Source organism: Gossypium hirsutum, chromosome D11 (assembly GCF_007990345.1).
Source record: "Gossypium hirsutum isolate 1008001.06 chromosome D11, Gossypium_hirsutum_v2.1, whole genome shotgun sequence".
Taxonomy (NCBI): Eukaryota; Viridiplantae; Streptophyta; class Magnoliopsida; order Malvales; family Malvaceae; genus Gossypium; species Gossypium hirsutum.
Window position 1 is genome coordinate 69,818,510 of NC_053447.1, and position 144,179 is coordinate 69,962,688.

At 32.4% G+C, this 144,179-nt stretch overlaps 9 protein-coding genes and 4 long non-coding RNA genes across 19 annotated transcripts; 1 reads left to right on the forward strand and 12 right to left on the reverse strand.

Annotated features, from left to right (window-relative positions):
• Window positions 1-4,648: 4,648 nt before the first annotated feature.
• On the reverse strand, window positions 4,649-67,029 carry LOC107925746 (UPF0481 protein At3g47200). 7 transcript variants are annotated; one of them, XM_041105119.1, is made up of 4 exons: window positions 66,198-67,021; window positions 6,052-6,146; window positions 5,394-6,003; window positions 4,649-4,787 (listed from the first exon to the last, which is right to left on the reverse strand). In XM_041105119.1, the coding sequence occupies exons 1-4, from the start codon at window positions 66,917-66,919 to the stop codon at window positions 4,760-4,762; spliced, it is 1,455 nt and encodes a 484-aa protein (XP_040961053.1). In that variant the 5' UTR covers window positions 66,920-67,021; the 3' UTR covers window positions 4,649-4,759. The 7 variants fall into 7 exon arrangements, with proteins under 7 accessions (XP_040961053.1, XP_040961048.1, XP_040961047.1 ...); XM_041105114.1 differs by having other exon boundaries at window positions 5,394-6,134; window positions 66,198-67,020; XM_041105113.1 differs by having other exon boundaries at window positions 5,394-6,146; window positions 66,198-67,019.
• Window positions 11,180-24,781, reverse strand: LOC121223520 (uncharacterized). The gene is made up of 3 exons (XR_005920825.1): window positions 24,648-24,781; window positions 12,092-12,156; window positions 11,180-11,565 (listed from the first exon to the last, which is right to left on the reverse strand). It is a non-coding gene; the product is annotated as an uncharacterized lncRNA (long non-coding RNA).
• Window positions 34,406-36,531, reverse strand: LOC121223519 (putative UPF0481 protein At3g02645). The gene is made up of 2 exons (XM_041105120.1): window positions 35,689-36,531; window positions 34,406-35,186 (listed from the first exon to the last, which is right to left on the reverse strand). Exons 1-2 carry the CDS (start codon window positions 36,438-36,440, stop codon window positions 35,072-35,074), a joined length of 867 nt encoding a protein of 288 aa, XP_040961054.1. The 5' UTR covers window positions 36,441-36,531; the 3' UTR covers window positions 34,406-35,071.
• On the reverse strand, window positions 49,831-51,484 carry LOC107925774 (uncharacterized). Its single transcript, XM_041105121.1, has 2 exons — window positions 50,710-51,484; window positions 49,831-50,121 (listed from the first exon to the last, which is right to left on the reverse strand). The coding sequence occupies exons 1-2, from the start codon at window positions 51,096-51,098 to the stop codon at window positions 50,094-50,096; spliced, it is 417 nt and encodes a 138-aa protein (XP_040961055.1). The 5' UTR covers window positions 51,099-51,484; the 3' UTR covers window positions 49,831-50,093.
• Window positions 67,030-74,091: 7,062 nt separating the features above from the next.
• On the forward strand, window positions 74,092-75,625 carry LOC107925708 (uncharacterized). The gene is made up of 2 exons (XR_001692044.2): window positions 74,092-74,609; window positions 75,335-75,625. It is a non-coding gene; the product is annotated as an uncharacterized lncRNA (long non-coding RNA).
• A 4,669-nt stretch (window positions 75,626-80,294) lies between these two features.
• LOC121223521 (uncharacterized) lies at window positions 80,295-81,344 on the reverse strand. Its single transcript, XM_041105122.1, has 2 exons — window positions 80,689-81,344; window positions 80,295-80,588 (listed from the first exon to the last, which is right to left on the reverse strand). The coding sequence occupies exons 1-2, from the start codon at window positions 81,236-81,238 to the stop codon at window positions 80,494-80,496; spliced, it is 645 nt and encodes a 214-aa protein (XP_040961056.1). The 5' UTR covers window positions 81,239-81,344; the 3' UTR covers window positions 80,295-80,493.
• A 1,039-nt stretch (window positions 81,345-82,383) lies between these two features.
• Window positions 82,384-85,023, reverse strand: LOC107925747 (UPF0481 protein At3g47200). The gene is made up of 2 exons (XM_016856471.2): window positions 83,990-85,023; window positions 82,384-83,140 (listed from the first exon to the last, which is right to left on the reverse strand). Exons 1-2 carry the CDS (start codon window positions 84,679-84,681, stop codon window positions 82,450-82,452), a joined length of 1,383 nt encoding a protein of 460 aa, XP_016711960.1. The 5' UTR covers window positions 84,682-85,023; the 3' UTR covers window positions 82,384-82,449.
• Window positions 85,024-93,738: 8,715 nt separating this feature from the next.
• LOC107925860 (UPF0481 protein At3g47200) lies at window positions 93,739-99,433 on the reverse strand. The gene is made up of 3 exons (XM_016856590.2): window positions 98,577-99,433; window positions 98,294-98,339; window positions 93,739-94,254 (listed from the first exon to the last, which is right to left on the reverse strand). Exons 1-3 carry the CDS (start codon window positions 99,368-99,370, stop codon window positions 93,739-93,741), a joined length of 1,356 nt encoding a protein of 451 aa, XP_016712079.2. The 5' UTR covers window positions 99,371-99,433.
• A 3,283-nt stretch (window positions 99,434-102,716) lies between these two features.
• LOC107925850 (UPF0481 protein At3g47200) lies at window positions 102,717-105,847 on the reverse strand. The gene is made up of 3 exons (XM_016856580.2): window positions 105,001-105,847; window positions 104,342-104,449; window positions 102,717-103,477 (listed from the first exon to the last, which is right to left on the reverse strand). The coding sequence occupies exons 1-3, from the start codon at window positions 105,777-105,779 to the stop codon at window positions 102,757-102,759; spliced, it is 1,608 nt and encodes a 535-aa protein (XP_016712069.2). The 5' UTR covers window positions 105,780-105,847; the 3' UTR covers window positions 102,717-102,756.
• A 10,968-nt stretch (window positions 105,848-116,815) lies between these two features.
• LOC107925776 (UPF0481 protein At3g47200) lies at window positions 116,816-119,475 on the reverse strand. The gene is made up of 2 exons (XM_041105123.1): window positions 118,654-119,475; window positions 116,816-117,803 (listed from the first exon to the last, which is right to left on the reverse strand). The coding sequence occupies exons 1-2, from the start codon at window positions 119,364-119,366 to the stop codon at window positions 117,089-117,091; spliced, it is 1,428 nt and encodes a 475-aa protein (XP_040961057.1). The 5' UTR covers window positions 119,367-119,475; the 3' UTR covers window positions 116,816-117,088.
• Window positions 119,476-122,211: 2,736 nt separating this feature from the next.
• LOC121223522 (uncharacterized) lies at window positions 122,212-123,447 on the reverse strand. Its single transcript, XR_005920826.1, has 2 exons — window positions 123,125-123,447; window positions 122,212-122,597 (listed from the first exon to the last, which is right to left on the reverse strand). It is a non-coding gene; the product is annotated as an uncharacterized lncRNA (long non-coding RNA).
• Window positions 123,448-126,881: 3,434 nt separating this feature from the next.
• LOC121223523 (uncharacterized) lies at window positions 126,882-127,640 on the reverse strand. The gene is made up of 2 exons (XR_005920827.1): window positions 127,491-127,640; window positions 126,882-127,263 (listed from the first exon to the last, which is right to left on the reverse strand). It is a non-coding gene; the product is annotated as an uncharacterized lncRNA (long non-coding RNA).
• A 4,395-nt stretch (window positions 127,641-132,035) lies between these two features.
• Window positions 132,036-135,835, reverse strand: LOC107925731 (UPF0481 protein At3g47200). The gene is made up of 2 exons (XM_041105124.1): window positions 134,834-135,835; window positions 132,036-132,792 (listed from the first exon to the last, which is right to left on the reverse strand). Exons 1-2 carry the CDS (start codon window positions 135,571-135,573, stop codon window positions 132,510-132,512), a joined length of 1,023 nt encoding a protein of 340 aa, XP_040961058.1. The 5' UTR covers window positions 135,574-135,835; the 3' UTR covers window positions 132,036-132,509.
• Between the last annotated feature and the right edge of the window lie 8,344 nt (window positions 135,836-144,179).

Genomic DNA, 144,179 nt, shown 5'->3' on the forward strand with positions numbered 1-144,179 from the left:
CAAATTTTTTTTTTATATTTTTAATATTTTCAAAATTTTATATAATTAAACTGAAAGAACTAATCAACCAGTCTAATAGATTCCATCACCCATCTAGTTATAAAAAGCTTTTAACATTTATAAACTCCACATTATTTAATTCCCTAAATTACCTGCCCAAGCCTGGGTTGATAACAGTTTCGTCGATGAACCTTTGGATTGCACTCATGAACTTTTCGCCATTTTTTCTCGGGCTTGTAAGCAACTCAAGAACACGAAAAGGTAATTGGTTTTCCAACAAGAACAGATCCGAGTACACAAATGTCAGCAAATCGTTTTTAATAAACAATTTACCATCATCATCATCATCATCATCATCATCGTAACGCATGTAAACTGCTTGTAAAATTGCGCAGCCGTCAACGAAGAACATCCAAGCCAGTTCCCTGTTATCGTAGCCAGTCTTCTCTAATTCCTGTGGATCATAGCATTTCCTCAAGCCATCGATCTCTTTCTTCATGTTTCTGTACAAGGAATCCTTATCGACTCCAATGTTTTTGACGAAATGTGCTGCTAATTTGAGCTTGATCTCTTTGGATTGATAGAGGGAGGGATCACCGTAGTGGAATGGGCCGATTGAGATCACTTTCGGCGTGAAATACTTCTTGAAATCTTCGTTACGGCGAAGGGCTGGTGGGACTTTTCGTATTAATGGTTTGGCAGCGAGTTTGCGTAGGCCGCCGTCCAAAGCTTTGTCTAATGACCGGAGATTCGCTTCTTCGAGAGAGCTGAGACGGACGTCCATATCAATTCCCACGTAATCGTTGTTGGTGTTGTTGTCGATGATTGTTTGATCAGTGGAAACTGCTCCGACGGCTCCGCCTCCTTCCTCCGTGGACGACATTTTCAGGCTGACCGGCTTGAAGTAATTAACACGGTGATTTTGAAAACTGGTTTTGGCTGATTGAGTGATGTTGGAAAAAAGGTGGCAAAATAACTTTTTGAATATTCACTCTGTTAAACAGGAATAGTGTAGGACTAAATTGATCCATATATATATATTTTATTAATAGAAATGAGAATTGTACTTTGCCAAGTTTCTAAGTTTGGTATTTGTTCTTACTTTCCTTTTTCAACCCTAGGAACCACTCTCATCACTTTTATTTACTTTGCCAAGTTACTAAGTTTGGTATTTTGTCACTCCAACATAACTTTTTTTTTTAATGAAGATTCCAGTATACATTGTTTCAATAATAAATCGAAACAAACAAATTTATTTTTTGCACAACGGTGGCGGGAGGTGGCAAGCAAGGGCCTTGGTCCCCCTAAATGTATAAAATTATAAATTACAAAGGTAAGATTGTATTTTGGCCCTTAAAAATTATAAGGCTTTAATTTAGTCCTTTAAAAAAACTATAATGATATTAGCTAATACAATGATGAAATTGTGTTTTTACTCTTATCGAAATTTATAACTTAATTTAGGTCCCTCAATTTTTTTTGGCTTCGTCCTTATCTCTACACTAGTAAAAATTCTAATCTATATCAACCACAATGGCGAGAACTATAACAGTCTGATTTTCAGTGGTATCGAAGAAGATAGTTTTGAAACCCCATTTTCGTTGTCTGGGTTCATAAATATTAATATTTAATACTTACAAGGCTAGTATAAAAGTTTATTGAAGTTTGGTCCTGTAATTTTGTCGAATTTATAGTTAAATAAGGTATATGAACTAAATTATAAAAGTCCAATCACTATAGATTTTTAATTAGCAAAGGACCAAAAGGGCTATTAAACTATCTTTAAAATTATATCATAGTGGATATAAAAAATATTAAATTTAGTTAATTAAACTTGATTATGATTAATCAATCTAGTTTAATTAAATTCTAATTAGACTATATATACAAATTAAGTGGAAAAAATGAAAACATTGTCATCTTCATCATCTTTGCTGAATTTGAGAGACAGAAAAACCTAGAAAGCTTTCATACATTCGCTCCTCAATTTCTAAGGCGATTTAAGTTTTTTGTCTTGTAATATTTATATATTTGAGGTTATGGACTCTTGAATTATTTAGCTCATGTAATAATTTGCAAAATTGTTAAAGTTGTTGAAAGTTGCCGTTTTTAGTTTCTTGAATAAAAAGATGTTAAATGGATAGATTTTAAGGTTAGATGTGAAAAAGAATTAAATTATAAAATTTAAATTGATAGTTTTATGCAAAAGGATAAAATTGTATAAATTGAAAATTTGACGCTAGTTTTTTTTATAGTTTTAGATAACAGAGAGTTCTAGAAAAATGTGATTGAAATTGATTTCGAAATCAAAACTTCATTTTGAAAGTTATGACTATTTCGGATTTAGAGATTAAATTAAATAAAATATGAAATTTTAAAAATATGAGAAAAATAAAATTTAACTGACTCATGCATGCATATAACAAAAACTAAAATTTTAAGGACACACCTTCAGCATTTCACTTCATTAATAACGAAAGAAGCTTGGCTCCCTAGCTTTCCACTTCATCCAAAATTGTTGAACTTTTGGCCTACAACGCAACAGCAGAGAAGCATTGAAGCTCAACCAGTATAGCAACAACAATTTGTTCACATGCAACTAGCTTTAGTTTTTTTGTAATTTGTATTTAAAGTTACTAAGATTAGTTGATGATTTGAATAATGTCCAATGTGATGTAATAGCTGATCTGTCAACTACATTTTCTGTGTATAATTTAAGCTTTGTTTTAGTCAAGTTATTAGTGGGAGAAGTTGTGTATTAGGAAACTGTAATGTAACTTATATGTTTATCTTAATGAAAAATGTATATGAAATCAGTTTTCAGGTTTCATTTTTGTTCAATTCTCTTTGCATCCCTTTCTTGCTTCTTTTCTCCTTTGTTTTCTGTCAAAACACCAACAAATGGTACACAAAGCCTGTCATCTTTGAGCGCCTTTGTTGTTGGTAGTTGTTTTTGTGAGAAACCTTGAAGAAAAAGAAACTGAGGCTGTTGTTTTTATTTTGCTGCAAAATGAATTTTACACCACCACCTGTTTTTGCTGGTGAAAACTACCACATTTGTGTAGTAAAGATGAAAACTTACCTGCAAGCACATGACTTGAGTAAATTGGCTAAATTTATTCATATCCACAAAATTATTAGAATTTTCAAATATATTGGAGAGACATTGGATGAAACCACAAGGGAACTCACAAATTGGAAGAAAAGCAAAATGACATGGAAGGAGTAAAAGAAGAGATGGCTAAATTGCCTGAAAATTTAGCACCTATGTTAAGCAACATTGATGATAAAACACATAGGATGGAACCTAACTCATGAAAAATCTCAAATTTGCAACCCCATATTATTCACATGCCAACCAACCAAATTTTTTTGTCCTTTTTAGGGTCTACAAGACAGGTAGCAACCATTATTGAAGAATTAGTCACGTTTTAAATATTTTCTTCTAAGTAAGCACAACGACATTAATAAATTTACTTTTTAGAGTCTATATAAGGAAAAGGGCCTTAGGATTTGCTACTGCCACACTCACTTCAGCAACAATCACTTCAAATTTTCAAGCATACAACAGCAGCAGCCAGCGAAATCTAAGAAAGGTATGCACTAATCAATTGTTTTTAAGTACTAATATTAGGGATAAAGTAATATTTAATTATCTGAATATTTTATAATAGGGACCAAGATATAAAAAGTTTAGAAGTTGAAGTTGAATTCTATATCTTTACACAATTTAATCATATTGGTTTGTAATTTTACATATTTTAAAGGAATTAGATCAAAATTTTATCATTTTGGAGGTTGAGATGCAATTTTACCGTGTATTAACACCCAAAACATAAATTTCCATTTTAGGTGGCCGAAGCCTTGGTTATTTATCTACTTTGATCTTTGAACTTCTTTTTTGTCTAAATTAATTCGAAAATTTGATAGTTTTTCCTAGTTTAGTCCTTCAACCTTGGTCTATGCTACATCATCGCTTTCATTCTTTTTTTTTTATTTAAGTTTTTTAAAATTTTCAAATGATGACGTGATATAATCTTAAAGTGTCATGCTATCTCTCTTTAACGGAATTCAAGTTCATGGACTAAATTAAAAGAATTGTTAAGTTCAAAGACTAAATATTATTTTATCCCTAATATTAGTTACCTTGTTTTAGAAGTTGATTGAATTTATTGCTTGCTTACTTTTGTTATTAACCATTGCTTTGTTCTTCTTCTTCTTCTTCTTTTTAATTTTAGGTCCCGTAATAGAAAAAAGATGGATGAGAAATTTCTAAAATCATTAGAAACTAGAAAATATGATCTCAAATCCAGTGATTTACCCATATCAAGTTACAGAGACTTGGGCCCTGGCTGTGGTGAATTCATCCCCTACAATGTTTAGAGCTATTTACAACTCCTCCCCAACATTTAATAGAAGAATAAAAGCACTTGAGCACGCTTCAACCCACAGCCTTCTATACTAACAATAATGTTGATACTAACTAAATTAAAACTCAATTTAACAACTGTATAGATTTTTAGGTTAAATAAATTTTAAGTACACATATTACTGTTGTGATGTAAGTATTTAGGATAAATCACCCTGCATTGTCAGACAAATTGACCCACACTATAAATTGTATATACAAACAAAATTAAAGAGCATTGGTAAAATGTATAAAAATTTTATTAACATTCAATATTTATAATAAATTAAACACAAATAGAATATACAAAACTTTGATGCCTAGAATCCTTTAGGGCACTTCAAGCAGCCTTTAATTTTTGTGATTGGATGAGTCTTGGCTGCCACAAATTGAAGAAGAAAAATATATAAAAGCATTTCAGAACAAATACACACAAATTAAGCATCGGCATGTAAGAAACTTACATAATTAGTTCGTTTTCGGTTTCACAAGTTTAATCGTTTTAAGTTTGGGATTTTAATTTTTGGATTATTTTAAATTCGAATGAATGTTTTGTTTGAATCAATTTATATTTGAGTGAATAATAAATGGGTTTAAATTGCTAATTTTTTATGGTCAAACTTAATTAATTAGTTAAATTTTCGGATTCATGTTAGAATTGACACATTTAATTAAAAATATTTAAACATTAAAATAATCAAAAAGTCCCTAAGTTCAACTTCCGGACGAAAATTTATATTTTTACTTAGGCTTCCCCATTTTTTCAAATTCTTAATTAAGCCTCACAAAAAGTATTGAAATTTTCAAAATTTTCAAAACTTGCCTTTAATTTTCTCAAAATTTTTGATTAAATCTCTTAAATTTTATTTTCAAAAAAAAATTTCATTAAACACAAAAAATTAAATAGATTGAATCCAACATCTAGGAGTTACAAAATTCTCATAAATAACAAGAGTTTACAAAAAGACTAGTAAACAACACTTACTTTTGTTGATGTATGGTATAATAAGTCTGCAAAGCACCAAGCAAAAGTGCTGTAATGGCACCCATAAATGCCAAAAACGTCCAAGGACTCCTAAAATAAGTATGATAACCTTGAGCTGCATGCTTAATCCACGTAGTCTTACAATGATCATGTATTTTCCGTTTAACCCCACTGTAAATCATCGGACTAGGAACCAAACCAGTGTTCATCTTATTGAAAAGCTTAGCCACTTCTTCATCACTCCCCAATCTGTTGTATAGTATGCCGGCGTCTCTCAGGTCTTTAACATCTTCGGCTTCATCAATCAATAAATCAAGGAAACACATATATGAAGTGACGGCGAAATCGTTGTGGAAATCCGGACACATTTCGTAAGCTATTAAGTTCATGGTTGAATCATCGACGGAGATCGGCGGTAAACATAATTTTCCGACGAATAAGATACGGTTGAAACTGATGTCGGTTAAACAACTTGTTTCGCTGGCTTTTAACGATATCCCGAGTTTTTTAAGCTCTTTTACGTTATGAATGGTGTGTGAATGGCACCGTTTTGTTCTTTCTTCTGTTCTATCTTCGTGTTCAATGCAAAACGGAAAACACCACCGCCGTAGTTTTTCTATTTTGAAAAGGAGTCTTTTATGAATTCCCCACCCCCGTGGTTTTTCTTTTTTGAAAAGGAGTCTTACTCGTAGTAGATGCAATAAGTGAATTGGCGTTCCTTCTTGCTGCGGCCACCAGTCACTAGAGCCAAATCTGTGTTAGTCAGGAGCCAGCTAAAATCAAGGTTTTCAATGGTTGAATCAAATCATTATTATTTTAATAAAAAATTATTTAAATTATTAAATTACATTTTAAACCTTTTAAAAATTATTAAATTATAAATTTATATACAATAAAATTATACTTTGACTCCTCAAAATGAATAAAAAATTGTTCAAACACTTTTGAAAAATGATGAAATTATAAATTAATACATAAAAAAAATCTAAGAATCAAACCAAACTTGTGGATCGGCCTAATTACATAGAGAATCGAGCAAGGTACTGATCCAGAATAATAAGTTAAATCCATTGAATCCAATCATAGAATTGATTTTTTATATATTTTTAATATTTTTAAAATTTTATATATATAATTAAACTGAATGAACTTATCAACTAGAAATGAGAGTAATAGATTCCATCACCCATCTAGTTATAAAAACCTTTTAACATTTATAAACTCCACAAAAATGGTTAAAAAAACTGTTTTGCCAGCTACCCCAAAGTTGAGTGATTGTTGCTGTAATTTACCCCATTTCTTATTTGAAATTGTAAATTTTTAACAAGCTAAATTTAAGGTTTTCAAAATTCAACTCGTTAAGTTATCGATTTATAAGTCTAATTGGTTTGACGAATTCATCCGATTAATTAAATCAATTATTAAAAATTTTCGATTTGATTGCCCAATCCAATTAGTTTTTTTTTTGTTCAACCTGTTCATATAGATTCCCAAGTTGATTGGTCCAATGATTTCCTTCGGACTAATACCTTAATTAATTTCCAATCCAAATCGATTCAAATAATATTAACTAAAATACAATTTTTATTATTTTATTAATGCAAAAATTTTACCATTTTAAAGATATTAAAATATAAAATTTCTATTTCAAAAAATTGGATTTGAAATCATAATTTTTTTCCTAAAGAAATGTACACTCAACAGGACCAAAGGAAATCACAGGGAAATTTTGTTTTATGGACAGTCTTCATCACAAATAAAAACTGATGTCTTTTTTTAATTGAGTGGGACCATAGATAATGTGGTGAAAATGGTCCATTAAATAATTTATCACAAGCAAGAGTAATTCCAAAAATAGAAAATTACATTTTAATTCTTTAAAAATTATTAAATTATAAATTTATATATTATAAAATTACACTTTGATCCTCAAAATGGAAAAAATATTTTGTTCAGTCTTTTTTTAAAAAAAATATGAACTTATAAATCAATACATGAAAAAATTTAAGCGTCAGGCTAGTTGGAAAGAAAATTGAACAAAGTATTGATCCAGATTAGATTAGTTGAATTGAGTCATCGAATGGATTTTCTTTATATTTTTAATATATCTTTAATATTTTCAAAAACTTATATAACTGAATCGAATAAACTAATCAATCAAAATTAAGAATCTAATCAATGTAAAAACCTTTTAACATTTATAAACTCGACAAAATGATTTTTTTTTTAAATTCCTTAAATTACCTGTCCTCGGCTGGGGTGATAGCAGTGTCGTCGATGAACCTTATGATTGCATTCATGAACTTTTCGCCATCACTCGAGCTAGTAAGCAATTCAAGAACACGAAAAGGTATTTGGTTCTCCAACAATAACAGATCCGAGTACACAAATGTAAGCAAATCGTTTTTAATAAACTGGCCATAAATTTTACAAATATCATCACCGTAACGCATATAAACTGCTTGTAAAATTGCGCAGCCGTCAACGAAGAACATCCAAGCCAGTTTCTCGTCATCGTCGCTATACTTCTCTAATTCCTGTGGATCATAGCATTTCCTCAAGCCATCCATCTCTTGCTTAATGTTTCTGTACAAGGATTCCCCATCGACGCCAACTTTTTTGACGAAATGTGCTGCTAATTTGAGCTTGAGCTCCTTGGATTCCTGGAGGGTGCGATGATCGTGGTGGAGTGGGCCGATTGAGATCACTTTCGGCCAGAAATACTTCTTGAAATCTTTGTTACGGCGAAGGGTTGATGGGACTTTTCGGATCAATGGAATGCATGTGCCTTTGGAAGCTTTGACTAATGACTCGAGATTCGCTAATTCGCCCTTCCAGCGTAGCAAGTCAATACGAATGCTCACGAAATCGTTGTTGTTGGTGATTGTTTGATCAGTGGAAACTGCTCCGACGGCGCCGCCTCCTTCCTCCGTGGACGGCATTTTCAGGCTGAGCGGTTGGAAGTAATAAAGAAGGTGATTTTGTAAACTGTTTTTGGCAGACTGAGTGATGTTGGAGAAAAGGTGGCAAAATGGCTACGATGAGGACAAATATTTTATAGCCTACATGATAAACATATATGGGAAATACTTAAGGTGTAATTCAAATTTACCCCTTAGTGTTTATATTTTTATTAATATAATTTTAATTTTTAATTAAATTTAATTCTCTTTTGAAAGAGTCAATGATAAAAAAGAAAAGTTAAATTAATATTTTTTAACAAAAATAGTAATAAATATTAAAATTAAGAATAATATTATAGAACCTAAATACTCAACACAACCCAAAACCTTCGCCTTAACCAAGAAACTAATACTTCCTAAATTTCATTAGCTTAATAATAGCTATTCAAATATATTTTTTCATTTTATTACTTAAATTATTATTACTTACTTTAACATTTAAATTATCATTATATTACATGATTAGTTCCAAATATTTAACATTGTAACTATGCTTCTTTAAATATAGTAATTGCATTTGTTATTCACATGTTATTCACATGCCAACCAACCAATTTATTATTCACATTCCTAACTTTCTAAATGCATCAAATATTTCATATTCATGTACTAACAAAGATCATGCCAAGAACCCACATGCAAATTCATTATATACCACATTTTAACTCAACAAGACTTTTACACAACCAAAGATTACTCCAAACGTTTATACGCATGTCGCAATCCTTGACTCAAATGATAAAAAAAAAACACCAAATTGACAATAAAATAGTGTAAGCTTCGAACGATCCAATCGACATGTTCCACAATGTAACACCTAAAAGGAAAAAGAAAACAATGGGGTAAGCATATAAGATGCTTAGTAAACTCATATGTAATCTAAAACTTACCTAGATTAATTGAACATAAACAATTACTCAATAAGCTATCAAATTTATTTTTCCATGGCACGTAGATATCGTATATGTAACAACATTTCAAGTCGAAAATGTTAAATACAATGTTGAATCATTATGTCTTCTTTTCTTAAGTTTCACTTATAGAAATACAATATAGGTTCAAGTACAAATATATGTCTCGATTAATCTAGAAAGAACTAGACAAAATTCACATATGATATAGGCATATAATGAGTGTGAGACTCACACGTCACAATTGAGAATAATGTTATAGAACCTAAATACTCATCAACCCAAAACCTTTGCGTTAAGCAAGAAGCTAAGACCCTATCGGAGGGAGAATTTTATATCTACAACACTTATTAAATTTCATTAGCTTAATAATAGCTATTCAAATATTAAACATTGTAACCATGCTTGTTTACATATCGTAAGTGCATTTGTTATTCTACCCAACTTATGAAAAATCTCAAATTTGCAATTTATTATTCACATGCCAAACAACCAATTTATTATTCCAACCAACCAATTTATTATTCACGTGCCAACCAATTTGTTTTATCGAAGTTATTATACTTATAAGCTTTCACATATAACCATGCTTCTTTACATATATTAATTGCATTTATTGTTGTACCTCATGAAAATTTTCAAATTTGCAACAACATATTATTCGCATGCCAACCAACCACTTTTTTTTATTGAAGTTATTATACTTATAAGCATTCACATTTAACCATGCTTCTTGTAACACTTTTCATTGGATCCAATCGTTGGGTCCGATCTACAAGACGCTACAGTCATTGTCAAAGCAACTACAGTCGAAATTACGATAAGATAATTTTCATTTAAACATCAAGCAAGATTCAACTACAGTAATACATTAATTATGAGTTTTAATCGAGCTTACAAAAGCTTTTTTGGTAGTCCGAACAAGAATTAGGACCAAACTATAAAGATTTGAAAAGTTTGGAGCGACGTCGCAACTTCAGCTTTTCCTCATCGCAACATGACCATCTCAGTATGTCACATCATATCGAAAAGCCTATGCTCATCGCAGCGAGACTCTCTGACTTGGCAATGTCGCAATGTCAAGATTCGTAGCCATGATGTGAACTCTATATTTGACAAAAATATACAATTTGGTACCTAATTCAAAGCTCCAACTAAAATCATGCAAGAAAAATACATTACATGCCATTTCTAAATGACTTAAAACTTACGTAAAACATGCTAAATAAGTTCAAACATATCAATTCAATTCCATAGCAATTCATATTACCATTTCATCAATTGTATTCAACTTTTCAATAACTTAAACTAAATATCAACAAGTTATACAAACATCTACCATTACCTTTATCATGCCATAATGAATCATTCCATTTCAACCAATCATCACATTAGTTCTTTCATTTTTCCTTTGTAGTCAACATATGCAAACCAACTTAAATAGATCACATTCCAACTTTCTAAATACCAAGCTAAGACCCTATCAGAGGGAGAATTTTATAGCTACAACACTTCTTAAATTTCATTAGCTTAATAATAGCTATTCAAATATTTAACATTGTAACCATGCTTCTTTACATATAGTAATTGCATTTGTTATTCTACCTAACTTATGAAAAATCTCAAATTTGCAATTTATTATTCACAAGCCAAACAACCAAATTATTATTCCAACCAACCAAATTATTATGCACATGCCAAACAGCCAATTTATTATTCACATGCCAACCAATTTGTTTTGTTGAAGTGATTATACGTATAAGTTTTCACATATAACCATGCTTCTTTACATATATTAATTGCATTTATTGTTGTACCTCATGAAAATTTTCAAATTTACAACAACATATTATTCGCATGCCAACCAACCACTTTTTTTTTTTTGAAGTTATTATACTTATAAGCTTTCACATGTAACCATGCTTCTTGTAACACGTTTCATTGGATCCGATTGTTGGGTCCGATCTACAGGACGCTACAGTCACTGTCAAAGCAATTACAATTAGAATTACGATAAGATAATTTTCATTTAAACATCAATCACGATTCAATTACAGCAATACATTAATTATGAGCTTTAATCGAGCTTATGAAAGGTTTTTTGGTAGTCCGAACAAGAATTAGGCCAAACTGTAAAGATTTGAAAAGTTTGGAGCAATGCCGCGACTTCAGCTTTTCCTCATCGCAACATGACCATCTCATTATGTCACATCATATCGAAAAGTCTATGCTCGTTGCGGCGAGACTCTCTAACTTGGCAATGTCGCAATGTCAAGATTCGTAGCCGTGATGTGAACCCTATATTTGACAAAAATATACAATTTGGTACCTAAATCAAAGCTCCAACTAAAATCATGCAAGAAAAATACATTACATGCCATTTCTAAATGACTTAAAACTTACCTAAACATGCTAAGTAAGTTCAAACATATCATTTCAATTCCATAGCAATTCATATTACCATTTCATCCATTGTATTCAACTTTTCAACAACTTAAACTAAATATCAACAAGTTATTCAAACATCTACCATTACCTTTATCATGCCATAATGAATCATCCCATTTCAAACAATCATCACATTAGTTCTTTTACTTTTCTTTTTAGTCATCATATGCAAACCAACTTAAATAGATCACATTCCAACTTTCTAAATGCATCAAATATTTCATATTCATGTACTAACAAAGATCATGCCAAGAACCCACATGCAAAGTCATTATATACCACATTTAACTCAACAAGACTTTTACACAACCAAAGGTTACTACAAACGTTTATATACATGTCGCAATCCTTGACTCAAAGTGATAAAAAAAACTACCAAATTGACGATAAAATAGTTTAAGCTTCGAACGATCCAACCGACGTGTTCTACAAGGTAACAACCTAAAAGAAAAAAAGAAACAATGGGATAAGCATATGATACGCTTAGTAAGCTCATATGGAAACTAAAACTTACCTAGACCAATTGAACATAAAAAATTACTCAATAAGCTATAGAATTAATTTTTCCCTGGCACTTACATACATATAGTACATCTAATAAAATTTCTGTTAAAGAAAAACAATTTGACTCTTTTTCTGAAAAGTTAATAACTAAATTTAGCTCAAATAAAAAAGAAAGAATAAAAGTCAATTTGATAAAAAATATAAATATTGAAGATTAAATTTATCATTATATCTTTTTTAAGTAATTATTTGTGGTGGGCCATTGTTGACACTATTTTTTTGATCGAAAACGGGGTCGACTTGGGTTTTGAAAATGAAAACGAAAGCGGGAGTCGCCACCAATCCTTTTTGATAAGGTGTGATTGGGTCACCTTGAAAAGTGGTTGTTTTTAATAAACGGTTTGATTTTTATTAAAACAACAAGTTTGGTCCACGAAATTCAGAAAAACGGGTTCGGGAGTCGGTTACGCACGAGGAAGGATTAGCACCCTCGATACGCCCAAAATTGGTACCTAGTTGATTACTTAATGCCTTAATATTGAAAATTGAGAACTTTGAAGAATTTTAAAAATACGATCCTTGTATTAAAACGTTGAAAATTTTCAAAAAAAAAGGGGGCATATTTCACGTTATTTGAGAAAGAGAATCATATCAAGTAACTTAGGACACAATGTCTCGAATTCCCGATACGCGAATGAAAAATGCTTATTTAAAAGATATTTTAACTATCTTGGATTAAAAAAGGGATCACGACCAGTAAGTTAGGACACGATCCTTTTTTAATTCTCGATATCGTTTAAAACTTGAGTTTGATAAGATTCGTGTAATAAAGTCTAAAAGAATATTCAATTGTTTAAATCAAATGAAGAAATCGCAACCCAATACGTTAGGGCACAATTTCTCAAAATATTAAACACTGAATATTGCATTTATTTCGAAAAATCCTCGTCTCGAGAAAATAACGTGTCACATCCAATGCGTTAGGATACAACGTATTGAATTCTCGATAACGAGCTTTTTATCATTTTTAAAAGAGTAATCTCGATTATTTAAATTCAACGAAAAAAATCAGAACCCAATACGTTAGGGCTCGATTCTCTCGAAGGTCTTAAATATCGAGTATTATTTATTTTGAAATTTCTATTTTTGACGAATCCGAGTAAAAAGTGAATGTAAAATAATGATAATGATGATAATGCAAATAAAATAATGCATGCAAATAAAAAGGATAAATAAATAAGATGATAAATGTATAATAAAAAGAAATCAACAATGTATACACAAAATAAAGTAAATATGCAAACACAAACTAATGCACTTAAATAAATAATAATAACAATGAGCATGTAAATAAATAAGTAAATGAACACCAAATGAAATAATAGTAATAAAAAATAAAAAAACAAAATATATATATATGTACGTAAGTTAAAATTTTAAAGTATAAAAAATGTATGTATGTGTACGTAAGAATATGTATGTATATAAAACTATATGAAAATGTAAAAACATATAAGTATGTGTATATATTTATAAAAAATATGTATATAGATATATAGATACAAATTATAAAATATAAAAAAATACAAAAATAAGTATATACATATATATATGATAAATTTTGAGATTTTAAAGATATAAATAAACAAATAACAGCAATAATAATTAATGGTAAAAGTATAACATCAAATTTATTATTTAATAAGAAAACAAACAAAATACAAAAGGACTAAATTAAAACTTTAAACGAACTTCGGGGCTTAAATATGAAACAAACAAAAGGAATAATACAGGACCAAAGTGAAACACGCTTAAAGCGTGAGGGACTTGTGGGGAAATATTTCCCCGTCCTGAAACGCTGCGTTTCAACCATGGGCAGCAATTGGTCTAAGGACCAAATCGGAATAGAAGCAAAATCCACAGGCCGAAATAAAAAAATACTACATTGAAGCAAATTGTGAAAGCAGAGGGACCTATTGCATAAATAGCCCATTTCATGAAAACACGCGGATCCCCCTGGAGCGGGTCGGATCACACGCGGGTCATGGGGCTTAAACGGCGCCGTTTCAAGCTTATTATAAATATAAAAAAAACCTCAAAAAATTTCAGTTTCACCTTTCTTTAGAAAAAACAGAGAGCAAAGCTCTCTCTCTGAGGCCTCTAACCGGCCATGGCTGTCGGCTTTAGCGCCACCGTGGACGATGGCCGACGTTGCGCAAAAGAAGCCTTTCAGCCCCGATTCACAACTCACACGAAAACCAGGCCTTCCTAGCCCGAAAGATATGAAAAAGGAGGGGTCTTTCGTACCCCTTTCAGTCCGATTCCAACGCTGAAAATGGTCTCCGGCGACGGGCTTTCGAGACAGGTAAGTATCCCTTTTCTTTTCTTTTTCGTTTTGTTTAAAAAGTTATAGAAAATAAACAAAAAAGGAAGAAAATAAACAAAAAAGAAACGCAAGAACCGAAAAAAAAATAGACTGAGATCAACCTTTTTTTTTTGCTTTTTGATTTTCTTATTAATTCGTTGTATTTTTGTGAAAATGTTACAAAAGAAAAGGAAGCCCCCCCCATTTTCGGTTTTTTAATGGCTTTTATATAGCCTTTTACAAGCTTTGTTCTTTTTATTTTTACTCTATTTTTGCTTCTTAATGTTGCGTGTTGCAGGTGAGCAGTTGGGAGCAGGTGAGCGGCGATGGGACGTGCGCGGCGGCCAACAGAACGGCAGTGGCAGGGCAAGTGGGGTGCGACAGCACTAGGGTTTCAGAAAAGCTGAAACCCTAGTTTGACCCTTAGTATTTGGGCTTGGGTCTTGGTTTGGGCTGAAGGGTATTGGGTTAGTTGGGCTGGTGGGTTAGTTTAATTGGTTTAGTTTTTTTTGTTTTTGTAATTGGGCCCGGGCAAATGGGCTTGTACTGCTGCCCCTCTTTGCTCATTGTCGTGTAACGAGAATAGAGCAAAGACTAAGAAAAGCCCATTTTGCCCAGTTTCGCCAAATCTTGACTTCTTCTTGCGCTTCTCTTCCTTAAGTAGTTTCACTCTAGTCTACCGTGTTGTGTTGCTCCAACCCACTCCACTGCAACTTCAGAGAGATACGACTTGTAGTTTCAATCCACTCTGCTGTAACTTTAGGAGGCGAGTTTTGTGGTTTAAATTTGCTTCCCTACTACCTTAGGAAGATAAAATTCACAGTCTTCGATCTGCTCCACTACTGCTTAGGGTGACAGAATCCGCAATCTTCAACCTACTCCATTATTGCTTAGGGAGATAAGACTAATGGTTTAAATCTGCTTCTCCACTATCTTGGAAAGATAAGATTCACCATCTTCGATCTGCTCCACTACTGCTTAGGGTGACAGAATCTGCGATCTTCAACCTACTCCACTACTGCTTAGGGAGATAGGACTAATGGTTTAAATCTACTTCTCCACTATCTTGGGAAGATAAGATTCACCATCTTCGATCTGCTCTACTGCAACTTCAGAGAGATAAGATCAGTGGTTTATAGCTTTAATCTGCTCTATAGCAACTTCAGAGAGATAAGATTTGCTATTTTCAATATGTTCGTCGAGGAAGTAAGATTCGCCGTTGCGGCCTCAATCTTTTAATTACAATGTCGAAAAAGCAAGATTCACCGTTGTGGCTTCAATCTTTTCCGCTGCACTGCCTGGAAAGTAAGATTCACCGTTGTGGCTTCAATCTTTTAAATTACAATGTCAGGGAAGTGAGATTTGCCGTCGTAGCTTCAATCTGTTCCGCTACATCACCTGGGAAGTAAGATTCGCCGTTGTGGCTTCAATCTTTTGAATTGCAATGTGAAGTGAGATTCGCCGTCGTAGCTTCAATCTATTCTGCTGCACTGCTTGGAAAGTAAGATTCGCCATTGTAGCTTCAATCTTTTTAATTGCAATGTCGGGGAAGCAAGATTCGTCGTTGTGACTTCAATCTGTTCCGTTGCATCGACTGAGAAATAAGATTCGCTGTTGTGACTTCAATCTTTTAAATTACAATGTCGAGGAAGCAAGATTCGTTGTTGTAACTTCAATCTGTTCCGCTGCATCGCCTGGGAAGTAAGATTCGTTGTTGTGGCTTCAATCTTTTAAATTGCAATGTCGGGGAAGTGAGACTCGCCATCGTAGCTTCAATCTATTCCACTGCACTGCTTGGAAAGTAAGATTCGCCATTGTAGCTTCAATCTTTCTAATTGCAATGTCGGGGAAGCAAGATTCACCATTGTGACTTCAATCTACTCCACTGCAATGCTAGGAAAGTAAGATCCGTTGTTGTAGCTTCAATCTTTTTAATTGTAATGTCAGGGAAGTAAGATCCGCTGTTGTAGCTTCAATCTGTTCCACTGCAACGCTAGGAAAGTAAGATCCGCTGTTGTAGCTTCAATCTTCTTAATTGCAATGTCAGGGAAGTAAGATCCGCTGTTGTAGCTTCAATCTGTTCCACTGCAACGCTAGGAAAGTAAGATCCGCTGTTGTAGCTTCAATCTTCTTAATTGCAATGTCAGGGAAGTAAGATTCGCTGTTGTAGCTTCAATCTGTTCCACTGCAACGCTAGGAAAGTAATATCCGCTGTTATAGCTTCAATCTTTTAAATTACAATGTCAGGGAATTAAGATTCGCTATTGTAGCTTCAATCTGTTCCACTATAACGCTAGGAAAGTAAGATCTGCTATTGTAGCTTCAATCTTCTTAATTGCAATGTCAGGGAAGTAAGATCCGCTGTTGTAGCTTCAATCTGTTCCACTGTAACGCTAGGAAAGTAAGATCTGCTATTGTAGCTTCAATCTTCTTAATTGCAATGTCAGGGAAGTAAGATCCGCTGTTGTAGCTTCAATCTGTTCCACTACAACGCTATGAAAGTAAGATCCGCTGTTGTAGCTTCAATCTTTTTAATTGCAAACTATGGTTTCTTCGATTTGCTTCGCTGTTAGTACAGGAAGGCAAGATCTGCTATCTTCATTGAACTGTTCTCTAGTGAACATGACATTTATGTTCTATTTTATGAACCTAATTGTGCCTAGTGATTAGGATGGCATGATCAGAATGAATCAACTGCTCCTAACTAGATGTGTATGAATGGCATTTGCATGATGTCATGAAGATGATTCCTTAATGTTTAAGTTGTTATTGCTCATTGCTTTATCACTGACGTGTTACAACGCCTTCTTGTTTAGCTGGCATATCCAAAGAAACACTTAATCTGATTGCACCCCCATTGTGAACGTCAAAGTTCAATCCACTGGATGCAAAATTTGAACCATCTTTCTCCCGCTGTAACCCAAGGGTAAAAATATATGACTTTTCCCAATCTTCTCCTATCGTAATTCAATGATACAAAATGTGAAGCTCTTTGGTCCTTTACCCCATTCCCAAGGTGTCATACCAAATGCTTATGCACAATTACAAAATTTTCCTCTCTGAGAAAACCTTTTCTTATCACTTGGTGATCATTGCTTGTTTGTTTATTGAAGCTTTGTCACCAACACGACATCTCGTCATTTTGTTCAATCAATGTTTGGACAACAAAATCCAGAAGGATAGTCTTTAACTTAGACTCTTCCTTCTTAGATACTTCACCCTTTAAACTTGATGTTTTCTAAACAATAGTCCTGTTTCAGGTTCCTATATTATTTAGAAACTTCTAGAGTAATATGCAAACTTCCCTTGTGAAAGTAATATTTGTCCATTAATCATTATTCCAATGCAACATGCTTGCAAAAAGGGTTATAACAATGGATAAGAATAAAGATGGTTCTGAGCATAGCTCAAAATGAATAAATTATCAAAAATAGTAAAGAATAATAAAAAATTTGATTGGGAATGTATATCTTAGAAAAGAAAAAGTATTCCAAGAACAACAAATTTAATATATAAATAATATGAAGGTTGGGTGCCCCAGATATCGCAGCTTGAATTTCTCTGTACAAACTTTTTGAATACATGTGTTTAGGAGATCAACAGGACTTTGTCGATGCCCCAAGATGTCGCCTACCCTTTCCTACTGATTCAGGTATAGCAATATCACCATATGCCCCGTTCTGATCAAAATTTGAGCTGCTTTGATCGCCTCATCCCCCAATTTGATCCAAAATTTGAGTCGCTCTGATCACTTAATGTCCCATTATGATCAAAAGTTTGAGCCGCCCTTTTCGGGTTTTCAACTCAAATCCCCTTTGGTCTCAAGGTGCCCTTTGCGGGTTTTCACCCTGGCCTCTTTTTTTTTTCTCTTTTTTTTTCAACTCATTGGATTAGACATGTCCTCGTTATCCTTTCCGATCAAGATTGACGCTTTTCCAGATAAGGCCTTTCACATAAGGTTCTTCCCATATTGACATGAAGTTCTTTTTGTGTGGAAAGGATCTTCTTCGATACTAGGTCCTCTCATGGAATTCTCTTCTTCTTCTCCCTCTTTTTTTTTGAGCTCACATCATTTGCTTTTGGCGCATTTGACCATGATGGATAACTTTGAACATTCCTCCTCAATCGAGATTGGGTCCAAAAACTTAGAAAGAATCTCGTCTTTAATAGGCAAAATCGCAATAGGCCCAAGAGAACGGCATTGCCCCAATAGAGTTTTTTTTTCAAAGTGCCCTTTGCGGATTTTTACCTTGGTCTTTTTTTCTTCTTTAAACGAAGTGTTTCTTGACTGGATCCGAGTTTATAGGATTATCAATCTCACTCAAGATCAGTGCTCCTCTGAAAATGGTCTTCTTTATAACACAATGACATCCCCGGCTTGGCATTCATTTCCTTCTAGAATCCTTTCGTTAAGGAAGAATCTTTTTTAACATCCAGCCCTCTCGTGGAATTCTCTGAGATGAGCCTATTTATTATGGGCTCATATTATTTATTTATGGTACATCCGACTCTAATAAATAGCTTTTAATCCCTTTTCCTAGGGTCAACTGATCACATCGCGATTTGATCCCTCCAACAAGCAATGAGGGGATTTTAATAGGTAAAACTACCTCAATCCTGTAAACCAAAAAGAGAGGTGTTGCCTCAGTACACATGTTTGAAAAACGATGAGGGCAAATAGTAATTTCTCATGCCAGTCCTTGTTCACCTCTAGGTAATTTGGTGACAAAACGTGGTGTCTGCTTCTGAATTGATTTCAGACCTCAGTTATCATGCTATCATTTAAGTTCAATGCATTTTCCAATACCATCCTCTCTGAAAATCTGTATCGGTATAGGATGACCTTGATTCATGAAGTAGCCTCTCAAAAATGAAGCAACGCCCATTAGAAGTCTTCGATAATGGTGCTGTCCATGCCCCATTTTGCTCAAAATTTGAGTCGCCCTTTTTCGGGTTTTCAACTCAGATCCACCTTTGGTCAAAGCACCCTTTTGCGGATTTTCGCCTTGACCTCTCCTTTTTCTTTTTCTTTTTCTTCTTTTTTCTTTTTCTCTTTTTTTTCTATTTTGACTTTGATTTTTTTTTATTTTTTTTATTTTTTGATTTTTTTTATTTTTTTTTGAGTCTGAACTCATGAGATTAGGCAAGTCCTGGTCATGCTTTTCGACCAAAATCAATGTTATTCTAAAGTCTTCCACATAAGATCTTCCACTTTTATCTTGTATGTGAAAAACCTTCTTTGGTACTAGATTTCTTTCATAGAGCCCTTTTGGGAGGCAACTACGACAGAAAACTTTGGATCTTTCTCTTTAATCAGGATAAAATCCAACAACATCTTGAAGGGATGGAAACCCGACTTCAAATGGGCAAAGCTATGCTGACTTAACGAGAGAGGCATTGCCCCGGCAAAGAATTGCATCGTTCGCACTGTAAATTTCTGACATCGTGCTGTTGTGCAGGTTTTATTATAAGAATCGAGGCATACCCCGGTATGATCATATAAAGACATCTTTGAACTCTAGAGGTAACTCAATAAGGTCTTGCTTCGTCTCTGTGGTCAGGTCAGTTCTAGTCTTCATGAAGCTCACAATTTCTAATGATTCCTTGAGAGGTAGGATCTGTTTATCTTCTTGTTCTACCATCCTCAACAAGTCCGGAGATAGGCTACAATCTGTATCATCTTCAAAGTCGTGAGATCCCTCTAAACACATGTCTCGCTCAAAATGAGATTCTGAGTCTGTAGCAGTGTCATTCATGTCATTGATATTCAGGGACCTATTGTAGGTACAAGAGAATATAGAAAGAATGTATGAATTTAAGAATAATTATCTGCACAGTATGATTATGAATGAAAGAATGATTTGGATGAAAGAATAAAAGAATAATCATTCAAGAAATGAAAGAATATTGGTTCAAAAGATCGCAAAGATGCATTCCATTAAAATAATGACGTTCAGACATGAGCCTATTTCACAAAAGACTTCTTGTTGCCTCTAGGCTAAAAGCAACAAGTGTGTTTTGAATATTACTCTGAGTAAGCTCTAAATACTACAGAGGTTTCTTTAGAACACTCCCAAGTTTATAAGGGCGAACATCTAACAAGATCTCTTCTCCAGTTGTTTCTTCGTATTCAGCACTGATGTGAACATTTCCCAACATTTCTTCATTCATCGCATTCCCTTCATTATCCGTATGATTGAGTAGCGGGTTTTCTGTACTGAGTGAATCCTCAAATTTGACAATGCCCATATTGATGAACCTTTCGACTAGCTTTTTAAAGGCCGTGCAGTTTTCTATAGAATGCCCCGTAATTCCCGCATGGTAGTCGCATTGTGCGTTCGTGTCATACCATTTGGGATACGGAGACTGTATGGGTTTTAAGTAATGAGGAGCAACAACATGTGCATCGAACAAGCTTTGATACAGCTCTTTATATGACATCGAAATTGGTGTGAACTGTAGCTTCTCGGTGCCTGGTTTCACTCCAAATTTTTGCTTTAAAGGATTCTAATGTCTGGTGGTTTCTATTTTTAGCCTGCCTACAGTGATTGGTTTTGAGTGACCCTTGTTATATCTGTTTGTATTATCCCCCCTATTCCCCTTCTTCCTTGGGGCCTTTATAGTATCTAGGTACTCTGCCCTCACCTGCTTCATTTTTACTAGATCATCACGAGCAACAGGAAAATGGTTCCTCAAATTGGATTTTGGGCCCGTTAGGCCACTCACTGGTGCTGTTGTACCAGTCTGATATTGTTGAGATCTTATGGTAAATGGTGCCCCTTGTGGGTGCCTACCTGGCTGGACCTAGACACTTGTCGGAGTACAATCCAGGGAATAAGCAAAATCCTCATTATCAATCCCAGAGTGGTCTATCATGTCCTTCATTTTTTCTGACCCTCCAGCTAGCAATCGGTTGAACTGGCTCATCATGGTTCTCTGTAATTCTAGCATCTGATCTCTCATCTCCTGTTGAAATTCGGTCAATTGCTCCTGCATCTGTGTCTGCATTCGCTCTAATATCTCCAACCTTTGGTCCATTCTTTTAGTTTCTATTCGGGTACCGCAAGAATGTTGGTTTTTCAGATTTTCTGAAATAATTTTACCTAATTAAGGTCACTTCATGAAAATCTAATACATATGATGTAATGTAATGCAAATGCATGAAATGAATGCAAAAAGAGACGTTGATTCTTGGTTCAATTCTTATTATGACAACTTTACTAGAAAACAAATCTCTTTACATAAAGCGGATATATATATACGGCTTTGCCCTTATATTCCAAGTCAACGATCATTTTCTTCATTCGAGCGTTAAGATAAATCTCACGAACTCTTCAAAAGGAACGTCTCTTCTATCACCCTTTTGCTTGACCCGGGCCGTTACTCACTCATCCTCGTGATGCTCGTTGGCTTCTCTTTAAGAAAGTTCAGCGGCTCTCGAATAATCCTTGTCATCTTTAGTCCTCGGGCATCAAAGCAATAGTTGTGTTGTCCTCTATCATCTTTCTCTTGATGTGTTTTCTCAGAACATATTCGGGCAACCGTATTATTTTCCACTTTATCAAAAGACCCATTTCCTTATGACAAGCTCTCTATTTAACAACTGAATATGAATCAACACCTCTTTTAATGATGAAAATTCAATGCAATCAAAACAGAAAAGAAAACAGGTTAGTATAAAGCAAAAGCAGGCAAGAATAATTAGAACACCTATTTGGGTAAATACTAGGGGTTCAAAGTGGTTCTACCTAGGGTGGGCTCCTAAGGTTCACTACATGAGGTTTGGTTCTAAAATAAAGGTACCCGAACCAGCAGATTCCTCGATCTTCACCCATTATAGGCTTATACGGACCGAGTTCAGTTCAGGGGAATACATTTCCCTATGGCTACACGGAGATGAAAATCTCATGAAGACATAGGTACGGATGTATCCCAAAAGTGATCCACTATCCTACACGGAGGTGAAAACCTCAAGAAGGGCTAGCTTCTCACTCCCACTTAAAAAGGTGTGACTAACGGTCATACAATGCAATGCAGAAAGGCATAAAAAATTTAAAATATAAAACATGATGAAAACTCAAAACAATTGAAATGCAATGGGAGGATCGTCTATTTAAATCACATTTTCAACTTTCGACAAAAAGACAAGAAATAATCAACTCGTGGCTTGACTCTCTTATTTAAAGTCCCCAGTGGAGTCGCCAAGCTGTTGACACCATTTTTTTGATCGAAAACGGGGTCGACTTGGGTTTTGAAAATGAAAACGAAAACGAGAGTCGCCACCAATCCTTTTTAATAAGGTGTGATTGGGTCACCTTGAAAAGTGGTTATTTTTAATAAACGGTTTGATTTTATTAAAACAACAAGTTTGGTCCACGAAATTCAGAAAAACGGGTTCGGGAGTCGGTTACGCACGAGGAAGGATTAGCACCCTCGATACGCCCAAAATTGGTACCTAGTTGATTACTTAATGCCTTAATATCGAAAATTGAGAACTTTTTAAGAATTTTAAAAATACGATCCTTGTATTAAAACGTTGAAAATTTTCAAAAAAAAGGGGCATATTTCACATTATTCGAGAAAGAGAATCATATCCAGTAAGTTAGGACACAATGTCTCGAATTCCCGATACGCGAATGAAAAATGCTTATTTAAAAGATATTTTAACTATCTTGGATTAAAAAATGGATCATGACCAGTAAGTTAGGACACGATCCTTTTTTAATTCTCGATATCGTTTAAAACTTGAGTTTGATAAGATTCGTGTAATAAAGTTTAAAAGAATATTCAATTGTTTAAATCAAATGAAGAAATCGCAACCCAATACGTTAGGGCACAATTTCTCAAAATATTAAACATTGAATATTGTATTTATTTCGAAAAATCCTCGTCTCGAGAAAATAACGTGTCACATCCAATGCGTTAGGATACAACGTATTGAATTCTCGATAACGAGCTTTTTATCATTTTTAAAAGAGTAATCTCGATTATTTAAATTCAACGAAAAAATCAGAACCCAGTACGTTAGGGCTCGATTCTCTCGAAGGTCCTAAATATCGAGTATTATTTATTTTGAAATTTCTATTTTTGACGAATCCGAGTAAAAAGTGAATGTAAAATAATGATAATGATGATAATGCAAATAAAATAATGCATGCAAATAAAAAGGATAAATAAATAAGATGATAAATGTATAATAAAAAGAAATCAACAATGTATACACAAAATAAAGTAAATATGCAAACACAAACTAATGCACTTAAATAAATAATAATAATAACAATGAGCATGTAAATAAATAAGTAAATGAACACCAAATGAAATAATAGTAATAAAAAATAAAAAAACAAAATATATATATATATGTACGTAAGTTAAAATTTTAAAGTATAAAAAATGTATGTATGTGTACGTAAGAATATGTATGTATATAAAACTATATGAAAATGTAAAAACATATAAGTATGTGTATATATTTATAAAAAATATGTATATAGATATATAGATACAAATTATAAAATATAAAAAATACAAAAATAAGTATATACATATATATATGATAAATTTTGAGATTTTAAAGATATAAATAAACAAATAACAGCAATAATAATTAATGGTAAAAGTATAACATCAAATTTATTATTTAATAAGAAAACAAACAAAATACAAAAGGACTAAATTAAAACTTTAAACGAACTTCGGGGCTTAAATATGAAACAAACAAAAGGAATAATACAGGACCAAAGTGGAACACGCTTAAAGCGTGAGGGACTTGTGGGGAAATATTTCCCCGTCCTGAAACGCTGCGTTTCAACCATGGGCAGCAATTGGTCTAAGGACTAAATCGGAATAGAAGCAAAATCCACAGGCCGAAATAAAAAAAATACTACATTGAAGCAAATTGTGAAAGTGGAGGGACCTATTGCATAAATAGCCCATTTCATGAAAACACGCGGATCCCCCTGGAGCGGGTCGGATCACACGCGGGTCATGGGGCTTAAACGGCGCCGTTTCAAGCTTATTATAAATATAAAAAAAAAACCTCAAAAAATTTCAGTTTCACCTTTCTTTAGAAAAAACAGAGAGCAAAGCTCTCTCTCTCAAGCCTCTAACCGGCCATGGCTGTCGGCTTTAGCGCCACCGCCGTAGCGCCACCGCCGTAGCGCCACCGTGGACGGTGGCCGACGTTGTGCAAAAGAAGCCTTTCAGCCCCGATTCACAACACACACGAAAACCAGGCCTTCCTAGCCCGAAAGATATGAAAAAGGAGGGGTCTTTCGTACCCCTTTCAGTCTGATTCCAACGCCAAAAATGGTCTCCGACGACGGGCTTTCGAGACAGGTAAGTATCCCTTTTCTTTTCTTTTTCGTTTTGTTTAAAAAGTTATAGAAAATAAACAAAAAAAGGAAGAAAATAAACAAAAAAGAAACGCAAGAACCGAAACGAAAATAGACTGAGATCAACCTTTTTTTTTGCTTTTTGATTTTCTTATTAATTCATTATATTTTTGTGAAAATGTTACAAAAGAAAAGGAAGCCCCCCCCCCAATTTTCGGTTTTTTAATGGCTTTTATATAGCCATGGTGAATTCATCCCCAACATTTTAGCAGGCCCAGGTGGATTCCAAGAACACAAACAATTAAATTGGCTAAATTTATTCATATCAACCAAATTATTAAAATTTTCAAATATATTCAAAAAATAGGAGAGACATTGGATGAAACCACAAGGTAAATCACAAACAGGATCAAATTGAAAGAAAAGCAAAATGACATAGAAGGAACAAAAGAAGGGAGGGCTAAATCGCCTGAAAAATTAGCACGTGTGTTAAGCAACATTGATGATAAAACACATAGGATAGAGCATATGGAATGTCGCATGGAAGAGAACATGTAGAAGATCAATAAGGGGCAAATTAACAATATTATAGAAGAATTGAGGGGCTTGAAAAGGGAAATAAAAGAGTTAAAGCGGGATGTGAAAGAAATTAAAATAAAAATTTGTATGAAAGAAAGATAAGGGTATTCTTTTGCTAGTCATGGATGTAATAACGAAGTTCAATTTTCGTCGGCGTTGTACGGAAGAATCGAAGATGAAGTGAACGAGTTTTTAAGATTTTTGAAGTTTAATATCGAAGGATTGTCGTATGTGGGTATGTGAGTGTGTTTCTATTGTAAGGAATGGTGTAAAAAATTTATGATTTAAGGTTTTGTTATATAAGGAAGGAAAGCACCTTTTAAGATTATTAGAGGCACTTATTCACGTGTTGTGTTTTGAATTGAGTTGTACTTTTTTTTAGTGTATGTATTATGGACCTGTTGATGTGGTACAAGTTTAGTTCTTTTGAGTGCATCTTGTGATGTTAAGTATGTTTTGTTGGGGCTCTTGGCTCCTATATTTCAATGATAATAAAATATATTTCAAGCATAGTACTTTTTGTATATTTAGATTTAATATTATACTTTTATTTTAAGATAATCTTTCTACTACAACAATGTTTAATGCAAATATGAACTCATGTTGCAATTTACTATTATCATCTGATTGGAATGCAACATCTATTTAAACTTCGACACGAAACTAAATTCCTCCATAAACTAGAAAAATATCATTAGTTCTTCGTAAGTTATTTCACCTTAATCTAATGACCATTGTAGAGGCCCAATTTTATTCGGACCAAACAAATAAAACAAAAATAAAAACGAAAACAAATAAAAGTCCATTAATAGTCCAAATTACAAGCCTAATGACCAAATCCATCTGCTAACCCTAATACCCAATAACCCAAAGCCCAATAGCCCAACTATCCTAAACAACCATAAACTCTAATTTCCCCCTAAGCCTCCAGCCGCCGCTCCTTGCCACATGAGTGAGCACTTCTCCTAAAGACACCCACGCCTTAGGTCTGCCCCCTGCCATCGTTTCACCAAAATGGCTTAGGGGCACACCTTCCCTTGTCATTGACCACTACCATGGCATCTGCAAAAGAAGAAACAGAGAGTAGAAATAGAGAAAAACAAAAAGAAAAGAACAAAATATTATATTTGGTTCGGCTATAAAGGTTGAACCCTCTGTAATTTTTAAGTGGGGGAGACCGAATACAAAAAAGAAAAAAAGAACAACAAAGTTTAAAAAAAGAGGTAGCTTATCGATTGTTCTTTTTATTTTGAAAAATATAAAAAACAAAAGGCTCGATTTTTACCTGTGGCGCTTTGTCCCCTGCCGTCGTGGGAGCCCTTCGTCAGACGAATATGTGCAGGGGTGTTTTCTTTTCTTTTCTTTTTCTTTAAAAAAAACACATTTTTTTGAACTTTCGTTTTTTTGGGCCTTTATGACTGGACAAGAGGGGGTCTTAAAGAGAAAAGAAAGGAAAAAGATTTTTGTTTTTAAAGCTGACCCCAAATGTTTTTATTTTTATTTTTACTTATATAGGACGTACTATATGACGTCGTTTTGGCTTAACTTTCATGTAATAGCCTGATGTTAGGCCTAGTCAGAACAGTGGTTTCGGGACCACAAATTCGACGAGAAAAAAAATTATTTTAATTATATTTTTATGGTCTACAATTTCACGAAAATATTTCGTGAAAATTTTGTTCGAAAATTTCGACGTTTGGGCACTCAATTTAGCCAAAAGGACTAAATTGTAAAAAGTGCAAAAGTTGAGTTCTATATGTTAGGAGTGTCTAATTGTTATGAAATTTTAAATTGGAGGTCCTTAAATGGAAATTAGACCATTGTTTATGTTATGGACAAAAATGAACATGAAATAGATGAAATAGGATATTTTTAAGTTAAGGTTATTTTGGTAATTTGGAAATTAAAACAAATTAAAAAGACAAAATAAGCCAAAATTTCATCATCTTCTCAAGGGGGGTGGACGAATATCAGGTTACTCCATGGCTAGGGTTTGTTCATTCTTTCAAGCTTCATGGTAAGTCTGTTTTAGCCCTGTTTTTCTTGTTCTTTATATTTTTAGAATTCCGGTAACTTGCTTAAGCTATTTCTACCATTAATTCGAGCTAGAATTTATGTTTAAAAAATTACCCATAGATGAAAAGTGTGAATTTTGATGTTTCATGATAGAATATGAAGCTTAGAATTATGTTAAACGATTTTTGCCAAGTGATTTTCAGTGAAAACAAGTGAAACAGTATAATCGATAAAAATTATTATTGTTCATAAGTGCATGTTAGAGTAAGAATTTGATGTTTCCATAGAAGGGAAAAATGTTTAGTATGTCATAAAACATAAGAATAAGAGATGAAGTTTAATTTCCGAGCTTTGGGGCAAAACTGTAAATATGCAAAAGTTTAGGGGCAAAATTGTAATTTTTCCAAAGTTCGAGTCAAGGACTGTTTTGGTGAATGTGAGTGTTAAATAATTCAAATGTGTTATTATGGATCAAGAAAGAAGTGGAATCGACCTTGATCGGAGAAAAGAAAAGATTAAAGACTAAATTGCTAAATTTCTATATTGTTGCACCAAAATAAGTTATGTGTAAATAATAGCAATATATTGTTATAAATTGTAAATTATTGGGAAGTAAGAATCTTTGTGGAATTGTCGGAATAGTAAAGAATTGAATAAGGTATCGATGAACACGTGTGTAGTACTGTGTGAAGGCTACTACGTGTATCGATAAATAATGGTCACATGTGTAGTACTAAGTGAAGGCTACTATGTGTACCGAGAAGCTTTGGTTACGTGTGTAGTACTTTGTGAAGGCTACTACGTGTACCAGACTGATAGGTCGCATATGTGGCACGGACTGTGTGCAGGCCACCGATATTCTGTTATGATACAAGAGTGGCACGGACTGTGTGCAGGCCACCGATAACCTGTTATGATACAAGGGTGGCATGGACTATGTGCAGGCCACCGAGAATCTATTATTACACAAAGGTGGTACGCATTGTGTGCAGGCCACCGAAAAATCTATTTTTATTTCGACAAGTTCAACGGGAAATTTATTAAGTGAAAATACATGATATGACGGAATGACTCTGGATAAAAATGATTTAGTGACTCTGACTCAAATAGACAGTTTTGAATTTAAATATAAGTGAATAGTGAAATTATGTATAATGCTATTTAAGCATGTTTTATACATAAAGGATGTGGAATGGAGAGGAGGAGGACAATAAAATATACGAATGATTCGTGTATAATTGGCTATATGTTCGTTTATAATCGATAGACGCCGAATTGAATAGTAGATTCGTATCAGTATTGAATTTATTAATAGAAATTGTTGATATTTGAATAATATGTTTAGTAATAAACATAAGGTAAATATCGATGTTGAATTGTTTGTGAGTTGAATGAGAACTATTATGGATATGATTTGAATTAAAAGAATTATTGTAGTATTGAAATGCAAATTGGATTGGGAAATTAATTTGAATTGTGAACACGAAGAGTTATGAATTGAATAGAACTGAAATAAAACATTGAATTGTTATTACTTGTGAATTAGTCATTTTGGTACATAGATAATACTGAGTGATAATCATGCTTTGTGAAATATCTGTAGTCATAAGGATGATTATAAAATATCTTGTTATAAGAATCATTTGGTTATGAGATGTTATAAAATGGTGAGATTTAATGGTTGATATGAATATTAAGGCTAATTTACTAGTCGACTAAAGGAGAAATGAGTTTGTTGATGGTTGTATATACGAATTTTTGACATATGCTCGAGATATGTAATGTAGTAATATGTGAAATTAATATGAAGAGATATGTGACTGTTATTAGTGTTGATTTTAGCATAATGTAAATTATTCAAGGTCGAAATAATTTAATGGATAAATTGAGTATATGAATGAGTTTGTATCGAGTCTTATAGGCTCTATTATTTATGAATATAATATTTTGAGGATAGGTTGTAAAGAATTATAAAAGCATGTTAATAGCTTAAAAAGTTTTAATTCGGATGAAATTTTGTAAATGGGTTTAATACGTATACAAGTGTATGTGTTTTAGTAATGCCTCGTACCCTATTCCGACATCGAATACGGGTAAGGGGTGTTACATTTCATACGCCTAAAACAATGCCATTTTGAAGGCCAACCAGATGACCCGATCCAGATCCCCTAAGATCCACGTGTTTTTGTGGAAGGGGTCTAATTGCTGCCCTAGTCCTTCTTCCTTTAAGCGCTTTTGAATATGGTCCTAATTTTGTTATTTTTTCCTTTTTTTAAATTACACCACTTAATTTTGAATTGTTTCATTTTAGTCCCCAAACTATCGACCCTTTGGGGAATGACGTGTACTGGGTTTGAGTTATTTTCCCTTTTGGTCCTTGCACTTTATTGCATTTTTAATCTGACCCTTTATTTATTTATGCCCTAAAATTTTGTTATAGTTTCGATTTAATCCCCTGTTTATTTAATCCCACCCCTTTACTTTCTGTTATTTAATTTCTAGCATTTATAATTTATGCTATTTACATTTTTTCCTACGAATTTCCCGATTGTTTTATTTTGGACTTTTATTTTTAATTATTGATACTATTAATATTATTAAGTGATTATCGTTGCTAATTAATATTATTTTTGTTGAAATTTACTCACATATCAATATTTTATCTAATTATATTATTATCATACATTTTTATACTATTTCACTATTATTATCACTATTATCATATAGTATTATTAATTTAATATTACTAACTACTGTAATTTTGCCATCATTGTACATTGTAAATGTTGCCACATACATTTATTTGACGCAAACACATAAGAAATAATTAAAACCGAAGCAATGTTCATTATTTTTGGGATTCAAGGAGTTGTGCTCCTAACTTACGGAGTATGATCTCTCCCTAGAACCAAAATAACCAAATATCTTATTTAAAACTCAAGACACTTAGGTAATAATCAAATGATGAATATTCTTATTTTCCAGGATTTGAGATATCGTGCCCTAACTTACGAGACATGGTCCTTTTTCTCGATTGACTCAAAATAAAAAAGTTCTTTCCATAAAATTTAATTTAGTTGGCGATATTTTAATAAAATCATGCAAGAAGGGAATTGTGCTTTAAATTTTCTTTGAATTCTCAATTCTCGACACCAAGACATCAAGTAATCAACTAGGTACCAATTTTGGACGTTATGAGGGTGCTAATCCTCGTCATGTGTAATTGACTCCTGAACTCATTTACTGGATTTTGTAGACTAAAAATCATCATTTTAGTAAATTTAACATTTTTATTAAAATGATTACATTTCAAGATGATCTGATCACACCTAATAAAAAGGATTGGCGGTGACTCCATTTTCGTTTTCTAAAATAAAAAGTCGATTCCCCCAAAAAAATATTTCAACAACCGTCACTTGGATAACTTTGGTTATCAGCTCGTGACACTTAGAGCTATACAATATATTTGGTGTTTTGCACAATATGGCATACATAATAGTTTTCACTACCGAAAGTAATGTTGCCTTACTCATTCTTCTCTTATCTTCCAAAGTTTTAGGATTCATATCATTCAAGTGATGTAAAACATGCACCATTAGCAATTTTCCAAAAAAATTAAAACATTTTCAACAAATCAATTTTCAAAATATCCCATTCTGGTGTAATTATGTTTAACACTTGTATTTATATAAATTATGATAAATTATGATAATATATGTATTGATGTCATTTTCACATGTAAAAGTATCATAAAAGTCTGTGTGCCAAATGTTAGATTGCATTTTATCTTGTTTACTCAAAAAATAAGTAAGTTAGTTTCTATACATCAGATCAAAGAGTAAATTGATCATTTTATTAAAATTTTAATCCTTTTCTGTTATTAAAAATTGATTCATATACATCAATTTGAGGTACAGTGGCACGTCATATGTCATTATTTGATTATTCAGTTAGTCACACCAGTTTTTAACATTACAAATAGAAAAAAATTTTAACAGAAATGACCAAGTTACTTTTTGATCTAACATATAGGGACTAATTTACTCATTTTTCAATATAAGGAGCAAATGTAATCCAACTCAATGTACAAGGACTTCCATGTTATTTTCTTTCCAATTTCACATTATTTTATCATATTATATTTTAATTTTTTTAGCATACACATATCATGTAAATGGTATAATGTCCAAATTGTCTGGTGTTACTTCACATGGTTGATTTCATTTGTCAATTACTGATTGTGGATTGACAACATTGACCATTCTACGTATGGGGAGCGTAACACCTCAAACCCAACTTAGACGTTATGGTCGAATTTAGGAGTGTTACAAAGAAGGGTTTTGAAATCAGTGTTACTTCAATAAAACTTTGTATAGTCGTTCAATTAATTATCCAAGTTTTATAACCCATATTCGTTTATATAGCTATTACTGAAAGTGTTATACAATTAATTCATTTGCCAAAACATAATTTACAGCGAAAGTCTCAGAAACTAATATATTTTAGGAATCCAGTTTGTATTTTCAAAAAAAAATATTTGTTTGCGTAAAATTATCATTTTCATAAATCATTTTGACAAACCACGCAGGATAGAAAACAATCGGAACCAAAACCAATAGTTAAAACCATACAATCCAGAGAGCCCCAAAAATTACAAATTCTCAAATAAATCCAAAATTTTAATTAAAACCGTTAATTACTAAGTAAAAATAGTTCTCGGTCAGTGGTCATTGCTGAGCTCCGTTGCACTAACCCGCCTAAGTCTGTGGATTACCTGAACAGAACAAACAAACAGATATGAGTTTTAATAAACTCAGTGTGTAACCTAACAGAAAAAGTCATGCAACATATACATAATCTCATATACAGTCAAATACAGATTGGGACCTAAGTCCAAGACAGAATCAGATAAGCAAAATCAGATAAGTAGAATCCTACCCTCATCCTCTACACACAATCTCTGACCATCCTATTACACCATGTGTGGTTAAAAACACCTACCCATCCTTACACACCATATAGTGTCGATGCGATACATAACAGATAATATGCAATCAACTGCCAAGAAAAGGCGAAGAGTCGCCATACAGACCACTTCCTCCACATATACAATTCTCACCCCAAACACAAATACAAAATACATATCCAGATATACCAGAGTAAACATGCTTAACATGCTCGTATACAGATGGATACATACTTAAACAGTACAGTCAGAAATACACATAGTATCCTAATCAGATCAGTCTATCAAAATATCATAACACATAATATAGGGTTTTGGTTAGCCTTTATCGACCTTACAGCAGGTCCATAGTCAATCGGAACGACCCCTGCGACCCTAGAGAACATTTCAGAATTATGAGTCCACATGCCCATGTGAGCCCACATGTTGGTATGGCCCATATGGCTTGGCCCAAAACCCACACACCCAACTTCGCCTAGCCCGTGTGACCTACAGGGCCACACTCACACCATCACACGATCGTGTCTTATGCACGACCACATTCGTCAGTCACAAGGCCGTGTATCGTACACAACCAATCACACGGCCTGGCTCACACCAGATTGGCATCGACAGTGCCCTTTTTTAGCTTTCGTCAAACCTCAATTTTTCGTGTTTAGGGTACACATCTGGTTTGTTTTAGATGCTAAGCAATCCCAAGCCTTCTGAAACCTAAGAAATAGTGTCCCATTGACCAATTAGCAATCAATTTACGAATCGACACTTAACCCGAAATAACGCACATAACTTACCAAAGACACGAACTGGCACTAGCGCGATCTAGGCTATCGAAGTAAAACTTCACTGCTCACAACCTTCTCCTACATCACAAATTTGCAGAAATCAAACCCCCTATCTACACTACTACACTACCATGAAAAGAAAATAAACTGATAGCTTACCCAAATCACATAAAAATGTCAAGTCTAGAGTGCAACGTGAAGAACAAAAGATGAAAAATAGGTTTGAAAGAAAAGAAAATGAATGGAAAAATCTGAGATTGAAGAGAAGGAGAAAAGGAAAGAAACGTAAAAAAGAAGAAGAGTAGAAACAATATCTCAACTCCCCCATTATCCCACTACCAAACCGCCCAACTATCTCACAACTTTAGAGTTTCGGCTCCACCGAACCTCTATCATATAACCGAAGCAAAATTATAACCCACACTTATGCAGGGATTCAAACAAAAGACCTCCAACACAATAACTCCTTACTACTCAAACCAGCAGACTCATTCTGATATAAGTTTACAAACAATATTCTATAAACCCACCTAACAAGGATAAGGCTAAGACAAAAAAATAACAAAATTTTCAAATGTGAGACTTGAATCCCAAACCTCAAACACAAACCCAAAACATTTAGCCACTAAAGCAAATACATATTTATATTAAGATTTACAGAAACAAAAATAAATTATTCAAGGCGTTACAGGTATGGGACTACTCCTTTTCTGCCATTTTCACTACCCATTGCATTCATTTTCTCTACCCTACTACTCCTCTGCACTGCACTGTCCAATGCATTTAAAGACAAGGTATACATATAGATTGTAAATTTTCTTGTCTGGAAGCTCACTGTAAGCCAAAATCAAAACAAACTTTTGATGGTTTAATTGTTTTTTAGCCCTTGAATTTCAGGTGCTATGAGAAATGGATTACAACCTCATCTTGTTTTAGAACGAGTCCAAAATTAATAATGAATTTGAAGGTTCAAAATACAATTTTATTATTATATTAATTTATAATTTCATAAATTTTAAAAAGGATTAAATGATGAAGTTACTAATTTAAGAAGACAATAGGGATGGTAAAATCTAATTGAACCTATCTACGTTCGGATCGGGATGGATTTTTTTAATTTAATAAATTAAATAGATTGAATCGAAAATCTAGGAGTTACAAAATTCTCATAAATAACAAGAGTTTACAAAAAGAACACTTACTTGGTTGATGTATGGTATAGTAAGTCTGCAAAGCACTAAGAAGAATTGCAGCAATGGCACCCACAAATGCCAAAAACGTCCAAGGACTCCTAAAATAAGTATGATAACCTTGAGCTGCATGCTTAATCCACATATTCTTACAATGATTATGTATTTTCTCTTTAACCATGCTGTAAATCATCGGACTAGGAACCAAATCAGTGTTCATCTTATTGAAAAGCTTAGCCACTTCTTCATCACTCCCAAATCTATGGTATAGTATGCCGGCGTCTCTCAGTTTCTTAACATCTTCGGCTTCATCGATCAATGAATCAAGGAAACCCATATATGAAGTAACGGTGAAATTGTTGTAGAAATCCGGACACATTTCGTAAGCTATTAAGTTCATGGTTGAATCATCGACGGTGATTGGCGGTAACTGTAATTTTTCGAGGAATAAGAAACGGTTGAAACTGACGTCCTTTAAACAACTTGTTTCACTTGCTTTTAACCATACCCCGGCGTTTTTAAGCTCTTTTATGTTACAAATGGTGTGTGAATGGTGCCATTTTGTTCTTGTTGGGTTGCTGCGATTTATCAAGTACATGAAAAGTCGAGTGCAAAACCTACAAACCCGCCATTGTTTTTCTTTTTCTTCTTTTTTGAAAAGGAGTCTTACTCGTAGTAGATGCAATAAGTGAATTGGCTCTTCTTCTTTTTTTCATCTGCTGCCACCATTCACTAGAGCAAAATCTGTGTTAGTCGGGAGCCAGCTAAAATTAAGGTTTTCAACGGTTGAATCCATAAGATCATTTATTTATAAGTTAAATTTATCCGATTTGAATAAAAAATTTAATTCTTTTAAAAATTATTAAATTATAAATTTTTATATATAATAAAATTATACTTTTTACTCCTTAAAATGAATAAAAAATTGTTTAACTCTTTTGAAAAATGATAAAATCATAAATTAATACATAAAAAAGAATCCAAGAATCAAATTAAATTTGTCAGTTGGCCTGTTCAATAGAGAATCAAACAAGGTATTGATCTAGAATAATGAGTTAGACCGGTTGAATTGAGTGATCAAATATAAATTTTTTTATATTTTTAATATTTTAATATTTTATTTAATTAAATTGAATTATCTAATGAACTGAAAATGAGACTCTAATCGATTCTATCACTTATTTTACATTTATAAACTCCACAAAATGATACTTTTGTAAATTCCTTAAATTACCTGTCCTGCTGATGTGATTGTGGCTCTTTAACAGTGCTGTCGATGAACCTTATGATTGCCTCCATGAACTTTTTGCCATCGTTCGATCTTGTAAGCAATTCAAGAACACGAAAAGGTAATTGGTTTTCCAACAAGAACAGATCCGAGTACACAAATGTTAGCAATTCGTTTTTAATAACCAATTCGTTCGACGCACTATCATAATCTTGGCGGCGGTAACGCATATAGACTGCTTGTAAAATTGCGCAGCCGTCAACGAAGAACATCCAAGCCAGTTTCTCGTTATCGTCGCTATACTTCTCTAATCCCTTTGGATCATAGCATTTCTTCAAGCCATCGATCTCTGTCTTCAAGTTGTTGTACAAGGTATCCTTATCGACGCCAATGTTTTTGACGAAAAGTGCTGCTAATTTGAGTTTGAACTTCTCGAATTCATGGAGGGTGGGATCATCGTGGTGGAGTGGGCCGATTGAGATCACTTTCGGATTGAAATACTTCCTGAAATCTTCGTGACGGCTAAGGGTTGATGGGACTCTTTGTATCAATGTTTTGGCATTGGGGTCGAGTTCGTCGCCGTCGAAAGCTACGTCTAATGACCGGAGATTCCGTAATTCGCTATTGCTGCGAGTGAAGTTCGTACCTTGCATTGGAATGATCGTCTCTAGGGGATTGTTGTTGGTGTTGTTCTTGATGATTGTTTGATCAGTGGAAACTGCTCCGACGGCGCCGCCTCCTCCCTCCGTGGACGACATTTTCAGTCTGAGCGGTTCGAAGTAATTAACTAGGTGATTTTGTAGACTGTTTTTGGCTGAGTGAGTGATGTTGGAAAAAAGGTGGCAAAATGGCTACGATAACGACAAATGTTTCTATAGCTTATATAATAAACATAAGGAAAATATTTTTGGTGTAATATCAAATTTCGCTTCTAATTTTTATTATTTTCAATTTGATTTTTATTTTTTTAGTAAAATTTAGCTTTTTACTTTTGAAAGAGTTCAATTGATTATCAATCCTTAAACTGAATTAATTTTTTTCAAAAATAATGACTAAAATATTAAATTTTAAACATGATAACTCATATGACAATTCACGTGTACATGTTTTTTTTTATTTTAAAATTATTTATTGACATGGCATATTAGAAAAGGACTATTATGTTAGCATGAAGTGCATATAGATTGTTACATGAGTTGTAACACCAACACTGTAAAAATTTAATATTTTAGTCAATATTTCTATAAAAGAAAAGCAATTTGACTTTTTTTTGAAAGGTTAATAGATAAATTTAGCTCAAATCATAATAATAATAATAAAAGAAAAAAGGTTTTTTTAACAAAAAAATTGTAAATGTCGAGGACTAACTTTATTATTATATCATTTTTTCAAGTTTCACTTATAAAAATACAATATAGGTCCAAGTACAAATATATGTCTGGATTAATCTAGAAAGAATTAGACAAAATCCACACATGATATACGAATATGATGAGAGTGAGACCCATTTTATATCTACAACACTTCTTGAATTTCATACTCTTAATACTAGCTTTTTTGTTTCTTTTTTTTTTTGCTTCATTTGATCTGTTTTGTTGTAAAAAACAAACAGAAAAATATTCAAAAGTTTAACATTATAACATTCCAAAAGAAACACATTCAATCACTAACAAATCTACGTTTACATCAAAGCAATAGCTCACTATCAAGCTTTGAACATTTCCTCACGATTTACCCCTGCAATCGCCAAGGAAGATACCATTTCGTTTCCATTCTTTTTTGCCATAAAAAAAAACAACATTTCCTTCAAATACATTTGTTTTCATTTTTATCATTTAAGTTATTTTGAATTACTTTAGTATTTAAATTATCATTCTGTTATACGATTTATTTCAAATATTTAACAGCATTAAAAAATTTAAGGACTAAATTAATCCATTTAATAGTAAAAGAAGTAATCAAATCAATCCTATAATCTTAAAATTACTTTTATTTTTTGGAAATACAGAGAGAATAAAGATGGTGCATCTAATTCAACCTTCTAAAATTGACAATTGTACTTTGCCAAGTTACGAAGTTTGGTATTTGATCTTACTTTTCTTTTTCTCTAGTAGGAGCCACTCTCATGACTTTATCAAAGGATTTTGTTCCAACTGGCTGGCCACTTTAATTTAATTTTTTTTAAAAATTATAAAAATATTAACTAATACAATAATGAAATTGCGTTTTAAGTATTATCAAAATTTATAACTTAATTCCGATCTTTCAAAAAAATATCTGACTTCGCCTTTATTTCCGTACTAATAAAAATTCTAATCTATATCAATAGCACTGAGGGAACATTGTGTCTTGATTAATATATGAATGATATATATATATATATATATATATAAATACTTCTTTTTCCAACTTTAAACTTTTAACTAAATTAAAGTAGAAACTTTAATATTTTAAGTAGAAAATAAAAAAAAACAAAAAAAATTATTTAACGAGCACACATTCACGTGTATGCTTTTATTAAACTTCAATATGGGATCATTTATGGATTTTTTAAAGTAATATTATGGATAACTTTTTGTTTAATGTATTGGTTGGGTTTATTTATTTATTTTGAATTGATAAATTTTATTTGTGAAATTTATTGAAAGTGTTTATTTAATTGATTAATATTTTTATATTTAAAATTTATTTAACTTTATTCACTTAATGATTTTAAATATTTCAAAATTTTATATTGATAATTTTGAAAGGATATACCCATTCAAAACAATTTACGTGAAGGACTATCTGTAATAGAACATATCATTTCTTGTTACGGAGCCCGAAAAGGGGTTGTGGATACCGCCGTACGAAAATTAGATACTGAATATCTTATGTGCAGACTTATTAAAGTAGTTCAACACTGAACATTTCTTAACCATAAGATCGATCACAAGAATTCTTCTTTGATGATTTTGTCTTTGCCACGAAATCCAACATGCAGTGTCAACAAAAACATGTGCATAAATTTTGCTTTCTTTAAAATGGTGGTAGTGTCTATAATTCACTCTACTTTATTTGAAAGCTATAGTTACATTACCCTTGCTTTTTTTACGTATATTAATTGCATTTTTTGTTGTTGTACCTAACTCATGAAAAATAGACAACCAATCATTTTTTTGTCTTTTTGGTGTAATTATGGTAAAATAATTTTGATTATCTTTCATAAATTCAATCTAGAACATAAAAAGTTTATCAAATACTATTTTTAAAACGTTGTTCAGAAGTTGTTTAATTATAAAAAAGTTACTAAATGATCATTCATCTATTAGTAAATTTTTATTTTTGGTCATCCAACTATTTAATTATTTGTCTTTTTTTGTCGCCAGCCAGTTAACATAAAAATAAAAATACCCAAAAATCCAAGATAGTTGGGTGACAAAAAAGATAAAATTAAATAGTTGAATTACTATTTTGTAACTTTTTATAGTGAAATGACAAAAAAAGAGAAGAAAAAAAGTCATAGTTTACTTTTGCAAGGATAATTAAGAAGAAAATGTTATCCCAACAAGACAGGTAGCAACAGTTATTGAAGAATCTATACAAGGAAAAGGGCCTTAGGATTAATTTGCTAGTGCCACAATAAAAATTTCAAACATACAAAAACAACAGCCAGCGAAATCTAAGAAAGGTATGCACTAATAAATTGTTTTTAAGTGCTAATATTTAGGGATAAAAGTAATATCTAATTATCTGAATTTGACAACAGGAATGGAATTTAAAATATATTTTTATGGGTTAAAATGCAATTTAATTATATTTAATTATTTTTTAAAGGGATTAGATCAATTTTTTTTATCATCTTAGAGGTCAAGATACAATTTTACCATACATTAACGTTAAAACTTTTAAAGAGACCCAAAGTATAAATTTCCATTTTAGGGACCAGAGTCTTGCCTACCCTTGTTGCCACCCGGCCTCCTTGGTAATTTATCTATTTTGGTCTTTAAACTTTTTTTTGTCTAAATTAATCCTAAATTTGATAATTTTGCTTAATTTAGTCCTTAAACTTTGGTCAATGCTACATCATTACTTGGATTAATTTTTTTAGACTTTATGTAAGGTTTTTCAAATGATTACATGGCTTTAACAGAATTCAAGTTTAAGGATTAAATTAAAAAAATTTGTTAAGTTCAAAGACTAAATATTGTTTTATCCCTAATATTTGTTACCATGTTTTAAAAGTTCATTGAATTTCTTGCCGGCTAAAAACTGGTCCATGCATGTTAGTGTAAGGTACACGTGGCACGCCATTTGTCATTTTTTGGTTATTTCGTTAGCCACACTAATTTTTAACATTACAAATAGATGAAGGTTTTAATGAAAATAACCAATTTACTTTTTAATCTAACATACGGAGACTAATTTACTCATTTATTAAAATAAGAAATAAAATATAATTCACCTCTTAATACAGAGACTTCTAGAGTACTTTAATCCATTTTCACATTTTATCATATATATATATTTACCATACGCCTATCATGTAAATGGAATAATGTCCAAATTGTCTGGTCTTACTTGGCATGGTTGATTTCATTTGTCAATTAATGATTGTGGATTGACAACATTGACCATTCTATGCACGGGGAGGGGACTACTCCTTTTCTGCCATTTTCACTACCCATTGCATTCATTTTCTCTGCCCTACTTCTCCTCTGCACTGCATTGTCCAATTGTATTTAAAGACAATATGTATATATAGATTGTAATTTTTCTTGGCTGGAAGCCAAAATCAAAACAAACTTTTGATGGTTTAATTGTTTTTTAGCCCTTCAATTTCAGGTGCTATGAGAAATGGATTACAACCTCATCTTGTCATTATCCCAAAATCAAAACAAGCAACTCTTGGTTGAAAGTTGAAACCAAGGGCCAAGTCAAAATTGTTTTAGGATTTTACAAAATCCTAATTAAGCCTTACAAGAAGTTTTAAAATTTTCAAAAGTTGTCATTAATTTTCTTAAAAATTTTGATTAAGTCTCTTAAATATTTTTTTTAAAAAAATCTCATTAAATACCAAAAATTAAATAGATTGAATCGAAAATCCAAGAGTTACAAAATTCTCATAAATAACCAGAGTTTACAAAAAAGACTAGTAAAGAACACTTACTTTGGTTGATGTATGGCATAATAAATCTGCAAAAGCACCAAGCAAAACTGCAGTAATGGCACCCACAAATGCCAAAAACGTCCAAGGACTCCTAAAATAAGTATGATAAGCTTGAGCTGCATGATTAATCCACGTAGTCTTACAATGATTATGTATTTGCCCTTTAACCCCACTGTAAGTCATCGGACTAGGAACCAAATCAGTGTTCATCTGATTGAAAAGCTTAGCCACTTCTTCATCACTCCCCAATCTATTGTATAGTATGTCGGTGTCTCTCATTTTTTTAACATCTTCGGCTTCATCGATCAATGAATCAAGCAAACACATATATGAAGTGACGGTTAAATCGTTTTTGAAATCTGGACACATTTCGTAAGCTATTAAGTTCATAGTTGAATCATCAATGGTGATCGGTGGTAACCATAAGTTTCCAACGAATAAGATACGGTTGAAACTGATGTCGGTTAAACAACTTGTTTCGCTTGCCTTTAACCATACCCTAACGTTTTTAAGCTCTTTTATGTTACGAAAGGTGTGTGAATGGAGCCACGATGAGCCGTGCACTATTTCTTTCCGATTTGGTGGTATGACGCATCATCTGAGCGTCCCAGACTTCAACGTTGCCCTTGGACTCTATTGTGAGGAGTTCATGAGTGTCGAGAATTTCCTCACCTTACACCAGCACATTCATTATTCACCATCCTTATGCTGGTCAGAGCTTACTGCTAGTACGATGCCCTATGACCCAAGTTGATCGAAAGCGACTTCACTACCTCTGACTTTGCGCTATATCCATGCCATTTTGGCGCAGACGTTGACTGGTCGGAAGGAGAGCACCGGGGTCATTGGTATAGTTGACGCTTATTTCCTTTGGAACATGGCTACGCAACGTACCTTCCATCTTGCTTACTTCATCGTCCTTGCTTGCCGCCACCAGATAGAGCGTAGTCCTTGCTTGCCGCCACTAGATAGAGCGTAGTAGGAAGGGTCTTATCTGCTTAGGCCTTTACGTGACTCGCCTTACACGACATTTCGACCTCCTCAACACTCCAGAGCAGTTCTCCTCCTTCATATTGGTTGGACAGGTGGCTCCACAAGGATTATCTATTATAGTCAAATGAAGATGATTGAGCGACAGCGTGGAGTGGGTCCTCCTCAATACCGACTGTCTTATTCTAACCCTCGGGATGAACATGAGGACTTCTCTAATGATGTCCCTTTCCGCCATGAGTATCCACCTCATCATTCACCTCTGAGTCACCCTACTCATAACCCTGTTGTTACACTAGCAAACCTCTAAGAGCAGTTCACCCGTTTTGAGCAACATTGTTTTGAGCGTTTCGACAGTATTGATGCTACTTTGCAACAGATCTATCAACATCTCCACATTTCTTCTACTGCACCTGCGCCTCATGATCCCGACACATCTCACAATGAGTATCGTTGATCTATTTTGATTTATATGCTTTCTTTATTTTTATTTTTATTTTTATTTTTAGTTGTTTTGTTTTTATTTTTTAGGCTTCTTTAATCTATTTTCTTTTGAACTTTAATTTTATCCTGATGGTTGTTTTTATTTGAGTTTGTAACCTCTTGATCTTCTTCCTTATTTGTGTTATTTTCTTATTAGTTTGCTCAGAACCATGCACTACATTTACATTTGCCTACAATTTTGGTTTTCACTATTCTGGCGATTTCATCCGTATTTAGGGAAGTTTTAATTTTCTCCCTCTCTTATGATATTCTGCTTATTTTGTACTTATATCTTTTTGTACATTAAGGTGTACATCTTAAGTGTGGGGAGGTTGTTTACATAATTGTGATAAAACCCCTAAATTAATTGTGGTTTTAAGTAATTTTCTCATACCTCCATTAGAGTGAATTATTTTTGATTTGAGATTTTTATTGATGTTGTTTTGGATTAATTTGTAGATATTTATACATTGGTTGATTTAGGTTTTATCTTGAAATTTTAAATTTGCAAGTTTGACATCAAAATCATGATTTTTGTGAGGCTTTAAGCCTATAGAGCATACATTTTTCATGCTCATTTTATCATTGGTTATGAGTGCATCAACTTGATTTGTTATTCTAGAACTTGCTTCGATTATGCATGTCGAGACCACACCATTGATTTGATATATTGAGATGATAGAGGCATTTAGTTTTAACACACTTAACCTATAAAAAGCTTACCTATTGAATTAATCCTTAGTGAACCCTGTTGAGCCTAACACATTTTTTTTATTGATTAACCCGTGAATGTTAACTCGTGACCCATTTTTTTCATTGTAACTCTTTCCTGTTTTATTGACTCCCTTTTTGTCAAGATTTGATTTGGTCAGTTTCCTAACTATATTCCTTTATTTGAATTGCTTAATTTTTTTCTTGTTATAAAAAAAAAGACAAAATAAATAAATAATGTGATTGAGCTTGAATAATTTGTTTCATTTAGTGTTGAAAAGCTCGTTTTTGTTTTTTATTATTCTTGATTGATGTTTTCTCTTTTAATTCAGCATTTGATTGTTTTTTCTAGTTTGTTAATTTATCAACTATTATAACCAACTTTTCTGACATTTTTTCACACCTTTAACCTAAGCACCATTACAACCTCTTAAAGGCCTCTTGATTGGTGTGTCATATTATTTTATAGTGATGGAGATTTGATTTTCAAGCAAGTCTATGGTAATGACATTTCTTGTTTGACGGTTGAGTGCAAATTTCTTGAACCTTAAACATTATGAGTGCTTTGAGTAACTCTTTAGTGAGGATGTCAATATTTGTTGATTTTGAATTACAGATAATTATTTAAATAAGGGGAGAGACCTATGTTTTCGTACTTTAAAAATTTCGACTTGAATTGTTTGGATCTTTAGTGTCCTTTTAGTTGAATTGTCAATCCATGATTGTTTGCGATTTATTTTGAGGGAGTATTGATGAGAATTACAACTTGAGAAATGTTAACTTTAATGTTGGTTGAGGATTTTTCTTGAGGATAAGCAAATGCTTAAGTGTGGGGGTATTTGATAAGTGATAGAAGTAACATGTTTTAATCTTGTTCTTAATTCATTTTTGGATGATTATTTATGTAAATTGGTGAAGTTTATGCTTCTAATCCTTTAAATTCATGTTTCTATACTTAGGAGAGCATTCGGGAGTAAAATGAGCGAAAAACAAGCGAAAATTGAACAAATAGAGAAAATTTCAGGAGCCACACGATTTTGTGCTAGACCATGTCGATTTCACGATTCATATCCCAAACACACGAAAAACGCAATGTTTAGGCTTTTTGGGCATTCTAAACCCTATAAATACCAAATAGAGGAAGAGAATAGGGGGTGATCAAAGAGTATTGTAGAAAACAACTTGGAGAATACCATTAAAGTCAACTCTGAAGCAGATTTTCATCAAGATTGAAGACCTTCTTTTAATTTTTTTTGAAGTTTTTATGAGTTTTTTTATTTATTTCTTGTGGTATACTATCTTTGAGATGTTTTTATCTACAATTATGAACTAATTCTCTAGATACCTAGGAGAACTAAACCCTATGATGAATTCTATTATTTGATTTATGTTTTACATGATAAATACTTGAATCTTGTTTTCAGTTATGTGTACTTATCTCTTATTTTAATATTTCCTTAATATTAATTCATGTTTAATGTGCTTAAATCAGAGGAGGAAAAGTCTCTGTTTAAGAGTAGATCTAGTTTAATTGAGTGGAGTTGCATGCAATCTTACAAATAGGACGACATAAATCCACCGGATTAGAGTCAAATCTAATAGGGGAATTCATAGATCGAGTTAATGAGATAATAGGGGTTTTAATTAGAAATAAATTTCAATTAATCAACCTAGAGTCAGTTGCTATTAGTCTCGAAAAGAATTCACCTAGACTTCATCTATTATTATGAATATGAATTAAATGATTTATTCACTTAGTATCTTGATCCGTAGAAATCCAGATACCTAGGGGAGATGAACCCTATGATGAATTATATTATTTGATTTTTGTTTTACACGATAAATACTGGAATCTTGTTCTTAGTTATGTGTGCTTATCTCTTATTTTAATATTTTTTGAATATTAGTTCATGTTTAATGTACTTAAATCAGAGGAGGAAAAGTCTTTGTTTAAGAGTAGATCTAGTTTAATTCAGTGGAGTTGCATGCAATCCTAGAAAAAGGACAATATAAATCTACTGGATTAGAGTCAAATTTAATAGGGAATTCATAGAACGAGTTAATGCAATAATAGGGGTTTTAATTAGAAAGAAATTTCAATTAATCAACCTAGAATCAGTTGCTCTTAGTCTCGTAAAGAATTCACCTAGACTTCATCTGTCATTATGAATCTGAATTAAATGATTTATTCACTTAGTATCTTGATCCGTAGAAATCCAGATACCTAGGGGAGATGAACCCTATGATGAATTCAATTACTTGATTTCTGTTTTACACGATAAATACTTGAATCTTGTTCTTAGTTATGTGTGCTTATCTCTTATTTTAATATTATTTTAATATTAATTCATGTTTAATGTTCTTAAATCATAGGAGGAAAAGTCTCTATTTTGAGTAGATCTAGTATAATTGAGTGGAGTCGCATGCAATCCTAAAAATAGGACGACATAAATCTACTGGATTAGAGTCAAATCTAATAGGGGAATCCATAGATCGAGTTAATGCGATAATAGGGTTTTAATTACAAAGAAGTTTAATTCATCAACCTAGAGTCAATTGTTCTTAGTCTCGAAAAGGATATCAGCATAATTTAGGGATTTCTACAGATCAAGATACCAAGTGAATAATCGTTTAATTCAGATTCATAATGATAGATAAAGTCTAGGTGAAATCATTCTTGGGTATTGTTCGCTTTTTTATTATTATTCAATTGTCTTCCTGATTTATTCTTTGTTGAGTTCTATAGTTAATTAATTTAGTGGATTTTAGTTTAAACCAATCACTCCAATTTATCGGTTAAATAATAGGAAAACAGTAATTACTAGTAATTTTAGTCCTCGTCGATATGATATCTTTACTCACCATAGCTATACTATTTATCAATAGATGCGCTTATCTTTGTTGTATTTTTAGTTAATTTTGTGATACCATCATTGATCTTACTTTTCTTTTTCTCTAATAGGAGCCACTCTAATGACTTTATCACATGATTTTGTTCCATTGGTTGCTCCAACACACTTTTTTTAATGAGATAAAATTAATATAGTCAATTTTTTTTTTTTGCACAAAGATGGAAGGGTGGGGCAAACACGGCCTTGACTCCTATAAAATTGAATTTTTTTTACCCTTTAAATGTATAGAATTATAAATTATAATGATAAAATTATACTTTTCCCCTTGCCAAAAATAACAAGGCTTTAATTTAGTCTTTTAAAAAATTATAAAAATATTAGCTAATACAATGATTAAATTATATTTTAACTCTTATCAAAATTTATAAATTAATTATGATCCTTAAAAAAACCTTAAAAAAATTTCTAGCTTCACCCTTATTTCCATACTAGTAGAAATTCTAATCCATCAATTGCACCAACCAAAACTTTCTGCACTAACTGGTATATGAATTACATTATATATATATATATATATATAAATACTATTTCTTTTACCAACTTCAAACTTTAACTAGTTTGTAACATGCCCAATTTGCCTGGCCCGTTAGACAAATAAACCAAATAAAAAACACATCAAAATAGTCTTAATTACAAAAACTCAATTAGCCCAATAACCAAAAAACCCTAGTGGCCCAATATGGCCCAAAAACTAAACATTTTTAGCAGCAAAAAAGGAGGGAAAACCCTAGCTGCCGCCGCCATAACTGTCGCCGCCTCCCCTGCGCACGCGCCGCTCCGTACGCTAACGGCCTTGTACCTGCAAAACGAACTAGAAGAGTCCAAAAGCAAAAAATCAATGTAAAAAAATAAAAACAGAAAAATAAGTGGTATTTTCGGGCTATAAAAAGGACCTCGATTTTATGTTTTTTCACTGACGAATAAATCAAAAAAACAGAGAGAAATCAAATACAAAGAAATATCAGATTCAAAAAAAAGGTGTTCTTTTTTTCCTTCTCTTTTTTTTTATTTTGCGTTTTAAAAAGAAAATAAAATAAAATAAAAGGGAGGCCGAATCTTACCTTTCCCGATGTTTACGCCGTCATGGAAATCGAGGTTTGTCGTTTCCGATAAAAAACGACATTTTTTTTGGTTGGGGAGTCGAAAGCCAAAAAAAGGCTTTTTACGACTTTTCGACCACCATGGACAACAGGGCCGTCACCGGCGACCAGCAACCACCAACCACCACGGTGGTCCGGCGACCGGATCTAGGCCGGAGGAGGAGAGGGCTAAGAGAGTTTGAGAGAGTTTTTTTTTTTTGAAAGAGGAATAAAATGAAAATTTTGGAAAATTTTTAACTTAAATAGGCCCTACAAAATGGCACCGTTTTGGGCCAATGCACAGACGCTAAAACGGCATCGTTTTAAGCCTTAACCCGCACGACCTGACCCGCTTCTGGGGATCCACATGTTTTCTTTCAATGGGCAATTTGCGCATTTAGCCCTTCCGTATTTTTTATTTTTTAATTCAATTTTTCTTTATTTTTCAATTGATACTTCAAATTTTGTTTTGTTTCCAATTTAGTCCTAGCAAACTGCGTGTTTCAGTGGGCGGGGATATTTCCCCATTTGGTCCCTCTCAGTTATTCGCACCTTTCAATTGACCCTCTCACTTATTTTTACTTTCGATTTTTACCCCAATTTTTTATTAAACTTCAAATTAGTCCTTTTGCACTTATTTATTTATAATTTCGGTCCCCTTTTTATTTAAAAGCCTATTTTATTAGGATTTAGGCCCCCTAATTTTATTTCAATGTCAATTTAATCTCCTAGGTTTTATTTTTATTTTTTATTTTTTAGTGTGTTTTATTTATTTATTTAATTTATTAGTTTACTATTTCCTTTTTGTATTTTATATTTAATGATGTTTTTATTTTATTTTGTATATTTTACTTGTTGACTTTCATTATTATTACTATTATTATATGGTTTTCATTATTTTATTTATTTACATATTTTATTTCAAATTATTCTTTAATTTTCATTTATATTTTAATTTGGTTCTTTACTTTCAATAATTTTCATAAACCTTTTTTTACATTATTTATGTATTTATTTTATTTATTTAAGTTGTTTTGTTTTTTTAGTGGGTATTGTTCTCTTATGTGCATGCTTTGGTCCTAAGACCATTGTTATCTTTTGATTGTTCATATTAATGTTAAAATAGTGCACATTATATTATTCTCATAATTTGCCTTCATTATTATATTTGTTGTTGTTATTTATTAATGCAACATTTCATGTATGTAGTGTTTCAAATATCGTACTTTTTTATTTAAATTTGTAAAAATATAAATTTTAAAAAACAAAGACAATATTTCGTACTTTTGGAATTCGAGAAATCGTTTCTTAACTTACAGGATTTCGATTTTCCTATAAATCTGAATATACGAACTACTTTTCAAAAAATAAATTTTTAAAATAATCTCGGGATTAATAAAAGACTGTGTTCTAACTTACAGAATATTGTCTTTTCTAAAATCGAGATAATTGAATATCTTTCAAATAAGTAAAATTTTCGGGATTTATTCTCCTATTGGGAATTTAAGACATTATGTCCTAACTTACAGGATGTAATTCTATTTCTCAATAAACGCGTAATATGCCCTCTTTCTCGGAAATTTTTTAATGTTTTAACAAAATATCGTATTTTTAAAATCTTTTTAAATTCTCAATTCTTGACACTAAGGCATTAATTAATCGACTAGTACCAATTTTGGGCGTATCGAGGGTGCTAACCCTTCCTCGTGCGTAACCGACTCCCGAACCCATTTTCTAGATTTTGTAGACAAAAAATTATCGTTTTAGTAAATTTAAACTTTATTAAAATAATTAAATTATGAGGTGACCCGATCACACCTAAATAAAAAAGATTGATGACAACCTCCGTTTTTTTATTTTCAAAATAAAAGTCGACCCCCTTTTATCAAAAATGGTTTCGACATAGTTAAAGTAGAAAAAAAATATTTAACAAATAATCCAAAGATTGTTTAAGAAGACAATAGGGATGCAACTTATCTGCGTTCGGATCGGGATGGATTCTTTTTTATTTTTTTAAAAAAATTCTCCTAAACAAATTAAATAGATTAATCGAAAATCCAGAAGTTACAAAATTCTCATCAATAACAAGAGTTTACAAAAAGACAAGTAAAGAACACTTACTCTGGTGAAACAACGAAGCCTCCGGATTCGGAACCGGAGGACCCTCCTGAGATTGGATGAACCTCGGCGGAGCAGGTAAAGTACCATCAAGAAAACCAGTTAATTCATAGCCTTCAACAATTAAACTTATGTGATGCTGCCATTGCACAAAATTAGACTCATCTAATTTGACAGTATCATGCCTAGGAAAGCTTTGTATTAAACGAGAATTTGCAGGTTGGAAATTGGACGGATTACCAGTGTTCGTAGAAACAGAGTCGTTTGACGTAGCCATGAAGTCGCGCAGCACAAGCAGGTCACCAGATCGTAGGCGACTGATACCATGTAAGCATATGTACTTTCTTGAATGAAACAGAAAATTACTAGAGAGTAATCTGAAACTTTTAGCTATTATCTTGTATTCTTTGCTCAAATAGTGCAAGTGTATTTATACAGACTTTTGGAGGGAAACTACTGAACTGCTACTAACAACTTTTTAACAGAAAGTTTAACAACTTAACCACCTAACAGATTGCATTTACCTATGCTCTAACATTGTGTAATGCGAAATCATACTTCAATTGTAATTATTATTTCATAACGGTACAATATTTTCGTTACAATACTTAAAATTACTTATAATCCCTAACCATTAAATAAGAGGATAAAGACACTTTAGCAAGCTCGAATCTACGTCATTTTGTATTGACAACAATACTGATATCAATCGAACTAAAATTCAGTATAATAATGGTTAAATGAATTTTAAGTACACATATTACTCTTATGATGTAAGTATTTAGGATAAATCACCCTCCATGGTCAAACAAATGGACCCAAGCTATAAATTGTATATAAAAAAAATTAAAAAGCATTAGTAAAATGTATATAAAATTTATTAACTTTCAATATTTATAATAAATTAAACACAAATATAATATACAAAGCCTTGATGCCTTGAATCCTTTACGGCTCTTCAACCAGCCTTTAATTTTTGTGGTTGGATGATCCTTGGCTGCCACAAATTGAAGAAAAAAAAATATAAAAGCATTTCCAAACAAATACACACAACAAAACACTTCAGCGTGTAAGAAATTTATATTATAAAGGTTTTGGTTTTTGAATTGTATCATTAAGAATAAAATTATTTTAGGTAAAAGATTGTTTCAGGTTAATGTTAAACGAGTTTGAATTGTTAACTTTTTATGGTAAAAGTGAATTAATTAGTTAAAATTTTTAGTTCATGCATTTAGTTGAAAATATTTAAAGAATAAAAAAGAAATTAATAAATCGACTGGTTCAACCTAAGGACGGAGACCCTTCAAAATTTTAGAAAATTATCATTTAAATCTTTCAAAATTTTGACATTTGTATTTAGAAATCTTAATTTAAAAAAAAATCCTAATTAAGCCTTGTTGAAAATTTCAAAAGTTAACCATTAATTCTATCATAAATTTTGATTAAAGCTCTTAAATTTTATTTTTAAAAGAAAGTTTTCATTAAAAACACAAAAAATTAAATAAACTGAATCGAAAATCCAGGAGTTACAAAATTATCATAAATAACAAGAGTTTACAAAAAAAGACAAGTAAAGAACACTTACTTTGGTTGATGTTTGGTATAATAAGTCTGCAAAGCACTAAGAGTAAGTGCAGCAATGGCACCCAAAAATGCCAAAAACGTCCAAGGACACCTAAAATAAGTATCATAACCTTTAGCTGCATGATTAATCCACATATTCTTACAATGATTATGTATTTTCTCTTTAACCCCACTGTAAATCATCGGACAAGGAACCAAATCTGTGTTCATCTTATTGAAAAGCTTAGCCACTTCTTCATCACTCCCCAATCTATTGTATAGTATGCCGGCGTCTCTCAGGTCTTTAACATCTTCGGCTTCATCGATCAATAAATCAAGGAAACACATATAAGAAGTGACGGTGAAATCGTTGTTGAAATCCGGACACATTTCGTAAGCTATTAAGTTCATGGTTGAATCATTAACGGTGATCGGCGGTAACCGTAGTTTTCCGAAGAAGAAGATATGATTGAAACTGATGTCGGTTAAACAACTTGTTTCGCTGGCTTTTAACCGTATCCCGGCCTTTTTAAGCTCTTTTATGTTACCAATGGTGTGTGAATGGTGCCGTTTTGTTCTTGCCTTTTAAGCTCTTTTAACCACAAAGCCCAACTTCTTTCGACAACTTCTGGTAACCACGAATACCACCTCCTTGGTTGTTTGAAAAGGAGTCTTTCTCGTCGTAGATGCAATAAGTGAATTCGCTCTCCTTCTTTTTGCTGCTCCCACCACCATTCACTACACCAAAATCTGTGTTAGTCGGAAGCCAAGTTATAATTTCTCTTTTCTTTTTTTCCCTTTTGTTGTTGGATTTGGAATTGCTAATTTTTATGAAGCTAAAACTAAGATTTTCAAAATAGATACTCCGACGATTAAGTTATTGATTTATAAATCTCAATTTATTTGATTTAATTAAATAAATTATTAAAAATTTCGTTTCGATAACATGATTTAATTAAAATTTTTTACTCTGTTCATATAGATTTTTAAATCAGTTGGTCTAATAATTTTTTCCGAATTAATGTCTCAATTAATTTTCAATCCAGTCAACTAAAATACAATTTTTATTATTGTATTAATACAAAAATCTTACCATTTTTACGATATTAAACTTTTTCCATTTTGAAAAGTTGGATTTGAAATCATAATTTCTCATTTCTAAAAAATGTACACTCAACACGATAAATGCAAACCGACAGGCAGGGGTCGTTCCCAAGAAATGAAAACTGGTGACCGGCTGACCGGCATTTTCAGGCTGACCGGCTTGAAGTAATTAACAAGGTGATTTTGAAAACTGGTTTTGGCTGATTGAGTGATGTTGGAAAAAAGGTGGCAAAATTGATACAACCATAAGAACTTTTTGAATATTCACTCTGTTAAACAGGAATAGTATAGGACTAAATTGATCCATATATATATATTTTATTAATAGAAATGAGAATTGTACTTTGCCAAGTTTCTAAGTTTGGTATTTGTTCTTACTTTCCTTTTTCAACCCTAGGAACCACTCTCATCACTTTTATTTACTTTGCCAAGTTACTAAGTTTGGTATTTTGTCACTCCAACATAACTTTTTTTTTTAATGAAGATTCCAGTATACATTGTTTCAATAATAAATCGAAACAAACAAATTTATTTTTTGCACAACGGTGGCGGGAGGTGGCAAGCAAGGGCCTTGGTCCCCCTAAATGTATAAAATTATAAATTACAAAGGTAAGATTGTATTTTGGCCCTTAAAAATTATAAGGCTTTAATTTAGTCCTTTAAAAAAACTATAATGATATTAGCTAATACAATGATGAAATTGTGTTTTTACTCTTATCGAAATTTATAACTTAATTTAGGTCCCTCAATTTTTTTTGGCTTCGTCCTTATCTCTACACTAGTAAAAATTCTAATCTATATCAACCACAATGGCGAGAACTATAACAGTCTGATTTTCAGTGGTATCGAAAAAGATAGTTTTGAAACCCCATTTTCGTTGTCTGGGTTCATAAATATTAATATTTAATACTTACAAGGCTAGTATAAAAGTTTATTGAAGTTTGGTCCTGTAATTTTGTCGAATTTATAGTTAAATAAGGTATATGAACTAAATTATAAAAGTCCAATCACTATAGATTTTTAATCAGCAAAGGACCAAAAGGGCTATTAAACTATCTTTTATTATATCATAGTGGATATAAAAAATATTAAATTTAGTTAATTAAACTTGATTATGATTAATCAATCTAGTTTAATTAAATTCTAATTAGACTATATATACAAATCAAGTGGAAAAAATATAACTTAGGCCCTGGCTATGGTGAATTCATTACATTTTAGTAGGCACAGGTGGATTTCAAGAAATTGGCTAAATTTATTCATATTCACCAAATTATTAGAATTTTCAAATATATTGGAGAGACATTGGATGAAACCACAAGGGAAATCACAAATTGAAAGAAAAGCAAAATGACATGGAAGGAGTAAAAGAAGAGATGGCTAAATTGCCTGAAAATTTAGCACCTATGTTAAGCAACATTGATGATAAAACACATTGGATGGAACCTAACTCATGAAAAATCTCAAATTTGCAACCCCATATTATTCACATGCCAACCAACCAATTTTTTTTTTGTCCTTTTTAGTGGGCCTTCAGGTCCAGAAGAAAGGTAGCAACCGTTATTGAAGAATTAGTCCCGTTTTAAATATTTTCTTCTAAGTAAGCACAACGACATTAAGAAATTTACTTTTTAGAGTCTATATAAGGAAAAGGGCCTTAGGATTTGCTACTGCCACACTCACTTCAGCAACAATCACTTCAAATTTTCAAGCATACAACAGCAGCAGCCAGCGAAATCTAAGAAAGGTATGCACTAATCAATTGTTTTTAAGTACTAATATTTAGGGATAAAGTAATATTTAATTATCTGAATATTTTATAATAGGGACCAAGTTATAAAAAGTTTAGAAGTTGAAGTTGAATTCTATATCTTTACACAATTTAATCATATTGGTTTGTAATTTTACATATTTTAAAGGAATTAGATCAAAATTTTATCATTTTGGAGGTTGAGATGCAATTTTACCGTGTATTAACACCCAAAACATAAATTTCCATTTTAGGTGGCCGAAGCCTTGGTTATTTATCTACTTTGATCTTTGAACTTCTTTTTTGTCTAAATTAATTCGAAAATTTGATAGTTTTTCCTAGTTTAGTCCTTCAACCTTGGTCTATGCTACATCATCGCTTTCATTCTTTCTTTCTTTTTTTATTTAAGTTTTTTAAAATTTTCAAATGATGACGTGATATAATCTTAAAGTGTCATGCTATCGCTCTTTAACGGAATTCAAGTTCATCGACTAAATTAAAAGAATTGTTAAGTTCAAAGACTAAATATTATTTTATCCCTAATATTAGTTACCCTGTTATAGAAGTTGATTGAATTTATTGCTTGCTTACTTTTGTTATTAACCATTGCTTTCTTCTTCTTCTTCTTCTTTTTAATTTTACGTCCCGTAATAGAAAAAAGATGGATGAGAAATTTCTAAAATCATTAGAAACTAGAAAATATGATCTCAAATCCAGTGATTTACCCATACCAAGTTACAGAGACTTGGGCCCCGACTGTGGTGAATTCATCCCCTACAATGTTTAGAACTATTCACAATTCCTCCCCAACATTTAATAGAAGAATAAAAGCACTTGAGCACGCTTCAACCCACAGCCTTCTATACTAACAATAATGTTGATGCTAACTAAATTAAAACTCAATTTAACAACTGTATAGATTTTTAGGCTAAATAAATTTTAAGTACACATATTACTGTTGTGATGTAAGTATTTAGGATAAATCACCCTGCATTGTCAAACAAATTGACCCACAAAATTAAAGAGCATTGGTAAAATGTATAAAAATTTTATTAACATTCAATATTTATAATAAATTAAACTCAAATATAATATACAAAGCTTTGATGGCTTGAATCCTTTAGGGCTCTTCAAGCAGCCTTTAATTTTTGTGATTGGATGAGTCTTGGCTGCCACAAATTGAAGAAGAAAAATATATAAAAGCATTTCAGAACAAATATTACACACAAAATAAGCTTCTGCATGTAAGAAACTTACATAATTAGTTCGTTTCGGGTTTCACAAGTTTAATCGTTTTAAGTTTGGGATTTTAATTTTTGGATTGCATCATTACTAATAAAATTATTTTAAGTATAAATTATTCAGATTATTTTGAATTCGAATGAATGTTTTGTTTGAATCAATTTATATTTGGGTGAATAATAAATGGGTTTAAATTGCTAACTTTTTATTGTCAAACTGAATTAATTACTTAAATTTTCTGATTCATGTTAGAATTGACACATGTTGCGGAAAGGATCGATTCGAGAACTCCGATATGACTACAAGTAAATTGACCGGAACGAAAAATAAAGTGAACACAAGGATTTACGTGGTTCGGCTTTAATGCCTACGTCCACGGGCAGAGGCGAAAAGAAATTTCACTATAACAAGATGAAGATTACAAGTGTTTTACACTCAAGACACAACCCGAGAACCTCACAACTCTCAACCCCTATAGAAAACCCGAAAGCTAAAATCCTAGCTTTCAAAGAACAAGCTTTGCTCTCTCTTGGTTTGGGATGATGAATATGGCTAATGAACCTCTCTATTTATAAGAGAGTTCAAGGACATAATTGTCCAAAACTTTGGCAAAGATTTGTGGTTGAAAATGGACACCAACAACCATCCACTAATCCACTACCACCAACAACCCACTACCAACAACAACAATCCACTACCAATTTTAAGCCATTTCTTAACAAATCTCCACCTTGGCTTGAAATTTACCAAGCTGAACATCATAGTGAATTCCTCGAACTGGATCACCTCTTCCAAACGCCTCTCTGGCGCTAATCAATCCCGAATACCTATCAAGTCCAAGCAATGCTTGAACTTATATGCAGGGATCACCTTAGTTAACATATCTGCAGGATTCTTCTCGGTAGCAACCTTGCTGATAACAATGTCACCTTGCGTAACATGTTCCCGAACAAAATGATATCTGACATCAATGTGTTTGGTCCGTTCATGAAACATCTGATTTTTAGTCAGATGTATGGCACTCTGGCTATCGCAAAATACAACAGTGAAATCCTGTTGTAAACCCAAACTGCTTACTAGACCTTTCATCCACAATGCTTCTTTCACTGCTTCTGCTAACGCCATATATTCCGCCTCAGTCGTAGATAAGGCTACGGTAGACTGTAACACAGCTTTCCAACTAATGGCTCCTCCAGAATAAGTGAAAACATAACCCGTCAGAGATCTTCTTTTGTCCAGATCTCCAGCATAATCAGAGTCCACATAGCCCGTGACACTGCTAGTGCAGTCACTCTGATCATATACCAAGCATAAATCTGCAGAACCTCTCAAGTACCTGAGAATCCATTTCACGGCCTGCCAGTGTTCCTTGCCAGGACAACTCATGTATCTGCTGACCACACTAACTGCATGTGAAATGTCTGGACGAGTGCAAACCATTGCATACATCACGCTTCCAACTGCACTCGAGTATGGAATGTGAGACATTTGCTGCTTTTCTTCATCAGATTGTGGTGACAACTCTGCAGAGAGTTTGAAATGTGGTGCCAACGGAGTACTCACAGTTTTCGCTTTATCCATGCCGAAGCGTTGAAGAACCTTTTCAATGTAGTTCTTCTGCGACACACGAAGCTTGCCCGCCTTGCGATCTCTGTGAATATCCATGCCCAAAATTTTCTTGGCAGCACCCAGATCCTTCATCTCGAACTCACCACTCAACTGCGACTTTAACTTGTTGATTTCCGACATGTTTTTGGAAGCAATTAACATGTCATCAACATACAGCAACAAATAAATGTGCGAACCATCTGAGAGCTTCCGATGATAGACACAAGCATCATAGTCACATCTTGTGTAACCATGCTGAATCATGAAGCTATCAAACCGCTTGTACCACTGCCTTGGGGATTGTTTCAATCCATATAAAGACTTCTTTAATAGACAGACATGGTCTTCTTTACCAGGAACTGTAAAACCCTCTGGTTGACGCATGTAGATTGTTTCCTCGAGCTCACCATGCAAGAACGCCGTTTTTACGTCAAGCTGCTCAAGTTCTAGATCAGACTTGGCCACTATGGCAAGTAATACACGAATGGAAGAATGCTTTACGACTGGGGAGAAAACTTCATTGTAGTCAATCCCCTCTTTCTGAGTGAAGCCTTTAGCAACCAATCGTGCCTTGAATCTAGTTGCTTCAACCCCTAGGATGCCTTCCTTTTTCTTGAAGACCCATTTGCAACCAACTATCTTCTGGTTACTTGGCGGCTTAACCAACTCCCAAGTATGGTTCTTGTGAAGAGATTCTATCTCCTCACTCATAGCAATTGCCCACTGTGCCGACTCATCACACGTGACAGCCTCATTATAACTGGAAGGTTCTATACCAATGGACTCCGCCACACTGAGCGCGAAAGACACCAGATTAGCGTAACGCGGATTTGGTTTGATTTGTCTCTTCGTTCTTCCAGTGGCAATGCTATATGGTTTTTCTTGAGGTGACTCATCTTCATCGGAATCTTGCACCTCAACTTGATCATCCTGGACTGAAGTACCTTCCGTAGGAATTGGAGCGTCCACCTGACACTCCACCTGCTTCTCAACACCGTGATCTCCCATTCTATCTGACTCCTCCTTTTCCCGGGAATTTGTGGTGGATCGAAGCATGGATGACTCATCAAAAATCACATCTCTGCTGATGATGAACTTGGACGAAACCGGATCAGGACACCACAACCTGTATCCTTTCACCCCTTGGCCGTATCCAAGAAATATGCATTTCTTCGCCCTCGGTTTGAGTTTTCCCTCATTTACATGAGCATACGCAGGGCAGCCAAACACTCTTAAACCAGAGTAATCAGCAGGAGAACCAGACCATACTTCCTCAGGAGTCTTCAGCTCAATAGCTGTTGACGGAGATCTGTTAACCAAATAACAAGCAGTATTAACAGCTTCAGCCCAAAATTCTTCACCGAGCCCAGCATTTGATCGCATGCAACGAGCTCGCTCCAAGAGAGTTCTATTCATGCGTTCTGCAACTCCATTTTGTTGTGGTGTTCGACGAACAGTGCGGTGTCTCACTATTCCTTCATTTTTGCAGAACTCATTGAATTCACCTGAGCAAAACTCCAAGCCATTATCCGTCCGGAATCGCTTGATCTTCTTTCCTGTTTGATTTTCGATCAAAGCTTTAAATTGCTTGAAGTTGATGAGAACCTCATACTTGCTCTTCAGAAAATACACCCAAACCTTTCTCGAGTAATCATCGATAAAGGTAAGCAGATATCTGTAACCACCTTTAGAAATTGTCGGAGAAGGCCCCCAAAGGTCAGAATGGAAGTAATCCACTGTGCCTTTTGTCTTGTGAATCCCAGTGCTGAACTTTACCCGAGTCTGCTTACCGAAGACGCAGTGCTCACAGAAATTCAACTTTCCTGTACACTGCCCAGACAATAATCCTCGTTTGCTTAGCACCGATAAGCCTCTCTCGCTCATATGCCCGAGCCGCATATGCCATAACTTCGTGGTGTCAGAATCTAGATCATCTGATGATGACACTCCCGCAACACCTGTAACCGAGGAACCATCGAGGAAGTAAAGGCCCCGCTCCAAATTACCACGTATCACAGTCAAAGCACCCGAGAATACCTTGAGAACTCCACCTTCAGCAGAGTACCGAAAGCCTTTCTTGTCCAACGTACTCAAAGAGATCAAATTTTTCTTCATTTCTGGAATGTGCCGAACATCAGTTAGAGTTCTAACAATACCGTCAAACATCTTTATACGAACTGTGCCAATCCCCATGACTTGACATGCGTGGTCATTTCCCATTAGTACTGAACCAGAATGCTTCTCGTATGTTGAGAATGCATCTTTCGAAGTACTTATATGAAATGTAGCTCCCGTATCAAGAATCCATCTCCCACCAGCGTAAGAGTCGGATACTGCAAGAACGATCTCGGCATCACTTGAAGAATCTGCATCAGCTACATTCGCACGATCATTTTGTTGCTCCTGTGATTCTGATTTCTCCTTCCTTTTCGGACAATCTACCTTCATGTGCCCGTACTTCTTACAGTAGTAGCACTGTATTCTCTTCTTGGACTGCGATCTAGGATGGCTTTTACTTGAACTTCCACCCTTTGCCTTGGATCTTCCTCGAGCAACCAAGCCTTCGCCTTCATTGTTTTCGACCACCTTACCAGTGATTTTCTTCCTCAACTCACTGGAACTTAAGGCATTTTTCACCTCCTCTAGAGTCAGGTCATCACGACCGTACATCATTGTATCAACAAAATTCTCATACGAGGGAGGCAAAGAACACAAAACAATTATTGCTTGGTCCTCATCATCGATTTTGTTATCGATATTATTCAAATCCATGATAATGGAATTGAATTTATCCAGGTGCTGGGAAACAGGTGTACCTTCCTCCATCTTCAGGGCATAGAGTCTTTGCTTGAGGTAGAGCCGGTTCGTCAATGACTTCGTCATGTACTTGCTCTCTAACCGGAGCCACAAACCGGACGCGGTTTTCTCATCCGCTACTTCTCGTAGCACTTCATCTCCTAGACATAGCAGAATAGCACTATGTGCTCTTTCTAGCATGTCATCCTTTTGCTCTTCCGAAAGCGTGCTTGGTAATTTATCTTTACCAGACAATGCTTTTAGCAATCCTTGTTGAACCAGCACTGCCCGCATCTTGATGCGCCATAAACTGAAACTATTTTTCCCGGTAAATTTCTCGACATCATACTTAGTCGATGAAACACTTGTAGCCATAATTTGGAACCTTTGAATGAATGATAATATTTTCTTCCTGATGTGAAAGATCAGACAAAGCTGCAGTCACAGGGCAATTCAGAAAATATTATCACTCCTTCAACTACGCTCTGATACCAATTTGTTGCGGAAAGGATCGATTCGAGAACTCCGATATGACTACAAGTAAATTGACCGGAACGAAAAATAAAGTGAACACAAGGATTTACGTGGTTCGGCTTTAATGCCTACGTCCACGGGCAGAGGCGAAAAGAAATTTCACTATAACAAGATGAAGATTACAAGTGTTTTACACTCAAGACACAACCCGAGAACCTCACAACTCTCAACCCCTATAGAAAACCCGAAAGCTAAAATCCTAGCTTTCAAAGAACAAGCTTTGCTCTCTCTTGGTTTGGGATGATGAATATGGCTAATGAACCTCTCTATTTATAAGAGAGTTCAAGGACATAATTGTCCAAAACTTTGGCAAAGATTTGTGGTTGAAAATGGACACCAACAACCATCCACTAATCCACTACCACCAACAACCCACTACCAACAACAACAATCCACTACCAATTTTAAGCCATTTCTTAACAACACATTTAATTAAAAATATTTAAACATTAAAATAATCAAAAAGTCCCTAAGTTCAACTTACGGACGAAAATTTTCAAAACTTGCCTTTAATTTTCTCAAAATTTTTGATTAAATCTCTTAAATTTTATTTTCAAAAAAAAATTTCATTAAACACAAAAAATTAAATAGATTGAATCCAACATCTAGGAGTTACAAAATTCTCATAAATAACAAGAGTTTACAAAAAGACTAGTAAACAACACTTACTTTTGTTGATGTATGGTATAATAAGTCTGCAAAGCACCAAGCAAAAGTGCTGTAATGGCACCCATAAATGCCAAAAACGTCCAAGGACTCCTAAAATAAGTATGATAACCTTGAGCTGCATGCTTAATCCACGTAATCTTACAATGATCATGTATTTTCCGTTTAACCCCACTGTAAATCATCGGACTAGGAACCAAACCAGTGTTCATCTTATTGAAAAACTTAGCCACTTCTTCATCACTCCCCAATCCATTGTATGGTATGCCGGCGTCTCTCAGGTCTTTAACATCTTCGGCTTCATCAATCAATAAATCAAGGAAACACATATATGAAGTGACGGTGAAATCGTTGTCGAAATCCGGACACATTTCGTAAGCTATTAAGTTCATGGTTGAATCATTGACGGAGATTGGCGGTAAACATAATTTTCCGACGAATAAGATACGGTTGAAACTTATGTCGGTTAAACAACTTGTTTCGCTGGCTTTTAATGATATCCCGAGTCTTACTCGTAGTAGATGCAATAAGTGAATTCGCTCTCCTTGCTTCTGCTCCCACCACCTTTCACCGGAGCAAAATCTGTATTAGTCGAAGCAAACATATAATTTTTTTGGGGGTAAATTACACTAATAGTCACTCAACTTTGGAGTAGCTGACAAAACAGTCACTTACTTTTCAGTTCAGTCACTGAACTTTTGAAAAATAACAAAATAGTCACTAATGTTATTGAAAAGTGATAAATCAGTCACTCATTAACAATTGTCATCACAGGCTTAATGTGGCATGTTAACTAATTGATGTGACTAGTTAACTTGCCACGTTGGACAAGTAGTCAAAGGGTCAAAAAGAAAAAAAGATGATTGGTTAAGGGTAAAAAGAAAAATAAGAGAAATGAAGAAGAAAAAGAAAAGAAGAACAGGGAAGGAAGAAGGGAAAATGGAAGTAAAAGGGTCAAAAAGAAAAGAAAAGATGATTGGTTAAGGGTAAAAAGAAAAATAAGAGAAATCGAGAAGAAGAAGAAAAGAAGAACAGGGGAGGAAGAAGGGAAAATGGAAGGAGCTTCCAAGCTTCATACCAACGATTCCCAAGGGTCAAAATCTGGGAACTTGGATTTTGATCCTTGGGAATCACTGTTACGAAGTCCTTCCATTTTCTCCTTTTCTTCTTTTTCTCCATTCATTCTCTTATTCTTCTTCTTTTTTTGTTCTTCTACTGCCTAAACTTCTTAAATGGGTTTGTTTAAATGACAGCTAGCCTACCCTTAAATGCCATTCACTTTTTCGTTACGTCTGTAACGGAAAATGGTTAAAAAGATTGTTTTGTCAGCTACCCCAAAGTTGAGTGATTGTTGCTGTAATTTACCCCATTTCTTATTTGAAATTGTAAATTTTTAACAAGCTAAATTTAAGGTTTTCAAAATTCAACTCATTAAGTTATCGATTTATAAGTCTAATTGGTTTGACGAATTCATCCGATTAATTAAATTAATTATTAAAAATTTTCTATTTGATTGCCCAATTCAATTAGTTTTTTTTTTGGTTCAACCTGTTCATATAGATTCCCAAGTCGATTGGACCAATAATTTCTTTCGGACTGATACCTTAATTAATTTCTAATCCAAATCGATTCAAATAATATTAGCTAAAATACAATTTTTATTATTTTATTAATGCAAAAATTTTACCATTTTAAAGATATTAAAATATAAAATTTCTTTTTTAAAAAGTTGGATTTGAAATCATAATTTTTTTCCTAAAGAAATGTACACTCAACAGGACCAAAGGAATTCACAGGGAAATTTTGTTTTATGGACAGTCTTCATCACAAATGATCCTATCAAATTAAAAGAGGATATATCACCTTTTTTTCATATCATATATACATTGGGACTAAACTTCTAAATAAAAAATGATGTGTCTTTTTTTAATTGAGTGGAACCATAGATGATGTGGTGAAAATGGTCCATTAAATAATTTATCACAAGCAAGAGTAATTCCAAAAATAGAAAACTACATTTTAATTCTTTAAAAATTATTAAATTATAAATTTATATATTATAAAATTACACTTTGATCCTCAAAATGGAAAAAATATTTTGTTTAGTCTTTGACCACACCTAATAAAAAGGATTGGTGGCGACTCCATTTTCATTTTTTAAAATAAAAAGTCAATTCCCAAAAAAAAGATTTTGACAACCGTCACTTGGATAACTTTGGTTATCAGCTCGTGACACTTAGAGCTATACAATATATTTGGTGTTTGGCACAATATGGCATACATAGTAGTTTTCACTACTAAAAGATATGGTGCCTTACTCATTCTTCTCTTATCTTCCAAAGTTTTAGGATTCATATCATTCGAGTGATGTACACTGTCAATACTATTTTTTTTGTAAAAGAGGTCGACTTTTTGTTTAAAAACGAAAATGGAGTCGCCACCAATCATTTTTATTTAGGTGTGATCGGATCACCTCGTAATTTAATCATTTTAATAAAAGTTTAAATTTATTAAAAAAATAAGTAAGTTAGTTTCTATACATCAGATCAAAGAGCAAATTGATCATTTTATTACATTTTTAATCTTTTTCTATTATTAAAAATTGATTCATATACATAAGTTTGAGGTACAGTGGCACGGCACATGTTATGATTTGGTTATTCCGTTAGTCATACCAGTTTTTAACATTACAAATAGATGAAAATTTTAACAGAAATGGCCAAGTTACTTTTTGATCTAACATATAGGGACTAATTTACTCATTTTTTAATATATAGAGCAAAATGTAATTCAACTCAATGTACAAGGACTGTTATTTTTTTTCCAATTTCACATTATTTTATCATATTATATATATATATATATTAGCAAACGCCTATCATGGAAATGGTATAATGTCCAGATTATCTGGTCTTTGATTTAATTTGTCAATTAATGATTGTGGATTGACAACATTGACCATTTTATGCACGGGGACTACTCATCTACTCCTCTTCTGCCATTCTCACTACCCATTTGCATTCATTTTCTCTGCCCTACTGCTCCTCTGCAGTGCACTCTCCAATTGTATTTAAAGACAATATATACGTATAGATTGTAAATTTTCTTGGCTGGAAGCTCACTGTAAGCCAAAATCAAAACAAACTTTTGATGGTTTAATTGTTTTTTAGCCCTTCAATTTCAGGTTCTATGAGAAATGGATTACGACCTCAGCTTGTCATTATCCCAAAATCAAAACAAGCAACTCTTGGTTGAAAGTTGAAACCAAGAGCCAAGTCAAAATTGTTTTAGGATGAGTCCAAAATGAATAATGAATTTGAAGGTTCAAAATAAAATTTTATTATTATATTAATTTATAATTTCGTAAATTTTAAAAGGATTAAATAATAAATTTACTAATTTAAGAAGACAATAGGGATGATCAAATCTAATTGAACCTATCTGCGATCGGATCGGGATGGATTTTTTAAATTTAAAAAATTAAATAGATTGAATCGAAAATCTAGGAGTTACAAAATTCTCATAAATAACAAGAGTTTACAAAAAGAACACTTACTTTGGTTGATGTATGGTATAATAAGTCTGCAAAGCACCGATAAAAAGTGCAGCAATGGCACCCACAAATGCGAAAAACGTCCAACGAGTCCTAAAAAAAGTACGGTAAACTTGAGCTGGATATCTAATCCACAGATTGTTTTGATGATCATGTATTTTCCGTTTAACCCCACTGTAAATCATCGGACTAGGAACCAAACCAGTGTTCATCTTGTTGAAAAGCTTAGCCACTTCTTTATCACTCCCCAATCTATTGTATAATATGCCGACGTCTCTCAGTTCCTTAACATCTTCGGCTTCATCGATCAATAAACCAAGGAAACACATATATGAAGTGACGGTAAAATCGTTGTGGAAATCCGGACACATTTCGTAAGCTATTAAGTTCATGGTTGAATCATCGACGGAGATCGGCGGTAAACATAATTTTCCGAAGAATAAGATACGGTTGAAACTGATGTCGGTTAAACAACTTGTTTCGCTGGCTTTTAACGATATCCCGAGTTTTTTAAGCTCTTTTACGTTATGAATGGTGTGTGAATGGCACCGTTTTGTTCTTTCTTCTTTTCTATCTTCGTGTTCAATGCAAAACGGAAAACACCACCGCCGTAGTTTTTCTAACCTTAAAAGGAGTCTTTTATGAATTCCCCACCCCCGTGGTTTTTCTTTTTTGAAAAGGAGTCTTACTCGTAGTAGATGCAATAAGTGAATTTGCTTACCTTCTTGCTGCGGCCACCATTCACTAGAGCCAAATCTGTGTTAGTCAGGAGCCAGCTAAAATCAAGGTTTTCAATGGTTGAATCAAATCATTATTATTTTAATAAAAAATTATTTAAATTATTAAATTACATTTTAAACCTTTTAAAAATTATTAAATTATAAATTTATATACAATAAAATTATACTTTGACTCCTCAAAATGAATAAAAAATTGTTCAAACACTTTTGAAAAATGATGAAATTATAAATTAATACATAAAAAAATCTAAGAATCAAACCAAACTTGTGGATCGGCCTAATTAGATAGAGAATCGAGCAAGGTACTGATCCAGAATAATAAGTTAAATCCATTGAATCCAATCATCGAATCGATTTTTTATATATTTTTAATATTTTTAAAAATTTATATATATAATTAAACTGAATGAACTTATCAACTAGAAATGAGAGTCTAATAGATTCCACCACCCATCTAGTTATAAAAACCTTTTAACATTTATAAACTCCACAAAAATGGTTAAAAAGACTGTTTTGCCAGCTACCCCAAAGTTGAGTGATTGTTGCTGTAATTTACCCCATTTCTTATTTGAAATTGTAAATTTTTAACAAGCTAAATTTAAGGTTTTCAAAATTCAACTCGTTAAGTTATCGATTTATAAGTCTAATTGGTTTGACGAATTCATCCGATTAATTAAATCAATTATTAAAAATTTTCGATTTGATTGCCCAATCCAATTAGTTTTTTTTTTGGTTCAACCTGTTCATATAGATTCCCAAGTTGATTGGTCCAATGATTTCCTTCGGACTAATACCTTAATTAATTTCCAATCCAAATCGATCCAAATAATATTAACTAAAATACAATTTTTATTATTTTATTAATGCAAAAATTTTACCATTTTAAAGATATTAAAATATAAAATTTCTATTTTAAAAAATTGGATTTGAAATCATAATTTTTTCCTAAAGAAATGTACACTCAACAGGACCAAAGGAAATCACAGGGAAATTTTGTTTTATGGACAGTCTTCATCACAAATAAAAACTGATGTGTCTTTTTTTAATTGAGTGGGACCATAGATGATGTGGTGAAAATGGTCCATTAAATAATTTATCACAAGCAAGAGTAATTCCAAAAATAGAAAATTACATTTTAATTCTTTAAAAATTATTAAATTATAAATTTATATATTATAAAATTACACTTTGATCCTCAAAATGGAAAAAATATTTTGTTCAGTCTTTTTTTTAAAAAAAATATGAACTTATAAATCAATACATGAAAAAATTTAAGCGTCAGGCTAGTTGGAAAGAAAATTGAACAAAGTATTGATCCAGATTAGATTAGTTGAATTGAGTCATCGAATGGATTTTCTTTATATTTTTAATATATCTTTAATATTTTCAAAAACTTATATAACTGAATCGAATAAACTAATCAATCAAAATTAAGAGTCTAATCAATGTAAAAACCTTTTAACATTTATAAACTCGACAAAATGATTTTTTTATTATTTTTAAATTCCTTAAATTACCTGTTCTCGGCTGGGGTGATAACAGTGTCGTCGATGAACCTTATGATTGCATTCATGAACTTTGCGCCATCACTCGAGCTAGTAAGCAATTCAAGAACACGAAAAGGTATTTGGTTCTCCAACAATAACAGATCCGAGTACACAAATGTAAGCAAATCGTTTTTAATAAACTGGCCATAAATTTTACAAATATCATCACCGTAACGCATATAAACTGCTTGTAAAATTGCGCAGCCGTCAACGAAGAACATCCAAGCCAGTTTCTCGTCATCGTCGCTATACTTCTCTAATTCCTGTGGATCATAGCATTTCCTCAAGCCATCCATCTCTTTCTTAATGTTGCTGTACAAGGATTCCCCATCGACGCCAACTTTTTTGACGAAATGTGGTGCTAATTTGAGCTTGAGCTCCTTGGATTCCTGGAGGGTGCGATGATCGTGGTGGAGTGGGCCGATTGAGATCACTTTCGGCCAGAAATACTTCTTGAAATCTTTGTTACGGCGAAGGGTTGATGGGACTTTTCGGATCAATGGATTGGCTGTGAGGTTGGGTTGGCCGCCCTTGAAAGCTTTGACTAATGACTCGAGATTCTCTAATTCGCCATTGCTGAGTGAGACGTCAATATCAATCCTCGCGGAATCGTTGTAGTTGTTGTTGTTGATGATTGTTTGCTCAGTGGAAACTGCTCCGACGGCGCCGCCTCCTTCCCCCGTGGAGGACATTTTCAGGCTGAGCGGTTGGAAGTAATAAACAAGGTGATTTTGTAAACTGTTCTTGGTGTTGGAGAAAAGGTGGCAAAATGTCTACGATGATGACAAATATTTTATAGCTTACATAATAAACAAATATGGGAAATACTTGAGGTGTAATTTAAATTTACCCCTTAGTTTTTATATTTTTACTAATATAATTTTTAATTTTTTAATTAAATTTAATTTTCTTTTGAAAGAGTCAATGGCTATCAATCTTAAAAAAGAAAAGTTAAATTAATGCTTTTTAACAAAAATAGTGACAAATATAATAATTGTCCTTAAGAAGCTAAGACCCTATGATTGGGAGAATTTTACATTTACAACACTTCTTAAATTTCATACGCTTAAAAATAGATCAATGCTTCTTTACATATAATAATTGCATTTGTTATTCTACCCAACTCATGAAAAATCTCAAATTTGCAACCACATATTATTCACATGCCAACCAACCAATTTATTACCCACATGCCAACCAATTTTTTATTTATTGAAGTTATTGTACTTATAAGCTTTCACATATAACCATGCTTCTTTAGATATGTTAATTGTATTTATTATTGTACCTCACTCATGAAAAATCTCAAATTTGCAACAAAATATTATTCACATGCCAACCAACCACTTTTTTTTTTTATCAAAGTTATTATACTTATAAGCTTTATGCTTCTTGTAATACTCTATGTTCGATTCGATCTACAGGGCACTATAGTCACTGTCGAAGTAACTACAGTCAAAATTACGATAAGATAAATTTTATTTAAACATCAATGATGATGCAATTACAATAATACATCAATTATGAGCTTTAATCGAGCTTACGAAAGCTTTTTTGGTAGTCTGAGCAAGAATTAGGACCAAACTATAAAGATTTGAAAACTTTGGAGCGACGTCGCGACTTCAACTTTTCCTCATCACAACATGACCATCTCAGTATGTCACATCATATCGAAAAGCCTATGCTCGTTGCGGCGAGACTCTTTGACTTGGCAATGTCACAATGTCAAGATTCGTAGCCGTGATGTGAACCCTATATTTGACAAAAATATACAATTAAATACCTAATTCAAAGCTCCAACTAAAATCATGCAAAAAAAAATACATTACATGCCACTCCTAAATGACTTAAAACTTACCTAAAATATGCTAAGTAAGTTCAAACATATCATTTCAGTTCCATGACAATTCATATTACCATTTCATCAAATGTATTCAACTTTTCAATAACTTAAACTAAATATCAACAAGTTATACAAACATCTAACATTACGTTTATCATGCCATAATGAATCATTCTATTTCAACCAATCATCACATTAGTTCTTTCATTTTTCCTTTGTAGTCAACATATGCAAACCAACTTAAATAGATCACATTCCAACTTTCTAAATACCAAGCTAAGACCTTATCAGAGGGAGAATTTATATCTATAACACTTCTTAAATTTCATTAGCTCAATAATAGCTATTCAAATATTTAACATTGTAACCATGCTTCTTTACATATAGTAGTTGCATTTGTTATTCTACCTAACTTATGAAAAATCTCAAATTTGCAATTTAGTATTCACAAGCCAAACAACCAATTTATTATTCCAACCAACCAATTTATTATTCACATGCCAACCAATTTGTTTTATTGAAGTTATTATACTTATAAGCTTTCACATAGAACCATGCTTCTTTACATATATTAATTGCATTTATTGTTGTACCTCATGAAAATTTTCAAATTTGCAACAACATATTATTCGCATGCCAACCAACCACTTTTTTTTTTTATTGAAGTTATTATACTTATAAGCTTTCACATGTAACCATGCTTCTTGTAACACTTTTCATTGGATCCAATCGTTGGGTACAATCTACAGGATGCTACAGTCATTGTCAAAGCAACTACAGTCAAAATTACGATAAGATAATTTTCATTTAAACATCAATCACGATTCAATTACAGTAATTATAGCTTTAACTGAGCTTACGAAAGCTTTTTTGGTAGTCCGAACAAGAATTAAGACCAAAATGTAAAGATTTGAAAAGTTTGGAGCGATCCCGCGACTTCAGCTTTTCCTCATCGCAACATGACCATCTCAGTATGTCACATCATATCGAAAAGCCTATGTTCGTCGCGGCGAGACTCTCTGACTTGGCAATGTCGCAATGTTAAGATTCGTAGCCGTGATGTGAACACTATATTTGACAAAAATATACAATTTGGTACCTAATTCAAAGCTCCAACTAAAATCACGCAAGAAAAATACATTACATGCCATTTCTAAATGACTTAAAACTTACCTAAAACATGCTAAGTAAGTTCAAACATATCATTTCAATTCCATAGTAATTCATATTACCATTTCATCAATTGTATTCAACTTTTCAATAACTTAAACTAAATATCAACAAGTTATACCAACATCTACCATTACCTTTATCATGCCATAATGAATCATTCCATTTCAAACAATCATCACATTAGTTCTTTTACTTTTCTTTTTTAGTCATCATATGCAAACCAACTTAAATAGGTCACATTCCAACTTTCTAAATGCATCAAATATTTCATATTCATGAACTAACAAAGATCATGCCAAGAACCCACATGCAAAGTCATTATATACCACATTTAACTCAACAAGACTTTTACACAACCAAAGGCTACTACAAACGTTCATATACATGTCGCAATCCTTGACTCAAAATGATAAAAAAAAACTACTAAATTGATGATAAATTAGTTTATGCTTCGAACGATCCAACCGGCGTGTTCTACAAGGTAACAACCTAAAAGGAAAAAAGAAACTACGGGATAAGCATATGATATGCTTAGTAAGCTCATATGGAAACTAAAACTTACCTAGATCAATTGAACATAAAAAATTACTCAATAAGCTATCGATTTAATTTTTCCTTGGCACTTATATACATCTAGTACATGTAACAACATTTCAAGTTAAAAGTGTTAGATACAATGTTGAATCATAATCCCATCAACATTTAAAAACATAATCACATAGCAATCTATATATCAAATTTCATCAATTCATTTTTCAATTCAAGAATTAATTTCATTTCCAACCATTTAATCATCCTCTGATGGAACTATAGTAAAAAAGACCTAGGTACATGGGACTATTTTGCTGACACTTGGAGAGGTACTGCTGGTATAGGCCTGATATTTAGTATAGGAGCTGCAAGCAGTTTGGTCACATTGAAAAGGTTTGCAAGAACAAAGGAATGGCACAATCTCAGTTGCAAAATCAAGGTCAGGCTGCTGAGGATATCAAGCTCAGGAGGAGCATGTTTTCACTGCATCCTATTTTGCAACCTCAAGCAAAGTCAGAAGAGGCTAGTTAGTAGACAGTGGCTGCACTCATCATATGGCATCTGATGAAGGGTTATTCAGAGATCTTGACAGAAGCTTTGTTTCCAAAGTCAGGATTGGAAATGGAAACCTCATTGAGGCCAGAGGTAGAGGCAATGTTGTGATCAGCACACATATAAGTAACAAAACAATTTCAGATGTTCTTTTTGTACCTAACATAGACCAAAATCTGCTTAGTGTTGATCAATTAATAAAAAAGGGTTATTCACTCAATTTTAAGAACAACTCATGTGTTATTGAGGATTCACTTGGTCAATAATTAGTTACAGTTGCTATGACTGAAAGATGCTTTATGCTGGATGTGAATCAGTTGGAAATGAAGGCCTATACTAGTCTTGCTGATAAAGCTAGTTTATGACACAAAAGGTTAGGCCATGTCAATTATAGATCACTCGGTTTGCTACACAAACTCAATTTGGTTGAAGACATGTCCAAGGTTGTAACGCATATAAACTGCTTGTAAAATTGCGCAGCCGTCAACGAAAAACATCCAAGCCAGTTTCTCGTTATTGTTACTATACTTCTGTAATTCCTTTGGATCATAGCATTTTTCAAGCCATTGATCTCTGTCTTCATGTTGTTGTACAAGGTATGCTTATCGACGCCAATTTTTTTGACGAAATGTGCTGCTAATTTGAGGGGAAATAGAGATATTATATCACGAATAGCAGAACTGGATATTGTCGTATTTGATTATAAAAAGGTGTCGGCTGGAATTTAATTCTCATTAAGCGGTTTTTTTATAAAATAACTTGAAAATTTTTATTAATCATAAAAATGATATTTTTTATTAGGTAATAAATAATAAAAGTGAGTGAAATTAAAGAGATTAGCGCCACGTCAACTAATCATTAACTGTTAAAATTTAAAAATTATTTTTTGAATGAAGCCAACCTATATCGCGTCAGTGCGGCAGAAAGCAATAAAGAATGCACTAATCAATTGTTTTTAATTGCTAATATTTAGGGATAAAATAATATTTAATTATCTAAATTTGGTAATAGTACAATTTAGTTTTGAAATATATATTTTTATTGAAGTTAAATTGTAATTTAATTATATTGATTTGCAATTTTACATTGTTTAAAGGGACTAGATCAATCTTTTATTATTTTGGAGGTCAATTAACATGTAAAATTACAACTTTCAAGGAGACTCAAAGCATAAATTACCATTTTAGGGGACCAAGGTCTTGCCTACCCCTTGTCGCCACCACTCATTGGTAATTTATCTACTTCGGCCTTTGAATTTTTTTGTCTAAATTTATCCATAAATTTGATAGTTTTTCTTAATTTAGCCCTTGAACATTGGTCTATGCTGCATCTTGGAATTTAAAAAAAAATTAAAAAATTTCAAATGATGACATGGTTCTTTAACAAAATTCAAGTTCAAGAATTAAATTAAAAGAAAATGTTAAGCTCAAAGACTAAATATTACATTATTCTTAATATTTGTTACCCTGTTTTAAAAGTTCATTGAATTTCTTGCCTGCTTACTTTTGTTATTAACCATTGCTTTGTTCTTCTTTGTTTAATTTTAGGTCCCATAATCAAAAAAAATGGATGAGAAATATCTAAAATCATTAGAAACAAGAAAATATGATCTCAAATTCAATGAATTACCTAATCAAGTTACAGAGACTTAGGCCCTGGCTATGGTGAATTCATCCCCTACATTTTAGCAGGGTGGATTTCAAGAACACAAACAATTAAATTGGTTAAATTTATTCAAAGAATTTTCAAATATTTTCTTTAAAATTAGGAGAAAGATTGAATGAAACCACAAGGGAAATCACAAACAAGGTCAAATTGAAAGAAAAGCAAAATGACATGGAAGGGATAAAAGAAGAGATGGCTAAATTGCCTGAAAAATTAGCACGTATATATGTTAAGCAACATTAATGATAAAACACATTGGATACAGCATATGGAATGTAGCATGAAAGAGAACATGTATAAGATCAATAACGAGCAAATTAAAATTATGGAAGAATTGAGGGACTTGAAAAGGGAAATAAAAGAGTTAAAGAGGATGTGAAAGATGTTAAAATAAAAATTAGTACGAAAGAAAGATAAGGGTATTTTTTTGTAGGTCATGGGTGTAATAACGAAGCTCAGTTATTGTTGGTGTTGTTTGGAAGAATCGAAGATGGAGTGAAGGAGTTTTTAGGGTTTTAAAGTTTAATATTGAAAGATTGTTGTATGTGGGTATGTGACTGTGTTTTCGATGTAAGAAATGGTATAAAAAAATTATAATTTAAGGTTTTGTTATATAAAGAAGGAAAGCTCCTTTTAAGATTGCTAGAGGCATTTATCTTTGTTTTCTTTTTAGTGTATGTATCATGGTCCAGTTGATGTGGTACAAGTTTAGTTCTTTTGAGTGTGTGTGGTATGTTTTGTTGGGGCGCTTGGCTCCTATGTTTCAATGACAATAAAATATACGTCAAACAAATTTCTCACAAAAAACAAGAGTTTACAAAACGACTAGCAAACAACACTCACTTTGGTTGAAAAGCTTAGCCACTTCTTCATCACTCCCCAATCCGTTGTATAGAATGCCGGCGTCTCTCAGGTCTTTAACATCTTCGGCTTCATCGATCAATAAATCAAGGAAACACATATATAAAGTGACAGTGAAATCATTTTTGAAATCCGGACACATTTCGTAAGCTATCAAGTTCATGGTTGAATCATCGACGGTGATCGGCGGTAAACATAATTTTCCGACGAAGAAGATACGGTAGAAACGGATGTCAGTTAAACAACTTGTTTCGCTTGATTTTAACCATATCCCGGCCTTTTCAAGCTCTTTTACGTTACCAATGGTGTGTGAATGGCACCATTTTGTTCTTGTTTGCTTGCTGTCCGTAGATTCAGCGTGAGCAGACAACTCCTCCATGGTGTTTCTTATTTTTCCTTTGTCGAAAAGGAGTCTTACTCGTAGTAGATTCAGTAGGTGAATTGGATTTTGCAGCTTCCACCATTTTCTAGAGCGAAATCTGTGTCTAGTCATTGATTTATAAGTTTAATTGATCCCATATATTCATACTGTTTGATTAAATATATTATTAAAAATTTTGATTTGATTGTTTACTTCAACTAGTTTTTTTTTTTTTACTAATTCAACCTGTTTGTGTAAGTTCTCAAGTCAGCTGGTCTAATAACTTTCTTTAAACTCGTACCTCAATTAATTTTCAATTCAATCTTATTCAAATAAAATATAATATTTATTATTATATTAATGCAAAAATTTTATCATTTTAAAGATTTAATTTTTCCATTTTGAAAAGTTGGATTTGAATATGCACACTCAACAGGACAAAGGGCCAGGCGGGGTCGTTCTCAAAAATGGAAATTTATATTTTAATCCTTTTAAATTTATTAAATTATAAATTTATATAATAAAATTACACTTTAACCCTTCAAAATAAAAATAAAAAAAATCGTTCAACCTTTTTAAAAATGATGAAGTCATAAATTAATACATAAAAAAAATTTAAGAATTAGACCAAACTTGTTGATTAAGCTAGTTGGATAGAGAATCAAGTAGATATGCTTATGGGTCGAGTCGGACTCAATAAAAGATTTAGGCCCGGGCCTAGCCCACCTATATTAATTTTTTAAATATTTTTATATAATTTTTAAATATATATAATACATCAAAAATACTAAAAACATTAAAATAAATATTTCCCAATAAATTAAAAAAATTAAAAAATATGTATACTTAAATAACACTAAGGTAGACACTAAAATGATAGCAAAATAGGAAGAAAACAACAAGAAACTAGATGTGCTCATGGGCAGGGCGGCCCGGCCCGACCCGAGGGTCTGCCCGAAATATGGGAGGGTTCGGGTAAAGATATAGGCCCGAAATATGGGTTTGGGCAAAAAAACGAGGCCCGTTTAAAAAATGGGCCGGGTCTCGGGTAAAATTTTTTTGCCCGGCCCGGCCTGGCCCGAATATAATATATATATATTTTTAAAAAAACATTTCTTTTGTTTCCACTTTCCCGTAAATCCCATCCCCCCCAACTCCCCAGGCCATTTCCCCCATTTCCCTCTTCCACAAATCCCTAGCCCTACTGCCCTCCATTTTTTTTTCTCAACCTTCACCTTCGGCAGCAGTCCTCCACCGATCCACCTCCAGTCCTCCACGAACCACGTCTCCACCCATTTCCCCCATTTCCCGTTTCCCCTCTTCCACAAATCCCTAACCCCGTGCACGATCCACCTCCTCCGCTCCTCCACGGCTCCACCCATTTCCAAAATCAAAGGTTAGTTTTCTTTATTTTTTCTTTTTCTGATATTTACTGTAAATATCAGTTTGATCTATTGTAGTGGCTGTAAATATAAGTTTGATCTTCTATTGGACATCTTTACAATCGGTACCCACACATCTCTGTGAATTATTGTCCAGCTCTATGTTGTTTTATGCTTCTACTCTCGCTTGCTTCTGATTGTTTGATCTCGAAAGTGAATGTTTCACTTCTGAATAAATTTGTTTTTAAATAAATTTCAAAAGTTATTGAAAGAATATTTGAATCTGTAACCTAACTATTAGAAGTTATCATCTAAATTAATATAATAATATATTTACATTTTTAACCTCTTATAAGTAATTTTCTGTTTGGTGCTACTGCTAACTTGAAGTTCTTCCAAATAGTGTAAAATATAAATTGTAAATTGGACATCTTTTGTATTGATTATTTTATAAGATTTGGACTATACATCTGTGCACTGTGCAGTCGGTTTGGTAACGAATAGGAGTAGATAATAAAATTACCAGATTGAAAGGGAAATGGAAAAGACTGTATGTAATTTGCAGTATATTTTTCTGCTTCTTTCATGCATGCTGGTTCAACTTCACGGGTTCATTATTTCTTTGCTCTGCTACATGCAAACAAAACACTACATTTTCCTGCTTTCATGCATGCTGCCACGGTTCTGTATTTTCCTTTCTTATAAGCAATGCTCTTGTGGATATGTATGCAAAATGTAGTGATATGTCGGCAGCAAGGGATGTTTTTAGTAGGATGTCAAGAAGAGATGTTGTTTCCTGGATGTCAATTATAGTTGGGCTGCTCAGCATGGACAGGCCGAGGAAGCGTTGTCCTTGTATGATAATATGATTTTGAATGGAGTCAAGCCAAACGAAGTGACCTTTGTTGGATTGATTTATGCTTGTAGTCATGTTGGTTTAGTGAATAGAGGCCGTGAACTTTTTAAGTCTATGGTTGAGGATTATGTATTTATTTTTATATGAAAATGGTCGAATATCATTTTCTCCCTCTATTATGCTTACAAGTTACAACTAAACTTTAATCTTTATATCCTTTTACAAAAACTTTGATATTGTTATCCTTTAAAAGCATAAAAATGTAATGATATGATAAACTTTAAAATATTTAAGTTAAAAAGTTAAAAGTAATTAAATTGTGAGTTAATTGTTTGTAATTACTTGTATAATCATTTTTTATTTTTATTCTCTTTTTTTAAGAATTGATTGTTTGTAATTAAATTCAAATTAATTGTTTGTAATTAAATTTAAATTTAAATTAAAAAAATCGGGCCGGGACGGGTCAGGCCTGGGCTTCATATTTTCTCCATGGGCCGGGCCTAGGCAAAATCTTAGGCCCATATTTTGGGCCGGGCCGGGCCCGGGCTAGGAAGCGGGCTAAAATTTTTTTACAGGCTCGGCCCATGAGCACCTCTACAAGAAACTAGCATTAAAACAACAACAAAAAATAACATATTTTTGTCCTTTTGTGAATTCGGGCCGGGGCCGGGCCAAAAATATCTTACTCGAGACCCAGCCTATTTTTAAAACGAGATTTTTTTTGCCCAAGCTCATTTTTTAGATCTATATTTTTACTCAAACCTTTCTATTTTTCGGGCAGGCCAAGTGACGAAGCCCATGAGTAAGTCTAGAATCAAGCAAGATACTGGTCCAGAAGAAAAGGATAAACCAATTGAATGGAATACTGGTCCAGAAGAAAAGGATAAACCAATTGAATGGAATAGTAAAATCGATTTTTTATATTTTTAATATATCTTTAATATTTTTTTAAAATTCTATATAATTTAAACGAATGAACTATTCAACCGAAAATGAGAATCTAATCGATTCCATCACCTAGTTATAAAAATCTTTAGCACTTATAAACTCGACAAAATGATTCTTTTTTAAATTCCTTAAATTACCTGTCCTGCTGATGTGATTGTGGCTCTTTGATCTCGGCTGGGTTGACAACAGTGCCTTCGATGAACCTTTTGATTGAATCCATGAACTTTTTGCCATCCCCCGAGCTTGTAAGCAATTCAAGAACACGAAAAGGTAATTGGTTTCCAACAAGAACAGATCCGAGTACACAAATGTCAGCAAATCGTTTTTAATGAACAATTCGTTCGACTTACGATCATAATCTTGGCCGTAACGTATATAAACTGCTTGTAAAATTGCGCAGCCGTCAATGAAGAACATCCAAGCCAGTTTCTCGTTATCGTTACTATACTTCTCTAATTCCTTTGGATCATATCATTTCTTCAAGCCACCGATCTCTGTCTTCATGTTGTTGTATAAGGTATCCTTATCGACGCCAATGTTTTTGACGAAATGTGCTGCTAATTTGAGCTTGAGCTTCTCGGAATCATGAAGGGTGGGATCATCGTGGTAGAGTGGGCCGATTGATGTCACTTTCAGCTTGAAATACTTCCTGAAATCTTCGTGATGGTCAAGGGTTGATGGGACTCTTTGTATCAATGGTTTGGCTTTGGGGTCGAGTTGGTCGGCCTCGAAACCTTCGTCTAATGACCGGAGATTCCATAGTTCCTTATTGCTGCGAGTGAAGTCCGTATCCAGTATTGGAATGATCGTCTCTAGGGGATTGTTGTTGTTGTTGGTGGTGGTGGTGGTGATGATTGTCTGATCAGTGGAAACTGCTCTGCCGGGAGCTCCGACGGCGGCGCCGCCCCCTTCTTCAGTGGACGACATTTTCAGGCTGAGCGATTTGAAGTAATTAACAAGCTGATTTTGTGAACTGTTTTTGGCTGAGTGATGTTGGAAAAAGGTACGATGACGACAAATGTTTCTATAGCTTGTATAATAAGCACATGGAAAATATTTTTGTTGTAATATCAATTTCAGCCCTTAATATTTATATTCTTGTCAATTCTTATTCTTTTTAGTTGAATTTAACTCTCTATCTTTTGAAAGTGTCAAATTTTACTACGATTCTTTTAGAAAAGAGTTGAATTAATATTTTAAACAAAAATAGTGATTAAAATATTAAATTTTAAACATGATAACTCATATGACAATCTACGTATACATATTTTCTTATTTTAAAATTATTTGTTGACGTGGTATATAAGAAAAGTCATGTTATGTTAGTATAAAGTGCACATAGATTGTCACACGAGTTGTAACACGAGCACAGTTAAAAAATTAATGTTTTAGTCAATATTTCTGTTAAAGAAAAGCAATTTGACTCTTTTTTGAAATGTTAATGACTAAATTTAACTCAAAATAATAATAATAATAATAATAATAATAATAATAATAATAATAAAGAATAAAGACTAATTTGACAAAAAAAGTAAATGTTGAGGGCTAATTTAATCATTATATCTTTTTTTTAAAGTTCCACTTATATAAATACAATATAGGTTAAGGTATTTGGGAGGTCCTTATATTATGAGGATTGGATCAAATTAATCCCTCTATTGTTAAATAGATCAATTTAGTTTCTATACTCTTAAAAGAGAATCAAATAAGTCCAAAGTGCAATAAAGTTAACATTTACTATATCTTTACTCAGTAATTACTAGTAATTTTAGTACTCATCTATATGATATCTTTACCCACCATAGCTATACTATTTATCGATAGATGCACTTGCCTTTGTCGTATTTTTAGTTAATTTCGTGATACAATCATTGATCTTACTTTTCTTTTTCTCTAATAGGAGCCACTCTAATGACTTTATCACCGAATTTTGTTCCATTGGTTGCTCCAACACATCCTTTTTTTAATGAGATAAAATTAATATAGTCGATTTTTTAATTTTTTGCACAAAGACGGAAGGAAGGGGAAAACACGGCCTTGAATCCTCTAAAATTGAAAAATTGTTTTTTTACCCTTTAAATGTATAGAATTATAAATTATAATGGTAAAATTGTACTCTTCCCCCTCCTAAAAATAACAAGGCTTTAATTTAGTCTTTTAAAAAATTATAAAAATATTAACTAATACAGTGATTAAATTGCATTTTAATCCCTCAAACAAATTTCTAGCTTCACCCTTATTTTCATACCAGTAGAAATTCTAATCCGTATCAATTGTACTGACCAAAACTTTGTGCACTAACTGGTATATATATATATTATTTCTTTTACCAACTTTAAACTTTAACTAGTTAAAGAAGAAAAAAATTATTTAATAAATAATCCAAACATTGTTTAAGAACATAATAGGGATGCAACTTATCTACATTCGGATCGGGATGGATTCTTTTTTATTTTTTTTTTAAAATTCTCCTAAACAAATTAAATCGATTAATCCAAAATCTAGAAGTTACAAAATTCTCATAAAGAACAAGAGTTTACAAAAAGATAAGTAAAGAACACTTACTTCGGTTGATGTATGGTATAATAAGCCTGCAAAGCACTAAGAGTAAGTGCAGCAATGGCACCCAAAAATGCCAAAAACGTCCAAGGACTCCTAAAATAAGTATGATAACCTTGAGCTGCATAATTAATCCACATATTCTTACAATGATTATGTATTTTCTCTTTAACCCCGCTGTAAATCGTCTAGGAACCAAATCAGTGTTCATCTTATTGAAAAGTTTAGCCACCACTTCATCACTCCCCAATCTATTGTATAGTATGCCGGCATCTCTTAAGTCTTTAACATCTTCGGCTTCATCGATCAATAAATCAAGGAAACACATATAAGAAGTGACGGTGAAATTATTGTTGAAATCCGGACACATTTCGTAAGCTATTAAGTTTATGGTTGAATCATCAACGATGATCGGCGGTAACCGTAATTTTCCAAAGAAGAAGATATGGTTGAAACCGATGTCGGTTAAACAACTTGTTTCGCTTGCTTTTAACATTATCCCGGCTTTTTTAAGCTCTTTTACGGTACCAATGGTGCATGAATGTTACTGTTTTGTTCCTGCTTTGTTGATAAATCTGAGTTCAAAGAAACGCCACCACCATGGTTTGTCTTTTCTGAAAATGAGTCTTTCTCGTAATAGATGCAATAAGTGAATTCGCTCTCCTTCTTTTTGCTGCTCCCACCACCATTCACTACACCAAAATCTGTGTTAGTCGGAAGCCAAGTTATAATTTATCTTTTCTTTTTTTTCTTTTTGTTGTTGGATTTGGAATTGTTAATTTATATGAAGCTAAAATTAATATTTTCAAAATAGATAATTCAACGATTAAATTATTGACTTATAAATCTCAATTTATTTGATTTAATTAAATAAATTATTAAAAATTTCAATTCGATAACATGATTTAGTTAAAATTTTTTACTCTGTTCATATAAATTTTTAAATCGGTCAGTTTAATGACTTTCTCCGGATTGATGTCTCAATTAATTTTCAATCCAAATCGATATTAGCTAAAATACAATTTTTTATTATTGTATTAATGCAAAAATCTTACCATTTTTAAGATATTAAACTTTTCCATTTTGGAAAGTTGGATTTGAAATCATAATTTTTCATTTCTAAATAACGTATACTCAACAGGATAAATGCAAACCGACAAGCAGGGGTCGTTCCCAAAAAATAAAAATTTACATTTTAATCCCTTTAAAAATTATTAAATTATAATAAGCCCTTAAATTAAAAAAATAATTATTCAATTTTATATTAAAAAAGATAAAATCATAAATTAATAGATGGAAAAAAATTTAAGGATCAGACTATACTTGTTAATCAGGTTAGTTAGATAAAAAAACGAATAAAATTGGAATTAGACCAATTGAATCAAAGAATCGAATAAATTTTTTTTATATTTTTAATATTTTCAAAAATTTATATAATTAAACTGAATCAACTTGTAATCCAGAAATGAGAGTCTAATAGATTCCATCACCCATCTAGTTTAACATTTATAAACTCCACAAAAATGATTCTTTATTTAATTCCCTAAATTACCTGTCCTCGCCTGGGTTGATAACAGTGTCGTCGATGAACCTTTTGATTGAATCCATGAACTTTTCGCCATTCCCCGAGCTTGTAAGCAATTCAAGAACACGAAAAGGTAATTGGTTTTCCAACAAGAACAGATCCGAGTACACAAATGTCAGCAAATCGTTTTTAATAAACAAATTACCATTATCATCATCATTATCGTAACGCATGTAAATTGCTTGTAACATTGCGCAGCCGTCAACGAAGAACATCCAAGCCAGTTTCTTGCCATCGTAGCGAGTCATCTCTAATTCCTGTGGATCATAGCATTTCCTCAAGCCATCCATCTCTTTCTTAATGATTCTGTACAAGGATTTCCGATCGACGCCAACTTTTTTGACGAAATGTGATGCTAATTTGAGCTTGAGCTCCTTGGATTCATGGAGGGTGTGATCACAGTGGTGGAGTGGGCCGATTGAGATCACTTTCGGCCAGAAATACTTCTTGAAACCTTTGTTACGGCGAAGGGTTGATGGGACTTTTCGGATCAATGGATTGTCTTCGAATTTGGGTTGGCCGCCCTCGAAAGCTTTGTCTAATGACTCGAGATTCGCTAATTCGTCATTGCTGAGTGGGACGTCCTTACACTGCATATCAATGCTCACGGAATCGTTGTTGGTGTTGTTGATGATGATTGTTTGATCAGTGGAAACTGCTCCGACGGCGCCGCTTCCTTCCTCCGTGGACGACATTTTCAGGCTAAGCGGTTGGAAGTAATAAACAAGGTGATTTTGACAAACTGTTTTTGGCTGAGTGAGTGATGTTGGAGAAAAGGTGGTAAAGTGGCTACGATGATGACAAATATTTTATAGCTTACATAATAAACAAATATGGGAAACACTTGAGGTGTAATTTAAATTTACCCCTTAGTGTTTATATTTTTACTAATATAATTTAATCATTATATCTTTTTTTTAAAGTTCCGCTTATATAAATACAATATAGGTTAAGGTATTTGGGAAGTCCTTATATTATGAGGATTGGATCAAATTAATCCCTCTATTATTAAAAAGATCAATTTAGTTCCTATACTCTTAAAAGAGAATCAAATAAGTCTAAAGTGCAATAAAGTTAACATTTACTATATCTTTACTCAGTAATTGCTAGTAATTTTAGTACTCGTCTATATGATATCTTTACTCACCATAGTTATACTATTTATCGATAGATGCACTTACCTTTGTCGTATTTTTAGTTAATTTCGTGATACAATCATTGATCTTACTTTTCTTTTTCTCTAATAGGAGCCACTCTAATGATTTTATCCCCGAATTTTGTTCCATTGGTTGCTCCAACACATCCTTTTTTTAATGAGATAAAATTAATATAGTCGATTTTTTTATTTTTTTGCACAAAGACAGAAGGAAGGGGAAAACACGACATTGACTCCTCTAAAATTGAAAATTGTTTTTTTTTTTACGCTTTAAATGTATAGAATTATAAATTATAATGGTAATATTGTACTCTTCCCCCTCCTAAAAATAACAAGGCTTTAATTTAGTCTTTTAAAAAATTATAAAAATATTAGCTAATACAGTGATTAAATTGCATTTTAATTCTTATCAAAATTTATAAATTAATTCTGATCCCTCAAACAAATTTCTAACTTCACCCTTATTTTCATACTAGTAGAAATTCTAATCCGGTATATATATATATATAATATTTCTTTTACCAACTTTAAACTTTAACTAGTTAAAGTAGAAAAAAATTATTTAACAAATAATCCAAAGATTGTTTAAGAACATAAAAGGGATGCAACTTATTTACGTTCGGATCGGGATGGATTCTTTTTTTTTTTTTTTAAATTCTCCTAAACAAATTAAATCGATTAATCCAAAATCCAAAAGTTACAAAATTCTCATAAATAACAAGAGTTTACAAAAAGACAAGTGAAGAACACTTACTTCGGTTGTTGTATGGTATAATAAGCCTGCAAAGCACTAAGAGTAAGTGCAGCAATGGCACCCAAAAATGCCAAAAACGTCCAAGGACTCCTAAAATAAGTATGATAACCTTGAGCTAAATGATTAATCCACATAGTCTTACAATGATTATGTATTTTCTCTTTAACCCCGCTGTAAATCAGCGGACTAGGAACCAAATCAGTGTTCATCTTATTGAAAAGTTTAGCCACTACTTCATCACTCCCCAATCTATTGTATAGTATACCGGCGTCTCTCAGGTCTTTAACATCCTCGGCTTCATCGATCAATAAATCAAGGAAACACATATAAGAAGTGACGGTGAAATCGTTGTCGAAATCCGGACACATTTCGTAAGCTATTAAGTTCATGGTTGAATCATCAACGTTGATTGGCGGTAACCGTAATTTTCCGAAGAAGAAGAAATGGTTGAAACTGATGTCGGTTAAACAACTTGTTTCGCTTGCTTTTAACATTATCCCGGCTTTTTTAAGCTCTTCTACGGTACCAATGGAGCATGAATGGTACCGTTTTGCTCTTGCTTCGTTGATAAATCTGCGTTCAATGAAACGCCACCACCATGGTTTTTCTTCTTCGACAAGGAGTCTTTCTCGTAGTAGATGCAATAAGTGAATTCGCTCTCCTTTTAGCTGCTTCCACCACCATTCACTACACCAAAATCTGTGTTAGTCGGAAGCCAAGTTATAATTTCTCTTTTCTCTTTTTTTTTCTTTTTGTTGTTGGATTTGGATTTGTTAATTTTTATGAAGCTAAAATTAAGATTTTCAAAATAGATAATTCAACGATTAAGTTATTGATTTATAAATCTCAATTTATTTAATTTAATTAAATAAATTATTAAAATTTCAATTCGATAACACGGTTTAATTAAAATTTTTTACTTTGTTCATATAAATTTTTAAATTGGCCGGTCTAATGACTTTCTCCGGATTGATATCTCAATTAATTTTCAATCCAAATCGATATTAGCTAAAATACAATTTTTTATTATTGTATTAATGCAAAAATCTTACCATTTTTAAGATATTAAACTTTTCCATTTTGGAAAGTTGGATTTGAAATCATAATTTTTCATTTCTGAATAACGTACACTCAACAGGATAAATGCAAACCGACAGGCAGGGTTCGTTCCCAAGAAATGAAAATTTACATTTTAATCTCCTTAAAAATTATTAAATTATAATAAGCCCTCAAATTAAAAAATAATTATTCAAATTTAAAAAAAAAAGATAAAATCATAAATTAATAGATGGAAAAAAATTTAAGGATCGGACTATACTTGTTAAAGGTTAGTTAGATAAAAATTCGAATAAAATTGAAATTAAACCAATTGAATCAAAGATCAAATCTTTTTATATTTTTAATATTTTCAAAAAATTATATAATTAATAACCAAAAATGAGAGTCTAATAGATTCCATCACCCATGTAGTAATAAAAACCTTTTAACATTTATGAACTCCACAAAAATGATTCTTTATTTAATTCCCTAAATTACCTGTCCTCGCCTGGTTTGATAACAGTATCGTCGATGAACCTTTGGATTGCATTCATGAACTTTTTGCCATCCCCCGAGCTTGTAAGCAATTCAAGAACACGGAAAGGTATTTGGTTTTCCAACAAGAACAGATCCGAGTACACAAATGTCAGCAAATCGTCTTTAATAAACGATTTACCAGCCTTATCATCATCATCACCGTAACGCCTGTAAACTGCTTGTAAAATTGCGCAGCCGTCAACGAAGAACATCCAAGCCAGTTTCTCGTCATTGTCGCTATACTTCTCTAATTCCTGTGGATCATAGCATTTCTTTAAGTCATCGATCTCTTTCTTCATGTTTTTGTACATGGTATACTTATCGACGTTAATGTTTTTGACGAAATCTGCTGCTAATTTGAGCTTGAGCTTCTCGGATTTAAGGAGGGTGGCATCGTTGTGGTAGAATGGGCCGATTGAGATCACTTTCGGCTTGAAATACTTCTTGAAATCTTCGTTAAGGCGAAGGGTTGATGGGACTCTTTGTATCAATGGTTTGGCACCGGGGCGGCTGATTTCGTCGCCGTCGAAAGCTTCGTCTAATGACCGGAGTTTCTCTAATTCGCCATTGCTGAGTGAGACGTTAATATCGATGATTGTTTGATCAGTGGAAACTGCTCCGACGGCGCCGCCTCCTTCCTCCGTTGACGACATTTTCAGGCTGAGCGGTTGGAAGTAATAAACAAGGTGATTTTGTAAACTGTTTTAGGCTGAGTGAGTGATGTTGGAGAAAAGGTGGCAAAATGGCTACGATGATAACAAATATTTTATAGCTTACATAATAAACATATATGGGAAATACTTGAGGTGTAATTTAAATTTACCTCTTAGTGTTTATATTTTTATTAATATAATTTTTAATTTTCTTTTGAAAGAGTCAATCTTAAAAAAGAAAAGTTAAATTAATGTTTATTTAACAAAAATAGTGACAAATATAATAATTGTCCTTAAGAAGCTAAGACCACCCTATGATTGGGAGAATTTTACATTTTCAACACTTCTTAAATTTCATACACTTAAAAATAGCTCCATGCTTCTTTACATATAATAATTGCATTTGTTATTCTACCTAACTCTTGAAAAATCTCAAATTTGCAACCACATATTATTCACATGCCAACCAACCAATTTATTACCCACATGCCAATCATTTTTTTTTATTGAAGTTATTGTACTTATAAGCTTTCACATATAACCATGCTTCTTTAGATATGTTAATTGCATTTATTGTTGTACCTCACTCATGAAAAATCTCAAACTTGCAACAAAATATTATTCACATGCCAACCAACCACTTTTTTTTATTGAAGTTATTATACTTATAAGCTTTATGCTTCTTGTAACACTCTATGTTCGATTCGATTTACAGGACACTACAGTCATTGTCAAAGCAACTACAGTCAGAATTACGATAAGATAATTTTTATTTAAACATCAATCACGATTCAATTACAGTAATACATTAATTATGAGATTTAATAGAGCTTACGAAAGCTTTTTTGGCAGTCCGAACAAGAATTAGGACCAAACTGTAAAGATTTAAAAAGTTTGGAGTGATGTTGCGACTTCAGCTTTTCCTCATCGTAACATGACCATCTCAGTATGTCACATCATATCAAAAAGCCTATGCTCGTCGCGGCGAGACTCTCTGACTTGGCAATGTCGCAATGTCAAAATTTGTAGCCGTGATGTGAACCCTATATTTGACAAAAATATACAATTTGGTACCTAATTCAAAGCTCCAACTAAAATCATGCAAGAAAAATACATTACATGCCATTTCTAAATGACTTAAAACTTACCTAAAACATGCTAAGTAAGTTCAAACATATGATTTCAATTCCATAGCAATTCATATTACCATTTCATCAGTTGTATTCAACCTTTCAATAACTTATGCTAAATATCAACAAGTTATACAAACATCTACCATTACCTTTATCATGCCATATTGAATCATTCCATTTCAAACAATCATTACGTTAGTTCTTTTATTTTTCTTTTTTAGTCATCATATGCAAACCAACTTAAATAGATCACATTCCAACTTTCTAAATGCATCAAATATTTCATATTCATGTACTAACAAAGATCATGCCAAGAACCCACATGCAAAGTCATTATATACCACATTTAACTCAACAAGACTTTTACACAACCAAAGGTTACTATAAACGTTTACATACATGTGGCAATCATCGACTCAAAATGATAAAAAAAAACTACCAAATTGACGATAAAATAGTTTAAGCTTTGAACAATCCAACCGACGTGTTCTGCAAGGTAACAACCTAAAAGAAAAAAAAATGAAACAACGGGATAAGCATATAATATGCTTAGTAAGCTCATATGGAAACTAAAACTTACCTAGATCAATTGAACATAAAAAATTACTCAATAAGATATCGAATTAATTTTTCCTTGGCACTTATATACATATAGTACATGTAACGACATTTCTGTTAAAGAAAAGCAATTTGGCTCTTTTTTTGAAAAGTTAATGACTAAATTTAGTTCAAATAAAAAAGAAAGAACAAAAGCCAATTTGATAGGAAGTATTAATATTGAGAGTTAAATTTATCATTATATCTTCTTTTTTTAAGTAATTATTTGTGGTGGGCCATCATGTTTGACTATGATTTTTAAATACGGTGTTAATTGTATATAGCACGTGATGTTGTACAATGATTTTTAAATACTGTGTTAATTGTATATAGCACGTGATGTTGTACAATGATTTTTAAAGACTCTTAAACATCGCGTTAATTGTTTATGGCCCATTGCCCATGTTGCTTTTATTAAAAAAATTGAATGGGATGAGAGTCTCAGGATAAAACAAAAATTAGGATAAATGTAATGTTGAAATGAATATGGTGGGAATCTTTAATGTTTATGGCCAAACCCCACCTCTCCTGTCCTATACTTCATCTATAATAATGGTTCTTGGCTTCTTCTATCCTATACCTCAATTATTTGGATTGTGAAAGAAGTTTTAGTTTAATGATATGATTGAGTTAAATTTTAAATTTATAATACTTAACTTGAGTGTGAATGAATTTTTTACTTAATTGAAAATTTAAAATTTTAGGTTCGAGTCTTATTTAATTTTGTGTGTATATTATGTATAATTTTTTTCAAATTTATTTTGATTTAATTTTCATATTGTATATTCTTAATTAAATTCGGAATATATTCTGATTATCAATTTAATCATACATTGTAATGATGGATTCGGATTATAGTTAATTATATATTGAAACTAAATAATTAAAAGATATTATTATATTTATAAAATTTGAATAGATTAATAATTAATTCGAGATTAAAAAATTGTCTATCTTTATTTCCCCCCTGAGTTTAATTTATAATTTTCCCTAATTTTAAATCCAAATAATAAGGAGAAGAAAAAGCTAAAACCAAACTTTTTACGGTTTGAACTAAACCCCATGCGGTGTGGAAAATTGCAAGTTTCCAGAATACCTACATTTACTAATTATAATAAAATCGAAAAAAAATGGATGAGAAATATCTAAAATCATTAGAAACAAGAAAAATATGATCTCAAATCTAATGATTTACACATATCAAGTTACAGAGACTTAGGCCATGGCCATGGTGAATTCATCCCCTACATTTTAGCAGGCCCAGGTGGATTCCAAGAACACAAACAATTAAATTGGCTAAATTTATTCATATCAACTAAATTATTAGAATTTTCAAATATATTCAAAAAAATAGGAGAGACATTGGATGAAACCACAAGGTAAATCACAAACAGGATCAAATTGAAAGAAAAGCAAAATGACATAGAAGGAACAAAAGAAGGGAAGGCTAAATTGCCTGAAAAATTAGCACGTGTGTTAAGCAACATTGATGATAAAACACATAGGATAGAGTATATGGAATGTCGCATGGAAGAGAACATGTATAAGATCAATAAGGGGCAAATTAACATTATAGAAGAATTGAGGGGCTTGAAAAGGGAAATAAAAGAGTTAAAGGGGGATGTGAAAGAAATTAAAATAAAAATTTGTATGAAAGAAAGATAAGGGTATTCTTTTGCTAGTCATGGATGGAATAACGAAGTTCAGTTTTCGTCGGTGTTGTATGGAAGAATCGAAGATGGAGTGAACGAGTTTTTAAGATTTTTAAAGTTTAATATCGAAGGATTGTTGTAAGTGGGTATGTGAGTGTGTTTCTATAGTAAGGAATGGTGTAAAAAAGTTTACGGTTTAAGGTTTTATTATATAAGGAAGGAAAGCACCTTTTATGATTATTAGCAGCACTTATTCTCGTGTTGTGTTTTGTATTGAATTGTACTTTTTCTAGTGCATGTATTGTGGACCTGTGGTACAAGTTTAGTTCTTTTGAGTGTCTTGTGATGTTAAGTATGTTTTGTTGGGGCTCTTGGCTCCTATGTTTCATTGATAATAAAATATATTTCAAGCATAGTACTTTTTGTATATTTAGAATTTAATACTATATTTTTATTTTAAGATAATCTCTCTACTACAACAATGTTTAATATTAATATGAACTCATGTTGCGATTTACTATTATCATCTAATTGGAATGCAACATCTATTTAAACTTCGACATGAAACTAAATTCCTCTATATAAACTAGAAAAATATCATTAGTTCTTCGTAAGTAATTTCACCTCAATCCAATGACCATTGTACATGCCCAACTTTATTCGGCCCAAACAAATAAAGCAAAACCCAAAACAAAAACAAATAAAAGTCCATTAACAGTCCAAATTACAAGCCCAATGACCAAATCCATCTGCTAACCCTAATACCCAATAACCCAACTATCCTAAACAACCATAAACCCTAGTTTTCCCCTAAGCCTCTAGCTGCTGCTCCTTGCCACGTCAACGGCCACTTCTCCCGAAGACGCCTATGCCGTTAGGTCTGCCCCCTACCATCGTTTCACTGAAATGGCTAAGGGGCACACCTTCCCTTGTCGTTGACCACCACTATGGCACCCGCAAAAGAAAAAACAGAGAGCAAAAATAGAGAAAAGTAAAAAGAAAAGAACAAAATATTGTATTTGGTTCGGTTATAAAGGCTAAACCCTTTGTATTTTTAAGAGGGGGAGATCGAATACAAAAAATAAAAAAATAAAAAAAAAAGTTTTAAAAAAGAGGTAGTTTATTGATTGCTCTTTTTATTTTGAAAAATATATAAAAAAAACAAAAGGCTTGATTTTTACCTGTGGCACTTTGTCCCCTATTGTCGTGGGAGCCCTTCGTTGGACGAATATGTGCAGGGGCCTTCTCTCTTCTTTTTCTTTTTATTTAAAAAAAACCAAGAAATCGAAAGGTTTCATCCTTTTTTTCTGAAATTTGGGTTGTTTTTTCGGGCCTTTATGACCGGACAAGAGGGAGTCTTAAATAGAAAAGAAAGGAAAAAGATTTTTGTTTTTAAAGCTGACCCCAAATGATATTTTTTTTATTTTTTACTTGCATAGGACGTACTATACGATGTTGTTTTGGCTTAACTTTCAGACGCCCAAAATGACATCGTTTTGAGGGCTGACTCGATCCAGATTCCCTACGATCCGCGTGTTTTCGTGGAAGGGATTTAATTGCTGCCCTAGTCCTTCCTGCTTTAAACGCTTTTGAATATGGTCCTAATTCTGTTCTTTTTTTCCTTTTTTAAAATTACACCACTTAATGTTGAATTGTTTGTAACACCTTTAACCTGTATCCGATGTCAGAATAGGGTTACGGAGCCTTATCGGACTTATAGATCAAACAATCATACATTTTATGTTCAATTCTCATTCAAATCAAAAACCATTGAAATTCATTCATATAGTCCCTAATACGAGCCCTCGAGACCCAAAATAGACATTAAAAATAGTTTGGGACTAAACCGAGTACTTAAGAAATTTATCGATAAAACATGGAAAATTTTCAAAGGTGCAGGGGACACACGCCCGTGTGGCTAGGCCGTGTGGGCATTCGAAATGGGGACACACGGTCGTGTCCCAGCCCGTGTCCGTACCCATGTAACTCACTGACTTGGGTCACACGCCCGTGTGCCAAGCCGTGTACCCTTCGAAATGGCCTCACACGCCCGTATGCTAGGCCGTGTGAAAACTAGAGGGTATATTGACTTGTGCCACATGGCCAAGCCATACGCCCATGTGTTAGGCCGTGTGAAGCTACTAACTTGTTTTCTATAAAAGTATCGAAGAACACACGACCGTGTCACCTGACCGTGTGTCACACACGGCTGAGACACACGCCCGTGTGGACAAAAATAGACCATTTTCTAAGCCATATTTCTCACCCAAGTTGGTACCAACCTACACACATCAATTTGTATATAACCATGGCATAAATAGGCAGTAAAAAACAACCAATATCAAGCTTATAACATGTAATATCCACACATACAACATGATGTCTATAAGCACTTCAATTGACCACATATAATCATGCAATTTATGTATCTCAAACATACTTAAATGGTCAAATACATACATGCATCATTGTGCCTAAAACTTAACATATATGTCACTCATCAATCTCAACCATTTGGTACCCAAAATACCAAATCACAAGCAAGGCATTCACATGACAACCATACACCATATATAATAAGGCCATTTACATAAATACATACATCACAAAATATACCCAAAACAAGCCAAATCAAATGGCTAAATACATAACCAAAACATATAGGCTACCATTAACCAAAATAACCTATACATGTCATTTAACCAAAATATATTGTCAAAAGTACCAAAATAGCGTTTGATAGTGTGATGAGATCTCCGACAACTTCCAGTCTGAACGAGCTTCTGATACACTATAAAACACAGAAAAGTAAACAGAGTAAGCAATTAAGTTTAGTAAGTTTGTATAACTAAAAATACAACTTACCAATAAACCACAAATTTAGGTAAGCAACATTTAAGGCATAATACAACTCAATCTACTTTGGTCTTTGAACTTTTTTTTGTCAAAATTAATCTTGAAATTTGATAGCTCTTTTTTTTTAAATTTAGTCATTGAACATTGGTCAAAGCTACATCATTACTTGGAATTTTTTTAAAAAATTCTTTTTATTTTTTTTAGATTTTAAGTAAGTTATTTAAAATTTCCAAATAATGACATGGTTGTTTAACAGAATTCAAGTTCAAGGACTAGATTAAAAAAATTGTTAAGTTCAAAGACTAAATATCGGTTTATCCCTAATATTAGCTACCCTGTTTTAGTAGTTCATTGAATTTCTTGCCTACTTACTTTTGTTATTAACCATTGGTTTGTTCTTCTTTTTTTAATTTTAGGTCCCATAATCGAAAAAAATGGATGAGAAATATCTAAAATCATTAGAAACAAGAAAAATATGATCTCAAATCCAATGATTTACCCATATCAAGTTACAGAGACTTAGGCCACGGCTATGGTGAATTCATCCCCTACATTTTAGCAGGCCCAGGTGGATTCCAAGAACACAAACAATTAAATTGGCTAAATTTATTCATATCCACCAAATTATTACAATTTGGTACCTAATTCAAAGCTCCAACTAAAATCATGCAAGAAAAATACATTACATGCCATTCCTAAATGACTTAAAACTTACCCAAAACATGCTAAGTAAGTTCAAACATATCATTTCAATTCCATAGCAATTCATATTAGCATTTCATCAATTGTATTCAACTTTTTAATAACTTAAACTAAATATCAACAAGTTATACAAACATCTACCATTACCTTTATCATGCCATAATGAATCATTCCATTTCAAACAATCATCACATTAGTTCTTTTATTTTTCTTTTTTAGTCATCATATGCAAATCAACTTAAATAGATCACATTCCAACTTTATAAATGCATCAAATATTTCATATTCATGTACTAACAAAGATCATGCCAAGAACCCACATGCAAAGTCATTATATACCACATTTAACTCAACAAGACTTTTACACAACCAAAGGCTACTACAAACGTTCATATACATGTCGCAATCCTTAGCTCAAAATGATAAAAAAAACTACTAAATTGATGATAAATTTATTTATGCTTCGAACGATCCAACCGCCGTGTTCTACAAGGTAACAACCTAAAAGAAAAAAAAGAAACAACGGGATAAGCATATGATATGCTTAGTAAGCTCATATGGAAACTAAAACTTACCTAGATCAATTGAACATAAAAAATTACTCAAGAACAAAGGAATGGCACAATCTCAGTTGCAAAATCAAGGTCAGGCTGCTGATGATATTCAAGCTCAGGAGGAGCATGTTTAAAGGGACTAGATCAATTTTTTATTATTTTCGAGGTCAATATGCAATTTAACATGTAAAAATACAACTTTCAAGGAGACTCAAAGCATAAATTACCATTTTAGGGGACCAAGGTCTTGCCTACCCCTTGTCGCCACCCCTCATTGGTAATTTATCTACTTCGGCCTTTGAATTTTTTTGTCTAAATTTATCCTGAAATTTGATAGTTTTTCCTAATTTAGTCCTTGAACATTGGTCTACACTACATCTTGGAATTTTTTTTTAAAAAAAAATTTTTAAAAATTTCAAATGATGACATGGTTCTTTAACAGAATTCAAGTTCAAGAATTAAATTAAAAAAATTTTTGTTAAGTTCAAAGACTAAATATTACATTATCCTTAATATTTGTTACCCTGGTTTAGAAGGTCATTGAATTTCTTGCCTGCTTACTTTTGTTATTAACCATTGCTTTGTTCTTCTTTGTTTAATTTTAGGTCCCATAATCAAAAAAAAATGGATGAGAAATTTCTAAAATCATTAGAAACAAGAAAATATGATCTCAAATCCAATGAATTACCTAATCAAGTTACAGAGACTTAGGCCCTGGCTATGGTGAATTCATCCCCTTCATTTTAACAGGGTGGATTTCAAGAACACAAACAATTAAATTGGTTAAATTTATTCAAAGAATTTTCAAATATTTTCTTTAAAATTAGGAGAAAGATTGAATGAAACCACAAGGGAAATCACAAACAAGGTCAAATTGAAAGAAAAGCAAAATGACATGGAAGGGATAAAAGAAGAGATGGCTAAATTGCCTGAAAAATTAGCACGTATATATGTTAAGCAACATTGATGATAAAACACATTGGATACAACATATGGAATGTAGCATGAAAGAGAACATGTATAAGATCAATAACGAGCAAATTAAAATTATGGAAGAATTGAGGGACTTGAAAAGGGAAATAAAAGAGTTAAAGAGGATGTGAAAGATGTTAAAATAAAAATTAGTACGAAAGAAAGATAAGGGTATTTTTTTTGCAGGTATGGATGTAATAACGAAGCTCAGTTATTGTTGGTGTTGTTTGGAAGAATCGAAGATGGAGTGAACGAGTTTTTAGGGTTTTAAAGTTTAATATCGAAAGATTGTTGTATGTAGGTATGTGACTGTCTTTTCGATGTAAGGAATGGTATAAAAAAATTATAATTTAAGGTTTTGTTATATAAAGAAGGAAAGCTCCTTTTAAAATTGCTAGAGGCATTTATCTTTGTTTTCTTTTTAGTGTATGTATCATGGTTCAGTTGATGTGGTACAAGTTTAGTTCTTTTGAGTGTGTGTGGCATGTTTTGTTGGGGCTCTTGGCTCCTATGTTTCAATGATAATAAAATATACGTCAAACAAATTTCTCACAAAAAACAAGAGTTTACAAAACGACTAGCAAACAACACTTACTGGTTGGCACCCACAAATGCCAAAAACGTCCAAGGACTCCTAAAATAAGTATGATAACCTTGAGCTGCAGGCTTAATCCACATTTTCTTACAATGATTATGTATTTTCCGTTTAACCCCATAAATCGTTCGACTAGGAACCAAATCAGTGTTCATCTTATTGAAAAGCTTAGCCACTTCTTCATCACTCCCCAATCCGTTGTATAGTATGCCGGCGTCTCTCAGGTCTTTAACATCTTCGCCTTCATCGATCAATAAATCAAGGAAACACATATATGAATTGACAGTGAAATCGTTTTTGAAATCCGGACACATTTCGTAAGCTATCAAGTTCATGGTTGAATCATCGACGGTGAGCGGCGGTAAACATAATTTCCCGACGAAGAAGATACGGTTGAAACGGAAGTCAGTTAAACAACTTGTTTCGCTTGCTTTTAACCATACCCCGGCCTTTTTAAGCTCTTTCACGTACCAATGGTGTGTGAATGGCACCATTTTGTTCTTGTTTGCTTGCTGTCGATAGATCCAGCGTGAGCAGACAACTCCTCCATGGTTTTTGTAAGGCCCAATTTTATGCCCAGGCCCGAATATTAAAACAAGATAAACAACAGTCCAATTACAAAGGAAAATAACAAGCCCAATGTAGCCCATGGCCCGAAACAAAAATTAAAAACCCAGCCCATACAACATTAACATTTTCGGCAGAAAGATGCCCCAAACCCTAGCGCCGCATGCCTCGCGTGGCCTCCTCGTCTGCCACGCCCAGCTCTCCATGCCACCATGTCGGCCACCTGCTCCTCTGTACCACCATGCCTCTGTCACCTCCATTGTGCCCATCCCATGCAAAGGGACAGAACAGAAACAATAGGAAATAGGATGAAAAGGGGTTATAAAAACCCGAATCAAAAATTGTATCAAGGGGGATTTTTGATTTTTTGGGGATTTTTTCCTTTCATTTTCGATTGTAACATTACTTAAAAATACGAGAGTAAAAGCAGATTCAAGCAAGAAAAAACACCCGAAAACAGAAAAGGCAGTCAGATCTAAGGTTTCTTTTATTTTTTATTATTCAAAAACTCATTTATCATATATCTTTACATAGCATAAGTTTATAAAAAAGGAGTCAACAAAAAAAAATAAAAAAATTTTAACTTTCCGGCCACCGCGTGCGGTGGCCAGCGCCGGCGCCGGCGAGCCTCCGGTGGCCGTCCGGTGACCCCCCCTTGGTCGGAAATCGCTCCGTGCCCTCCCTCTCCCTCTTTCTTTCTCTTTTTTTCCCTCACCTGGTCTCAAATGAATTTTTCAAAAAAAAAACTTAGCTTTTATAGGGGACCAAAACGCACCGTTTTGGTCCCCCCTGTTTAATGATAAAACGACGTCGTTTCGGACGTGGGGCGGGTCGACCCGACCCGCACCAGGGCAGGATCAGCGTGTTTTTGAGCGGAAGGGCTATTTGCGCAATTGGCCCTTCCGCATTTTTATATTTCGCAATCAAGTTATTCGTTGTTTATAAATTGACCCTGAAATCCATTACACTTTGCGATTTAGTCCCCCTTCCAACGGTGTCGTTTCAAGTGTTTGGATAAATTACTTATTTGATCCCCCATAGTTTAACGCGCGTTCTGATAAGTCCATTCTCCTTTAATTTCTTTCAAAATTCGCCCCAAAGATTTGGTTTTAATCCAATCTCATCCCTTTTTCATCTATTTTTTTTTCTTTTTCCTTAAATTTCATAATATTTTTGTTGTTTAATTCAATTTTAAATATTAATTGTTATATATATAATATTATTATCATTTTTGTTTTATTATTATTGTATTATATTTAACTATATATATATTTTGTTTCGTTTCTACTATTATATACATATGTTATATATTCTTTAATATTAATATTTGTTCACATATTTCATTACGTATATATATATAGGTATTTTTGTGTATATGGTATTATTTTCATGTATTCATTTATTTATATCATTTTTTTAAATAATTATATTAAGTATACACTTGTAAATATCGTGCTATTCGTATATTTCCCATTATCTCATACAAATATCTTTGCATTATTCGTCATATATTTCTTTCATTTTTATGTATATGTTTTTAGATATCACAACATTTATATATTTTCGCATTATGTTACGTATACATTTTTTATCTTTACTATTGTGATTATTAGTATATGTTTTTGTATTTATGAATATATCTTTAATACATATAAGTATATATTTATTATTAATAGATGTTTTCAACATTATTATTATGTATATTATGTGAATATTTTAACATTATATTATATATGTATTTATATATATTACGCATATATATATATACCCCTTTTTTAATATTATATTTTTTACATATATATGTAGATATACGTACTTATACCTACTTAAATATATTTTTTCACATTTCATAATTCTTATATACTTACATATATTTATGCATATTTTACATCATATACATACTTATATATTTTATACTCTTAAAAATGCTTTTTGTATATTTCACATATTTTATAATTCACATACATATATTTTATATTATCGCGATTTGTAAATATATAAATACACATTTACATTTTTTATAATATTTACCGATTTTATATATATGTACATACTTATCTATGTTTTCATATTCTGTAATTTATATATATTTCTTATTTTATGGCTTTAAATTATACATGCATATATATATATATATATATATTTACATAATTGTATTTATTGTCATCATTGTTATTTGGTGTTTGTTTATTTATCCATGTACACTTGTGCTTTTTCTAAAATGTTAGTTCTATTTATTTATTTGTATGCTTTGTTTATGTAATCGCCTCGTCATTTCATTTTGCCTATTGCATTGTTGTTACTCATTTTACTTTGCTCACCTTGTCGTATTCGTTATTGTTTTGTCAAGCATTGACACTAAACACCAAAAGGAAAATTTTTCTAAATAAGGCAATATTTCGTGTTTGGAAACTCGAGAAAACGTGCCCTAACGTGCTGGGTTTCGATTTCTCGTTTGACTAAATAGCCAAATATCCTCTTAAAGCTTCAAAGTATGGTTTCATTAAACTATAAGGTGATCTTGGTTTCGATGGTTTAGAGTATCGTGTCCTAACGTGCTGGATGTGATATTCCTTCGGAACAAGAGAATCTTATGTTTCAATTCACGATATCAGATTTTCTTTTAAGGATCGCATTTTTTAAAACTCTTCAAATTTTCAATTTTCGACATTAAGACACTAATTAATCAACTAGGTACCAATTTTGGGCGTATCGAGGGTGCTAATCCTTCCTCGTGCGTAACCGGCTCCCGAACTCATTTTTCTGAATTTCGTAGACCAAAATCGTTGTTTTAATAAAATTAAATCATTTATTAAAAACAACCACTTTTTGAGGTGACCCGATCACACCTCGTCAAAAAAGGATTGGTGGCGACTCCCGTTTTCATTCTTTTTTAAATCCAAGTCGACCCCGTTTTCATCAAAAAATGGTGTCAACAGTTTTTCTTATTTTTTCTTTGTCGAAAAGGAGTCTTACTCGTAGTAGATTCAGTAGGCGAATTGGATTTTGCAGCTTCCACCATTTTCTAGAGCGAAATCTGTGTCAAGTCATTGATTTATAAGTTTAATTGATCCCATATATTCATACTGTTTGATTAAATATATTATTAAAAAATTTTGATTTGATTGTTTGCTTCAATTAATTTTTTTTTTCCTAATTCAACCTGTTGGTATCAATTCTCAAGTCAACTGACTTTCTTTAAACTCATACCTCAATTAATTTTCAATTCAATCATATTCAAATAAAATAAAATATTTATTATTATATTAATGCAAAAATTTTATTATTTTAAAGATTTAATTTTTCCATTTTGAAAAGTTGGATTTGAAAATGCACACTCAACAGGACAAAGGGACAGGCGGGGTCGTTCTCAAAAATGGAAATTATATTTTAATCCTTTTAAATTTATTAAATTATAAATTTATATAATAAAATTACATATTAGCCCATCAAAATAATAATAATAATAAACGAATCGTTCAACTTTTTTTAAAAGAATGAAGTCATAAATTAATACATAAAAAAAATTTAAGAATTAGACCAGCCTTACTGATTAAGCTAGTTGGATAGAGAATCAAGTAGAGGTACTTATGGGTCGAGTCGGACTCAATAAAAGATTTAGGCCCGGGCCTAGTCCACTTATATTAATTTTTTAAATATTTTTATATAATTTTTAAATATATATAATACATCAAAAATACAAAAAAAAATATTAAAATAAATATTTCCCAACAAATTGAAAAAAAATTTAAAAAATATGTATACTTAAATAACACTAAGATAGATACTGAAATGGTAACAAAATAGGAAGAAAATAACAAGAAACTAGCATTAAAACAACAAAAAAAATAACATATTTTTTTGTCCTTTTGTGAATTCGGGCTGTGACCAGGCAAAAAATGTCTTACCCGAGACCCAGCCTATTTTTAAAATGAGATTTTTTTTAGCCAAGTCTATTTTTTAAATTTATATTTTTATTCAAACCCTTCTATTTTTTGGGTGGGCCAAGTGACCCAGCCCATAAGCAGGTCTACAATCAAGCAATATATTCGTCCAGAAGAAAAAGATAAACCAATTGAATGGAATGGTAAAATCGATTTTTAATATTTTTAATATATCTTTAATATTTTTTAAAATTCTATATAATTTAAACGAATGAACTATTCAACCGAAAATGAGAATCTAATCGATTCCATCACCTAGTTATAAAAATCTTTAGCACTCATAAACTCGACAAAATGATTCTTTTTTAAATTCCTTAAATTACCTGTCCCGCTGATGTGATTGTGGCTCTTTTATCTCGGCTGGGTTGACAACAGTGTCGTCGATGAACCTTTTGATTGAATCCATGAACTTTTTGCCATCCCCCGTGCTTGTAAGCAATTCAAGAACACGAAAAGGTAATTGGTTTTCCAACAAGAACAGATCCGAGTACACAAATGTCAGCAAATCGTTTTTAATGAACAATTCGTTCGACTTACGATCATAATTTTGGCCGTAACGTATATAAACTGCTTGTAAAATTGCGCAGCCGTCAACGAAGAACATCCAAGCCAGTTTCTCGTTATCGTTACTATACTTCTCTAATTCCTTTGGATCATAGCATTTCTTCAAGCCACCGATCTCTGTCTTCATGTTGTTGTACAAGATATCCTTATCGACGCCAATGTTTTTGACGAAATGTGCTGCTAATTTGAGCTTGAGCTTCTCGGAATCATGGAGGGTGGGATCATCGTGGTAGAGTGGGCCGATTGAGATCACTTTCGGCTTGAAATACTTCCTGAAATCTTCGTGACGGTCAAGGGTTGATGGGACTCTTTGTATCAATGGTTTGGCTTTGGGGTCGAGTTGGTCGGCCTCGAAAGCTTCATCTAATGACCGGAGATTCCGTAGTTCCTTATTGCTGCGAGTGAAGTCCGTATCCAGTATTGGAATGATCGTCTCTAGGGGATTGTTGTTGTTGTTGTTGGTGGTGGTGGTGGTGGTGGTGATTGTCTGATCAGTGGAAACTGCTCTGCCGGAAGCTCTGACGGCGCCGCCTCCTTCTTCAGTGGACGACATTTTCAGGCTGAGCGATTTGAAGTAATTAACAAGCTGATTTTGTGAACTTTTTTTGGCTGAGTGATGTTGGAAAAAGGTACGATGACGAAAAATGTTTCTATAGCTTATATAATAAACACATGGAAAATATTTTTGTTGTAATATCAATTTCAGCCCTTAATATTTATATTCTTGTCAATTCCTTTTCTTTTTAGTTGAATTTAACTCTCTATCTTTTGAAAGTGTCAAATTTTACTACGAATCTTTTAGAAAAGAGTCGAATTAATATTTTTTAACAAAAATAGTGAGTAAAATATTAAATTTTAAACATGACAACTTATATGAAAGTCTATGTGTACTTGTTTTTTTATTTTAAAATTATTTGTTGATGTGGTATATAAGAACAGTCGTGTTATGTTAGCATGAAGTGCACATGGATTGTCACACGAGTTGTAACACAAGTATCGTTAAAAATTTAATGTTTTAGTCAATATTTCTGTTAAAGAAAAGCAATTTGACTCTTTTTTGAAAGGTTAATGGCTAAATTTAACTCAAAATAATAATAATAATAATAATAGTAAAGCATAAAGACTAATTTGACAAAAAAATGCAAGTGTCGAGGGCTAATTTAATCATTACATCTTTTTTTAAAAGTTCCATTATATAAATATATGGGAGGTCCTTATATTATGAGGATTGGATCAAATTAATCCCTCTATTATTAAATAGATCAATTTAGTTCCTATACTCTTAAAAGAGAATCAAATAAGTCCAAAGTGCAATAAAGTTAACATTTACTATATAAAAAATGTCTTGATTTTTTTTTTCAATTGTAATTCAATTCCAAATAAAATGTTTCATTTTCAAAACCATAAAAACTTTAAAAATATTAACTTTGTTAAACGATAAATGTTATATTTACTTCAATTTAGTCTTATTTAATTTTTTTAATAGTATAAAGACTAAATTGATCTATTTAATAGTAAAAGTACTACTAATATAATGACTCCTCAAATACAATCCACTTAAAATAACTTTTTTTGGAAACACAGACAGAATAAACTAGACTTACGGGATGGTGCATCTAATTCAACCTTCTAACATGTCTTTAAGTATAATATATATTTTTATAATACTAATGATAATTGGATTTGTTGAATGATGAATGATGAATTATGAATTTTATTTGTGAAGTTTTTGATGAATATATACAATTGATTAATATTTTTATATTTAAAGTTTATTTAATTATTTTATATATTAAATATTTTAAAATTTTATCAATAATTCTGGAAAGATATACAAAAACAGTGTAGTACTAATATGTATTAGTTTTTTGTAGAAAAATGGTGCGCCATTAATGTAGTACTAATTAACTACCTTGGATAAAAAATCATTTTGCCCCTTGAATTTCCCTCAACTTAGTTCTTAAACTTTTATATTATCTACATTAGTATTATAACTTGACAACTTTTCTCAATTTTGATGCATGTGATGACACAACACTCTGATATTGTGTCATCCCATCATTTAAAAATAATATTTTTAATAAAAATTAGGTGTTACATGGTAGAAACGTCACCATAATGACCAAAAATGAGAAATGTTGTCAAAATTCATGACCGATGTGGATAGTGGGGAAGCCAGGGGGTTGAAAAGGGCCCTGCCCCCCCAGAAAAAGGAAAAAAATTATTTAGGTCTCTTTATAATTTATAAAATTTTAAATTAGTAAAGGTAAAATTGTATTTTGCCCCTCAAAAATGATAAAAAATTGATTTAATCCTTTAAAAATGATAAAGATATATACCATTAAAATGGTGAAATTACATTATTATTATCGTAAAAATATACAACTTAATTTTGGAGATTCTTCAATTCACCATTGCTGAGATGAAGTCTATACCCGGCATTGGAATAATCGTCTTTAGGGGATTGGTGCTGGTGGTGATTGTTTGATCAGTGGAAATTGCTCCGCCGGGAGATCCAACGGCGCCGCCTCCTTCCTCCGTGGACGACATTTTCAGGCTGAGCAACAAGGTGATGTTGGAAAAAAAGGTGGCAAAATGGCTATGATCGATGACGACAAATGTTTCTATAGCTTATAATATGGAAAATACTTTTGGTGCAATATCAATTTATCCTTTAATTTTTATATTTTTTTTCAATTTGATTCTATTATCTCTAGTTAAATTCAATTCTCTACGAGTCAAATTTGATTACCAATCTTTTAGAAAAGAGTCAAATTAATATTTTTTAACAAAAATAGTGACTAAAATGTTAAATTTCTAAAAACGATAACTCACATGACAATCTACATGTACAAATGTTAGAATGCATTTTATCTTATTTACTCAAAAAATAAGCAAGTTAGTTTCTATACATCAGATCAAAGAGCAAATTGATCATTTTATTAAATTTTTAATCTTTTTCTATTATTAAAAATTGATTCATATACATAAGTTTGAGGTACAATGGCACGTCACATGTTATGATTTGGTTATTCCGTTAGTCACACCAGTTTTTAACATTACAAATAGATGAAAATTTTAACAGAAATAGCTAAGTTACTTTTTGATCTAACATATAGGACTACTTTACTCATTTTTCAATATAGGAAGCAAAATGTAATCCAACTCAATGTACAAGGACTTCCATGTTATTTTTTTTTCCAATTTCACATTATTTTATCATATTTTATATATAGATATAGATATAGATATTTTAAGCATACGCCTATCATGCAAATGGTATAATGTCCAGATTATCTGGTCTTTGATTTCATTTGTCAATTAATGATTGTGGATTGACAATATTGACCATTATTCTATGCACGGGAACTACTCATCTACTCCTTTTCTGCCATTCTCACTACCCATTGCATTCATTTTCTCTGCCCTACTGCTCCTCTGCAGTGCACTCTCCGATTGTATTTAAAGACAATATATACATATAGATTGTAAATTTTCTTGGCTGGAAGCTCACTGGAAGCCAAAATCAAAACAAACTTTTGATGGTTTAATTGTTTTTTAGCCCTTCAATTTCAGGTGCTATGAGAAATGGATTACAACCTCATCTTGTCGTTATCCCAAAATCAAAACAAGCAACTCTTGGTTGAAAGTTGAAACCAAGGGCCAAGTCAAAATTGTTTTAGGATGAGTCCAAAATGAATAATGAATTTGAAGGTTCAAAATAAAATTTTATTATTATATTAATTTATAATTTTATAAATTTTAAAAGGATTAAATGATAAATTTACTAATTTAAGAAGACAATAGGGATGGTCAAATATTCTAATTGAACCTATCTGCGATCGGATCGGGATGGATTTTTTTAATTTAAAAAATTAAATAGATTTATTCGAGAGTTACAAAATTCTCATAAATAACAAGAGTTTACAAAAAGTACACTTACTTTGGTTGATGTATGGTATAATAAGCCTGCAAAGCACCGATAAAAAGTGCAGCAATGGCACCCACAAATGCGAAAAACGTCCAACGAGTCCTAAAAAAAGTACGGTAAACTTGAGCTGGATATCTAATCCACATATTGTTATGATGATCATGTATTTGCAGTTTAACATGTCTGTAAATCATCAGACTAGGAACCAAATCCATGTTCATCTTCTTGATAAGCTTAGCCACTTCTTTATCACTCCCCAATCTATTGTATAGTATACCGGCGTCTCTCAGTTCCTTAACATCTTCGGCTTCATCGATCAATGAATCAAGGAAACCCATATATGAAGTGACGGCAAAATTGTTGTTGTAGAAATCCGGACACATTTCGTAAGCTATTAAGTTCATGGTTGAATCATCGAAGGTGATCGGCGGTAACCGTAATTTGCCGATGAAGAAGATATGGTTGAAACTGATGTCGGATAAACAACTTGTTTTGCTTGCTTTTAACCATATCCCGGCCTTTTTAAGCTCTTTTACGTTACGAAAGGTGTGTGAATGGTGCGGTTTTGTTCTTGTTTGGCTGCTGCGATTTAACGTGCACATGAAAAATCGAGTGCAAAACCTAAAATGCCGCCATGGTTTTTCTTTTTTTTCTTTTTCGAAAATGAGTCTTACTCGTAGTAGATTCAATAGGTGAATTCGCTCTCCTTTTTGCTGCTGCCACCATTCACTAGAGCAAAATCTGTGTTAGTCGGGAGCCATGCTATATTTTTTTTTGTTGTTGTTGTTGGATTTGGAATTGTAAATTTTTATCATAACTAAAGTTAAAGGATTCAAAATCGATATTCCAACCGGATAAGTTGGTCCAATCAATTCATCCAATTTGATTAAATAAATCATTAAAAATATCAGTTCAATCACCTGATTTAATTAATTTTTTTCCAGTTCAACATGTTCATATAGGTTCTCAAATTAAATAGTCTAATGATTTTATTCGGACTGATACCTCAATTTATTTCCAATCTAATCCTATTTAAATAACATTGACTAAAATATAATTTTTATTATTGTATTAATGCAAAAATTTTACCATTTTTAAAGATGTTAGACTATCAATTTTCCATTTTAAAAAGTTGGATCGGAAACATAATTATTTTCTAAAAAAAAAATGTACACTCAACAGCAACAATGCAAAGGGACAGGGGTGGATTTGAAAAATGAAAAATTACATTTTATTCTCTTTAAAAATTATAATTATAAAATTATATAATAATAAAATTACGCTTTTAACTCTTCAAAAAAAAATTGTTCAACCCTTTTCCAAAATGATGAAATCACGCATGAAAAAATTTAAGAATCAAACCTCACTTGTCGATCGAGTTGGTTGAACAGAAAATTGAGTAAAATATTGGTCTAGAATAAGAGATTAGACCAATTGAATCGAGTGATAAATTGATTTTTTTATATTTTTAATATTTTCAAAAGTTTATATAATTCAACCGAAATGAACTAATAAACCAGAAATGAGAGTCTAATCGATTCAATGACCCACTTAATAACATCTATAAACTCCATTTAATAACATTTAATATACCTGTCCTGCTGATGTGATTGTAGCTCTTTTACGTAAGCTGGGGTGATAACAGTGTCGTCGATGAACCTTTTGATTGCCATCATGAACTTTTCGCCATTTTTTCTCGAGCTTGTAAGCAAGAACACGAAAAGGTAATTAATACACAAAAAATAATAACAAGAATAAGAATCAAACCAGACTTGTAGGCTAGGAAGCACAGACACGGCTCATCCCTCCTCGTACTAGTGTCGTACGTGTGTCCGACACAGACACTCGACAGACATACCTAGATACGTATGGGACAAGCTGGAATATGTCAAAAAAATATTTTTTTTATTGCTATATCTTGCTATATCCGTGTCCTTCATTTTTAAAAATTATCATGTTGCCGTGTTTGTATCGTGTCGTACCCGTATTGCGTGTCTGTATTCATGCTTAGGTAAGGGCTGAACAAAGAATCGAGTAAGGCACTGGTCTAAAATAAGGAGTTAGACCAATTGAATGCAGTTATTGAATCGATTTTCTTTATATTTTTAATATATCTTTAATATTTTTAAAATTTTATATGATTGAACCGAGTGGTTAATCAATAAAAATTGAGAGTATAATCGATTCAAAAAAAACCTTTTTAACATATATAAACTCCAAAAAAATATTCTTTTTTAAATTCCTTAACTTACCTGTCCTGCTGATGTGATTCTGGCTTTTTAACAGTGTTGTTGGTGAACCCTGCGGTTGCCTCCATGAACTTTTTGTCATCGTTCGATCTTGTAAGCAATTCAAGAACACGAAAAGGTAATTGGTTTTCAAACAAGAACAGATCCGAGTACTCAAATGTCAGCAGTTCGTTTTTAATAGACAATTCGTTTGACACATACTCATAATCTTGGCCATCAACATCATCATTACCGTAACGCATATAAACTGCTTGTAAAATTGTGCAGCCGTCAACGAAGAACATCCAAGCCAGATTCTCGTTATCGTTGGTATAGTTATCTAATTCCTTTGGATCATAGCATTTCTTCAAGTCATCGATCTCCGTCTTAATGTTGTTGTACAAGGTTCCCCTATCGACTCCAATGTTTTTGACGAAAAGTGTTGTTAATTTGCACTTGAGCTTCTTGGATTCATGGAGGGAGGGATCAGCGTGGTGGAGTGGGCCGATTGAGATCACTTTCGGCTTGAAATACTTCCTGAAATCTTCGTGACGGCCAAGGGTTGATGGGACTCTTCGAATCAATGGTTTGGCTTTGGGGTCGAGTTGGTTGCCGTCGAAAGCTTCGTCTAATGACCGGAAATTCTCTAATTCGCCATTGCTGAGAGTGAGCTCCGTACCCGGCATTGGAATGATCGTCTCTTGGGGATTGTTGGTGGTGGTGTTTTTGGTGATTGTTTGATCAGTGGAAACTGCTCCGCCGGGAACTCCGACGGCGCGGCCTCCTTTCTCCGTGGACGACATTTTCAGGCTGAGGGGTTCCAAAAAAGGTGATTTTGGAAACTGTTTTTCGCTGAGTGAGTGATGTTGGAAAAAAGGTGGCAAAATGGCTACGATGACGACGAGTGTTTCAATAGCTTATAGAATAAACGTATGGAAAATATTTTGGTGTAATATTAAATTTAGACTTAATATTTATATTTTTTTAATTTGATTTTTATTCTTTTTAATTAAATTTAATTCTCTACCTTTTGAAAGAGTCAAATTTAATTACCAATCTTTTAAAAAAGAGTTGAATTAATGTTTTTTAACGAAAATAGTGGTTAAAATATTAATTTGTAAACATGACAATTCATATGGTAATCCACGTGTACATTTTTTTTAATTATTTGTTGACATGTGACATATAAGAAAAGCAGTGTTATGTTAGCACGAAGTGCACATGGATTGCCAGACGAGTTGTAACACCAACACTATTAAAAATTTAAAGTTTTAGTCAACATTTTTGTTAAAGAAAAACAATTTGACTCTTTTTCGAAAGGTTAATGACTAAATTTAGCTCAAATAATAATAATAATAATAATAATAATAATAGAATAGAGGCCAATTTGACAGAAAAATGTAAATATCGAGGACTAAATTTATCACTATGTCATTCTTTTTAAGGTTAACTTATATGAATACAATATATGTTCAAGTACAAATATATGTATGGATTAATCTAGAAAGAACTGGACAAAATCCACACATGATACACGCATATAATAAGAGTGAAAACCACACATCACAATTGAGATTAATAATATAGAACCTAAATACTCAGAGACTTAAAACCTTCGCATTAAACAAAAAGTTAAGATCCCATCATATGAAGAATTTTATATCTACATACTACAATATTTCTCGGATTTCATACGCTAATACTAACTCTTCAAATATATTCATTTTTCATTTTATTGCTTAAAGTTATTTTGATTTACTTTAGTATTTAAATTATCGTTCTGTTATACGATTTATTCCAAACATTTAACATCATCAAAAAAATATTAGGTGGTACGTTTAGTCAATAAGAGCGTGACACATTATGTTAAATTGTGTGATGAGATGACAATTTATATATCACAATGAATTTAAAATTTAAAATATCATTATTAAAAAAATTAAATTTTAAAAATGAAAAAAAAATTAAAAATTAAATTGAGTACAAAATCATTTTAAAATTATGAGTAAAAATATAGTTTGAGATAATGCAATTTTAAGTATTTCAATTTATTTAATCATGATTATATACTTACCTATGTATCATATCAAATATCATGATTCTCTAACATTATTAAAATTAAACAATTAAAGCATGCAAATATATAGATAATGTTTTTTTTTAAGTATAATGTATATATTTGTAATACTAATGCTAATTGTACTTTGCCAAGTCACTAGGTATGGTATTTGATCTTACTTTTCTTTTTTCTCTAGTAGGGAGCCACTCTCATGACTTTATTAAAGGATTTGGGTTACGTTGGCTGCTCCAACATTCTATTCCTTTAATGAGATAAATTAATGTAGTTGATTTTGTATTATTTCAATCATATCGGTCCGTACATATTGTTTCAATAAAAAATCGAAACATTCAATTTTATTTTCTGCACAAGAACGACGGGAAAGGGGCAAGTAGGGATTGGAAAATTGCTTTTTATTTTTCAATGTATAAAATTTTAAATTATAATGGTAAAATTATACTTTGGCCTCTAATAAATCACAAGATTTTAATTTAGTCTTTTAAAAATTATAAAAATATTAATTAATACAATGATGAAATTGGGTCTTAACTCTTATCAAAATTTATAACTTAATTTCAGTTCCTCAAGAAAATTTTCTACACTAGTAAAAATTCTAATCTATATCAACTGCACTGATCAAAACATTGTACATTGATTGGTATATAAAAGATATTTAATATATATATATATATAAATACTATTTCTTTTACCAATTTTAAACTTTAACTAAATTAAAGTAGAAACTTTAATATTTTAAGTAGAAAACAAAAAAAAAGAGATTTTATTTAACAAATAAGCCAATGAAAAGAAAAAGTGGAAATATAAATTTTATTAAACTTTAACTTTTTAAAGTATATGAGTGATATTAAAAATACATATAAAAATATTATTTCTTTTACCAACTTTAAACTTTAACTATTTTAACTAAATTAAAGTACAAAATATAAAAATAAAAAATAAAGAATTTATTTAATAAATAAGCCAAAGAAAAAAAGTGGAAATATAAAATCTCTAAAAGCTTAATCAACACACATTGAGGTGTACACTTTTATTAAGCTTTAATTTTTTTAGTATGAGATGATGTTGTTGTGGATATTTAAAAATAATATTATGGATAACTTTTTATTTAATGTATTGCTTGGTTCTTTTTTCTTTTAGATTTGTTGAATGATGAATGATGAATTTTATTTCTGAAGTTTTTTATGAATATATACAATTGATTAATATTTTTTATATTTAAAGTTTATTTAATTTTTTATATATTAAATATTTTAAAGTTTTATCAATAATTTTGAAAAGATGTATAAAAACAGGCTAGTACTAATATGTATTAGTTTTTGTAGAAAAATTATGCGCCATTAATGTAGTACTAACTACCTTGGATAAAAAATTAGTTTGCCCTTGAATTTGGTAACTTTTCTCAACTTAGTCCTTAAACTTTTATTTCATCTACATTAGTATTATAACTTGACAACTTTTCTTAATTTTGATGCATGTGATGACACAACACTCTGATATTGTGTCATTCTTTAAAAACAATATTTTTAATAAAAATTAGGTGTTGACATGCCAGAAATGTCACCATAATGACCAAAAATGAGAAATATTGTCAAAATTCATGACCGATGTGGATAGTGGGGAAGCCAGGGGGTTGAAAGGGCCCCAAAAAAAATGAAAAAAATTCATTTAGGCCCCTTTATAATTTATAAAATTTTAAATTAGTAATGGTAAAATTACATTTTGCCCCTCAAAAATGACAAAAAAAATTGATTTAATCCTTTAAAAATGATAAATATATATACAATTAAAATGGTGAAATTACATTGTTATTATCGTAAAAATATACAACTTAATTTCAAAGATTCTTTAATTCGCCATTTCTGAGAGTGAAGTCCGTACCCGGCATTGGAATGACCATCTCTAGGAGATTGGTGTTGGTGGTGATTGTTTGATAAGTGGAAACTACTCCGCCGGGAGATCCGACGGCGCCGCCTCCTTCCTCCGTGGATGACATTTTCAGGCTGAGCAACAAGGTGATTTTGAAAACTGTTTTTGGCTGAGTGAGTGATGTTGGAAAAAAGGTGGCAAAATGGCTACGATGACGACAAATGTTTCTATAGCTTATATTATAGAAAATACTTTCGGTGTAATATCAAATTTATCCTTTAATATTTATATTTTTTTCTAATTTGATTCTTCTTATCTCTAGTTAAATTTAGTTCTCTACGAGTCAAATTTGATTACCAATCTTTTAGAAAAGAGTCAAATTAATATTTTTAACTAAAATAGTGACTAAAATGTTAAATTTCTAAAAACGACAACTCACATAGCAATCTACATGTACATGTTTTTATATTTTTTATTAACGTGACATATAAGAAAAACAATATTATGTCAGCATCAAGTGCACATGAATTGCCACACATTTAAGATGTTAGCTTATAGTGTCAATTAGGCAACGCATTTAAGATGTGTAACAAAATTGTTCTTTTTTTTGTAAGTTAATCCTTTTTCTAAATATAAAAAATATTTTACTAAATTAATCCATTTAATGGTAAATTAATTAATTTAATCAAATCCATATAATATAAAGATCTCTCAAATATATCCTCATAAAATTACTTTCTTTGAAATACAGACGGAATAAACTAGACTTATAGTTATATATAATATATATAATTTTATAATACTAATGAGAATTGAACTTTGCCAAGACATTAAGTTTGGTATTTGATCTTACTCTACTTTTTCTCTAGTAGGAGCCACCCTCACGACTTTACCAAAGGATTTAGTTCCATTGGCCGCTCTTTTTAATATTAAGGATTCAGTTTTTGAAGAAAAATGGTGCATCCATTAGTGCAGTACTAACTAATTTTTAATAAAAATTTGGTGTTAATATGGGAGAAATGTCACCATAATGACCAAAAATGAGAAAAGTTACCAAAATTCATGATTAATGTGGACAATAGGGAAGCCAGGGGCTGGCAAGATCCCAAAAATGACAAAATTTTTATTTAGGCTCTTTTATAATTTATAAAACTTTAAATTAATAATGATAAATTTATATTTTGTCTCTAAAAATGATAAAAATTGATTTAATAATTTAAAAAATAGAAAGATATAGACTATTAAATGGTAAAATTATATTTTTATTATTGTAAAAATATACAATTTAATTCCACCTAAAAAAAATATTTTTTGCCTTGACCCCTAAATATGGACAAAAAAAAGAAAGTCTAGAGACCAAATTGAAAAAAGTTACCAAATTTAAGGATTAAATGTTGTCTTATTATTTTATTTAACTAAAATTGTATCATATACACCAAAGTCTCGTAATTGAATAATAAAAATTCAATATTTTTAAAGTAAATCTTGAATTCAAATACTATGAATAGAGAAAAATATTATAAGTTAACTAATTCGATATTATGAATTGAGTAATAAAAATCGAGTGCAAAACCTACGATGCCACCATGGTTTTAGTTTAGTCATTTAAAAAATTATAAATATATTAACTAATACAATGATGAAATTGGGTCTTAACTCTTATCAAAATTTATAACTTAATTTCGATTCCTCAAAAGAATTTTTCGACTTCACCCTTATTTCTGCATTAGTAAAAATTCTAATCTATATCAATTGCACTTATCAAAATATTGTACATTGACTGGTATATAAAAGATATTTATATATATATATATATATATATAGGTTGTAAATTTTCTTGGCTGGAAGCTCACTGGAAGCCAAAATCAAAACAAACTTTTGATGGTTTAATTGTTTTTTAGCCCTTCAATTTCAGGTGCTATGAGAAATGGATTACAACCTTATCTTGTCATTGTCCCAAAATCAAAACAAGCAACTCTTGGTAGAAAGTTGAAACCAAGGGCCCCCAAGTCAAAATTGTTTTAGGATAAGTCCAAAATGAATAATGAATTTGAAGGTTCAAAATAAAATTTTATTAATATATTAATTTATAATTTCATAAATTTTAAAAGGATTAAATGATAAATTTACTAATTTAAGAAGACAATAGGGATGGTCAAATCTAATTGAACCTATCTGCGATCGGATCGGGATGGATTTTTTTAATTTAAAAAATTAAATAGATTTATTCGAGAGTTACAAAATTCTGATAAATAACAAGAGTTTACAAAAAGTACACTTACTTTGGTTGATGTATGGTCTAATAAGCCTGCAAGCAGCAATGGCACCCACAAATGCGAACAACGTCCAACGAGTCCTAAAAAAAGTACGGTAAACTTGAGCTGGATATCTAATCCACATATTGTTATGATGATCATGTATTTGCAGTTTAACATGCCTGTAAATCATCGGACTAGGAACCTAATCAATATTCATCTTCTTGATAAGCTTAGCGACTTCTTTATCACTCCCAAATCTATTGTATAGTATGCCGGCGTCTCTCAGTTCCTTAACATCTTCGGCTTCATCGATCAATGAATCAAGGAAACCCATATATGAAGTGACGGCGAAATTGTTGTGGAAATCTGGACACATTTCGTAAGCTATTAAGTTCATGGTTGAATCATCGACGGTGATCGGCGGTAACCGTAATTTCCGGACGAAGAAGTAGCGACGTTTGAAACTGATGTCGGTTAAACAACTTGTTTCACTTGCTTCTAACCATATCCCGGCGCTTTTAAGCTCTTTTACGTTACCAAAAGGGTGTGAATGGTGCCGTTTTGTTCTTGTATGGCCACTGCGATTTGTGAAGGATATGAAAACCTACAATCACCTGGTTTTTCTTTTTTGGAAAGGAGTCTTACTCGTAGTAGATGCAATAAGTGAATTCCCTCTCCTTGCTGCGGCCACCATTCACTAGTGCAAAATATGTGTTAGTCGGGAGCCAGCTAAAATTAAGGTTTTCAATGGTTGAATCAAATCATTATTATTTTAATAAAAAATATTTAAATTATTAAATTACATTTTAATCCTTATAAAATTTATTAAATTATAAATTTATATACAATAAAACTATACTTTGACTCCTCAAGATGAATAAAAAATTGTTCAAACACTTTTTAAAAATAATAAAATCATAAATTAATACATAAAAAAAATCTAAGAATCAAACCATACTTGTCGATCGGCCTAATTAGACAGAGGATCGAGCAAGGTACTAATCCAGAATAATAAGTTTAATCCATTGAATTCAATCATCAAATTAACTTTTTTTTATATTTTTAATATACCTTTAATATTTTTTAATATTTTATATAATTGAATTGAATCAACTAATCAACCGAAAATGAGACTCTAATCGATTCTATCACCTATATATGTAGTTGTAAAATCCTTTTAACATTTATAAATGATTCTTTTATAAATTCCTTAAATTACCTGTCCTGCTGATGTGATTGTGGCTCTTTAACAGTACCGTCGATGAACCTTATGATTGCCTCCATGAATTTTGTGCCATCGTTCGATCTTGTAAGCAATTCAAGAACACGAAAAGGTAATTGGTTTTCCAACAAGAACAGAACCGAGTACACAAATGTTAGCAATTCGTTTTTAATAAAAATTCGTTCGACGTACGACAACAATCTTGGCCGTAAAGCATATAAACTGCTTGTAAAATTGCGCAGCCGTCAACGAAGAACATCCAAGCCAGTTTCACGTTATCGTTGCTACACTTCTTTAATCCCTTTGGATCATAGCATTTCTTCAAGCCATCGATCTCTGTCTTCATGTTGTTGTACAAGGTTTCCTTATCGACGCCAATTTTTTTGACGAAAAGTGCAGCTAATTTGAGCTTGAGCTTCTTGGATTTATGGAGGGTGGAATCATTGTGGTGGAGTGGGCCGATTGAGATCACTTTCGGCTTGAAATACTTCCTGAAATCTTCGTGACGTCCAAGGGATGATGGGACTCTTTGTATCAATGGTTTGGCATGGAGGTCGAGTTCGTCGCCGTCGAAAGCTACGTCTAATGACCGGAGATTCCGTAATTCGCTATTGCTGCGAGTGAAGTTCTCTAGGGGATTGTTGTTGTTGTCGATGATTGCTTGATCAGTGGAAACTGCTCCCACGGCGCCGCCTCCTTCCTCCGTGGAGGACATTTTCAGGCTGAGCGGTTGGAGGTAATAAACAAGGTGATTTTGTAAACTGTTTTAGGCTGAGTGAGTGATGTTGGAGAAAAGGTGGCAACATGGCTACGATGATGACAAATATTTTATAGCTTACATAATAAACATATATGGGAAATACTTAAGGCGTTAGTGTTTATATTTTTACTAATATAATTTTAATTTTTTAATTAAATTTAATTCTCTTTTGAAAGAGTTAATGATAAAAAAGAAAATTTAAATTAATGTTTTTTAACAAAAATAGTGACAAATATTAAAATTGAGAACAACATTATAGAACCTAAATACTCAACACAACCCAAAACTTTTGCCTTAACCAAGAAATTAAAATCCTATCTGAGGGAGAATTTTATATCTGTAGCACTTCCTAAATTTCATTAGCTTAATAATAGCTATTCAAATATATTTTTTTCATTTTATTACTTAAAAATTATTATTACTTACTTAAATATTTAAATTATCATTATATTACATGATTTATTCCAAATATTTACATATAGTAATTGCGTTTGTAATTCTACCTAACTCATGAAAAATCTCAAATTTGCAACATGTTATTCACATGCCAACCAAATATACAATTTCACCTTGTAAACTGTTTTTGGCTGATTTGAGTGATGTTGGAAAAAAAGTGGCAAATTTCATCTCTTATTTTATTTTGTGTGGTACTTGTAGATCAGAGTGTTGATTACATCACTGCCTGTCACGAGTATTCTGTGACAGAACACCTACGTGGAGGACAACGATTCGACACTTACTGTCATATTTGATTATAAAAAGGTGTCGCCTGGAATTTAATTCTCAATGGGCAGTTTTTTTTATAAAATAACTTGAAAATTTTTATTAATTATAAAAATGATATTTTGTTTATGTAAACAATAAATAGTAAAAATGAATGGATTTAAAGAGATTGGCGTGACCTTTTTATCACGTTAACTAATCATTAACTATTAAAATTAAAATTTTATTTTTTTAATGAACCTATTTCGCGTCACATGTGGTAGAAAATAATCTAAGAAAGGCATGCACTAATCAATTGTTTTAAGTATTAATATTTAGGGATAAAGTAATATTTAATTATCTGAATATTTTATATTAGGGACCAAGTTATAAAAAGTTTAGAAGTTGAAGTTGAATTCTATATCTTTACACAATTTAATCATATTGGTTTGTAATTTTACATATTTTAAAGGGATTAGATTAAAATTTTATCATTTTGAAGGCTGAGATGCAATTTTACTTTATGTATTAACATGTGGAATTATAATTTTTAAAGGCACCCAAAACATAAATTTTTCCTAGAAAAATTACTCAATAAGCTATGGAATTAATTTTTCCTTGGCTACATGTAACAACATTTCTGTTAAATAAAAGCAACTTTAATCTGCACCAAAGGGAAGCAACAGAGATCTATTGTGACAACTAATCTACGGTTGCAATTGTAAAGAATCCAGTGTTCTATAGGAAGACAAAACTCTTCAAGATTAAGTTCCATTTTGTTAGGGAGATGGAGCAAGCTCGAGAAGTAGAGCTGACTCATTGCAATTCTAAAGAACAATTGGCAAACATCTTGACAAAGCCACTTAGTGTGTCAAGGTTCGACAAATTAAGACAGCAAATGGGAGTTTGCAGCATGGAAGCCAAGGAGGAGTGTTGAAGTTGGCCTCCATACAGCTCATGCAGCAAGGAGCAGCATATGCAGTCGAGCCAAGCTTGCAGCAGCTGAAGCACGATGCTACTGTTAAGTTTCATTTTCATTTTGTTACTCTAATGATCATTTTTGAATCAAATTAGATTTGAACTTAGTTGGTAACTCCTTCTTGATGTAATTAGGTGTTGATTGACTGAAAATTCAGCAAAGCAACATGTACAAGTTAATTTAGCAAGTTTCAATGTAATTTAGTGGTGTTAGGCAGTTGCTTAGGTGAAAACTTGTTTGTATTGACCAGCTTGTCTGGTATATGTAATGGCTTAATGCCTTTGTTCATGTTAGTTAATGAAAATCAATTAGTTTTCATCCAGCTACTCTCCATTTTTCTTTGCTTTCAATTCGGTTATGTTCTTAAGCAAATTTCTGCTTTGTTTCTTCTCTAAGTCACGAGTCTTGCTGTTCAAGTCATAGCTGAACTAGCTTGCTTGTTGTTCATAATACCAACAACCTGCTCTCGGCTGGGTTGATAACAGTATCATCGATGAACCTCCGGATTGCATTCATGAACATTTTGCCATCACCCAAGCTTGTAAGCAATTCAAGAACACGAAAAGGTAATAGGTTTTCCAACAAGAACAGATCCGAGTACAGAAATGTCAGCAAATCTTTTTTAGTTAACAAATTACCATCATCATCATCATTATCATAACGCATGTAAACTGCTTGTAAAACTGCGCAGCCGTCAACGATGAACATCCAAGCCAGTTCCTCGTTATCGTCTCTATACTTCTCTAATTCCTGTGGATCATAGCATTCCTTCAAGCCATCCATCTCTTTCTTAATTTTGCTGTACAAGGATTTCTTATCGACGCCAATTTTTTTGACGAAATGTGCTGCTAATTTGAGCTTGAGCCCCTTGGATTCACGGAGGGTGAGATCATCGTGGTGGAGTGGGCCGATTGAGATCACTTTTGGCTTGAAATACTTCTTGAAATCTTCGTTACGGAGAAGGGTTGATGGGACTTTTCATATTAATGGTTTGTATCTGAGGGTGGGTTGGCCGCCGCCGAAAGCTTTGTCTAATGACTGGAGCTTCGCTACTTCGCCATCGCTGAGAGGGACGTCCGTGAACCGCAAATCAATTCCCACGTAATCGTTGTTGGTGTTGTTGTCGATGATTGTTTGATCAGTGGAAACTGCTCCGGCGGCGCCGCCTCCTTCCTCCGTGGACGACATTTTCAGGCTGACCGGCTCGAAGTAATTAACAAGGTGATTTTGAAAACTGGTTTTGGCTGATTGAGTGATGTTGGAAAAAAAGTGGCAAAATGGCTACGATAATGACAAATGTTTCTATAGCTTACATAAAGAGGCGAATATAGGGAAATGTAAAATTGTTATTTAGGCCCTTAACTTTTTTAAAATTTCAAATTAGTAAAGGTAAAATTATACTTTGGCCTCATAAAATTATAAAAATTCAATTTAATCTTTTAAAAATTATAAAGATATAGACTACAAAAAATTAAAATTTCATTCGATCCACCCTAAAAAATTATTCGGGCTTTGCCACTGCTTACATAATAAACATATGGAAAATACTTTTGGTGTAATTCAAATTTACCCCTTATTATAGTCAATTTAATTTTCATTTTTTAAATTTAATTTTCTATCTTTTGGAAGAGTCGAATTTAATTATCAATTTAAATTAATGTTTTTTTAACGAAAATAGTGACTAAAATATTAAAATGTTAAACATGACAACTCAAACAGCAATCCACATCTATATTTTTATATTTATTTTTTATTTTTAAATTATTTATTGACGTGACATATAATAAAAGTATTGTTATGTTAGCATGAAGTACGCATGAATTGCCACACTAGTTGTGACACCAATATCGTTAAAAAATTAATATTTCAATTAGCATATCTGTTAAAGAAAACCAAATTGACTCTTTTTTAAGAGGTTAATGGCTAAATTTAGCACAAATGAAAAAAAAATAAAGGCCAATTTGATAATAATAAAAAAGGTAAATGTCAAAAGTTAAGTTTATCATTTATACAAGTATAAATATATGTCTGGATTAATCTAGAAAGAACCAGACCAACTCTACACGTGATATACAAATGTGACGAGAGTGAAATCTACACATCACAATTGAGAATAATATTATAGAAATACTCAAACCTTCCCCTTAACCAAGAAGGTAAGACGCTATGGATAATTTTATATCTACAACACTTCATGAATTTCATATGCTTAATAATAGTTTACAAAAAGACAAGTAAAGAACACTTACTTTGGTTGATGTATGGTATAATAAGTCTGGAAAGCACTAAGAAGAAGTGCAGCAATGGCACCCACAAATGCGAAAAACGTCCAACGAGTCCTAAAACAAGTATGATAAGCTTGAGCTGGACATTGAATCCACATATTCTTACAATGATTATGTATTTTCTCTTTAACCCCACTGTAAATCATCGGACTAGGAACCAAATCAGTGTTCATCTTCTTGATAAGCTTAGCCATTTCTTCATCACCCCCCAATCTATTGTATAGTATGCCGGAGTTTCGAAGGTCTTTAACATCACCGGCTTCATCGATCAATAAATCAAGGAAACACATATATGAAGTGACGGTGAAATCGTTGTCGAAATCCGGACACATTTCGTAAGCTATTAAGTTCATGGTTGAATCATTGACGGAGATCGGCGGTAACCGTAAGTTTCCGAAGAAGAAGATATGGTTGAAACTGATGTCGGTTAAATTACTTGTTTCGCTGGCTTTTAACCGTATCCCGGCCTTTTTAAGCTCTTTTACGTTACCAATGGTGCGTGAATGGTACCGTTTTGTTGTTTTTGTTCTTGCTGCTGCTTCGCCAAATCCGCGTTGAGCGAATTCCCAAAGAAAACACCAGCACCGTATTCGCACTTTTCTGAGAAGGAGTCTTTGTCGTAGTAGATGCAATAAGTGAATTCGCTCTCCTTTTTGCTGCTTCCACCACCATTCCCTACACCAAAATCTGTGTTAGTCGGAAGCCAAGCTATAATTTCTCTTTTCTTTTTTTTTCTTTTTGTTGTTGGATTTGGAATTGTTAATTTATATGAAGCTAAAATTAAGATTTTCAAAATAGATAACCCAACGATTAAGTTATTCAATTTATTTAATTTAATTGAATAAATTATTAAAAACTTCGATTCGGTAACACGGTTTAATTAAATTTTTTTACCCTGTTCATATAAATTTTTAAATCGGTTGGTCTAATGACTTTCTCCGAATTGATAATTCAATTAATTTTCAATCCAAACCGATTCAAACAATATTAACTAAACTACAATTTTTATTATTGTATTAATGCAAAAATCTTACCATTTTTAAAATATTAAACTTTTCCATTCTGAAAAGTTGGATTTTTGAAATCATAATTTTTTATTTCTAAAAAATGTACACTCAACAGGATAAATGTAAAACGACAGGCAGGGATCGTTCCCAATAAATGAAAAATTACACTTTACTCTCTTTTAAATTTATTAAATTATAATAAGTCCTCAAATTAAAAAATAATAATTGTTCAATGTTTAAAAAAAAAGATAAAATCATAAATTAATACAAAAAAAATTAAAAATCAATCCATACTTGTTAATCAAGTTGGTTGAATAAAAAATCAAATAAAATTGAAGTTATACCAATTGAATTAAAGAATGGAATAAATTTCTTTTTATATTTTTAATAATTTTAAAAATTTATATAATTAAACTGAATTATCTAATCAAATGGAAAAGAGAGTCTAATAGATTCCATCACCCATGTAGTTATAAAAACCTTTTAAAAATGATTATTTATTTAATTCCCTAAATTACCTGTCCCCGCCTGGGTTGATAACAGTATCGTCGATGAACCTTTGGATTGCATTCATGAACTTTTCGCCATTTTTTGTCTGGCTTGTAAGCAATTCAAGAACACGAAAAGGTAATTGGTTTTCCAACAAGAACAGATCCGAGTACACAAATGTCAGCAAATCGTTTTTAATAAACAATTTATCATCATCATCATAAGTATCGTAACGCATATAAATTGCTTGTAAAATTGCGCAGCCGTCAACGAAGAACATCAAAGCCAGTTCCCTGTTATCGTAACCAGTCTTCTCTAATTCCTGTGGATCATAGCATTTCTTTAAGTCATCGATCTCTTTCTTCATGTTGCTGTACAAAGAATACTCATCGACGCCAATGTTTTTGAAGAAATGTGCTGCTAATTTGCGCTTGATGTCTTTGGATTGATCGGGGGAGGGATCATCGTTGTGGAGTGGGCCGATTGAGATCACTTTCGGCATGAAATACTTCTTGAAATCTTCGTTACAGCGAAGGGTTGATGGGACTTTTCGTATTAATGGTTTGGCAGTCAAGTTGAGTTGGCCGCCGTCCAAAGCTTTGTCTAATGACTGGAGAGTCGTTCTTTCGCGATCGCTGAGAGAGACGGTTATATCAATGCTCAGGGAAGCGTTGTTGTCGGTGATTATTTGATCAGTGGAAACTGCTCCGACGGCGCCGCCTCCTTCCTCCGTGGACGACATTTTCAGGCTGAGCGGTTGGAAGTAATAAAGAAGGTGATTTTGTAAACTGTTTTTGGCAGACTGAGTGATGTTGGAGAAAAGGTGGCAAAATGGCTACGATGAGGACAAATATTTTATAGCCTACATGATAAACATATATGGGAAATACTTAAGGTGTAATTCAAATTTACCCCTTAGTGTTTATATTTTTATTAATATAATTTTAATTTTTTAATTAAATTTAATTCTCTTTTGAAAGAGTCAATGATAAAAAAGAAAAGTTAAATTAATATTTTTTAACAAAAATAGTAATAAATATTAAAATTAAGAATAATATTATAGAACCTAAATACTCAACACAACCCAAAACCTTCGCCTTAACCAAGAAACTAATACTTCCTAAATTTCATTAGCTTAATAATAGCTATTCAAATATATTTTTTCATTTATTACTTAAATTATTATTACTTACTTTAACATTTAAATTATCATTATATTACATGATTAGTTCCAAATATTTAACATTGTAACTATGCTTCTTTAAATATAGTAATTGCATTTGTTATTCACATGTTATTCACATGCCAACCAACCAATTTATTATTCACATTCCTAACTTTCTAAATGCATCAAATATTTCATATTCATGTACTAACAAAGATCATGCCAAGAACCCACATGCAAATTCATTATATACCACATTTTAACTCAACAAGACTTTTACACAACCAAAGATTACTCCAAACGTTTATACGCATGTCGCAATCCTTGACTCAAATGATAAAAAAAAAAACACCAAATTGACAATAAAATAGTGTAAGCTTCGAACGATCCAATCGACATGTTCCACAATGTAACACCTAAAAGGAAAAAGAAAACAATGGGGTAAGCATATAAGATGCTTAGTAAACTCATATGTAATCTAAAACTTACCTAGATTAATTGAACATAAACAATTACTCAATAAGCTATCAAATTTATTTTTCCATGGCACGTAGATATCGTATATGTAACAACATTTCAAGTCGAAAATGTTAAATACAATGTTGAATCATTATGTCTTCTTTTCTTAAGTTTCACTTATAGAAATACAATATAGGTTCAAGTACAAATATATGTCTCGATTAATCTAGAAAGAACTAGACAAAATTCACATATGATATAGGCATATAATGAGTGTGAGACTCACACGTCACAATTGAGAATAATGTTATAGAACCTAAATACTCATCAACCCAAAACCTTTGCGTTAAGCAAGAAGCTAAGACCCTATCGGAGGGAGAATTTTATATCTACAACACTTATTAAATTTCATTAGCTTAATAATAGCTATTCAAATATTAAACATTGTAACCATGCTTGTTTACATATCGTAAGTGCATTTGTTATTCTACCCAACTTATGAAAAATCTCAAATTTGCAATTTATTATTCACATGCCAAACAACCAATTTATTATTCCAACCAACCAATTTATTATTCACGTGCCAACCAATTTGTTTTATCGAAGTTATTATACTTATAAGCTTTCACATATAACCATGCTTCTTTACATATATTAATTGCATTTATTGTTGTACCTCATGAAAATTTTCAAATTTGCAACAACATATTATTCGCATGCCAACCAACCACTTTTTTTTATTGAAGTTATTATACTTATAAGCATTCACATTTAACCATGCTTCTTGTAACACTTTTCATTGGATCCAATCGTTGGGTCCGATCTACAAGACGCTACAGTCATTGTCAAAGCAACTACAGTCGAAATTACGATAAGATAATTTTCATTTAAACATCAAGCAAGATTCAACTACAGTAATACATTAATTATGAGTTTTAATCGAGCTTACAAAAGCTTTTTTGGTAGTCCGAACAAGAATTAGGACCAAACTATAAAGATTTGAAAAGTTTGGAGCGACGTCGCAACTTCAGCTTTTCCTCATCGCAACATGACCATCTCAGTATGTCACATCATATCGAAAAGCCTATGCTCATCGCAGCGAGACTCTCTGACTTGGCAATGTCGCAATGTCAAGATTCGTAGCCATGATGTGAACTCTATATTTGACAAAAATATACAATTTGGTACCTAATTCAAAGCTCCAACTAAAATCATGCAAGAAAAATACATTACATGCCATTTCTAAATGACTTAAAACTTACGTAAAACATGCTAAATAAGTTCAAACATATCAATTCAATTCCATAGCAATTCATATTACCATTTCATCAATTGTATTCAACTTTTCAATAACTTAAACTAAATATCAACAAGTTATACAAACATCTACCATTACCTTTATCATGCCATAATGAATCATTCCATTTCAACCAATCATCACATTAGTTCTTTCATTTTTCCTTTGTAGTCAACATATGCAAACCAACTTAAATAGATCACATTCCAACTTTCTAAATACCAAGCTAAGACCCTATCAGAGGGAGAATTTTATAGCTACAACACTTCTTAAATTTCATTAGCTTAATAATAGCTATTCAAATATTTAACATTGTAACCATGCTTCTTTACATATAGTAATTGCATTTGTTATTCTACCTAACTTATGAAAAATCTCAAATTTGCAATTTATTATTCACAAGCCAAACAACCAAATTATTATTCCAACCAACCAAATTATTATGCACATGCCAAACAGCCAATTTATTATTCACATGCCAACCAATTTGTTTTGTTGAAGTGATTATACGTATAAGTTTTCACATATAACCATGCTTCTTTACATATATTAATTGCATTTATTGTTGTACCTCATGAAAATTTTCAAATTTACAACAACATATTATTCGCATGCCAACCAACCACTTTTTTTTTATTGAAGTTATTATACTTATAAGCTTTCACATGTAACCATGCTTCTTGTAACACGTTTCATTGGATCCGATTGTTGGGTCCGATCTACAGGACGCTACAGTCACTGTCAAAGCAATTACAATTAGAATTACGATAAGATAATTTTCATTTAAACATCAATCACGATTCAATTACAGCAATACATTAATTATGAGCTTTAATCGAGCTTATGAAAGGTTTTTTGGTAGTCCGAACAAGAATTAGGCCAAACTGTAAAGATTTGAAAAGTTTGGAGCAATGCCGCGACTTCAGCTTTTCCTCATCGCAACATGACCATCTCATTATGTCACATCATATCGAAAAGTCTATGCTCGTTGCGGCGAGACTCTCTAACTTGGCAATGTCGCAATGTCAAGATTCGTAGCCGTGATGTGAACCCTATATTTGACAAAAATATACAATTTGGTACCTAAATCAAAGCTCCAACTAAAATCATGCAAGAAAAATACATTACATGCCATTTCTAAATGACTTAAAACTTACCTAAACATGCTAAGTAAGTTCAAACATATCATTTCAATTCCATAGCAATTCATATTACCATTTCATCCATTGTATTCAACTTTTCAACAACTTAAACTAAATATCAACAAGTTATTCAAACATCTACCATTACCTTTATCATGCCATAATGAATCATTCCATTTCAAACAATCATCACATTAGTTCTTTTACTTTTCTTTTTTAGTCATCATATGCAAACCAACTTAAATAGATCACATTCCAACTTTCTAAATGCATCAAATATTTCATATTCATGTACTAACAAAGATCATGCCAAGAACCCACATGCAAAGTCATTATATACCACATTTAACTCAACAAGACTTTTACACAACCAAAGGTTACTACAAACGTTTATATACATGTCGCAATCCTTGACTCAAAGTGATAAAAAAAACTACCAAATTGACGATAAAATAGTTTAAGCTTCGAACGATCCAACCGACGTGTTCTACAAGGTAACAACCGGAGATTCGCTACTTCGCCATCGCTGAGATGGACGTCCGTGAACCGCATATCAATTCTCACGTAATCGTTGTTGGTGTTGTTGTTGATGATTGTTTGATCAGTGGAAACTGCTCCGACGGCGCCACCTCCTTCCTCCGTGGACGACATTTTCAGGCTGAGCGGTTGGAAGTAATAAAGAAGGTGATTTTGTAAACTGCTTTTGGGTGAGTGAGTGATGTTGGAGAAAAGGTGGCAAAGTGGATAAGATGCTGACAAATATTTTATAGCTTACATGATAAACATATATGGGAAATACTTAAGGCGTTAGTGTTTATATTTTTACTAATATAATTTTAATTTTTAATTAAATTTATTTCTCTTTTGAAAGAGTCAATGATAAAAAAGAAAAGTTAAATAGTGACAAATATTAAAATTGAGAATAATATTATAGAACTTAAATAAACCTTGGCCTTAACCAAGAAACTAAGACCCTGTCAGAGGGAGAATTTTATATCATTTAAATTATTCCAAATATTTAACATTGTAAACATGCTTCTTTACATATAGTAATTGCATTTGTTACTCTACCTAACTCATGAAAAATCTCAAATTTGCAACATCACATGCCAACCAACCAATTTGTTATTCACATTCCAACTTTCTAAATGCATACAAATATTTCATGTTCATCTACTAACAAAGATCATGCCAAGAACCCACATGCAAAGTCATTATTTACCACATTTTAACTCAACAAGACTTTTCCACAACCAAAGGCTACAAACGTTTATATGCATGTCACAATCCTTCACTGAAAATTATATTTTCATCAATACCAGTTCATTTTCAATTCAAGATTTAATTCCATTTCCAACCATTTAATCATCCTATGATGGAACTATAGTAAAAAAGACCTAGGTACATGGGAATATTTTGCCGGCACTTTAACGAACTTTCTCACACAAGTTGACTTTATATTAGAATTGTTCACACAAGTTAACTTTGTAATTTGTATTATGTAAAATTTAAGATTTTTATGTTATGTAAATCAAAGCTTAATATTGCATAACTAATTAGTATAGAATTTTCAAAATAATATGGCTATATAAAGATATAAAATTCTTGATATAAGTCTCAACAAGAGAAAATTTAAGGATAGGAAAATTGTGGTGGAAAGGGGATCAATTTCTCCAAAACAGGTGGAGAGCCGGAGAAGGATAAGAGAAGGAAGATAGTTGATGTGAAGGCTAAGAGTAATTGTTAAAAGGTAGCTAACGGGGGAAGGTCCCTTTCTCATGAAGATGATTTTTAAACACCATATTAATTGTTTATGGGTCATCATGTTTGACGATGATTTTTAAATACCATGTTAATTGTATACAGTACATCATGTTTGACAATAATTTTTAAAGACTTTTAAACGTCGCATAAATTGTTTATGGCCCATTGCACATGCTGCTTTTATTAAATTTTAGGTAAACTACAAGTTAATAACTTAATTTTTATAAAATTTCATTTTGGTCATAAAAAAAATTCTATGGAATGAGAGTCTCAGGATAAAACAAAAATTAGGACAAATGTAATGTTGAAATGAATATAGTGGGAATCTTTAATGTTTATGGCCAAACCCCACCTCTCCTATCCTATACTTCCTCTATAACAATGATTATTGGCTTCTTCTACAGTTGCCTTCACAAAATGAAGCTGACATTTGAGGTTGTCCTTCATTTACTTTTGTTTTCTTCCTATGATGTAAATTATACACTTGTAATTCCTTAATTATTTGGATTAGATTGAAAAACAATTGGTTGGGAAAGAAGTTTTAGTTTAATGATGTGATTGACTTAAATTTTAAATTTATAATATTTAATTTGAGTGTGAATGAATTTTTGACTTAATTAAAATTTTAAAATAATAAGTTCGAGTCTTATTTAATTATGTGTGCATATCATGTATAAATTTTGTTTAAATTTATTTTGATTTAATTCTCGTACTATATATTCTTAATTAAATTCGGAATATATTTTGATTATCAATTTAATTATACATTGTAACGATGGATTCCGATTATAAATTAAAAGATATTATTATATTTTATAAATTTTGAATAGACTAATAATTAATTCGAGATTAAAAAATTGTCTATCTTTATTTCGCCCCTTAGTTTAATTTATTATTTTCCCTAATTTTAAATCCAAAATAAACTGCTCTCCATTTTAGGGGATCAAGGGCTTGCCTACCCTTCCTTCGTAGTTTATCTACTTTTGTCTTTGAATTTTTTATTTTGTCTAAATTAATCTTGAAATTTGATTTTTTTTTTATTTAGTCATTGAACATTGGTCAATGCTACATCATTACTTGGATTTTTTTAAAATAAATTCTTTCTATTCTTTTTAGATTTTATGTAAGTTATTTAAAATTTCCAAATAATGACATGATTGTTTAATAGAATTTAAGTTCAAGAACTAGATTAAAAAATTGTTAAATTCAAAGATTAAATATTGATTTATTCGTTACCCTGTTTTAGAATTTCATTGAATTTCTTGCCTGCTTACTTTTGTTATTAAACATTGCTTTGTTCTTCTTTTTTAAATTTTCGGTCCATAATCGAAAAAAATGGATGAGAAATATCTAAAATCATTAGAAACATGAAAAATATGATCTCAAATCCAATGAATTACCCATATCAAGTTACAAAGACTTAGGCCCTGGCTATGGTGAATTCATTCCCTACATTTTAGCAGGCCCAGGTGGATTTCAAGAACACAAACAATTAAATAGGCTAAATTTATTCATATCCACCAAATTATTAGAATTTTCAAATATATTCAAAAAAAGAATAGGAGAGACATTGGATGAAACCACAAGGTAAATCACAAACAGGATCAAATTGAAAGAAAAACAAAATGACATAGAAGGAATAAAAAAAGGGAGGGCTAAATTGCTTGAAAATTAGCACGTGTGTTAAGCAACATTGATGATAAAACACATAGGATAGAGCATATGGAATGTAGCATGGAAGAGAACATGTATAAGACCAATAAGGGGCAAATTAAAATTATAGAAGAATTGAGGGGCTTGAAAAGTGAAATAAAAGAGTTAAAGGGGGATATGAAAGAAATTAAAATATAATTTTGTATGAAAGAAAGATAAGGGTATTCTTTTGCTAGTCATGGATGTAATAACAAAGTTCAGTTTTTGTCGGTGTTGTATGGAAGAATCGAAGATGGAGTGAACGAGTTTTTAAGATTTTTAAAGTTTAATATCGAAGGATTGTTGTAAGTGGGTATGTCAATGTGTTTCTATAGTAGGGAATGGTGTAAAAAAGTTTACGGTTTAAGGTTTTGTTATATAAGGAAGGAATACGCCTTTTAAGACTATTAGAAGCACTTATTCTCGTGTTGTGTTTTGTATTGAGTTGTACTTTTTTTAGTGCATGTATTGTGGACCTATGGTACAAGTTTTGTTCTTTTAAGTGTCTTGTGATGTTAAGTATGTTTTGTTAGGGCTCTTGGCTCCTATGTTTCAATGATAATAAAATATATTTCAAGCATAGTACTTTTGCATATTTAGAATTTAATATTATGCTTTTATTTTAAGATAATCTCTATACTACAACAATGTTTAATATTAATATGAACTCATGTTGCGATTTATTATTATCATCTAATTGGAATGCAACATCTATTTAAACTTTGACATGAAACTAAATTCCTCTACAAACACTAGAAAAATATCATTAGTTCTTCGTAAGTAATTTCACCTCAATCCAATGACCATTGTACAGGCACAATTTTATTCGGCCTAAACAAATAAATCAAAACCCAAAACAAAAACAAATAAAAGTCCATTAACAGTCCAAATTTCAAACCCAATAACCAAATCCATCTGCTAACCCTAATACCCAATAATACAACTATCCTAAACAACCATAAACCCTAGTTTTCCCCTAAGCCTCTAGCAGCTGCTCTTTACCACGTCAATGGGCACATTTCCCGAAGACACCTACGCCCTTAGGTCTGCTCCCTGCCATCGTTTCACCAAAATGGCTAAAGGGCACACCTTCCCTTATCGTTGACCACCACCATGACACCTGCAAAAGAAGAAACAGAGAGCAGAAACAAAGAAAAACAAAAAGAAAAGAACAAAATATTGTATTTGGTTCGGTTATAAAGGCTAAACCCTCTGTATTTTTAAGAGGCAGAGATCGAATAAAAAAATAAAAAAACAACAAAGTTTAAAAAAAAAGGTAGTTTATTGAATGTTCTTTTTATTTTGAAAAATATAAATAAAAAAACAAAACAAACGCTTGATTTTTACCTGTGGCGCTTTGTCCCCTACTGTCATGGGAGCCCTTCGTTGGACGAATATGTGCAGGGCTTTCTCTCTTCTTTTTTCTTTTTATTTTAAAAAAAAACCAAGAAATCGAAAGGTTTCATCCTTTTTTTGAACTTTGGGTTGTTTTTTCGAGCCTTTATGACCAAACAAGAAGGAGTCTTAAAGAGAAAAGAAAGGAAAAAGATTTTTGTTTTTAAAGCTGATCCCAAATGATTTTTTTCTGATTTTTTACTTACATAAGACGTACTATACGACGTTGCTTTGGCTTAACTTTCAGACGCCCAAAATGGTGTCATTTTGAAGGCTAACCTGATGACTCGATCTAGATTCCCTAGGATCCACGTGTTTTCAAGGAAGCGGTCTAATTGATGCCCTAGTCCTTCCTCCTTTAAGTGCTTTTTAATATGGTCCTAATTCTATTCTTTTTTCTTTTAATAAAATTGCACCACTTAATTTTGAATTGTTTGTAACACCCCTAACCCGTATTCGATGTCAGAATATGGTTATGGAGCCTTACCAGACTTATAGATCAAACAATCATACATTTCATGTTCAATTATCATTCAAATTAAAAACCATTCAAATTCATTCATATAGTCCCTAATACGAGCTCTCGAGGCCCAAAATAGACATTAAAAATAGTTTTGGACTAAACCGAGTACTCAAGAAATTTCTCAACAAAATATGGAAAATTTTCAAATGTGCAGGTGACACACGCCTGTGTGGGCATTCGAAATTGGGACATATGGTCGTGTCCTAGCCCGTGTCTGTACCATTTAACTCACTGACTTGGGTCACACAACCAAACCACACGCCAGTGTGCCAAGCCGTGTACCCTTCGAAATGGCTTCACACGCCCGTGTACTGGGCCGTGTGATACTACTGACTTGTTTTCTATAAAAGTATCAGGGGACACACAGCCGTGTCAACTGGCCGTATGTCACACACGACTGAGACAGACGCCCGTGTTGACAAAAATAGGTCATTTTCCAAGCCATATTTCTCACCCAAATTGATACCAACCTATACACATCAATTTGCATATAAACATGGCATAAATAAGCATTCAAAAGCAACCAATATCAAGCTTATAACATGTAATATCCACACATACAACATGATGTTCATAAGCACTTCAATTGAACACATATAATCATGCAATTTATGTATCTCAAACATACTTAAATGGTCAAATACATACATGCATCATTGTGCTTAAAACTTAACATATATGTCACTCATCAATCTCAACCATTTGGTACCCAAAATATCAAATCACAAGCAAGGCATTCACATGGCAATCATACACCATATATAATAAGGCCACTTACATAAATACATACATCACAAAATATACCCAAAACAAGCCAAATCAAATGGCTAAATACATAACCAAAACATATAGGCTAACATTAACTAAAATAAACTATACATGCCATTTAACCAAAATATATTGTCAAAAGTACCAAAATAACGTTTGATAGTGTGATGAGATCTCCGAAAACTTCCAGTCTGAACGAGCTTCTGATACACTATAAAACACAGAAAAATAAATGGAGTAAGCAATTAAGCTTAGTAAGTTTGTATAACTAAAACTACAACTTACCAATCAACCACAAATTTAGGTAAGCAACATTTAAGGCATAACACAACTCAATTTGGCCCAAAAGCCTAACACATAATCATCAACCATGTTAGTCATGTATTCATATGTCAAATATAAACCACTTCTCGTATTTCACATAAATATCTATACTAGTTCGTATCAAACTCGTATTACCTCGTAACAACACTGTGCTCGATGAACCATTTGGAATAATATCGAATACGCGGGTATCTCGCACACTAAGTGCCAATACATGGTCAAAACCACCACTATCTCATGTCTTATATCAATGCTCTCTCTCAAGCCATAACTAGGTATGTTCACACAAGTTGTCAGTCAAGACGTAGCTACACGGTGCTACTCACACAATTTGTAAAGCAACTGCAACGCATGCAGGAAACTTAGCCACCGGTAGGATGTACGAGACCAACACCCAAAACACGATAATCCTAAATGTCATGTCATTTGTATCTTATCTATTCCTAAGGTTCAACCGGGATTCATACATCGCCGAAACTTCGTCAAACATTTCCGTAAAGTCGTAACATCACAAATATAATAATAAAGCAATTAAAACACATAGAATTTAATACTTATTAACATACGAACTTACCTCAAATTTGTACAAAAAAATTGATCGATTAGTCCACTACTTTGTCTTTTCTCCGATTTAATTCCGATAGTTACTTTTCTTGATCTATATAATCAAATTTAACTAACTTTATCCTCATTCTATACAATTCAATCCAAAAATCATGTTATGGCAAAATTACTATTTTGCTCCTATACTTTTGACTATTTACAAATTTAGTCCCTAAGCTCATAAAATGAAATTCATGAAATTTCATACACATCTAAGCCTATCTGAATTTAATGCATGTCATAGAAGCCCATACAATTCAAAATTTCACACATTTAACACACAATTTTTACATTTTTCAATTTAACCCCTAATTGACATTTTCATAAAAAAAATCACTTAACAAAATTTGTTTAACTCACAACAAAGATTCATTTTCTTCAATTAAACTTCAAAACCCTAATATATTCATCAATGGAAAATCTCAAACTATTCAATAATTTTGCAAATTAGTCCCTTAGTTAGTAAGTTTAAACTACAACGATCCTGAAAACATAGAAACCATCAAAAACAGGATTGATTTTCACTTACATTAAGCTCCCATGAATGATTCAAACCTTTCTAAGACGAATCACTGTTATCATTTGATCCATTAGGGGCCGCAAATAAGAGAGGTGGAGAAAAGAGCCACTAGTTCCCATATCAAATGTTGTAAAATTCATCTTTCGAAAAATGCCACACAATATCACTTGGTAAGGGACCTAATAAAGATTTTCTCAATAACCTTAAGTTCATTTTGGCTAAAAAATTGTTGTAGTAAATTGCTTATCCAAATCCTCAAGTCAATATCAATTAGGTCCTTAAACAAAAGAGGGCCCATCTCAAAGGAGGAAAGGGTGGAATATATTCAAAAAGTTTACAAGTTGAGGACCCATTGATCATGTGAAACCATAATGTCCTAGTCACTTTTGAATTCAAATTGGTTGCAAGATTTTTAGTTAAATTAATAATTCAAAATTTTAGCATGATCAAGGTATCTTTCATGTCTGATGTACGATTTTTGAAAACTAATCCTTTCAGGATTCATGGTTACCACTCCCAACAATATTATTATATCTAAGGTTTAAATATGAATTTTCTTCTTAGGAATACAATACGCCTTCCCTTCTCAATTTTTGTTCATGGTTAATTGATCATTTAAATAGAAACGCATTTGTTTTAAACCTTGGTAATTAGTTGGGTCTAGTGAACTTTAGGATTTTATTATGTGCATGTAACTCCCAACATCAATTCTTAAGAATTCAATGATTGAAATATTTAGTTTCAAAATTACTTTAATTGTAATTATTACTTGATTGTAGTACAAGATGTTTATTACAATATTTAGAACTATTTATAACTCCTCCCCAACATTTAATAGAAGGATAAAGACACTTCAGCACGCTTCAACCCACATCCTTCTATACTAACAACAATGTTGATACTAACTAAATTAAAACTCAATTTAACAATTGTATAGATTTTTAGGTTAAATAAATTTTAAGTACACATATTACTGTTGTGATGTAAGTATTTAGGATAAATCACCCTACATTGTCAGACAAATTGACTCACACTATAAATTGTATATACAAACAAAATTAAAGAGCATTGGTAAATGTATAAAAATTTTATTAACATTCAATATTTATAATAAATAAAACACAAATATAATGTACAAAGCTTTAATGCCTTGAATCATTTAGGGCTCTTCAAGCAGCCTTTAATTAATTTTTGTGATTGGATGAGTCTTGGCTGCCACAAATTGAAGAAGAAAAAAATATAAAAGCATTTCAGAACAAATACACACAAAATAAGCTTCTGCATGTAAGACACTTACATAAGTTCGTTTCGGGTTTCACAAGTTTAATCGTTTTAAGTTTGGGATTTTAATTTTTGGATCAAATCATTACGAATAAAATTATTCTAAATATAAATTCTTCAGATTGTTTTGAATTCGAATGAATGTTTTTTTTTAATCAATTTATATTTGGATCAATAATAAACGGATTTAAATTGTTAATTTTTTATGTTCAAACTGAATTAATTAGTTAAATTTTCGGATTCATGCTAAAATTGACATATTTAATTAAAAATATTTAAGCATTAAAATAATCTAAAAGTCCCTAAGTTCAACTTACAGACTTCCGATTTTTTCAAATTCCTAATTAAGCCTCACAAAAAGTATTGAAATTTTTAAAATTTTCAAAAGTTGTCTTCGATTTTCTCAAATTTTTTGATTAAATCTCTTAAATTTTATTTTCAAAAAAAGAATTTCATTAGACACCAAAAATTAAATAGATTGAATCCAACATGCAGGAGTTACAAAATTATCATAAATAACAAAGAGTTTACAAAAAGACTAGTAAACAACACTTACTTTGGTTGATGTATGGTATAATAAGTCTGCAAAGTACCAAGCAAAAGTGCAGTAATGGCACCCACAAATGCCAAAAACGTCCAAGGACTCCTAAAATAAGTATGATAACCTTGAGCTGCATGGTTAATCCACGTAGTCTTACAATGATTATGTATTTTCTGTTTAACCTCACTGTAAATCATTGAACTAGGAACCAAATCAGTATTCATCTTATTGAAAATCTTAGCCACTTCTTCATCACTCCCTAATCCGTTGTTTAGTATGCCGGCGGCTCTCAGGTCTTTAACATCTTCGGCTTCATCGATCAATAAATCAAGGAAACACCTATATGAAGTAACGGTGAAATAGTTGTCGAAATCCGGACACATTTCGTAAGCTATTAAGTTCATGGTTGAATCATCGACGGTCATTGGCGGTGAACATAATTTTCCGACGAAGACTGATGTCGGTTAAGCAACTTGTTTGGCTTGCTTTTAACCATATCCCAGCCTTTTTAAGCTCTTTTACGTTGCGAAAGGGGTATGAATGGCACCGTTTTGTTCTTGCTTCGTTGCTAAACCTGTGTTCAATGTAAAACGGAAAACGGCACCACAATTGATTTTCTTTATTGAAAAGGAGTCTTACTCGTAGTAGATGCAATAAGTGAATTCGCTCTCCTCCTTGCTGCGGCCACCATTCACTAGACCAAAATTTGTGTTAGTCGGGAGCGAAGCTATAATTTATTAAGGCAAGATTGGTCAAGTTATCGATTTATAAATTAAATTTATCTGATTAATTTATCTAATTTAATTAAATAAATCATTAAAAATTTCGATTTGAATGACTAATTCAATTAATTTTTTTTCTCAATTCAACCTATTCGTATAGGTTCCCAAGTTAGTTGGTCTAATGTTCTCTGGATTGATACCTTATATAATTTCTAATCCAAACCAATTCAAACAACATTAGTTAAAATATAATTTTTATTATTGTATTAATGCAAAAATTTTACCATTTTAAAGATATTAAACTATACATTTTCTGGATTTGGGATTTTTTTTTCCCCAAAAAAATTTCACTCAACAGGAATAATGCAAAGGGAAACTAAAGAAATTGTTTTATGGATCCTTTTTACCATATTATCTATGATTCCCGTTTAATTAGAAGAGGACACATCATTTTTTTATATCATATGTACATTTAAACTAAACTTCCAAATAAAAATGATGTCTTCTTTTAATTGGGTAGAACTATAGATGATTTAGTAAAAAAGGTGATTCCCGAAAATAAAAAATTAAATTTTAACTCATTTAAAAATTATTAAATTATAAATTATTTATAATAAAATTACATTTTAAGCCCTGAAAATGAAAAAATATTTAATTTAAGCCCTGAATATCGGAGAGAAATTTGAGCAAAAACTAGGGGTAATTTACCAATAAAAGCTCTTTTTTTTTCAAAATTTACCGAAATGGGTCGATTTTTTTATTATTTACCGGAATGGGCATTTTCCGCGAAATCGCATCCACGTCAGCGCGATGTCAGGGTACGCGCCAGGAAATCGCGTCCACATCAGCACGACTTGCTGACGTGGACACAAATCGCGTCCTAGAGGACGCGATTTGCTGACGTGGCATATACAGTTTATGTTTTTTAGCTTGAAAACTTTGAAAGGCCATAACTTTTGACTCGGTTGTCCGATTGAGACAATTTTTTTTATTTCGAATAACTTTTCGAGATCTACGCGCTGACAAACTGCTTAGATATGAATAGGGACTAATTTGTAAAGTATACTTTGTTAGTTACGAGTATAGGGACTAAAGTGTAATTATTTCAAAATTAGCATGAAATTTTTGTATTTAAGAATATTTGAATGTTATGGAAGGATGAAATTGCATTTGAATTGAAAAATGAAGCTTATATTTGAAAATATGACTATTTAGGTTTTAGGGACTAAATTGAATAAAATGGAAAATTTTAGGGAACTTCTCAAAAGTGGAATGAGCTGACTTATACCTATAACAGGATGATATAAGACAATTCTGTAAAAAAGATCCAGTGTTTACTTCAAATAAATGAGGAAAATAACGATTTGAATGTTTTAAAATTTAATTTTAAACCGAAAAATCGAAATTTAGGGGCAAAAAAGGATCTTTTTCGACGAAAATTTTGGCAAACCCCTTTGGTCGTTTGCCAACGCGTAGATCTCGAAAATTTATTCGAAATCAAAACAAAAATCGTCTCAATCGGACAACCGAGCGAAAAGTTATGGCCTTTCAAAATTTTCCAAGCTTAAAAACATAAACTGTTCATCCACGTCAGCAAATCGCGTCCTCGTAGGCGCGATTTGTGTCCAAGTAAGCAAATCGCGCTGACGTGGACGCGATGTCCTGACACGTACCCTGACATCGCGCTGACGTGGATGCGATTTCGCGAAAAATAGCCCATTCCAGTAAATAATCAAAAAACCGGCCCATTTCAGTAAATTTTGAAAAAAAGGGTTTTTTTTGGTAAAAGGCCCCAAAAACTAGTGCAGAATAAGAAATTAGACCAATTGAACCGAGAGGCGGAATCGGTTTTCTTCATATTTTAGATATATCTTTAATATTTTAAAAATTTTATATAATTCAATCGAATGAACTAATCCACCTGAAATGAAAATCTAATCTATTCGATCTGTAGAAACTTTTTAACATTTATAAACTCCACAAAATGATTCTGTTTTAAATTCCTTAAATTACCTGTCCTCGGCTGGGGTGATAACAGTGTCGTCGATGAACCTTTTGATTGCATTCATGAACTGTTCGCCATCGCTCGAGCTTGTAAGCAATTCAAGAACACGAAATGGTATTTGGTTCTCCAACAATAACATATCCGAGTACACAAATGTCAGCAAATCGTTTTTAATAAACAATTGGCCGTATACAGCGTAAAAATCATCGTAAGTACCGTAACGCATATAAATTGCTTGTAAAATAGCGCAGCCGTCAACGAAGAACATCCAAGCCAGTTTCTCCTTATCGTTGCTATACTGCTCTAATTCATTTGGATCATAGCATTTCCTCAAGCCATCGATCTCTTTCTTCATGTTTCTGTACAAGGAACCCTTATCGACGCCACTGTTTTTGACGAAATGTGCTGCTAATTTGAGCTTGAGCTCCTTGGATTCATGGAGGGTGGGATCATCGTGGTGGAGTGGGCCGATTGAGATCACTTTCGGCTTGAAATACTTCTTGAAGTCTTCGGTACGGCGAAGGGTTGATGGGACTTTTCGTATCAATGGATTGGCCGTGAGGTTGAGTTGGCCGCCGTCCAAAGCTTTGTCTAATGACTGGAGATTCGCTAATTCGCCTTTGCTGAGAGGGACGTCCGTGCACCGCATATCAATGCTCACGGAATCGTTGTTGGTGTTGTTGTTGATGATTGTTTGATCAGTGGAAACTTCTCCGACGGCGCCGCCTCCTTCCTCCATGGACGACATTTTCTGGGTGAGCGTTTCGAAGTAATTAACAAGGTGATTTTGTGAACTGTTTTTGGCTGAGTGAGTGATGCTGGAAAAAATATGGCAAACTTCTATGAAAGCTTCAAACGCCGGGTGTCTCTGATCTTCGTTGAAAATTCATCTTTGGAATAACTGGGTTTTACTTTTATCCCTAATTAAATCACCGTCTGTCACGAGTATTCCGTGACAGAACACGTACGTGGAGGACAACGATTTGAGGGGAAATAGAGATATTTTATTACGAATAGTAGAATTGGAAATTGTCCTATTTCATTATAAAAAAGTGTCGGCTGAAATTTAATTCTCATTAGAGGTTTTTTTTATAAAATAACTTGAAAATTTTTATTAATTATAAAAATAATATTTTTTATTAGTTAATAAATAATAAAAGTGAGTAAAATTAAAGAGATTAGTGTCACCCACCTGCCACGTCATAAAATTAAAAAATTAATTTTTTAAATGAAGTCAACCTATTTCACATTAGTGCGGCAGAAAATAATAAATTACGCACTAATCAATTATAACTTTTAAAAGCACACAAAACATAAATTTCCGTTTTAGGTGGCCGAAGCCTTAGTTATTTATCTACTTTGATCTTTGAATTTTTTTTTGTTTAAATTTATTCGAAAGTTTGATAATTTTTTCTAGTTTAGTCCTTGAACCTTGGTCTATGCTACATCATCACTTGTATTTTTTATTAAAAAAATAATATTTTCTTTTTCATTCTTTTTAGATTTTATCTAAATTTTTTAAAATTTTCAAATAATGACGTGACATAATCTTAAAGTGGCATGCTATTGCTCTTTAACGGAATTTAAATTCATGGACTAAATTTTAAAAAAATTGTTAAGTTTAAAGACTAAATATTTTTTTTGTTCCTAATATTTGTTACCCTGTTTTAGAAGTTGATTGTATTTCTTGCTTGCTTACTTTTCTTATTAACCATTGCTTTGTTCTTCTTCTTCTTCTTTTTAATTTTAGGTCCTGTAATCGAAAAAAGATGGATGAGAAATTTCTAAAATCATTAGAAACAAGAAAATATGATCTCAAATCCAGTGATTTACCCATATCAAGTTACAGAGACTTGGGCCACGGCTATAGTGAATTCATCCCCTACATTTTAGAAGGCCCAGGTCGACTTCAAGAACATAAACAATTAAAGTGGCTAAATTTATTTGTATCCGCCAAAACATTAGAATTTTCAAATATATTCTAAAAATTAGGAGAAACATTGGATGAAACCACGAGAGAAGTCACAAACAGGATCAAATTGAAAGAGAAGGAAAATGACATGGAAGGGATAAAAGAGGAGATGGCTAAATTGCCTCAAAATTTAGCACATATGTTAAGCAACATTGATGACAAAACACATAGGATACGGCTCGGAAGACAACATGTATAAGATCAATTATAAGGATCAAATTAAAATTATGGAAGAATTGAGGGACTTGAAAAGGGAAATAAAAAAGTTAAAGGAGGATGTGAAAGAAGTTAAAATAAAAATTAGTGCAAAAGAAAGATAAAGGGCATTTTTTTGCACGTCATGGATGTAAAAACGAAGCTCGATTGTCGTCGATGTTGTATGGAAGAATCAAAGATGGAGTGAACGAGTGTTTAGGATTTTAAAGTTTAATGTCGAAGAATTATTGTATGTGGGTATGTGAGCGTGTTTCTAAAGTAAGGAATGGTGTAAAATAAATTACGGTTTAGGGATTTGTTATATAAGGAAGGAAAGCGCCTTTTAATATTGTTAAAGGTACCTATCCTCGTGTTGTGTTTTTTTTTAAGTGTGTGTACTATGGGCCCGTTGATGTAGTACAAGTTTAGCTCTTTTGAGTGTTTCTCGTGATGTTATGTATGTTTTATTGGAGCTCTTCGCTTCTATGTTTCAATAATACTAAAATATATTTCAAGTACAGTACTTTTGTATATTTAGAATTTAATATTATACTTTTGTTTTAAGCTAATTCCTCTATTACAACAATGTTTAATATAAATATGAATTCATATTGCGATTTATTATTATCATCTGATTGGAATGTAACATTTATTTAAACTTCGACACAAAACTCAACTCCTCCATAAACTAAAAAAATATCATTAGTTCTTCGTAAGTACTTTCACCTCAATTCAATGACTGTCACTTGGATAAATTTGGTTATCAGCTCGTGACACTTATAGCTATATAATATATTTGGTGTTTTGCACAACATGGCATACATAACAGATTTCACTGCCAAAACATACGATACCTTACTCGTTCTTCTCTTTATCTTCCAAAGTTTTAGGATTCATATCATTCAAGTGATGCATACCATGCACCATAAGCAAGTTTCCAAAAAATTTAATACATTTTCAACAAATCTTTTTTCAAATTATCCCATTTTAGTGTAATTATGTTTAACATATTATGTATTTATATAAATTATGGTAATATATGTATCAATATCATTTTCACAGGTATAAGTATCATAAAAACATGTATGGTAAATGTTAGATTGTATTTTATCTTATTTACTAAAAAATTAAGCAAGTTAGTTTATCTACATTAGATTAAAGAGCAAATTGATCATTTTATTAAAATTTTAATCATTTTCTATTGTTAAAAATTGGTTCATGTACATCAATTTGAGGTACAATGACTCATCACATGTCATTATTTGATTATTTCGTTAGTCACATCAATTTTTAACATTACAACTAAATGAAAATTTTAATAGAAATGACCAAATTACTCTTTGATATAACATATAGAGACTAATTTACTCATTTTTTTTAATATAGGGAGCAAAATGCAATCCAACTCAATATACAGGGACTTCCATGTGATTTTTATCCAATTTCACGTTATTTTATCATTTTTCTTTTAGCATACGCCTATCATGTAAATGGTATAATGTCCAAATTGTCTGGTCTTACTTCACATGGTTGATTTCATTTGTCAATTAATGATTGTGGATTGACAACATTGACCATTCTGTGCACGGGGAGGGGACTACTCCTTTTCTGGGATTTTTTACAAAAATATTATAAAAAAATAAAAAATTTACTAAAATGTTATAACTTTTTTTTATTTACCAAAATATATATAAATTTTTTTATTTACCAAAATATATCAAAAAAACAAAAAAAATAAAAAAAAACCTGCAAAAAAAATCAGACGGATGTGACGGCACCTTGGTCACGCCAATGGTATTGGCGGCACCAATGGTGCCATACTGATTGGCGGCACTACTCGTATTATAAAAATGAGCTATGTCCAGCTGAAAGGAGAAAAATCAAAAGAAAAAAAAGAAGAAGAAAAGGTGCTGCGGAAAAGAAGAGAAAAAGAGAGAAAAAGAAGGGTAATTTACCAATAAAAGCTCTTTTTTTAAAAAATTTACCGAAATGGGCCAACTATTTAATTATTTACCGAAATGGTCCATTTTTCGCGAAATCGCGTCCACGTCAGCGCGATGTCAGGGTACGCGCCAGGAAATCGCGTCCACGTCAGCGCGACTTGCTGACGTGGAAGGAAATCGCGCCATCTAGGACGCGATTTGCTGACGTGGCATGAACAATTTATGTTTTTTAGCTTGGAAAACTTTGAAAGGCCATAACTTTTGGCTCGGTTGTCCGATTGAGACGATTTTTTTATTTCGAATAAATTTTCGAGATCTACGCGCTGACAAACAGTCGAAGGCGGTTTGCCGCAGTTTTCGTCGAAAAAGATCATTTTTTGCCCCTGAATTTCGATTTTTTCGGTTTAAAATTGAATTTTGAAACATTCAAATTATTATTTTCCTTATTTATTTGAAGTAAACACCGGATTTTTTTTACAGAATTGTTGTATTATTTTTTCTGATTTGACACGTGTATGGAATAGGTCCAATAAATCATTAGAACATAAGTAATATAATTAAGATAATAACAGTGTTTTTATAATATGTCAATTAATTAGTTTAGTTTAGTTGGTTTAGATGCTTGCTCTTTTCCCTTAGTACCTTAGTTTGAATCTTCTTGCTAATAAATTTGAATTTTTTTGTACTTGTTGCATTTATTTTTTTAATCAATTAACTCTTCAATATTACATTAATATATATTATTAGTACAATAGTATAGACAGATTGGCAATTTGAGCTACAATATTATAAATATTAATTACAATACATAATTTAGGGGCAAAAAATCGAAATTTAAGGGCAAAAAAGGATCTTTTTCGATGAAAACTGCGGTCAGCACATAGATCTTGAAAAGTTATTCAAAATAAAAAAAAATTGTCTCAATCGGACAACCGAGCCAAAAGTTATGGCATTTTAAAGTTTTCCAAGCTAAAAAACACAAACTGTTCATGCCACGTCAGCAAATCGCGTCCTAGTGCCACGGGCCAAAGTGCAAAGCTCGTGACCATGCCACAAGAAGCGCCCCTTGGAGGTCTATCGATTAGATGGGGAACATTTAGCCCACAAGAATTGGCCCGATTCAGAGAACTATTAAAGAAGCTTGTCAGATTGAAGTCTAGTTGGGCCGATGATGAAGACATGGCAACTTAGGCTAATTTTGGTAACTAATCTTAGAAGATAGAGAGAATCATATCTTGTAAAGATTAGATTAGATTTGATATGGCATATCTTGTAAATCCCTAAAATAAATGGATATGGTTAATCTCGTCCGTCGATGTATTTGTATCTTGACCGTCGGTTTTGGGGGAGCTCAACTATAAATAGAGAGCCTCCCCCTCATTTGTAAATCATCCATTGTAACTTGAATTATTAAGAGTAATAGAATTCTTGAGCATTTACTCAAACAATTTGTGTGCATTCTTTCTTTGGCTTTCTGTTGTTCTTTTGTAGCTTCTTTTGGCACAATCGCTTCCGCTATACAAATTGGTGTCTTGGAGGAATTCTAAGGAATCTTCACTTTTGAGCGTAAAGGCTGACTTAGGCGAGTTTGGAGCAAACGGATCGCCTAAGACCGCACGGATTACGAGACTAAAGGTCTAGCCCCGTGACACTAGAGGCCACGATTTCCTTACACGTCAGCAAGCCGCGCTGACGTGGACGCGATTTCCTGGCGCGTACCCTTACATCGCGCTGACGTGGACGCGATTTTGCGGAAAATGGACCATTCCGGTAAATAATTAAATAGTTGGCCCATTTCGGTAAATTTTGAAAAAAAAAGCTTTTATTGGTAAATTACCCGAAAAAGAAGGTATTTTTTAAAAATAATTGATTATATTGTTGTTATTATTTTGTATATTTTGTAATATTTTTTGTTTTAGTTTAGTTATTAAGATTAATAAAACTCAAAATAATAGTATTAGTTAGTATTATTATTATTGTTGTTGTTGTTGTTGTTAGTATTAAGATGTTATTAATGTATTAAGATGTAACTTAGTAATATTATTGTTAGCAAAAAACTAGTATTATTATTATGGTTACTTATTATTTTTATTTACCAAAATAAACTAGTTAGTAAAAAAACTAGTATTATTATAGTTAGTTAGTTAGTTATTATTTTTAGTAAAATTAATTATTTTAGTGTGTATTATTTTGAGTATAAAATTATTAATATTATTAGTGTGTTAGTTATAAGGAGTAGTGTTAAACGGTTCTCATGTACAAAATTGCATATTGAAACATGAAATTTTTTTAAGTAATTTAGTTACAATTCGAGAATTTTTATGAGATTTTGTTTTTTTTTTACAGATTAAATATTGAAGATGGATGCTAAGTTTCTTGTATGCGTTTATTTCGATGGAGTCATCTTGATAACAAATGTTGGATGTGTATTTGAATGTCGACAACAAATAGTAATAAGATTTAATAGAAATGTATCGTTCGATGAAATGAAGGCAAGGATTAATGCAAAAATTCATAGACGTTGTGGGAGAAGGATATCAAAAATTTTCTACAAGTTTCCAGTTTCGACAAATTCGGTCAAATTCGTCGAAATGGAACTTGTAGACAACGAAGACGAGGAGATAATGGTCGATCTCTACTGTGGGAATGGGAGTGAGAAGAATGCACCGATTCACTTATTTGCTGAGTTAGTCGGTATGGAGCAAAATGAAGATGTTAATGCATCTGATGAAGAAGACGGGGCTGAAGAACCGTGGATGGTGGCTCCAATATCATACGTTGATAAGGAATCAACTATGGGTGGGATCAGTATCGACCTAAATATTACACCCGATGTTGACATGGTTGGTGGTGAAGAAGAAGGTGGTGCTGATCATTTGGATGAAGAGGTCGATAATGACGGTGATCCCGATATGGACGATGTACCTAATGATATTGATGATGAAGATATCAACAACGATGAAGGCATTAACGCTTCTTCGGTCGGGGAGTAGATACGGCATATTTTGATACACAATAATCCTGGGCCACACATGTCACACATAGACCCCGACGCGGCGTATGTAGTTGAGTTTCCGGAGTACCTTGAAATAGTTAATTCTCACGGGCTGGTCGTAACATCTAATGATGATGAGTTATTCATAGGCCAGAGATTCAGCTGTAAAGAAGAGTGTGTATATTCTATTAAACGGTACAGCATGAAGATATCGGTCGATTATAAAGTCTCCGTGTCTACTCTGACAATATATGTTGGGGAGTGTTGAAAGGCAGCGGAAGGCTGCAATTGGCGGGTACGAGCTGCATTCATTAGAAGTTCTCAGATGTGGGAGATACGAAAATTTGTTGGTCCTCATACATGCGCATCAACACGTATGACAGAAGATCATGGAAAACTTGATTCAAAAACTATTTGTACGTGTATCATGCCAATGGTGAAGGACATGCTGACCATTAAAGTTTCGGTACTCATTGCGGAAATACAAGCACGATCCCAGTATCGAGTCTCATATCGGAAGGCATGGATAGCTAAACAGATGGCGATGGAGCAACTGTATGGGGATTACGATTCGTCGTATAACGAGCTTCAAGGTTGGATAGCTGCTATGCGGGAGTACGTACCGGGGACTGTGATTGAGTTGTAGACAAGTCCATATTACGGCCCGGATGACCTGTTACAGCCGGCAAAAAGGATTTTCCATCAGATGTCCTGGACGTTCGATCCATGTGTGCGGGCATTTCCCCACTGCAAGCCACTTGTGCAGGTGGATGGGACCTGGCTGTATGGAAAATATACACAGATCCTACTTCTTGCAGTTGCTCAAGACAGTAACAGAAACGTGCTCCCGGTAGCATTTGCTATCGTAGATAAAGAGAACATGGAGTCTTGGGAATTCTTCCTCACAAATCTGCGGAGGTATGTTATTAGGAACGATAACATTTGCATCATCTCCGATAGAGGGAAGGGTTTAATTGCAGCTATTAGGCATTCCGGTGTGCCGTGGAGATCCGTTTACCGCATTCGTCACATTGCGTCTAACTTCCATAAAGATTATAAGAATGCAGACTGGAAGAGACAAGTCGTGGCAATGGGTAAATGATAACCTTATCTTTTCAATATAAGTTGTAATGTTTGATGTTATCGACTTACTAGAACTTATTTTTCGTTAATACGTATGCAGCGTACGAGTTAGAGCCACATATTTTTTGGAAAAGAATGATCCGACTTGAGTGTGACATGGAGGGGCAGACAAACACATCTTTCCGATAATGGTTGCGCACAATGGAGCCGTGGCAGTGGGCTCAAAGTTTTGACGAGGGCTTTCGTTATGGCCACATGACCACAAACTTAGTCGAGGGGATCAACGCTGTCTTGTTGAAAACATGTCATCTTCCGATTGCATCGGTATTTTCTGCTATTTTCTACAGGCTGGCTACTTTGATGCCAAGAATGGGTCTGCAGCAAGTCGACCAAATTCAGGCGGGAAATGTGTTTGTCGAACATGTAAGGGATGCAATGGTCGTAAACCGTCGGTTGGTGAGGTCAATGAACATGGAAATATATTCACGACGACTGGAAACGTTTCGAGTTACTGAGAACATTGGTCGTCGACCTAGGTCCTACGGAGTTCATCTCCGGAACAGACAGTGCGAGTGCAGGAAGTTCAAAACACTTCATTATCTCTGTGCGCATGTCGTGGCAGCGTGTGCTAAACTCAACCTTGATGCTGAACAATATGTCGATGATGTGTACACGTTGGAGCGCACATTGCGTGTCTGGGAGAATGAGTTCCCCGTCCTGCCGGACCTATCTACGTGGGAGGTGTCGCCGATCACTTTCGAGCTTCTCCCAGACAGAGGGCTACGGAGGAATCCAATGGGTCGTCCGCAGTCAAGTAGAATTCGTAATGAGATGGACATTAGGGAGAAATCTGACGAAAAGCGTTGTGGAATATGCAGGTTAAGTGGTCATAGCCGGAATAAATGCCCTAACCAAAACTTTCATGTTGGACAGTCGTCCGGATCGGGTCGAAATTGAGCTAATTCTGTAATATTTTTATGTATATTGTTATAAAAAGTAATTTAATTAATAATAATTTTTATTATTCGGCTTATGCTTATGCTTAAATTGTATCCAAATTGTTTCCAGATTAAGTTATAAAATACCATGTGCGCATTTAGAATTATTAAGATTATATCGAAAATAGAGTCATTCATAATTCGATTGAGCTTTAATATAATGAAAAA

Bases quoted from the DNA above. Each gene is read 5' to 3' on its own strand.
- LOC121223519 (XM_041105120.1), bottom strand. From the start codon at position 36,440: ATGTCGTCCACGGAGGGAGGAGGCGGCGCCGTCGGAGCAGTTTCCACT. The intron at 35,187-35,688 runs GTAATTTAAGGA...ATTTTGCTCTAG, and splicing joins CAATCACATCAGCAGGACAG to TGAATGGTGGCAGCAGATGA.
- LOC107925774 (XM_041105121.1), bottom strand. From the start codon at position 51,098: ATGAACTTAATAGCTTACGAAATGTGTCCGGATTTCAACAACGATTTC. The intron at 50,122-50,709 runs GTAAGTGTTCTT...AATTTGTGGCAG, and splicing joins TATACCAAACATCAACCAAA to CCAAGGATCATCCAACCACA.
- LOC107925746 (XM_041105113.1), bottom strand. From the start codon at position 66,919: ATGTCCTCCACGGGGGAAGGAGGCGGCGCCGTCGGAGCAGTTTCCACT. The intron at 6,147-66,197 runs GTAATTTAAGGA...TGACTAACACAG, and splicing joins ATCACCCCAGCCGAGAACAG to ATTTGGCTCTAGTGACTGGT. The intron at 4,788-5,393 runs GTAAGTGTTGTT...AATTTGTGGCAG, and splicing joins TATACCATACATCAACAAAA to CCAAGACTCATCCAATCACA.
- LOC121223521 (XM_041105122.1), bottom strand. From the start codon at position 81,238: ATGTCGTCCACGGAGGAAGGAAGCGGCGCCGTCGGAGCAGTTTCCACT. The intron at 80,589-80,688 runs GTAATTTGTTTA...ATTGCTTACAAG, and splicing joins CGATAATGATGATGATAATG to CTCGGGGAATGGCGAAAAGT.
- LOC107925747 (XM_016856471.2), bottom strand. From the start codon at position 84,681: ATGTCGTCAACGGAGGAAGGAGGCGGCGCCGTCGGAGCAGTTTCCACT. The intron at 83,141-83,989 runs GTAATTTAGGGA...ATTTTGGTGTAG, and splicing joins ATCAAACCAGGCGAGGACAG to TGAATGGTGGTGGAAGCAGC.
- LOC107925860 (XM_016856590.2), bottom strand. From the start codon at position 99,370: ATGTCGTCCACTGAAGAAGGAGGCGGCGCCGTCAGAGCTTCCGGCAGA. The intron at 98,340-98,576 runs GTAATTTAAGGA...GCTTGATTGTAG, and splicing joins CAATCACATCAGCGGGACAG to ACCTGCTTATGGGCTGGGTC. The intron at 94,255-98,293 runs GTTTGAATAAAA...ATCTATCGACAG, and splicing joins CCCACCCAAAAAATAGAAGG to CAAGCAAACAAGAACAAAAT.
- LOC107925850 (XM_016856580.2), bottom strand. From the start codon at position 105,779: ATGTCGTCCACGGAGAAAGGAGGCCGCGCCGTCGGAGTTCCCGGCGGA. The intron at 104,450-105,000 runs GTAAGTTAAGGA...CTTGCTTACAAG, and splicing joins GAATCACATCAGCAGGACAG to CTCGAGAAAAAATGGCGAAA. The intron at 103,478-104,341 runs GTATATTAAATG...ATTTTGCTCTAG, and splicing joins CAATCACATCAGCAGGACAG to TGAATGGTGGCAGCAGCAAA.
- LOC107925776 (XM_041105123.1), bottom strand. From the start codon at position 119,366: ATGTCGTCCACGGAGGAAGGAGGCGGCGCCGTCGGAGCAGTTTCCACT. The intron at 117,804-118,653 runs GTAATTTAGGGA...ATTTTGGTGTAG, and splicing joins ATCAACCCAGGCGGGGACAG to GGAATGGTGGTGGAAGCAGC.
- LOC107925731 (XM_041105124.1), bottom strand. From the start codon at position 135,573: ATGTCGTCCATGGAGGAAGGAGGCGGCGCCGTCGGAGAAGTTTCCACT. The intron at 132,793-134,833 runs GTAATTTAAGGA...ATTTTGGTCTAG, and splicing joins ATCACCCCAGCCGAGGACAG to TGAATGGTGGCCGCAGCAAG.